This window comes from Vicia villosa, linkage group LG6, assembly GCF_029867415.1.
Source record: "Vicia villosa cultivar HV-30 ecotype Madison, WI linkage group LG6, Vvil1.0, whole genome shotgun sequence".
Classification (NCBI taxonomy): domain Eukaryota; kingdom Viridiplantae; phylum Streptophyta; class Magnoliopsida; order Fabales; family Fabaceae; genus Vicia; species Vicia villosa.
In genome coordinates this window covers 132,268,900-132,413,078 of record NC_081185.1, presented here as the reverse complement: position 1 = coordinate 132,413,078, position 144,179 = coordinate 132,268,900, and the positions used below count along the sequence as shown (strand labels likewise).

General features: G+C 34.5%; 5 protein-coding genes, 1 long non-coding RNA gene and 1 pseudogene across 10 annotated transcripts; 5 read left to right on the top strand and 2 right to left on the bottom strand.

The window, feature by feature from the left end:
• Positions 1-5,918: 5,918 nt before the first annotated feature.
• Positions 5,919-7,640, bottom strand: LOC131612419 (thioredoxin H-type-like). Its single transcript, XM_058884210.1, has 3 exons — positions 7,498-7,640; positions 7,289-7,411; positions 5,919-7,173 (listed from the first exon to the last, which is right to left on the bottom strand). The coding sequence occupies exons 1-3, from the start codon at positions 7,582-7,584 to the stop codon at positions 7,024-7,026; spliced, it is 360 nt and encodes a 119-aa protein (XP_058740193.1). The 5' UTR covers positions 7,585-7,640; the 3' UTR covers positions 5,919-7,023.
• A 2,055-nt stretch (positions 7,641-9,695) lies between these two features.
• On the bottom strand, positions 9,696-25,653 carry LOC131610038 (uncharacterized). 5 transcript variants are annotated; one of them, XR_009286392.1, is made up of 9 exons: positions 25,271-25,650; positions 24,801-24,951; positions 22,409-22,631; positions 21,593-21,784; positions 20,695-21,128; positions 19,413-19,755; positions 17,976-18,077; positions 17,747-17,849; positions 9,696-12,076 (listed from the first exon to the last, which is right to left on the bottom strand). It is a non-coding gene; the product is annotated as an uncharacterized LOC131610038 (long non-coding RNA). The 5 variants fall into 5 exon arrangements; XR_009286394.1 differs by having other exon boundaries at positions 17,976-18,048; XR_009286393.1 differs by having other exon boundaries at positions 9,869-12,076; positions 17,976-19,755; positions 21,593-21,778; positions 25,271-25,653.
• On the top strand, positions 16,657-24,111 carry LOC131610037 (pleiotropic drug resistance protein 1-like; annotated as a pseudogene).
• A 16,723-nt stretch (positions 25,654-42,376) lies between the features above and the next one.
• Positions 42,377-50,642, top strand: LOC131610036 (pleiotropic drug resistance protein 1-like). The gene is made up of 24 exons (XM_058881896.1): positions 42,377-42,820; positions 42,927-43,047; positions 43,134-43,222; positions 43,311-43,395; positions 43,497-43,656; positions 43,811-43,887; positions 43,994-44,047; positions 44,133-44,223; positions 44,372-44,673; positions 44,780-45,061; positions 45,247-45,563; positions 46,414-46,574; positions 46,681-46,784; positions 46,969-47,125; positions 47,209-47,313; positions 47,419-47,570; positions 47,737-48,069; positions 48,160-48,450; positions 48,554-48,637; positions 48,755-48,888; positions 48,964-49,191; positions 49,298-49,469; positions 49,584-49,838; positions 50,012-50,642. The coding sequence occupies exons 1-24, from the start codon at positions 42,507-42,509 to the stop codon at positions 50,279-50,281; spliced, it is 4,338 nt and encodes a 1,445-aa protein (XP_058737879.1). The 5' UTR covers positions 42,377-42,506; the 3' UTR covers positions 50,282-50,642.
• A 12,969-nt stretch (positions 50,643-63,611) lies between these two features.
• LOC131610035 (pleiotropic drug resistance protein 1-like) lies at positions 63,612-71,077 on the top strand. Its single transcript, XM_058881895.1, has 24 exons — positions 63,612-64,060; positions 64,170-64,290; positions 64,376-64,464; positions 64,553-64,637; positions 64,735-64,894; positions 65,069-65,145; positions 65,255-65,308; positions 65,403-65,493; positions 65,648-65,949; positions 66,044-66,325; positions 66,486-66,802; positions 67,118-67,278; positions 67,383-67,486; positions 67,668-67,824; positions 67,908-68,012; positions 68,097-68,248; positions 68,443-68,775; positions 68,864-69,154; positions 69,261-69,344; positions 69,461-69,594; positions 69,670-69,897; positions 69,994-70,165; positions 70,303-70,557; positions 70,703-71,077. The coding sequence occupies exons 1-24, from the start codon at positions 63,747-63,749 to the stop codon at positions 70,970-70,972; spliced, it is 4,338 nt and encodes a 1,445-aa protein (XP_058737878.1). The 5' UTR covers positions 63,612-63,746; the 3' UTR covers positions 70,973-71,077.
• A 9,591-nt stretch (positions 71,078-80,668) lies between these two features.
• LOC131612418 (tyrosine decarboxylase 2-like) lies at positions 80,669-85,261 on the top strand. The gene is made up of 13 exons (XM_058884209.1): positions 80,669-80,793; positions 80,874-81,018; positions 81,092-81,164; positions 81,251-81,481; positions 81,626-81,789; positions 82,171-82,311; positions 82,857-82,916; positions 83,124-83,288; positions 83,401-83,457; positions 83,545-83,609; positions 83,907-84,030; positions 84,218-84,355; positions 84,449-85,261. Coding segments are annotated over exons 1-13 (1,488 nt in total). The 5' UTR covers positions 80,669-80,791; the 3' UTR covers positions 84,572-85,261.
• Positions 85,262-92,423: 7,162 nt separating this feature from the next.
• On the top strand, positions 92,424-99,282 carry LOC131610034 (ABC transporter C family member 5-like). Its single transcript, XM_058881894.1, has 12 exons — positions 92,424-92,578; positions 92,684-94,950; positions 95,319-95,639; positions 95,717-95,803; positions 95,925-96,620; positions 96,695-96,859; positions 96,944-97,238; positions 97,394-97,608; positions 97,725-98,030; positions 98,174-98,237; positions 98,369-98,608; positions 98,726-99,282. The coding sequence occupies exons 2-12, from the start codon at positions 92,827-92,829 to the stop codon at positions 98,836-98,838; spliced, it is 4,626 nt and encodes a 1,541-aa protein (XP_058737877.1). The 5' UTR covers positions 92,424-92,578; positions 92,684-92,826; the 3' UTR covers positions 98,839-99,282.
• The last annotated feature ends 44,897 nt before the right edge of the window (positions 99,283-144,179 follow it).

Genomic DNA, 144,179 nt, shown 5'->3' with positions numbered 1-144,179 from the left:
GCTGGTGTGTTGGGAGGGAATGCCAATGGAGCTGGTATTGGTGCTGACAGGCAGCTGAATAGTTTTCAGAGGAACAATCCTCCTTTGTTCAAAGGCACGCACGATCCCGAAGGCGCTCAGAGGTGGCTGAAGGAAATTGAAAGGATATTCCGAGTGATCGATTGTGCTGAAAATCTGAAGGTGAGGTATGGGACTCACATGCTGTCTGAAGAAGCTGATGATTGATGGATGGCTAGTAGAGATGAACTTGAATCTGCAGGTGTAGCGATTACTTGGGCTGTATTCAGGCAAGAATTCCTGAGGAGGTACTTTCCTGAGGATATTCGGGGCAAGAAAGAAGTTGAGTTTTTGGAGCTGACACAAGGTAACATGACGGTACCGGAATATGCTTCAAAGTTTGTGGAGCTGGCCAAGTACTATGTTCACTATAACAATGATGAAGCGAGCGAATTTTCGAAGTGTGTTAAGTTCGAGAATGGTCTCCGTGATGAAATTAAGCAGGGAATCAGGTACCAAAGGATTCGTCGGTTTGCTGATTTGGTAGATTGTAGTAGAATCTATGAAGAGGATAACCTGAAGCTGAAGTCATCTCACTCCCGTGAGTTAGTTGACAAGAAAGGGAAGAAGCCTATGGACCGTGGTAAACCATATGGTAGAGGTAATTATAAAGCTGGAAGTTGGAAGAAGCCTAGTGGGGGAGACTCTAGTGCTCCTGTTAAGTGCTTTAAGTGTGGAGAACCGGGACATCGCGCTCATGAGTGCAAAAGCGAGGAGAAGAAGTGCTACCGGTGTGGTAAAGCAGGCCACATTGCTGTTGACTGCAAAGGAAGGACTTTGACTTGTTATAACTGTGGTGAAGAGGGCCATATCAGTCCACAGTGTCCTAAGCCAAAGAAGAATCAAGCTGGGGGTAAAGTTTTCGCTTTATCAGGTTCAGAGACTACTCCAGATGATCGATTGATTAAAGGTACGTGTTTTATCCATGGCACTCCTTTAATTGCAATAATAGATACTGGAGCAACTCACTCGTTTATTTCATTGGATTGTGCTAAACGTCTGAACTTGGAAATATCTGATATTCATGGAAGTATGATCATTGACACTCCTGCGTCGGGTTCAGTGACTACTTCGTTTGCCTGTTTGAACTGTCCAATTGATATTTTTGGTAGAGAGTTCGGAATGGACTTAGTATGCCTTCCGTTGGAACAACTTGATGTCATCCTGGGTATGAATTGGTTGCAATTTAATCGGGTTCATATCAACTGTTTCACGAAGACAGTTATTTTTCCTGAAGATGTCAGTGTCGAGGATTTAGCGATGACTGCTAGACAAGTGGATGAAGCCATGAAGGACGGGGCGGCCGTGTTTATGTTGATTGCATCCATAGAAGTGAAGAAGAAAGCGGTGAGTAGTGATTTACCAGTAGTATGTGAATTTCCAGCAGTTTTTCCAGAAGATGTAAGAGAGTTACCGCCAGAGAGGGAGGTAGAATTTTCTATTGAGTTAGTTCCTGGAACTAGTCCTGTGTCAATGGCGCCGTATCGTATGTCGGCATCTGAATTAGCAGAATTGAAGAGTCAACTGGAAGAGTTACTGGAAAAAGAATTCATTCGTCCTAGTGTGTCGCCGTGGGGTGCGCCGGTGTTGCTGGTAAAGAAGAAAGAAGGCTCTATGAGACTGTGTGTGGATTATAGACAGCTGAATAAAGTTACTATCAAGAATCGGTATCCATTACCGAGGATTGATGATTTAATGGATCAACTGGTTGGTGCGAGTGTGTTTAGCAAAATTGACTTGAGGTCGGGATATCATCAGATTCGGGTGAAAACGGACGATATTCAGAAGACGGCGTTTAGAACAAGGTATGGTCATTACGAATATACAGTGATGCCATTTGGAGTAACTAATGCGTCGGGGGTTTTCATGGAGTATATGAATAGGATCTTCCATCCTTACCTGGATCAGTTTGTGGTGGTATTTATCGATGATATTCTAATATATTCTAAGAGTGAAGACGAACATGCAGAGCATCTGAGAGTGGTATTAGAACTACTGAAGGAAAAGAAACTGTATGCGAAACTGTCAAAGTGTGAGTTCTGGCTAAGTGAAGTAAGCTTTCTTGGGCATGTAATTTCTAAAGATGGTATTGCCGTCGACCCAACGAAAGTGGAAGCAGTGTCTCAATGGGAAGCTCCGAAGTCAGTTTCCGAAATCCGTAGTTTCCTTGGTCTTGCGGGTTACTATAGAAATTTCATTGAAGGTTTCTCGAAGTTAGCGTTACCGTTAACTAAGTTGACTAGGAAGGGTCAAGCATTCATCTGGGATTCGAAATGTGAAGAAGGATTCCAAGAATTGAAAAGGAGATTGACTAGTGCGCCGATCTTGATTTTGCCGAATCCGGCGGAATCTTTTGTTGTATATTGTGATGTTTCATTGTTGGGATTAGGAGGTGTACTAATGCAGAATCAACAGGTAGTCGCTTATGCGTCGAGGCAACTCAAGGTACATGAGAGAAACTATCCGACTCATGACTTAGAGTTGGCAGCAGTGGTATTTATGTTGAAATTGTGGAGACACTATCTGTATGGTTCGAGGTTTGAAGTGTTTAGTGACCACAAAAGCCTGAAGTATCTATTTGATCAAAAAGAGCTGAATATGAGGCAAAGGAGATGGTTAGAGTTCCTCAAGGATTATGATTTTGGGCTGAATTACCATCCGGGTAAAGCAAACGTGGTTGCCGATGCTTTGAGTAGGAAGTCCTTGCATATGTCTATGCTTATGGCGAGAGAATTGGATTTAATTGAACAATTCAAAGATTTGAGTTTAGTATGCGAAGACACTCCTGTCAGTGTTAAGTTGGGCATGCTGAAGTTGACTAGTGGCATTCTGGAAGAGATTCGAGAGGGTCAGAAAGTTGATGTAGAGTTAGTGGATAAATTGACTCTAATTAACCAAGGCAAGGGAGGTGAATTCGGAATCGACGAGAATGGTATTATAAGGTTTGGTAATCGTGTTTGTGTTCCTAACGTTTTTGAATTGAGGAAGAGTATTCTCGAAGAAGGACATCGTAGTGGATTGAGTATACATCCTGGTGCGACCAAGATGTATCATGATTTGAAGAAGTTGTTTTGGTGGCCTGGAATGAAGAAGGAAATAGCTGAATTTGTCTATGCTTGTTTAACTTGTCAGAAGTCGAAGGTTGAGCATCAAAAACCATATGGAGCTATGCAACCGTTATTTATTCCGGAATGGAAGTGGGATAGTATATCTATGGATTTTGTTTCTGGATTGCCGAGAACGGTGAAGAACTATGAAGCCATTTGGGTCATAGTGGATAGGTTGACTAAGTCTGCTCACTTTATACCAATGAGGATGGATTACCCAATGGAGAAGCTGGCTCAATTGTACATCGAGAAGATAGTGAGTTTACATGGTATTCCTTCGAGTATCGTGTCAGATAGAGATCCAAGGTTTACATCCAAATTTTGGGAAGGGTTGCAGAAGGCCTTGGGTACTAAGCTGAGACTGAGTTCTGCTTATCATCCGCAGACGGATGGACAGACGGAAAGAACTATTCAATCGCTAGAAGATTTATTGCGTGCTTGTGTGTTGGAAAGAGGTGGTACTTGGGATAGTTATCTACCCTTGATCGAATTTACCTACAATAATAGTTTTCACTCGAGCATTGGTATGGCTCCGTTTGAAGCTTTGTATGGTCGGAGATGTAGGACGCCTTTATGTTGGTATGAATCTGGCGAAAGTGCGGTGATTGGACCAGAGATTGTTCAAGAAACGACAGAAAAGATTAAGATGATTCAGGAGAAAATGAAGGCTTCTCAGAGTCGTCAGAAGAGTTATCATGACAAGAGACGGAGAACACTTGAGTTTCAAGAAGGAGATCACGTGTTTATGAGGGTTACACCTATGACTGGTATCGGACGAGCTCTAAAGTCAAGGAAGTTGACTCCGCGTTTTATTGGTCCGTTTCAGATTTCAGAAAGAGTGGGAGAGGTGGCGTATCGCATTGCGTTACCACCGACACTTGCGAATCTGCATGATGTATTCCATGTGTCGCAGTTGAGGAAATACATTGCTGATCCGTCACATGTTATCCAAGTGGATGATGTACAGGTAAAGGATAATCTGACACTTGAAGCTTTGCCTATGAGGATTGAGGATCGGAAGGTGAAACAATTGCGTGGCAAGGAGATAGCGTTGGTCAGAGTAGCTTGGGGAGGACCAGCCGGTGGAAATGTTACATGGGAATTGGAGAGCCAGATGAAGGACTCCTACCCGGAACTCTTTGCCTAAGGTATGTTTTCGAGGACGAAAACTTTTCTAGTGGGGGAGGGTTGTAACACCCCATAAAATTCTTTATTTAATTTAATTAATTTTTTTATTAAATATTAGAATTAAATGGAATTATTTGAGAATATGGATGAAATAAGGCTAATGGGCCAGTGTTGTAAGTAGCAGTTGGGGGGTGTATGAGTTGCAAAGCCCTTTTCTAAAATTAAGTTATATTTTCATAAAATAGAAAAGAGGAGTATTTTGTGAAAAGAGAACCAAAAGGGAGCAGAAGAGTTGAACGTGAAATTGGGAGAAGAGCGAGTGCGAAGAGAAAAAGCATCCAAGAATTCGACATCGAGGTAAGGGGGGATTCTTCTCATTAACCTCTCTTATGGGTATTATGAATGATTCGATCGATTTCGTATGTTAGGATTCCGAATTGGATTATATGTCGGTGTTTGGGATTTTGGGGTTTGTAGAACTTTAGGTTCAAATTATGATGTATGATGCAATTGTGTGGTTGTGAATGATGTTTGATGTTGATTACTGATGTTAATACCTGTTAGAAACATGTATAAATGTGTATTTTGTGCTGTGATGAGATTTTGGACGTGTTGAAATGATTGGGTTCGCACTTGGAATGAAAACAGTGCTGCAAAGAAGTGATTTTTCTGCTATATCAGTAATGTAACCGGTTACATGAGGGAAGTAACCGATTACATGGTCTTAGACAGGCGAAGAACTGCATTTCGCGATGATGTAACCGATTACATCATTTAGGTAACCGGTTACCACTGGGCGAAATTGAAAAATAAAAGTTACTGTCAGTGATGTAACCGGTTACATCATTTAGGTAACCGATTACCACTGAAGCTTTTTAGAAAAATACTTATTTTAAATATCCGTAACTTTTAAACCGTTAATCCTTTTTGTACGCCGTTTCGAGTACCTGGTAGATGAATTAATGCCCTATTTTATGATGTATATTAGGGGATTATAATTTAAAAATCACTTCGTTGGTTTTGTGGATTTTGTTTGGTGATAGTTGAATAATGGTATGAACATGCTATGTGGTGTTTCTAGCCATCATGATTGATGAAATGATAATATATTTGTGGTGCTAAATGTATTATGCTGTGGTGAATATCAAATGGATGTGATATTATTATACTTGTATGTTGTGACATAAATGATTATGAATTTTCGGTGGATGTTAATGATGAGCATGTCGTGGTTGATGCATGCATTTCATAATCATGTTGTGGGCTGTATCTCTTATGGTGGTGGGACAGCGGTAGCTAATTCCCATTGTGTGGAATTAGTGAGAGAAGTAGCCGAATCTTTATGGTGGTGGATCGGTGAGATGGGTTATCCCATGATTGGTACCACATGCATTTAGTTGCATTGCATTAGGTTGTTGTGTATAATTGTAACATGAATGGAAGTTGTCCAATGTTGCAATTTGTGTGTATTTTGGTATGAATGACTGTATTTGATAAATGTTGCTATGCTATCTGAATATAATTGATTTGGGTGATTGATGTATGGATGAAGTTGTATTGTTTATATTCCTATAACATTTGTTAATGCGAATGAAACTCACCCTTACTGTTGTTATTTTTCAGATTGAGGAGTAGCTTGTGTACTTGGTGAGGATTAGCTCGTCAAGTAGTTCGTTAGAGTCAGTTGGGTCTGTGTCATGCTCTGGTCGTGTAACACCGGGAACGTTATTTTAGAGTTGTTTGATAAACTTCTGTTTGTTTATGGTTTATGGTTGAATTATGAGTCTATGACTCCGGTTGTTTGATTATTCAGTTGTTAAGAATATTCCGCTGTGTTAACATGCTACCTGAATAATTTTGGTTTATCGTTCCTTATATGGCATGACATGAATGTTTATTTATTTTATTGGAGTTGTAATGCCCTTTCTCATGTTTTACTCTGATTTTTGAAAAGTTTTCCGCAGGGTTTAGAAGGGTGTTACATAATTGAGGCAGGGAAAAATTGAACAGTACTCATACTGGACTTCCTTACCCAAGATCGCTTACTTGAAGATCCAACAGGGGGATGCATATCTCGGAGTAGAGTCCTAAATCTTCAAGTGACTTAAAGTGCTTCGCCCTTACCAGGCCTCACGCTTGGGGGGCTTATATACTTCTGGACGTACATCCTGAATTACCCAGACACCCCGCCTCCTATCAAACCGCCCTTGAAAGCCATGAGACACCCTCATTAAATGTGATCAATGCCCTTCATGATATCCACATGAGAAAGAAACCGGGACAATGAATAACCATGAATACAAGATAATTCCATATCAAGCCCAACATTATAAAGAAGGTAGCCTAGGAACAGTAGAAGCAAGCAATCCCAAATACGCAAAACCTTAGATATATTGTAGCTTCTCCCAGCACTATAAAGAAGTCATCACATTGTTCTTCAGGAACAATTTCTAAATTCTAAACCATAATGAAAATAGACAAACAAACTTAAAAATAGAAAAATGCAAATTGACTCGAAATTTTAAAAAAAAATTGTTCATATTATATAAAACTTACAACATTTTTCTCCAGGAAAAGTGTGTAGGTTAACCACAATTTAAATGTGGCAAATCAAATAAAAATCATATATTTGCATGGTTTAATTGCGATAACTATTTTGCGAGACCCTTTTTATCAACAGTTTAAACGTGTCAAACTTTATGTTCTATGTAGTAGTTCGTCTTACACACCCTCAAAGACGGCTATATTTTTCTCCTCCATACTTGACTATTTTCAGTTGCAGCTCATCCTTGTTAGCACCCACAAGCTTGTCCACTAACTTTCCTTTTTTCAAGAACAAGAATGTTGGCATAGCTTCAACTCCCCACTCCTGAGAAACAGTCTGAAGAAATCAAAGTAATTAGTTGTAGGACTCTTAGGTAAAGAAAATAAACACTAATAGATTTAATTTTAAAACAATAACAATAGTATATGTGGTAGACTTAGATATTGCTCACATTCAATTCATCCACATCAACCTTAAGGAAGGTGACATGTAGCATCTTTTTAGCAAGCTCTGCCAAAATTGGTGCAATGAATCGGCATGGACCACACCAAGAAGCAGTAAAATCAACAACAATCTGTCAATAAAATTTAATTTCAATACTTTGAACTTATTTAGAAGAAATGAAATTAAGAGGTAGTTTGAGGATAAAAACAAACTAACCAGATTGTTGGAGTTATTTCCTTTCTCCATATGTTTCTTCCAATCCTCCACGCTGTGAACACCTATCACTTCTCCTTCTTCTGCCATTTTTCTCTTTCTTCACTTTGATTGCTATGATCCTAAATCCAAGTCCAATGCTTGTTATTTAGTATAAGATTTTTCAATAAAAACACTACAAAATGACTTGTCATTTTTTGGTATATAAGTATATTGTTAAAAAATTGATGAGAATACATGTACGTGACATATTGCCTTAAGTCAATGCCTCTACTCATCGTCAAATGCGTGTGAAACACAAACTCATGATCCCAATTTCGATTATATCTTAATATTATTGACTTTTTTGGTATAACAATAGTAATTTTTTTATATATAGATCATATATTTTCTTATTGAATCCAAAAAAAATGAAAGTTGTCTTATAAAAAGGATACAATGTACGTTATAAGAGAAAAATGTCTAAATAGTCAAAGGTAAAATTCTTCGCAACCCGTAAAAAATCCTTGCGATGCATGAATTTTCAAGAGGCAAAGACGTCTCGAAAAAATGGTCATCGCAATTTGTTTTGTCAAAAACAAAATTAAAAAATATCAATCGATAACAATATCAATTTATTTATTTTGATGTATTTTAATTTTATCGTATTTGACTCCTCTCACAATTGGCTCTCATTCTCTCATAGGTTAAAAAATACTTTTCATATACTTTAAAATAATATTTGACCAAAGTCAAGGTAGTTTTTTGAGTCAGAGATGTGTATGATTGAAATAAAGAAACTCTAGTCAGCATGATTCAAATCATGACATTAAATCGAATTATGAGTGACCTTGATTTGAATCATGAAAACCTTTTTTTGCAAAACAAATTTATGGGCGAAAACATTATCTGAGTAAAGCATTTGTGTTATTCGAACCAACCTAGATTTTTTTTCAATTTTTGCATCTCTTGATTTAAGTCTTTTGAAGGCTACAATCTTTTGAAGTGTCACTTTTCAACTAATTGACGTGCCAAACATAGTGAAGACATATCCAAAAATAGATTTTTTTTAGATTCCATACAACCTGCATAATCAGAGTCGACATACCCTTCAGCTACTACTTTACTTTCTTCATCACAAGCTCCAACTTAAATTAGGACTATGTTTAGAGATCCATTCATGTACCTTATAATCCACTCCAATGCTTGCAAGTGAGCCTTTCCAAGATGCGACATATACCTGCTTACAAGACTTATTACATGACTCTCTTTGACATCCTTAACAACTTCTCCTTACAAGTCAAGAGCTAATTATGCACAAAAAGTCACCAAAGATGGAGAAATATTATAGGTCATTATATGGATTCAAGTGAATTTAGTCCAACTTCCCAAGACCATAACTCATTCAATTTTTAATTGAACGCGCCCATTCTAGAACCTTATCTCGTGATTCAAAAATCTGACAATCACAAAAACGTATAATTAGATAACTTCATCAATTTATAAAAACAAAAAAAAGAAATTGTGTATGAAGTCCAATAAACGTACCGTATCTGTAAGTAGAGCTGTCAAAATGGGCTAGTCAATATGGGTCGGCCCGCCAGACCCGAAAAATCATAGGGCTTGGGCCTTAAAATTAGAGCCCATATTTTTCAGGGCTTTTTTAGCCCAGCCCTGAAAAGCCCGCTACCCATTAGGGCTAGCCCATATAGGCCGTGGGTAGCCCATCAGGCCCGCATAATTATACATTTTAAAAGAATATATTAATATTTATATTATCTTACTCCAAAATAGCATATTGATTTTTCCCACTTCACTAAATTTTATCTCTATTTTATTCAATCTTTCTCTTTTAAATATTATACCTTAATATAATCAACATTTTTTCATCATATTATATTAGTTTTTCTCTTATAATAAATATTCAAGTATTATTTTGTGCAATTTAGACATATATTGTATTTAGAAACACATTATAGTATTTATAAGAGATAATATAGTACTTAAAAATGTATTATGTTTAAAATAACATAATTTTTAATTTTATTTATAATAAATATTATGGAGTTTTTATTTTTTTAAATAAAAAAGTCCATTTAGGGCCGGGTAGCCCGAAGCCCATCTAGGGTCGGGTTCGGGTAGTAAATCTCGAGCCCATATTATACAGGGCCTTTTTGGCCCAGCCCTGAAAAGTCCAGGGCCTGTTAGGGCCGGCCCGTTTAGGGCCGGGTAGCCCATATTGACAGCTATATTTGTAAGTACTAGGTAAGATCAGTACATGAATCCGTAGAAGAAGCTGAAGCTGCCAGTTCAGGACCACAAAGATATAAAACTTCATCTGCCATACCAGAAATTTAGGTTCTAAAGAAATTTCCGACACACACCGAAAATTTGGAATTTTGGGTATTGATTTTTTACCGAAAATTTATGAAATTGCCGAGACGGCGTAATGTTTTATAAATCGCACCGGAAATATTTCCGGTTACGGATACCGAAATTTTGCACAAAAAAAACTAAGAATTTTCGGTATCGGCCAAAAAAGGGTGCCGGAAATTTGCTTTTTGATGATTTTCGCCAAAGTAATGTTTTTTAAAAAATGGTAAAAATTATGAGTAAATAGTGTCAGGGGCATTTTAAAAATAACCTAAAATGTGGAGGTGACATGTATAATTTGGAGGGTGCCATGTATAATTCTCCTAAATATATCTTGTGTGAAATGATTCTTGTGACATCTGGTTTAGGAGAAACAAAGCTCTTACTGCAGAACTGAGCAGTCCAGCTCCTGGTTCTGTGGACATTCATTTTCCTTCAAAGTACTCAATGCAAAGCTTTCTTATGGAAACAACATTGGTCTTACTAGCGGAATCTACAATACAAGGGATTAAGGTTTCTCGTCACAACTGTTGCCTCCCTCTTTTTTGGGAGCATGTTTTACTGCATTGCTTCAAGGAGTAGTGGGTATTGAGAGAGTGGTCTTCTATAAGGAAAATTCTGCAGGAATGTATTCTTCTCTTGCTAATGAATTCAATGGGAGAAGTGTTTCAGTAGAAGACTTTTGGGAAAGTTACTATGGTTTCAAGCATGATTTTGTGGGAATAGCTGCAGCTGTAGTTGGATTCACAGTGGCTTTTGTGTTGGTTTTTTGTCATGTTTATCAAGATGTTAAGTGTACCATTGTAAGTAATTGTCGTAGAGAGCCTGTGCAGTATTCTACATTGAATAGAAAGTACTATGGTTCAACATTGTTTAATACTACCAGTTTAATTTGCTTTATCATTGTGGAATTATAAATTATAATTGTGTGAAAATTGTTCATGAGGATTTATAGCCAGTTTTTTTAATTAATTCTAATTGATTTTTTTGTTGTTGTAAACATAATATAATTCATAGTCAAGAAAAGCCCCATAGAGTAGGTGATTCACAATCAGTTTCAATATATCAGTAACAAACAAAACATGAGTTAGTTTGGCAGTTAATTTAATTGGTTCAACAGAATCCAAACACACTTTCTAACTAACTACCTAACTAACTAACTAACTTTTTTTTTTGCTTCCTTTCATATTCATTCATATATATTTAGATAGCATGACTTAAAAATTCTTACAATTACATTCTCAGCATTCATATCCATTTAACACACATTTACTTTGTTTCTCCACTCACTCACTCCCACAGAATCAAGACTTCTCCACAAGGCAAGTGCTACTGCAAACTAATTCATCATCTTGAGTTCTTCTAATTATGTATATAGCTTTAGCAGTGAACCATCTTTATCATGAATAACTCACTTTCTTTTATTTCTTCATACAGCCATCCATTAATCCCTCTTTTAGAGTGTGAGAATTGTCAGGGAGAAGAAGAAAGAAACCAAATTCTCAGTCTCACATTGAGCAAGGTTAGCTCTATTTCAATATGTTGTGAAATTGTGCTATTTCAAATTATATATCTTTCTTGTATAGAAAAGAAAATAATGATTTTCTTTTTATATATGTAACAGATCCAAGTGGTATAATTAATTGAATTGATATATCATCAATTGTATAGAAAGATGGTCAGTATAAGTGATCATAAAGGTAAACAAATAATGTTATCTGATAGTGAAGATAGTGAAGATGATGATCTTTCACCAAGCCCCCATCGAAGAATAATAAGAGCACTTGTTGTGCACCATGATGACTGCATTGGAAAGGTTCATGAAGTTATGTTGAATAAACTTGGTGTGGAAACTCGTTCAGTGAAAACTGGCCAAGAAGCTATAAAAATAATTTGTGTTGAGGAAGTCTATGACTTAATTCTCCTTGGTAGGTATTTACCTGTCATTGATGGGGTTCAGGTAACTACATTTGTCTCTATATATTAATTTCTTGTGGCCTAAGCATAATATATACTGATAATGAGATTCATTCACGCGCTTTATGCAGATGACGAAGATGCTGCGAGACATGGAGTACCCTACAACGATTGTTGGCGTGACGCGTTTCCTTACAGAAGTACAACGGGAAGAATTTTTCAGTGCAGGGCTAGACGGTTGCATTGATAACGAGGCACCCTTGACCGATAAAACGCTTGCATGCATTGTTGAAAGTATTCCCCGTCGCCAAACCTGGAAGAAAAGAAATTTTTATAGTACAATTTACAAATCTTTTCGTCGTCCTAGTGTTCCTTTTGGTCCTGGTTCAACCTCTACTTCTAGAGACATTTCTAAAAAAGATTAAGCAGCATGCATCTGCATGGCCTTTTCAGGATGATCCATCCATATTGTACAAAAATAATCACTTAGTTTTATCTTTTAAGTTTTCTGAGTTCAACTTTCCTACAGTTGTAATTAGCTATAAAATAATTGATTGTGTATTGTTGGCTGTGATTTGTATATTACTTTATAGTATATTCTTATCTCATATAATTATATGTTTCTGTTAATGATGAATGTGGAGACTACAAATTGTATATTAGTTATTTCTAAAATGTGATACTTATAAAGGTATTTGTAGGCTTTGCCACAACCTTAATCTTTTGAAATGAAATATATGAAGTTTAAGTTTAGGTAACTTGAGTCGCAAGCAAATGGTTAAAGAGCACGTAAAGATATGTTCAATATTAAAAAAAAAAGAAAGAGAAATTTTTGAAGAGTAAAAATTGGAGAAGAATAGACTAATGACAATTTTAATGAGTAATTTATAGTTTGCCATGCCATATATTTTCTTTTTTTATAACCATTGTTTTCAAAAAAATAAAAAGAGAATCGAGAGCAGCATAATAATGAACAACAAGTGCAACCGGATCATGAGAATCAAGACTAACACGACAACTCAGCCGGTCACGATTAAGATCATCATCGAAGAGATGAAAACAATGGCCCAACCTATGAAACCATGCATAAAGATTCTCTAGCAGTTTCAAACATGCGGATTTGTTGAAAATACTGTGGTGGGAAATGAAATGCGAAAAGGTATTTCGGGAGTTCAACTTGGTTTCAGTATTGATTCTTGGAAGAGATGTGTCAGTGACTTCAACACTAAGCTCATTTACATTGGCTTTGCTGGTTGTCATGAGTGGTTTTTCCATCTCAAAAGGTATTGTAATTCATGGATAGAAGTCAATTATTGATGTTAGTGGTTTGAAGGATAGCTGAAAACATGTGTTTGACAATGTTTTTATGAAACCGTGTGACACTTCCTTTCAATATCACTTTTGTAACAGTTACACTAAAACCTTTCAATGTCCAAATCGATTATGTGGACATATGTACTTTGTGAAAAATACTGCTTATGTTTGTTTTCATTCATAATCAAAAAAATTTGTTGTCTCAAAAAATGGTGTCAACTTTCCAAAGTCCTGTTTTCAAAGTTTTCCACATCTGGTTTGTTAAAAGAAAATGGAACAGGAGATGGAAATTTTCAATAGGCATGTGCAAAAGTTTAGGCAAAGTTTAAATGACAAATAGAAGGAAAAGAAATGAACACAGTAAATGAAAAAAAATGATATTTAATGTTGATGAAGAAGATGAATTCAAAAAACGCAGTTTCAAAGCAGAAAATGGCAAGTTTTAGGATTTTAGCTATGAAAGTCGTTGAAGGAAAGAAAACAAAAATAAAGTATCTTGAGGGAGAAAAATTTGTGTAGAACCAAAGACAACTGCACAAATGGAACAACAATCAATAATAAACGGGTTGAAGGTAAAGAAACCGAAAATGAAAATGATCTTTATGAAGATGAGTTGATGAAGATGACGAATCGGAAAATGCATTAATAACCCGACGATGAAGATGAAGATCCAACTTGCTTCAAGGAAAGTTGAAGAAGGAAATGAGGAAGACGAGAAAAGGGAGAGAAGACGGGCCTGTTTTGTTCTGCAAGAGAGAGATGTGTATAGCTGCATATCCCTAAGGGGAGTTGTTGTTGCACCACCTTATCATATGCAGGGGAGAAATCCCGATACGGTTATGTTTTGATTGCTTGTCTTATCACTTTCGTATTTTATCTTTGTTGAGTCTCTCTCGTATAGATTGCTCACACATGATTCATATTTTTAGTATGCATAAACCTTTTGGTTACGTTTGAACTTGATCAAAATGTTATTAATCAAGTGTGATGAGTTTGTGAAATAAAAGCATTGCGTGTTCTTTTCAAATCACGTGCAAAGAAAAGCTTTAAAAACATGAAAAATCCATTTTTGAAGCATTTGATTTGAATCATTCAATTGCACATAAATTTTGATTTGAATCAAATCAAACAGAGACTTGCAAAAGTTTTAACCTTCTGATTCAAATCAAGACTCATACATGATTCGAATCACAAAAGTTTTCTGATCTTTCAAAAATTTCTAGGGCCAATGATTCGAATCACACTTTTGTACATGATTTAAATCATGCGTTTTTTCTGGTTTTACCAAAAGTCTCCCGAGAAATTGATTTGAATCACATATTGCACATGATTCGAATCACGTGACGTATGATTCGAATCACACAATGCACTTGATTCGAATCAATTGCAAATGTGTCAAAATTTCAAATTTTTCTTTTACTCCACTCATTTGCTCATTTGACTCATTACATGTATTGACCTTGATTTGAATCTAACAAACTTTTTAAATCTTTTGTGTGCTTCATCTCAAACACATGTATAAGCATTTAGTCAACATTTTCATGTAAGAAGAATTCATAATCATTTGTGAAAGTTTTCATAACTATTTTAAGATTTTTCTGTGAAAATCAACCACCTCTCTGAAACTCTTGCAATCAAAAATCTTTCATCTTCAACCTTATTTCTTTTTCACATCTTAATAATGAGTGGATGTTAATTGATTGGGGGAGATGCAATCTTGAAACTAATCGTTCTTGGAGATTTATTCAAAGGTTTTCGGGTTCTTGCAAGATTGGGATTGGTCACTGGTTTTGACAAATTTCAGTGAAAAGAAGAAGGTCTTCTCTCCAGAATTGCCTTAGTAGTAATTGTGTGAAAGGCTACGGATAAGGCGGAGTTCTTTTTACATCTTCAGACAATTTCACCATCAGTAAGATCAGGGGTTGATTGCTACATACGAAGGCTTTGAACAAAATTGGTGTTATTGGAATATTGGAAGTGTTAATCAAGTAAAGATTGCACAAAAAGGTTTGGCAGTTGGTCATTTATACACGTCAAGATCCAGAATCGAAGTCTTATTGTCTTCAGCATTATTACGGATAAGTGATTGTAAGAACTCTTTGTATATTTTGTCAAAATCTAATGGTGATTAAAATCTGCGAAACTTCGTGCTTTTAGAATTCAACTTCTTGATAAATTGCATGACCACATCTCATGACTTATTCAATTGATTCAATTGCATATATTGTGTTTCCTCATCTAATCATTACGATATGTGTAAAGTGATTTGGGATACTACCTAATAATTGTCTATTGAGTAAAATTTTACATATTCGCTTTACAATCTTCCGGGCGTAAAATCTGAAAAACCTCTAATTATTCTTATTTAAAGAACCGATTGACTTTTTAATCTTCAAACATGTAGTGAGTCAATAAAATTTTATAGCGAATCCATAGTATTTTAATAAACGGAAACAATTTTACTACTGATCCAACTTTAATACGGAAAAAATGAAACCACGTATCCAAACATGTAGTGGTCCAAATATTAATATTATTTTAAATGTAAATTTTAAAAAATGATGTAGATGAGAGTTAATTTAAAAATTAGAAAATTATTTCAAACTCATTATTATAAATTAAGAGTATAATTTCAACATTCAATAACATAATTTTTTGTATTGTTAAAAATTTTAACATAATAAAAATCACATATTTCAAAAAATATATTTATTAAGATATTTATGAGAGCTATTCATAGTTTTCTACTATAAAAATTATTGAAATTTTATTATCAAAAAATTATTTTAACCATTTTCCAGTTTTGAAAAATTTCAAAAGACATATAAATCTTTTTGCTAATATGTAATGCAATACCATAACAAATATTTTTTTTAAAAGTTAGAACAGATGAACCCGATATAGTAGGATATCATTTCTTTATTATTGTAGTAACAAATCTTTTTTTACAGGAAGTCAGATAATTTATTTTAAGTAAAAAGAAATTTTTTTTTTATTAAAAGGAAAAAATCTTCTAATGTATATGTGTGGACATAGTAACTTTCAAATTACAAGATTATTAAAAAATAACATTTTTTTAATAATATAGTTAAAAAATTCTAAATACCGTAAATTGTGTTTTTTTCCTATCTTCTATTAAAATTAATTGAAATAGATATTTTTTCTAAAATAGAAAACATATTTATAAAAAAATATAATTAAAAACTTACATAAACATAATTAAAATATCAACAATAATTTTTTTTTAAATAAACAACAGAGACTTAATAATCCAATATTATAATTTAAAATTTGCAATTTAGCATTGAGTCAAAAAGATTAGCATTAAGTTAGTGGCTTAATCGTGACGCAAATATCTTTAAAAAAATATTATAATCTTCAGTATGCATGAAAATATATATTTTTTTGACCGAAATCAAAAAATCAAATCAAATTTTAGATATCATGTAAAAGGTTAGATATCATAAACTTTTGAGAATAATTGTAAATATTGCAAAAAGAAGTCAAAAATACGTGTGAATCTATTATAAAATATGGAAAATATATTTGAAATACAATATACAATGGATATGTATTTTGTTAAAAAGGCAAAAATGTGAAATCAACACAATCAAGATATGACATAAAATAAGAAACAACAGAAAAGACGAATCATACATACATGCAAAAAACTTAACTGCGTCAATTTAAAGTGTTCAAGAAATATCATTTATATGGACATGTTCCGTGTAAATCAAACAAACTCATATGCTGAGGATTGACTTCGAAGGGAATTCGAAATGGAGAGTAGTATTGATGATGAGAGAAGATTCAGAAACAGTAAGATTGAAAGTACGTCGCGAAGGAAGAGCAGTGATATGGAGTATCTGTTTCCTAACTCTGTTAATAGAGAGGACAATGATGAAGAAGAGGCTTTGAAATGGGCTGCAATTCAGAGACTTCCAACTGTTGCACGTTTAAGGACAGGTTTGTGGATGACCTCTGAAGGAGAAGCTAATGAAATTGATATACACCATCTTAAGCAAGAAGAAAAAAAGTTTTTGCTAGAAAGACTAGTGAGAATTGCTGATATTGATAATGAGAAGTTCTTATTGAAGCTCAGGGATCGCGTTCATAGGTTATATTTCTATTCTTATTGAAATTGATTTAGATTTTGAAAAGTTCAAAAATCAAATTTAAAATTAATTTTAGTTTCTAAAATTTTTCAAAACTAAAACATATTCTTATTGTGTTCTCATTCATCATAAAGATGCACTAATTTTTCGACATTGCATGACATCCCAGAGTTGGAATTACTTTACCTACAATCGAAGTCCGATTTGAGCACTTGAAGATCGAAGCAGAAGTTCAAGTAGGAAATAGAGCTTTGCCTACTCTCATTAATTACACTCTTGATCTGATAGAGGTCAGTAATATCCTTAAACACCAACAGTTATATATTATTCATGGAGAAACTTTTGTATACTAATTCCCTTTTCTTTACTTTTTTTGAATTCTAAAGGCTCCAATTAACTATATACTAAGAAAAAAGAGACAACATCTCGACATTCTCCCGAATGTTAGTGGAATAATAAAGCCTGGCAGGTAACTATTCATTTCCATGTATCATTAGAAAAACAAGAACAAAGAGAACTTTGGTTTAAATTCAAATATATTTATTTTCGCTAACCTATATATCTCCAGGATGACATTGCTTTTGGGCCCTCCAAGTTCTGGAAAAACGACACTCCTTTTGGCCTTGGCTGGAAAACTTGATCCCAATCTAAAGGTTACTTTAAAACAAAAGAAAACATATTAATGAATTGTTTTGGATTTCTAGCCAGCTAAAACTCTTTAATTTCATAATCAGATCACTGGAAAGGTGACTTATAATGGTCATGAGATGAATGAGTTTGTACCTCAAAGAACTGCTGCTTATGTCAGTCAAAACGATCTTCACATTGGAGAGTTGACAGTTAGAGAAACTTTAGCCTTCTCAGCAAGATTCCAAGGTGTTGGATCTAGAATAGGTTAGTACATGACATTGCATTTTTTTCTAAATGTTTCATCTCGATGCAATTTCAAAACATTTGAAATTTGAAAACATGATTCTAAGTTGAAAAGGAATATCTTTGGTAAAATGCAGATATGCTAGAAGAATTATCTAGAAGAGAAATTGAGAGAAACATCTTCCCTGATCCAGATATAGATATCTATATGAAGGTAGGAGACGACGCACGCACCATCTTTTTCTTTCCTATTTTCAATTATGAATATAATAGCTAATGAACTTGTGACTTGGAAATATGTTTAGGCTGTTGCAACTGAGGGCGGGAAAGAAAATCTTGCAGTAGATTATACTTTAAAGGTAAAAATTCATACACACAAAGCCTTCTTTGATCCTCATAGGGTAGCAACTAATTTAGTTTTATTTGCTTTATATTTTCAGCTTTTGGGACTAGAGAGTTGTGCAGATACAGTGGTGGGAGGTCCAATGTTAAGAGGCGTCTCTGGTGGACAAAGGAAACGGGTTACAACAGGTAAAACATACTTGATTTTGATATTGATGAATAACATCATGATTCACCATAATATAGTGGCAATGAGAAAACGTTATGAATCTATTAATACAGGGGAGATGCTAGTAGGAACAGCTAAGGCTCTTTTCATGGATGAAATATCAACCGGTTTGGATAGCTCAACAACCTATCAAGTTGTGAAATCAGTGAAGCAGTCGGTCCAACTTCTCAACGGAACCGCTGTGATCTCACTGTTGCAGCCACCACCAGAGACTTATGATCTTTTTGACGACATTATTCTACTCTCTGAGGGACACATTGTGTACCAGGGTCCTTGTGAACATGTGCTAGAATTTTTTGGTTCATTAGGTTTTAAGTGTCCCGAGAGAAAATCTGTGGCAGACTTTTTACAAGAAGTAAGTGTATCCTTATCTTCTTTCTACAGTCTATACGGATAGGAGTGAGTTTTTACAGTTTAATTTTGCGCATACTGTTGTAGGTGACATCAATGAAAGATCAGGAGCAATATTGGGTAGAAAGAAGGAAGCCTTATAAATTTGTGACACCTAAGGAGTTTGCTGAGATATTTGAGTCATTTCATGTTGGGAGAACTCTTGGCAATGAACTTGTTACTCCATTTGACAAGTCTCAAAGCCACCCAGCTGCTTTGACGACCAACACGTATGGAATTGGAAAGTGGGAATTATTCAAAGCTTGCTTAGCAAGAGAATATTTACTTATGAGGCGCAATGCATTTTACTATAAATTCAAACTTTGCCAAGTAGGTTTAAACAATTAGAACATTATAATTTCTCATTTTATGTATAAACTATGTACCTGTTACTCCATCACTGATGCATTTATCCTCCTTTTAAGATTTCTGTGATGGCTACTGCTACCATGACCGTTTTTCTCCGAACTGGAATGCACCACAATTCAGTGATTGATGGGGGCATTTATGCCGGTGCATTGTTCTTCGGAAATTTGGTGGTCATGTTTAATGGGTTTGCTGATCTTGCGACGACGATTGCGAGGCTTCCAGTGTTTTACAAGCAAAGGGACCTTCTCTTCTACCCTTCTTGGGCATATGCTCTTCCTACATGGATCCTGAAAATCCCGATAACATTTGCTGAAGCAGCAGCTTGGACATTTCTTACCTATTACGTCATCGGTTACAGTCCTGAATTTTCAAGGTAAAAAAGAAAGTTATCAATACTTACTCAGTAAAGCTTGACAGGTATTCTTTAACTCAGTTTGACTTTGAACCCTAGTGTGTAATTAACGGTGTCTTTCGTATACGATTATGTAAATGCAGGTTAATTAAGCAATACTTTCTTCTCATACTTATCAGCCAAATGGGTACTTCACTATTCCGATTACTAGGAGCAATTGGTAGAGAACTGGCAGTGGCTGTAACACTTGGCTCATTTCTATTGACCTTCCTCATTGCCATGGGTGGCTTTGCCATCTCGAGAGGTGCTACAGCTCATAGATTGTAGTCAGAGTTAATGTTTCTTCTATATATATTATTGTTAGAATTTAGAATAACAATAGTTTTCTCCTTTTTCTACATTTTGGTTTCAGATAGTATAAAAATAGGGTGGTTATGGGGCTACTGGATATCACCTATAATGTACGCAACGAATGGCTTAATGAATAACGAGTTCCTAGGGAAGGCTTGGGGAAAAGTATGATCTGCACCATTCTTCATCTACATTTTCTATATCTAATATATATAGTCTGCTGACTGGATACATATTTTCTTTTGAAAGGTTCTTCCTAACTCAACTGAACCGCTAGGAGTTCAAGTTTTGAAATCTAAAGGGTTCTTTACAGAATGGTACTGGTATTGGATATCTTTTGGGGCATTGATTGGATACACGTTATTGTTCCACTTTTGTTACACTCTTGCTCTATCTTACTTCAATCGTGAGTTTCTTGACATTAATTCAAATATTTTATAACAAAAAATTAGCATAAAGTATGAATTAATATTTCACACAAATTATGCAGCAATTGAGAAGCGTCGGGGTGTGAAATCAGAGCAATCTCAAAGCAAAGAGGAGAATAGTGGAAGAAAAAGAGGAATGGTTCTTCCTTTTGAACCACATTCTATTACCTTTGATGACGTCTCATATTCTGTAGACATGCCTCCGGTAATATTTACTTAAACGAAAAAAAATTTGCATTCCGCTCTCGGTTCTTAATTTTTAAATCAGTTTCATTAAATCTTTGTTCTAAACTTGAAGGCAATGAGGAGTCAGGGTGTCACAGAAGATAAGTTGGTTCTTCTGAACCGTGTCAGCGGAGCTTTTAGGCCAGGCGTTCTCACTGCACTTATGGGTGTCACTGGTGCTGGAAAAACAACTTTGATGGATGTACTTGCTGGTAGAAAAACCGGGGGCTATATTACTGGAAACATCACAGTTTCCGGGTATCCCAAAAAGCAAGACACCTTTGCAAGAATTTCGGGATATTGTGAGCAAAATGATATACACTCTCCTCATATTACTGTCTATGAATCCTTGCTCTATTCAGCATGGCTCCGATTGCCTGCAGAAATCAATACAGAAACTAGGAAGGTTGGTATTTTTAGAATATCAAGTTGTATATGATTTTCTATACAGAATATTTTGACAGCCACGCCCATCTTTCTACCTACACAATGTGCATATACACATTGATGTATCAATTAAAGCGCACACGCCTGACTTTCATGTTAAGTTCTAATATGTTTTTAAGTATGATACAATTGTTGTTAATCTCATTCACTAGATTGCTTTTAAGTTGCCTATTTAGACGCAACAAGGATGATGAGCAAGTAACTATTCTAAATTGTTTGATGTTGTACTCAAATTCATATGGATTTATTATTTTGCAAGTAAATTCGCAATACTGTAGTGCATAATCATAATTGCCAGATTTAGCATACATTACCATTCGTAGATAGAAATATTATGTACATTAAAATAATGTAGGAAGCAAGAAGAATTTGGAGCTGACTAATGGTTACTTACAGATGTTTGTTGAGGAAGTCATGGAGCTAGTGGAGCTGAACTCAATAAGGGATGCATATGTTGGTCTCCCTGGTATAACCGGTCTCTCAACTGAGCAGCGAAAAAGGTTGACTATTGCAGTTGAGTTGGTTGCTAATCCTTCTATCATATTCATGGATGAGCCAACTTCTGGGTTAGATGCAAGAGCTGCAGCTATTGTTATGAGAGCAGTTAGGAACATAGTAGACACCGGAAGAACAATTGTCTGTACCATTCACCAGCCCAATATTGATATCTTTGAATCTTTTGACGAGGTAAACAAGAGCTAAAATTTATCACAATTTATATTTAGTTTGTTGCCTTCTTTTAACAAAAATTGTATCCTTATTTTCAATGAAATTAAGCTTTTCTTAATGAGGCGGGGAGGACAAGAGATATATGTGGGGCCACTTGGACGTCATTCTTCACAAATAATTAACTACTTTGAGGTAGAATAATTTCGAATTTTTTTTAACTGAAGTTCATGTTTTGCATCTCTAATCTATCCCAACGTAAAACTTACCTTTTGAGAACTTTTTTTTTTCATAAAGGGAATTCAAGGTGTCACTAAGATTAAAGATGGCTACAATCCAGCAACTTGGATGTTGGAGGTCTCGAATGCAGCAAAAGAAATGGAAACGGGGATTAATTTTGCCGAGGTGTACAAGAAGTCATCATTATACAGGTATTTTCTGTTCTGTGAAGTATTGAACTTCAAAACAATATGCTAGATAACAAATAACAGCAAAAGCACAAAACATTTTCTTGTTGTGATATGTCATTTAAGTAAAAACTTACGTGATATTTGTTGCAGGAGAAACAAAGCTCTTATTGAAGAATTGAGCACTCCATCTCCTAGTTCAAAGGACCTTGAATTTCCTTCGAAGTACTCGAGGTCCTTTTTCGTTCAATGTATGGCTTGCTTATGGAAACAACATTGGTCTTACTGGCGCAATCCATATTACAATTTCATGAGATTCTTCTTCACATTCGCTGTTGCCTTGTTGCTTGGGGGGGTGTACTGGAAAGTTGCCGCCAAAATGTAATTAGACCCAATTTTAAATAACTAGTAGTTATATATGGCTTTCAAAGTTTTGCTTCTAATCTTTCTAAACGTGAATTTACACATCAATTGATTGCAGTGAAACCCAACAAGATTTCTTTAATTCCATGGGCTTTCTGTTTACTGCTACTATTATAATTGGTAACAGGAATTTAAGTTCAGTGCAACCAGTGGTAACTGTAGAGCGTGTAGTCTTTTACAGGGAAAGGGCTGCAGGAATGTATTCGGAATTGGCATATGCTGTTTCTCAGGCAAGCATTACTGGTTTTTATTTAGGTTTAAATAAGTAAATAGACCATGTAAATATATCACTTTTTATTTTAATATCTGCATTTCTATTTTATGGTAATTGTTCTTTGGTTTTAGTCCCCGTAAAATTGGCTTATATTAGAATTGATTCTTATAATACTTAGAATATTTGAATTTAGTCCCTCCAATATTAACGACATAAGAACAAAAATCAAATATTTTATAAATTTCAGGGATTAATTCTAGTATGACCCAATTTTGCAAGAATTAAAACAAATAAAAAACAAGACTAGAAGCAAAATAATAAAAAAGTGTAAAACCAAAATAAATAAATAAAACTAGAGATTAAAACCAAAAATAGTATATGTACAGAGACTAAATGCATATTTAGACCTTTTATTTATGAAGTTAAGTGTATGTAAATAAATTTGTGTCTACATTTTCTAATCTTCAAGTTTTCTTCCATGTAGGCTCTAATTGAAGTCCCTTATTGCCTTTTGCAAGCTGTGATTTATGCGATTATAGTTTTTTCAATGCTTGGTTATGAGTGGACTGCCCTTAAGTTCTTCTGGTACACATTTTTCATGTTCTTCACTTTCCTTTACTACACATACTTTGGCATGATGACAACAGCCATAACCCCGACTCAATCTATGGCTGCTTTGCTTAGCAGTGCGTCCAATTCATTGTCCAATCTCTTCTCGGGATTCTTAATCCCAAAAACAGTAAGTTTTAGCTTTCCTTTGATGTTAACTGAACACATTTGTAATTTACAAGTAATCAATTCATTTTTTGTTTATTAACAATTTTTTAACATGCGCTTGCAGAGGATCCCTGTATGGTGGGGTTGGTGTTATTGGATAAATCCAGTAGCTTGGACTCTGAATGGGCTGGTGACTTCACAGTTTGGTGATATGAAGGGTAATTTGGATTTTGATGGAAAAGCTGTTCCCATTCAAGACTTTTTGCGGAGTTACTTTGGTTTCAAGAAAGAGTTTTTGGGAGTTGTTGCAGCTGTAATTGTTGGATTTACCATTTGTTTTGTATTGGTCTTTGCCATATCCATCAAGACAATAAATTTTCAACGACGCTAAGTCGTGGAATGTTTCGTGTATAGTAAAGTATTGGTATTTTATGTGTCTAAAAGAAAATTTTCAATTCGCAACTCAAATAAGTAAACCAAATTTGGATTAATACCATGCTTTAATATTACATATGTTATCTCTTTCTATGCTTATCATTCTGGTGTTGTTAAGACTACAAGTTAATTGCTGATATAGGGGATGGTTTCTAGGATCATACTTAAGAGCCAAATCATGAGGTTGGTAGGAGCGATAGCTGCTAGCATAGATGCTTGTTTAGGTTTAAAATGTATGAAGTCGAACCCTAGGACAATAAGACTAGTTTTTTCAAAGGGATCGTATCTAAAAGGACAGCAGGTGTTTGTCTCTGACATGTTAGTGGTAAGATCAGCCGCCAATATTGCCTCCGAACATCGGCCAAATATCGGGCCAATGTCAAATAGACACTAGCTGAACTCCGATTCCTTTTTAGCTAAACTGCCAAAGGTATAAGGAATAGCTAGCATAGGCTTTGTCCGATGTTCATGTCAGTGTTGGTTTGGCCCACGCTAGTCATTGTTTATTTGGCCCACATTAAAAAATTGTTGGCCTTTATATAAACTTGCCCTTGACCCGCATTAAATAATTCTCAAAAAAGGAAGGAAAAAGACGGTTCATTGACAACATTTTCATTGCTGGCCTTTTTTAGCAAAGACAAGGCAAGCAGAAATTTGTCTTACCAATGATAACTTAAAGGCCTTAGCGAAACACAGAAACTACATAAATACAAAAAAGGAATATGAAACGAAAAAATTACCAGCAATATTGACAAGCCAGGGTTGTCATTTTGTCATTGCTCCCATGGCAGCCGCATTTGCTTTGAAATCGTCAAAGACAGTAGGCATGTAGTCCTGTTTGCAAAATGGATCACAAAATAATACACTGGCCGTAACAGTTACTACTCAGATCTGTCAGACAATTACAAGTCAGAGTAGTTCAAAGTCAGTTGCTTTCAAAATTGCACAATCTTCATTTCAAACAAGAAAAATAAAAAATAAAGCTTGTGTTCTTTGGTAGCAGGTTATCAAATTAAACAAAACATGATGCAGTTTCCAATTGTAACATAGCTTAATTCATGTGTCAGTTCAATCAATTAACTTTCTAACAAATTGTAATTGTAATATTCTGATCAAACAAAACCCTTAAAAAAACCTAAATAAACTCAAACAATAAATTTGAGAAACAAAACAAATCTCAGCAGTAAGATAATTTCGATGTAGCTTCTACCTTTGAAGAATCTTCCATGTATTGGGGCATGTACTTCAATTGGGGGGGAGAGACGATAGTGTGATGGAGAGAAGACTGGTGAGCATCATTTAAGTTTAACCACGAGGGTGGTTGGATTATGATTTTGCACAACAGCTAGTTTGGAACGCCGTTTGCGGCGGAACGAGGCATATCAGTATTGCCGGTGGCGGCGGCGATTTTGGCTGTGGAGAAGGCAACATGGTGGTAGAAGATGATTAGTTGAAAGTATGTGTAATTACAATTTTGTCCTCTCGGATGGCAAGCATACCAAAATCGCGGGGCCACCCGAACCCGAGTCAACGGTTAAAAACCCGAGTTGATTGGGTTTGAGCTCGATGCCACCTGATATTTTTTGAGTGCGGATTTAGATAAATGTGTAATCCGCACTCAAAATCTGAAATCACACCCGCTTATTTATATATACATTAAATAAAACCTGAACCCAACGGATGTGGGCGTGGGTGTTATTTTGCTATTCAAACAACATTTGGGTTCGGGTTCGGGTGCGAGTTTGGGTAGTGTGAAACTCGCACCCGACTCATTGTCATCCCTATCTTAGACAAATAAAATAGTCATTCTTTGTTCATAATAAGGATATATTTGGATCGGTGGTATGAGATGAAATGGAATGGTATTATAACTAATGAGATTTAGTTGTTTGGATTTATAAATAATGGATTGAGTGGAATGGAACATGATGGAATCTATTTCATCTCATTCAAATTCAATTTCTTTTTCTTCATCCAATTTGGGGTGTATGTGATGAAATGTGACATTTTAAATAAAATAACCAAACAACATAATAAGATGGCAAAATACCCTTTTTCGTCCCGTATGTTAACCTCGAGGTTCATTTTGATCCCTTAACTTCAAAAAGTCTCATATTGGTCTCTTAACTCTTCAAAGTGTGTCATTTTAGTCATTTTTGTCATATTCGCGACCGATTTAGCGACCAATTTTTGAGTTTTTTGTCGCTAATTTGATAAAAATGACTAAAATGACACCTTTTGAAGAGTTAAGGGACCAATATGAAACTTTTGGAAGTTAAGGGACCAAAATGAACTTCGAGGTTAACATACGGGACTAAAAAGGGTATTTTGCCTAATAAGATCTATATTATGTTCTGCTCCGTTCTATACCGCTCTATTATGTTCCATCAATCCAAACATAATGTAAATGTCATTTTTCCTTAGTTAAACAAAACATATGCAAAAGAAAATCATCTACTAGTATTTTCTAAAATATAAATATTTATTAATAGTCAATATAAATATAATTTTAGGTGCCATCTAAAGTGGGAGAGCAATTAAATCCCTCGCCAATATATCATGAATAATATACCATTAAATCTATTTAAAATAATTGAAGAGTTAAGATTTGATCATGAATAAAAAGTAACAGTTATGTCTTCCCCGTCTTATGAAAATCTAATAGTTATTGTTTTCCTGAAATTCTAATAGCCTTTATAAACTCTTCCATGGCACAGTCAATTTGTGGTCGATTCATCCTTACTTTAACTATAATGACCATGGTGGTTTTTAAGGAAGAGGAACTTCGTCGTCAATAGTAAAGTTAGAGTTAAGGGGTCCATGGAGAACTATGATATAAAAAGTCTAAGACAAAAAGATGTGGAAGTAAAGATCCTTGGTTCAGATTGACGGTTTTTGTTGAAATCTGAGTTTTGAATTTAGTTGGTTGGTTGCATAGAATATGCATAAGAAAGAATAGTATGCCCATTTTATTGAAGTAAAGGAATATGATGAAATCATAACAGAATTATGATAAAGAGATAACAGAAAATAACATAAAAGGATAAAGAAGATCACAAAAGAATGGTGTTTATTGATTCATCTTTTTGGATAAGGGTAGAATAATGACCAATAACGTATATATACTCAAACAGACACGTGTACAAAATAGAGAAAAAATTACAACCATTAAATCAAAGTGATCTCGGCCCTATATATCTCAATAGATTTCATGTATAATTTTTTTAAAAAAATTGTAACTTTATTGGGGTTTTTAACAATGTCATATAAGAATGTCTAAGAGAAAATTTATAAAATACTAAAATTTTATGGTTTTTTAATTCAGTCAAAAGTGAATGAATCATTTAATTTTTGAAGTGCTGTCAATTGTAAGAGTTACCATAGATTCTTTATAGAGCTTGAGAAAAAAAATTCAATTTATGTTTTTTAACCTTCACTGCTCCTCCATTGTAAGGTTTTCAAAAGTCACTTTTTTTTCTAACCGAAAAAATAATAAGGTGGAGGAAAGCAATGATAATGAAGTCATAATCATTACTATCATTGACATGTTGGATATGGAAGTGAACCATATAACAAGAAGACGAGAAACAATTTTGTGAAAACTAATTGACAAAATAAAATAGCAGGGATTGGATAGAGAATGCATAAGTGCTACTTTTTTTATAAAAAAAAACTAATCTAAACCCTTAAATTATTTTAAATAGATCTAATGGTATATTTTGGATGGTACACTGGTGAGGGACTTAAATGCTACCTTATCTTAGGCGTCACCATAATTTGATTAGTCATTAATTTAGTAATTAAAATTTAGATCACTTGTCTTTGTTAGTATTTAGTTTTATCGATTTTTGTGCTCATGCTGAGATTGAAGCATTGTTATTGTTACGTGATTTTCCTTTGCCTTTTCTTATTTAGACTAACGTGGTAATATTATATATGAAGGATTTTTTCCACTAGTATTATTAAAGAGTGAGTAAATACTAATTTACGTTTGAATTTTGGTATTAATAGAGATTTGTCGCGGACGGGATTTTGGGCAACCTTTTGCCATGTACTTTGGATGTGCAGGAATAAGGAATAACATGATGAGAGCGTAGGGGGAGAAATTGATAGCATAGCTCTGCCAAAATCATATTGATCAGTGCATTTTGATGCACGTTTCTTTATGTTTGTACTTAGTCATTTCTATAGTTTTGTTTGTTTATTTTTCTATTTTATTATGTTTTTATATTTGAGTTTATTTTTATTGTTATTTGATTTTCGTACTTATTTTTCAGCTTTAGCAGTCTGCACTAGAACGATCATAACTGGAGCTCCGGGAATCAGATCGATGCGTTCTAATAATCGTCGGAAAGCTAAGAGAAAGAGCTACAACTTTTGCATTGGAGTGAAAGTCAGATTCGGAGTTCATTTTTCCCAGAATGTCGTTTAAGTCGCAGCATTAGTAATTTTTGTTTTGGGTCATTTGTTATGGGCCTGGGTTATGTTTCCGACCCAGTTTGAGTTAGGTGTGGAAACCCTTATTTTGTTTATAAGAGTTTCAGCCATGCTACAGTAGTTTTTAGACCTTTTTTTTCACAAATCTTACTTTTGCTTTTATGATTAGAATGAAGAACTAATTCTCTGAGTTGATCTACTGTAATCGCGTTCCAACGCTTTGAGGTTTTTAATTTACCAATTCAATTTCGTTTCTCTTTCAATTCTATTTTATGAAATTACATTTGCTTAATTTGTTGTTTCATGGAATGTATTGATTAATTTCGTATGATTGTATTCCTAATCTTTAATCGCTATTTGCGTCGCTTAGTCGTTGAATCGCGTTTGTAATTCGTGTTTGCTTAATTCACGAGGGCTTAATCCGTTTGCTTAATTCGGAAAATAGGAATTCAATCTATTTTATATCGGTTTGCGCTTGTCAGTTGATATTGAAATCGAATAGAGATCGAAGCCGCTTAGGGAATTGGTAAGGTAAAAATCAGTGATTAGGAGGAACCCGAAAACAGTAGATTAACTTATTTATTTAATCACTTATTTTAATCACTTAATCTGTTTTATAAATTGATTCTAAAACCATAAACCCCCAATTCAATTTCTATTAGTTAATAACAAAACAAGAATCCTTGCGATACAATACTTGAGTTGTCGTTACCGTTAACTACAGTTTTTAGAAATACTCGTTTTTTATCCGTGCGCGACATCGGATCAAATTTGCGTCGTTGCCAGGTATTCTTGTTGTTATTAACTAATTTGCGCCATTGCCGGGGATTCTTGTTGTTATTAACTAATTTTAGAGTTATAGGTATAAGGTTCTTTATAGTATTTTCTTGTTTTTGTTGGGTTTGTTGATTTTCAGGGTTGCAATACCAGTTACAAACAGTGGTAAGTTTTCCAGTCTATCAGGTAAGTTTTGAAACCTACTATCAAATTCCATCTAATCCAAATTTCCTCACTCAAATATCCATTCTACTATCAAATTCCATCGGCTATAAATGCAACCTCGGCTCAGTGCAAAGGGGGGAGAAATTGATAATGTAGCTCTGCCAAAATCATATCATAAGCTTCATCCAAATATCATCAACACAAACATATCCTTCAACTCCTCACATACGGAAACTACACAACACACCACCAAAACCATTTCCGATTAATACCTTCAAAACTACCTGCAAATACAACACAAACTCACACAAGTAAACCACATAAACATGTAAGCACTCATCGATTCACTTCAAAAAATCAGGAGTTAAACCTTTCGTAAAACCTCTGCAAACTGTACCACACAGAATTGATTCTGACGCTCTTTATCACCGACACAATCCAGACTCGTTGCAACTCCCCTTTCAACAAATCAGACACAGCAACTCGATTCAGCAACAACCTCAACATCAATTAACTTCGCAAGCTTCACAACAATTCCTTCAGTTGCAACGCCGTACATGCAAAATCAACAGAAGCAGACCGCAACAACAAAGCACACGTGAGATAATCGAAGAAAAAAGATAGAGCATCACAAAAGAAGTTGGAATCAATAGCGAATCGACTTTGAACATCAACGCGCAACATCAATGGTAACGCTATGCCTCTATTTTTGTTTTCGATCTGGCTTCTCACTTGATTATTTGCAAATAATTGTTGGTTGAGATATGAAACTTAGGTTCCCAATTTTTATCTAGATTTCATGAATATTGTGTTTTGTTGGATTTATTGTTTGATTTGCGCCGTTTGAGAGGTGAGTTTAGCGAAGAGGAAATAGAAGTTGGGAGAAGAGGACCGTGAATGAAGAGGAAGGGCGGACCGATCCATGTTTTAAATTTAGGGTTTTTTGTTTAAGTTAGTCATTGGGCTTGGTTAGGCAGTCAACCCGAATCGTTTTAAAGTGTTGTTTTGGGCCTCAGCATCCATTCTATTTGACAATTTCTTTATAAACCTTCGTGCCTTCTTCCCAAACCCTAGTGAAATTCCATAAATTCCCCTATATTTTGGAGATGCATTTCTGAAGACATAAAAAAGGATTATTTCGGGATGCATTTACAAAATCATTTTTTTTTGAAAAAAAATGTGTTTTCGGAGATGCATCTCCAAAATAATCCTTTTTTACGTCTTTGGAGATGCATCTTCGAATTATGCTATATTTTTATGTTATTTCAAAACAGCCACCCCCCTCATTTCATTCTACCTAAAACATCAAAATTTTACCATCACACCCATTTGTCCAAAATTTCTACACAATCTAAAGTTACTATACAACATCACAGGACTCAAAGGCTCACTCAAAGGCACACTAAAAGCTTCAAACAAATTGTAAGTTTATAAACTTTAAACTCTATCATTGATATTCTTGTTAGGGCTGTTAGAAATTAATAAAACGTAGTTAGTTGAAGTTATTAGCAACATGTAGTAGTGTTTAGTTGGTAAAAATATGATTTTTAATGGTTTAGGGCAAGAAATGGGGACTGCAAAAATGAAGAATCACAGACATTTTCGGAAGTGCATTTCCGAAGTCACCTCTGACTAGTTTCAGAAATGCACTTCCGAATTTAGTCTAAACTGTTTTTTTATTTTCTGAATTGTTTCAACGTCTTACCTTGTGCAATTTTTTCAAGAAAATGTCACGAAATCAGGCACGACGTGGACAAGGTAGAGAGAACCAGACGGCATCGGCTCGACGCGAGAGTAGGAGATACCCGATGTTCACCCTGAGCACGACGAGGATGATGCGGAAGAGGATGGCTACCCGGGAGGGCCTGCAGACACATCTGTGTTGATTTACTATCATGACCATATCGCTCGACGAGTTTGGGAGGGCGAGGTTGTTTTTTATTGCACTTTATAATTTAACCGTTTTTTATTTATGTTTTTATTGCACTTTCTTCTAACAGTTTAACTAACAATGTTTTTTGTTTTTGTTTTTGTTGTGACAAGAACGGGCGACCATAAAATCCGTGAATCATGCGCAAAAAATATTTGATCTGTTTAAACCACGGGCTCAATGATTTAATGACGTTGTAGCTGGGAGCGGGCTTGGAGGGTTATACATGACCGGATATAGTACCGTAAGCCACGACATGCAGGGGGCTTTTGTCGAACGGTGACACAAGGAGACGTCTTCTTTCCACTTTACTGTTGGGGAGTTGACGATCACCCTACACGATGTGTCTTGTCTGCTCCACTTGCCGATCAGAGGGAGGTTACTGGACCATTCCTCGATACAGAGGGTTGAAGCCATAGAGTGGATGGTGGACTATCTAGGTATGGATCCAAACATGGCGGATTATGATTGCAGAGCGACGAGTGGGGTGCATATCTGATTATCTATCTTGAAAGAGCTTTATGAGAATCACTTTGTGGCGGCAGCGGAGTCCGAGGAGGAGGGTGACGGGATTTTTGTTGAGTATCACCGTAGTTGCGCTCTGCGGTGTTGGTTCATGTTCTTGGTAGGCACTGCACTCTTTGTGGACAAAAGTGAAACCTACGTCGACATGACTTGTCTCCGGTACTTTATTGATCTGACTACAGTTCACGAGTGGAACTAGGGGGCCGTCATTCTGCTATACCTATACCAGAAGCTGAATGAAGCCTCCAACTAGAGGATCAGACAGTTGATTGAATCTTGCACACTCCTTATGGCACATTTCTTTTTAATTATTTCACATTTAATTATGGTTCATATTTATTTTTAACATAATATCGTATTTGTGTTTCAGGGCTGGATCATCTCATACTACCACCGCATCCACGGCTTCGACATTGATCCTGTGTACACTGACGCCATGCCCAGGGCCGCACGGTACGTCCGACTTCCGTTGGATGCCCTTCACTGATTATGGTAATGTTGTCCCATTCGACCGCATCGCATTATATTCTGGATGGTTGGCATGTGGGACTAACACCATGGTCAGGTATCTTCCGGAGCGGTGCATGAGACAATTTGGACGTGTGCAGATGATACCAAGGTCTCAGTTTGGGGTTGCTCCTAACACCATTACCCGTCGGGACCTCACTGCTATATTTGAGGATTGGGCGCATCATTTGATGCCTGAGGAGTATCGGCGTATAGTGGCCACCCAGAGCTAACACTGTGTAGATGGGTACGTGACATGATTTTATCGGGTGTCACATCCTTTGATGACACCTGATGCTCCTGGAGATCCACCTAGGCGAACACATGAAGAGATCTTGGAGAACCAGCAGGCCGAGGATGACCATGTCACTGATCTCCTTTCGATATGCCAATGGATATAGATGTTGGGCAGGATACATTGGGCAGAGGTATCATTGAGCAGGGCGGTCCAGAGGCAGTTGCCATTATGGAGAGGATGGTCAATGACGCAGCCGGTGCAGCGACGTAGAGGAGGCAGAGGAGGTCGCAGGGTGTTCACATTAGGCATACTCAGTAGCAGTTGCCTAATAATGTTTTATTCATGACTTTTTTGTATTCGTGTTGTAATATTTTGACACTGAGCCCTTACCCGTACAACTATTTTCGTATTTATAATATTGATATTTTATTCTAATTTACGTGTTATATTTTGTTGATTATGTTATATTTTGTCAATTAGTGTAAAATATGGGATTAATCGTTGTTTAGAAAAGAAAAAGATAAACTCGAAGCATATTTCGGAGATGCATCACCGAAACTGGTCTATATGTTATTTCGGAGATGCATATCCGAAAACACCCAAAAATGGATGGGTGTTTTCGAAGATGTATCTCCGAAATAATTGAAAATGTGAAAATGAATGATTTTGTAGATGCATATTTAAAATCTAGGGGTATTTGGGGGTTTGTAGCAGGGGTTTCACTCCATGGGAGTCTATAAAGCAATTGTCTTCTATTTACACCCCTCCTGGGGTTTATTTCAAAAAATTGTTGGGCCTGCAGTCAACTCAATGAGCACAACAGATCTTTTATAATATGCACCCCTTGTTTGTTATCCTTTAGCCCATTTTTTTATGCTTCTAAATTATTTTTTCTTAGTATTAGTTTTTTTAATTGTTTATATTTACTTGTTTTTCTATTCGTAGTGTAAAAATACCAAAAATATTTTATTATCTTAGAATTTTAATTTTATCTTTTATATTATAAAAAATACTAAAAAAAATTTGTTTGATTAGTTTTATTTTTCATATTAAAGATATTAAAAAATATGTTTTTTAATTTTAACTTTCATTTAGAGTTTAATATGATTAGTTCTAGATTTTCTAATGTTAATTGTAATTAATATTTGTTAGTATTTTTTGTCATTTATTCATGCATCATATATATATATATATATATATATATATATATATATATATATATATATATATATATATATATATATATATATATATATATATATATACACACACGTGACTATCATTTTCTTGTTTTGTGAGGTATTATTATCATTTGAACTCTTGGATTTTATGGGCATTTATAACTTGTTAGTTTTTGTATCTATAATCCTTTTATTTCTGCTTTAATTCATATTTTTTTTTGCAGAATGAGCCAATATTTTAAATCCGCACTCTCCATTTAAAGTGTGGACAAAACGTACAAAACATTGACACTCCTTCCTGTTGGTTTCATGCCAACACATTTTCTTTTTGACAATGCAAACTATTTAATTTTTTGTTACATATTTCTCTTGTGTATATGAGATATTAATTTAGTGCATTACATAATTCTCAAATGGAGAGGAGTTTTTCCATTTTTCAAGACCAAGCAAACAAGAAAAAAAATGAAGCAAAAATCCCTTCTTGAGGGACATAGGCTAGCTGCCACAAGCTATAATCGGTGCTTTAGCGTAACAAGGCCGATTAGATAATGATAGCAGCCAATGACATCGGTGAAAATGTATGAATCATGAACTTCGCCACCTATAGATTTTGAGATAAGGACAATTCATTGAGACAAGAGAGAAAAGAGTATAGTAGAGCCTATAGGCACCGTATATTCTCAATTTCATAAATGTATATACATTTGTATAAAGATGATTATTGTTGATTTGGAATTGTAAGTATACAACTATCAATACTTTGGCTCTGTTTGGTAAAACTAACGGATGACTTATAAGTTAGCTGGTAGCTGGTAGCTGATGACCGATAGCTGGTAGCTTATGACTGGTAGCTAATAACGGGTAGCTGATAAACTATTTTGAGTGTTTGGTAAATTAACGGTTACATTAACTGATAAATACATAATGACATAAAAGGACATTCAAAAAATAAATGCGAGTATCAATAAAAATATTTTTTATTAATTTTTATTCAATAAAAATAAACGCATTAATAATCACATGCAAAATATTTTAAATATTATAAAACTAATTATAACAAAAAAAAAATAGTAAATATATAAATTTTGTAACTTAATTTAACAAAATAATTAAAATAATAATATTGTAATTTTCAATTCAATTATATTAGTTTTTAATAATAATAATAATAATAATAATAATAATAATAATAATAAAATTAAGTTTATTGTCTAACATTCCACGGTAAAGCTGCAATACTATTACTAATATTTCTTATTCCCTCAATTAAAACACAATTAATTTAATTTAAATCACAATAAAATATAAAGGGTAAAAATGGATTTTTAATAAAATACCGAGAGTACAAATGGAAGAAAAGATAACAAGCTAAAAGCTAAAAAGCTACTTCAATTAACTTTTGAGAAAAAAGCTAAAAGCTAGTAAAAAAGCTACGAGCTACAAGTTAAATGACAATTACGAAACAAAACTTTTTTATTGATACGAGTTGAAAAACTAAAAGCTACTTTTTGTGTGTTACCAAACAGACTCTTTGTTTAGTAAGACAAAGTTTGAGAAAAAAATTTTCATGTCATAATTGAAAAAATTAAATATTAGAAATCAGATAGTATAAGTTAAGAATATTTATTTTCTCATTTCATATTTATGTTAGTTTGACTAATGAGTATGACAAAATGATTGGGTTGAAACTCTATTTCAGGGTGATTGTTATATATATTTCATTAAAATGTTATTTTAAGAAGGATTTGAATGATCCATGTCTATGAGATTAAGAAAAACAATTTTTTATTGTTTTTATAAATCGAGAATCCTCTGCGCGTAATTGTAAAGATTAACCTTAAGTTGATAGGACTATAATCAATGACAAAGTTCTCTCTAAAAAAATTAATGTTGCTGTAACCTTGTATGTTATTTCAAGAGTATCTCATATTTCTCAAATGATTTTATAGTTATAGATATAAAGAAGTTTAATATTATCTAGAGTCATTTCTATAAAGTTTTTGACTTTAAATTTTTTTAAAATTTCTCTTTTCTTCTATGGTCCAAAGAATATCCGGTTTATCTACTATTTCTTCCCCTATTTGGCGTAGTATAACCGAACCGTTGATTATAGTTTCCTACAATTCACTATTAATACTTTGAATAAAAATTCTAAATTTAGTTTTTCATATTTTAAATCTAGCACCATTAAACGGTGGAGGTGTGTTTAGGAAAGAGCTCTTGTTTAAAAATGTATTTGGAATTCATCTTCCTCTTAAAACGGTAAATCATTACACAAAAGTTACATTTTGATACCACTTGTTGGACATGTGACTCCATACACAAGAAGGGGGAGGGAGTAACTTGTGTGTTTCAAAAAAACGGTAGTTTGAAAATTTTTTATAATCATTTTCAAAGTTTAAAAACACTTTTAAAACTTTGAGAAATTTGTAGGGGAAAGTAAAAAAGTTAAGCGATAAAGAAATAAAACTAGTAATTATAGATATTTGGTAAAAAAGAAAAGGCCTAATCCTCTCTCTAAGATTTATTTTTTAGAGCATGTAGTAAATCTTAAGAACTATTAGCAGGCTGAACTCTCGAACCCCCTTATACAAGAAAAATGAAGTTTTTGGCTAACTTACAACCAAATAGCGATCAACAGAGAGAAAGGGTTAGTCTTCCTACCAAATAAAGGATTGAAGCGGTTAATCTTCTTTCCAAACAACAACTTGAAGCGGCTAGTCCCTAAATTAAACCCGAGATTTTACACGGGTTCATCTTGAACCAAGGTGAGCTTTTAAACCTGACTGAACTCATAAATCAAACCGAGGTTTTGAACAGACTATCCACCAACCACTAAGATTTTATATCGGGCTTATTTCGAACCTAGACAAGCTTTTAATCGCATTAAGCTTACGAACTAAACAAATTTTTTACTAGGATAGCCACGAAAAATTCTTGAGATATTATGTCGGGCAGATGTCAAATCGAAGAAAGCTTTTGAACGAATTGAGATTACGAACCGAAACAGTGATTTAGTAACTAAATACCTAAACCAAAGCTTTTAAGGGATTTAGCTTCGAATCCAAACAAACAATATTTTAATAAATAAATTATTCGATTAAGGTAAAATGTTCCTTGGTGAATTTACAACAATACTCTTCCAGAATTACAAAGAATTTCTCATTAAACAATAGAACTTTCTTGGAAGCTTTATGACTAAATATAAGCGAGAAAAGTTGAAAATATTTTTAGAGAGAGACTAAGATGTGAGATAGAATATTCATGATTGTGAATGTGAAAATATGAAGGAAGATGCCTTTGTTTATAGGCTAAAGAGTGGCACAAAAAAGGAAAGTTTTTTGGGCCAAAATTAATGTGACAATCATTCAACATCTTACTCCAATTAATTAGAAGACCTCAAATTATCTGTTTAAGATGTTTAAAAAGGAAGGAAAGAATATATAGTTGTTGCCTTTCATTAAGACACTGTCAATTGGGTATAAGTGCCAATTGAATGGACAATGGATTTTTTTCTTCAAAAACATTCAAACAGTTTTTGATTCAACTGACACAACTTCAAAACATTTTTAGAAATAATTATTTAAGAAAATAGGCTTGAAAACATATTTTAGTGTGGGTGTAATTTAACCGTATAACTTTACGAAAAAAGCCCTTGTGTTCTTACAACACTCGAATCACTCAGACGTGACTTGACAAGCTTTCACACTTCTCTTCTTTCTCACTTTCAAGCTTCAAGACTTGTCAGATTATCCAATCATAAAAACACTTTTTTGAATTCTTTTTGAAAATTAAGCTCGAGGGTTATTCAGTTTGAGTGTCATTATTAAAGAACCTTTGTAGTGATCATCAAACCCTAATTTGACTTGCTTGCATTTTTAATTGTTTATTATGCTTTCACTTTTGTTGTTATTATCAAAAGCTAGCTGTCATCATCAAAAGCATGTTCATTTCCATGAGCATGTTGTCTAGAGCTTCTAAACATGCAAAACATGGTTCAATAAGACAAACTGTGTGATTTGAGTCACACAATCAGAATCCATTTTTCTCTACATTTCAAAGGATTTTTGAGATTCTACAATGGTTATGACTTGAATTATTATCAAGTATAGTTTTTGACTCAAAAACTTAATAGATTGATTTCAATCATATTGCTTAAGTTATAACCAACCACTTTGAATTATACATGCTAAAATACAAATTTAAAACTTGATCCAGAAATACACAATAGATGAGGAGACTCGATGATATAAAATTAAAACCAAAAGCTTAAAACACAAGCTACAAAACTATAACCCTTAAGGTGTCAGAGACATACAACTTCACTTCAATCTCAATATGTAATTATATGTGGTACAACGTGTGCCTAACGCATGGAAACTCTCAAACATACCATATGTGCTTGCATCATATTATACAACATAATTGTTGAAGACCAACGCACACTTATCAAGGTGAATGTGATTACGTTTATGACAATATGGATAATAATATTTTAATAACCGAAATATTTAACACTCTTCATCTGAATCTTGCAACAAGACTACAAAGAGTAAGTCTTCGTGAAAAATAAATTTTACAACTTCAAAGAAACTTTGTTGAGTATATTTGAAAATATTTTAAACATGATGATGATAAAATCTAAATTTAACTAATTATGTGATGATATTTATTTTTATTATTTTTAATTTAATATAGGCTTAAATGCAATTTTGGTCCCCCTATTTAGTTATTTTTTTATTTTGATCCCTCCACTTTCAAAATCACCATTTTAGTCCCTATTTTAAGTTTGTTGTTTGAAATTAGTCCCCCAGTCAATTTGTTACACAATTTTAGTGACGTGGCGTCATTCTTACTTATGTGTCAATGCCAGGTCATTTGAATATTAATTAAAATCAATTTTTTTATTTCATATTTATTTTAATGTTTTCATAAATTATATAGTAATAATTTTAATTCACATTTTTTTGTGTGAAATATTTTTCCAGAAAACCCTAAACATCCATCTAAAATAAAGCCTTCAGTGCCTCCTTCTCATTAGGTTTTCTTACGGCAGCTTTCTTCTACAAAGGCTCTGTTTGGTAAAAATAGCGGTTAACTGATAAGCTAGCTGATAGCTGATAGCTTATGGCTGATGAATGATAGCTTATAGCTTATAGCTTATAGTTGATGACTGATGACTTATAGCTGATAAGCTGATTGAAGTGTTTGGTAAAATTAGCGGTTCAACTAGCTGATTAATTAAAATGACATAAAGGACATTTAATATATAATTATTTTATTTTAAATTAAAATAATTTATAGAGGGTAAAAGTGGATTTTAGTTAAAATAATAAGGGTAAAAATGGAAGAAAAAATGATAAGCTATAAGCTAAAACGCTATTTGAAATAGCGTCTGAAAAATAAGCTATAAGCTAGTAAAATAAGCTATAAGCTCGTAATGAAAAGACTGTTACCAAACAGGTCTTTTATTGTTATATGAGCTTATAAGCTATAAGCTATAAGACATAAGCTCAAAAAGTGGCATGCCAAACAGAGCCAAAATCTCTTCTACAACCCAGTTGCAATGTCACTAGCCTTCTTCACCAATCCGTCAAACCCAGCGCCTTCTTCACCAATTCGTATTACGCCAAAAATGTCTGAAACAAATTTTTCAAATAAAGGTCTCTTTATGCTTCAAATAAGACCAAATTAGTGAACAATAGGTAGAAAAAACAGAAAAATATATGAATACTGGTATCGATGGTTGAAGGTGGGGATCTGCGATGGACGTCGGATCTGTTCATCGGAGGCGGATTTGATGGTGGTTGGATCCGTTGGCGGTTCCAGGGGGTTGAGGACTCCGGTCAGAGCCGAACGCGTGGTGGCTGGGAGGTATCCGTGCGGTGATTCGTGTTCCAGGGGGTTGAGGACTCCGGTCAGAGCCGACATCTTTTTAGAACTTCCTTCATTTTTTGTTTCACTGTTGGTTTTGATCTGGTTCTTCTTGGATATGGTTGCTGATTTTTTATGATGGTGAGGACCATGGTTTTGATTTAAAATTACTGTTGTTAACTTATGATAACCCCCTTTGCAATTCCTTTGGAAATGTCTCTATTTCCTGCAAGGCAAAAAAAAAATGTTCACATGGTTGGTTCTTCTGATGTCTCAACATAAACAAATTTGTTGATTACACAGGTGCATATGTTGGAAGGTGATATAATGATGATTATAAGCATGCTTAAAAGAAAAATTACAAGGACTTCTTAGAATATAGAAGCTTGTGTCAATTTATGAGAAACACATATTTTTAGTGAAAGATAATGTTTTAAGTTTTGATGTTTATAAATTAAAATTTTCAAAAATAATTTTATTAAATAAAATATTAATTGTCCAATATTAAAATTATTACTATATAATTTATAAAAACATTAAAATAAATATGAATAAAAAAATTGTTTTAATTAATATTTAAATATCTGGTATTAACACATAAGCAAGAATCACGCCACGTCACTAAAATTGTGCACCGAATTGACTGGGGGACTAATTTCAAGCAACAAATTTAAAATAGGGACTAAAATGGTGGTTTTGAAAGTGGGGGGATCAAAATCAAAAAAATAGCTAAATAGGGGGACTAAAGTTGCATTTAAGCCTTTAATATATATATATATATATATATATATATATATATATATATATATATATATATATATATATATATATATATATATATATATATATCATTTATTTTAATTATTTAAATTATTATAAATAAAATATTAGTAACATATAAGGTAAAATTGTGCAATCCAACTTTTTAAAATTAAATGATTGTAATTAAAATTGAATTAAATATTTTAAAATTAAATCGATTACTGTAATAAGTTAAAAACACCCAAAAATAAATAACACAACTGAAGATGTTCAAAGAGTGACTCCGACAACTTCTATCTTTTATTTATTTATTAAGGAGGCCTATTGGACAATGAACGCTAACAATGACATCAGTTAAAATGAGATAAGAAAATTTTGCCACTATGTATATTTTTGAGATGAGAGATGCTATACTTACACTATATAATGACACCTTATTTGACTACACTGTAACTTTATGTATTACTTTGAAAATGGCTCAAATATCAAGTCATAGAATAATAATAAAATAAGAAAAAAAACTTTATGTATTACTTTGAAAATGGCTCAAATATCAAGTCATAGAATAATAATAAAATAAGAAAAAAATGGATCATTTTAACTGATGTCATTGTTAGCGTTTATTGTCCAATAGGTCTCCTTAATTAACTATTTAACTGATTAATAAACTATTTAACTGATGTCATTGTTAGCGTTCATTGTCCAATAGGTTTTCATAAAGATAAGAGAGAAAATCTATTTGAACCAAGTTGTTGTTAAATGGATCATTTTAAATGAACCATTTTGACATCCTATTTAAAATATTGAAACAACTTGTTGCTATGACAGAGAAAAGAGTTTAGTAGAGCCTGTAGCCACCGTATATTCTTGATTTCTTTAAATGTATAAATACATTTGTATAGAAAAATGGTTATTCAACGAAGCTGTTGATTTGGAATCTAAGTTGAAATTTGTCTATAAAATATTGCACATATCGCATATTGATTTAATTCAGCAGCTCGTTTCACTTTACAGTTTATATAAATTTATTTTAATTAAATTTATGAAGTGGTTGAAATTATGAATGAAACATAAAACTCTTAATTTACCGTTTAATACCGTTTAATTAATTAAAATTTTGTAATTAGTGGAGTGTAAAATAATCTGTCCACCAAAGAATTTTTCCAGAAAGTAAACGGCAGGCAAGAATTTGAATTTGGGGGCCTTCTCTACCGGAGCTTCAGGCTTAGGGCGGGGATCGTGGCGGGAAAAAGACCACCGTCATTGGGCTTAACGGCTCAGACTTCCCTCTTGTGTGATACAGAACCGACCTAGAGTATTTTCTGATACTCTCATTAGTTCGCTGTTTTTGCTGTTTTCTGCTTTGCTGCCATTGCTGCTCTGCTCTTTACAACAGAAACCCTAATTTTTCTCCATGTATTGTTTAATAATAATCATTATATAGATATTGTTTCCTGTATTTTCAGAATACTCATTTAATCCACCGTTTGTTTAATTTCCTTTTGTTTTTTTTAACAAAGATTCGACTTTCATAGATACATATATTCTGAACATATCAGAATGAAAAGATAGTTCAATTTTGAAGCTGCCACTAATGTAATATTGATATTCAAGAAAGATACTATCTTTTGCCGATTGAAACATAAAATGGAGGCAAACAATTTAATATTAGTTATTATTATTACACGTGCATTTATACTGTTTTTTTTCAAAATACAAACTATTGGAGCAACACAAACAGCATCTTGTAAAGTCAACTTAACTAGTGATTTTGTTGCTGTATTTTTGTTCACTTGTTACTACATGTACCCAATGATGTCATTATTTATTCAAAAATAATATGTAGCATGTTATATAGTTGGCATGTTGATGTATTATCTAATATCAAAATCAAAATCCCTCAACATTGTTTATTTTTGTTTCACATTAATTCAAATCCCAAAGTGGTAAAGGGTCCTTTGAAAAATCAAAACAATATAACTATTCTGATTTATATATAGTTGACATTTGTTGTGTAAAACTTTGTTGTTGTTATTGTTGTGGTGGTGGGATGATGGAGGGTGGAGGTAGTTTTAGGAGTAATAGTTCATCAATTTGGAGGAACAATGATGCTGATGAGATTTTTTCAAACTCTTTCCACCAAGAAGATGATGAAGAGGCTCTTAAATGGGCTGCAATTCAGAAGCTTCCTACGTTTGCACGTATGAGGAAAGGTTTGCTTACTTCACTTCAAGGGGAGGCCGTTGAGATCGATGTCAAGAAACTTGGGTTGCAAGAAAGAAAAGATTTGCTTGAAAGACTTGTTAATCTCGATGAAGATGACAATGAAAAGTTTTTGCTCAAACTCAAGGATCGAATCGACAGGTTTCAAATTCAAACTTTTTTTTGTTCATTTTGATTTTGAATGATTTACTTTTGAAATAAACTGACTTATTTCCTTATCATCCTTTTATTCATTGAATGATATCAGAGTTGGAATTGATCTTCCTACGATAGAGGTTCGATTCAATCACTTGAATATTGAAGCTGAGGCTCATGTAGGAAGCAGATCTTTGCCTACCTTCTCTAACTTCATGGTTAATATAGTTGAGGTAAAGTATCAACTTTTCCTAAATAGTAACTTGCTATGGGAATTTTTATTGAAGCAGATTCTTACTAAACAATTTGATTTATGAAGGAATTATTGAACTCTCTTCATGTACTACCTAGTAGGAAACAACATCTAAGTATTCTCAAGGATATTAGTGGAATAATAAAGCCTTCAAGGTATCAATATACTAATACTGTTCTATTCATTGATTTCTCTTAGGACCTCTTGAACAAATATAACATGTTTCAATTTGGTTATTTTCAGATTGACATTGCTTTTAGGCCCTCCAAGTTCTGGAAAAACCACACTCTTGTTGGCCTTGGCTGGAAAACTTGATCCAAATTTGAAGGTTACAACATATAAAAGAACACAGAGACACATCTTATATCATCTATTTTTTCATATTTTAGCTCTAGCTAAATTGGTGATATTGTGTGACTTCATGATCAGTTTTCTGGAAAGGTGACTTATAATGGTCATGAGATGAATGAGTTTGTGCCTCAAAGAACTTCTGCTTATGTGGATCAATATGATCTTCACGTTGGAGAAATGACTGTTAGAGAAACCTTGGCCTTCTCGGCAAGAGTCCAAGGAGTTGGGTCGCGTTATGGTTAGTCTCAATTTTGCTATTTCTTTATATTCATTATTGAACACGCTTATCATGTAAATGCTTATGTATAGACAATTTTTCATATACTATCAGGAAGAGCTTATGGAAATAAATTGAAAAGGTGCTTATGTATAATATTGTTGACGTTATGCAGACTTGCTAGCAGAATTATCCAGAAAAGAAAAACATGCAAATATCAAGCCTGATCCAGATATTGATGTTTACATGAAGGTGATATACAGGTTTTTTATACTCAGAGGATCGTCTATTTCTTTTCCATTCAAATAGAAATGACTGATAATAAAATGGTTGTCCTTTTGATTCGTAATGCTAACAGGCTGTAGCAACTGAAGGCCAGAAAGCAAATTTGATAACAGATTATGTCCTGAGGGTAAAACTAATTTATACTTTCAAAACCATCTCTAGTCATCCTTATTACGTTTTTAAAATTTTCTTATTTTGCTACGTATTTGCAGATTTTGGGACTAGAGATCTGTGCTGATACTTTTGTAGGAAATGCAATGGTAAGAGGTATCTCTGGGGGACAAAGGAAACGCGTTACAACAGGTAAAGCAAATTTGATTCCAATTTTAACGTGCATCATGATTAACCACCTTAATAAAAAAATTGCAGAGACAAATGTTAGTATATAGTAGTTGTTATGTTGGCTTTTTCTCTTTTACCAGAAATTGATTATTATGATGTAATAATGTAGGGGAAATGTTGGTTGGACCGAATAAAGCTCTATTCATGGATGAAATATCTACTGGTTTGGATAGCTCAACAACTTTTCAAATTGTGAACTCAATGAAGCAATATGTCCACATTATGAAAGGAACTGCGGTTATCTCACTCTTGCAGCCACCACCAGAGACTTATAATCTTTTCGACGACATTATTCTACTCTCTGATAGTCACATTATATACCAGGGTCCCCTGGATCACGTACTGGAATTTTTTGAGTCACTCGGTTTTAAATGTCCTAATAGGAAAGGAGTGGCAGATTTTTTGCAAGAAGTGAGTTTCACGTCATATATCATGCCTTAATAAAATAGCTTTATAATCTATTCTATGCATTGTAATAGTAAATTTAATCTTTGCTATGAAAAATATTATGTTATAGGTGACATCAAAGAAAGATCAAGAGCAGTACTGGGAACACAAAGATCAGCCTTATAGATTTGTCACATCGGAAGAATTTTCAGTGGCATTTAAATCATTTCATGTTGGAATTAGGCTTGGTGATGAACTTAATATTGAATTTGACAAGTCTAAGAACCACCCAGCTGCTTTGACAACCAAGAAATACGGAGTGGGAAAATTGGAACTGTTTAAAGCTTGCTTATCAAAAGAATATTTACTTATGAAACGCAATTCATTTGTCTACATCTTTAAGCTTTGTCAAGTAAGTTTGGTAATTTGATTATGTAATGTGTTTTTCCAAGGTATTATCCACTCTGGGTCTTGTACAAGTCCTCACAATTTTGTCGTTAGTTAAAAGACGCCTCAATAGATTGAGAAGTGTGGATGTTTATAAATTACCTTTAGACATTATTTAAATCCCTTATTGATGTATACCTCTACCTTTAGGTATTTATATTGGCAATGATTGCGATGACCATCTTTCTCCGGACTGAGATGCAAAGAGATTCAGTGGCTCACGGAGGCATATATGTAGGTGCATTGTTCTTTGCTGTTGTTGTGGTCATGTTCAATGGAATGGCTGAAATTTCCATGGTTGTTTCAAGGCTTCCTGTTTTCTTCAAGCAAAGGGGATACCTCTTTTTCCCTCCATGGGCATATGCTCTTCCAGGATGGATCCTAAAAATTCCCCTGACTTTTGTAGAAGTGGCTGTTTGGGTATTCCTCACCTACTATGTCATTGGTTTTGATCCAAATATTGAAAGGTAAGAGTGATATGTCCTAAGTGTACTTGTGAAATTGATCCTTTGTTTTGTTTTTTTTCCCTTATCTCATTTTCAATATTGTGATTAGGGATGGCAAAGAGACCCAAACCCGCGGGGCCCACCCGCACCCGAACCTGAGTCAACGGGTGAAAAGCCGAGTTGACTGGGTTTGGGTTCGGGTGCCACCCGATATTTCGGGTGCGGGTTTGGGTAGTGTGAAACCCGCACCCGAAACCCGAAATTACACCCGCTTATATATATATATATACATATATATATATATATATATATATATAATATATATTTATATATATATATATATTATATAATATATTTATATATATATATATATATATTATATAATATATTTATATATATATATATATATATATATATATATATATATATATATATATATATATATATTTATTGTGGAAAATTGTAGGAAAAATATATTTTCTGTATTTTGCTGCGGGTTTGGGTTTGGGTGATAAAACCCGAACCCAATGGGTGTGGGCGTGGGTGTTATTTTGTCACCCGAATAGCTTTTGGGTTTGGGTTCGGGTTCGGGTGATAATTTCGGGTGTGGGTTTGGGTAGTATGAAACCCGCACCCGCGGGCACCCGTTGCCATCCCTAATTGTGATATGCATTTGTTTGTCTATGTTGGGTATGACTCATAGTTTACCGATAAATATGACTCCAATCTTGTAAACTAGATTGTAGTATTTAAACACAAACCGTACTCTATAAATCCTTAATTTGAATAATAGAAAGATATTGAGGCCGCTCTGGAATCTAATATTTTGTTTTTTGTTTGCAATGTTTTAACAACCTGCTACATAATGCAGTTTTTTTAGGCAATACCTTGTTCTTGTACTAGTACACCAGATGGCTTCTGGATTATTCAGATTTATTGCGGCAGTTGGGAGGGATATGACAACGGCTCTAACATTGGGATCATTTATTCTTGCCATCCTTTTTTGTATGAGTGGTTTTGTCCTATCAAAAGGTATCTTATCATGAATATAAAACAACTAAACAATAACCTTGTTTGTCTCATTTATGTTCTATACTACTAAAAGTTCTCCTTTCTTTTCTTTGCTTTATGCTCACAGACGGTATAAAGAAAGGGTGGATATGGGGATTTTGGATATCACCTATGATGTATGCACAAAATGCAATTGTAAATAATGAGTTCCTTGGGGATAACTGGAAACATGTAAAGTTCTTTTACAATTTTATCTGTTCATTTTCTAAGTTTTCCTTAACATATAGTCCAAGTGATTGGTGCCTGATGGATGTTAGTGTTGTAATTTGTAACTCTAGAGTACCGAGTTCGTTTCGTACTCATAAAAAAAAATATAAATAATCTAATGATGCCTTGAAATGTTTTCTTATGAAAGGTGCTTCCTAACTCAACGGAGCCGCTGGGGATTGAAGTTTTGAAAGCTCGCGGATTCTTTACCGAGTCATACTGGTACTGGATAGGTGTTGGTGCCTTGATTGGATATACATTACTTTTTAACATTGGATATATCTTTGCTCTCACTTTCTTGACACGTGAGTGACTTCTTCACCTTAAATGTATGATAAATTTTTTGAAGACAAGCTTATGTACTAATTCTACCAAATTAATCATGCAGCATTTGGGAAGCATCAAACTGTAATACCAGAGGAATCTCAAAGCAGAAATAGAACTAATGTATTGAAGTACATAAAGGATATTTTTTCAGAGCACTCAATGAAAGGTACTTTCATCTCATAACTAAATTCCATGTATTGTTTTGATGAGTAATAGTTAATGTTTTCAATTCACATAACACCTTATGGATTACATTTGAGCGACATCACAGTGATATATAGAAGCGCCTCTCCTAGTACTTCATCCAGTAGACAAGAAATAGTTGCCCAGACAAATCATAGTACGAAAAGAGGAATGGTTCTTCCTTTTGAACCACATTCAATCTCCTTCGATGAAGTAACATATTCAGTAGACATGCCACAGGTAATGTAGAACCACATTCAATAAGTAAAGTGTTTAATTAAAATACACTATCAGTATAAAAAGTTTTACCTTGTCAGCAAATCACAGCCAATTAATTGTTTGACCGCATAAAAATCTTTATTGTGACAGTGGCAAAAGTCGTATTTAACTTGAACTGATCTTTCAGGAAATGCGAAACCGAGGTGTTGTTGAGGATAAATTGTTTCTTTTGAAGGGTGTATGTGGAGCTTTCAGACCAGGTGTTCTCACTGCTCTGATGGGCGTGACTGGTGCTGGCAAAACAACTTTGATGGATGTGCTCGCTGGTAGAAAAACTGGTGGATATATAAGCGGGGACATTAGAATTTCTGGATATCCTAAGAAGCAAGAAACCTTTGCAAGAATATCTGGATACTGTGAGCAAAATGATATCCACTCTCCTCATGTTACTGTCCATGAATCTTTGCTCTATTCAGCGTGGCTCCGATTGTCCCCGGAGATCAACGCTGAATCCAGGAAGGTTAGTATTTGCATCACCGGAGATTTTTTCTATAGATACTCAAGATGTTTTATAAATGTTGCTAAGTTTGAAACTGAGTAATGGTTACAGAAGTTTATTGAGGAAGTTATGGAACTAGTGGAACTGAAACCGCTGCAAAACGCACTAGTAGGACTTCCTGGTGTAAGTGGTCTCTCAACGGAGCAGCGCAAAAGATTGACTATTGCGGTTGAGTTGGTAGCTAATCCTTCTATAATATTCATGGATGAGCCAACATCTGGGTTAGATGCAAGGGCTGCAGCTATTGTTATGAGAACAGTTAGGAACACAGTAGACACCGGAAGAACAGTTGTTTGTACCATCCACCAGCCTAGCATTGATATATTTGAATCTTTTGATGAGGTGAATTATTGAATCTTCTGCCTCAAGAAATTAAGAATTTTATGTTTGTTTCTCTTCCATTACAATTTACAAAGTTTCTAATATTTGCCGTTATGAAATGCAGCTTTTGCTACTAAAGCAAGGAGGGAAAGAGATATATGTGGGGCCACTTGGACATCATTCTTCTAAATTAATCAGCTACTTTGAGGTAGGTAGAAAATATATATCCAATGAAAAGTAGAGAATACTGAGTTCATTTTTATGCTTCAAATTGTTATCTTGTTAACATTTACAAGTTCATCATGCTTACACTTTTGTATTGAAGGAAAACCAAGGCGTTAACAAGATTAAAGATGGTTATAATCCGGCAACATGGATGTTGGAAGTGACATCTTCATATAAAGAAGTGGAATTGGGGATTGATTTTGCAGATGTGTACAGAAATTCAGAATTATACAGGTATTTTCACTTATATGGAACGAAATCAAACTATTGAACTAGTCACTGGATAATAATCTACTTTAACTGTTTCAGGAGAAACAAAACACTCATCCAAGAATTGAGTACTGCAGCTCCTGGTTCGACAGATCTTTATTTTCGTTCACAGTACTCCCAATCTTTTCTTACACAATGCCTGGCTTGCTTATGGAAACAACGTTGGTCTTATTGGCGCAATCCTATATACACTGCTATAAGATTTCTCTACTCTACCGTGGTAGCTGTTTTGGTTGGAACCATGTTTTGGAACCTTGGCTCCAAAATGTAAGCTCAATTTGGAAATATGTTACAGCTTCAATTTCTTGAGTTTGTATAACTGTTTTTTTTTTTTTTTGATCTAACATTAAAATTCCATATCAAAATATTGCAGAGAAAAGGTTCAAAATCTTTTTAATGCCATGGGGTCGATGTATGCTGCTGTTCTCCTCATAGGCATTAAGAATGCTACTTCAGTGCAGCCAGTGGTTGCCGTTGAAAGAACGGTGTTTTATAGAGAAAGAGCTGCCGGAATGTATTCAGCTTTTCCATATGCTTTTGCTCAGGCAAGCATCCCTTATTTTTAAAACTTTTCTTTTGTTTGACTTCTGTAATATCCTCCTAAATCAATTTATACATTTAACATTACTTTTACTTCACCTTTGTTTCTTGCATTACAGGTTGTAATTGAGCTTCCATATGTTTTTGTACAAGCTGTGGTTTATGGATTAATAGTTTATGCTATGATTGGTTTTGAGTGGTCTGTGGTTAAAATTTTGTGGTACCTATTCTTCATGTATTTTACCTTCCTCTACTTCACCTTCTATGGTATGATGTCTGTAGCCGTGACCCCAAACAGCCACATTTCAAGTATAGTTTGCACTGCATTCTTTTCAGTATGGAATCTCTTCTCAGGATTCATAGTCCCAACACCAGTAAGTTTTAAATTTCCTCAAATTCTCAGCACATTTCAGTTTAGTGTGTTTTTTTTAGAACATTTCAGTTTAGTGTTAAAGAGTCTGACCTCGTACCTTAACTGTATTCATGTTTTTTAAGCACAGAAGTATATTACTAAATTATTGTAATTTTTTATGGCTTTGGCTAACAGAAAATTCCAGTATGGTGGAGATGGTATAGTTGGGCAAATCCAGTGGCTTGGAGTTTGTATGGATTGGTGGTATCACAATATGGAAATGTAAAACGCAAGATTGAAGGCAGTGATGGAGGAGTAACAACAGTGGAAGAGTTTTTGAGCGATTACTTTGGTTTCAAGCATGATTTTCTAGCAGTTGTTGCTGTTGTTAATGTAGCATTTCCAATAGTTTTTGCTTTCATCTTTGCCATATCAATCAAGATGTTTAATTTCCAAAAGCGCTAAGAACATTTATTTTTTGTATATAAATTCCAATCATTATCTTCATTCAACCATCCTTCAATAAAGGCACCTGAGAAAGCTAGTTATTTGGGCAGTTCCTACACTTAAATCAACCATTCTTCAATGGCTGCATGGTTCTTCTATAAGAGGACATTCAGGGATAAATGCCACAACAGCTAGAGAACAAATGCTTAGAGACTGTCATTAAACCGGTAGATTATTCTTGAATGATGTTGTAATCATGTCCTTTATGAGTCTCTGTGTGCTTAACAAATGCACATCAATAAAATTTCAGTGGTTATCTTTATTATCTATAGAGGTTTTAGACGATGAGTGTTCAACAAGTTATTATGGAATTAGACTACAAAATAGTAGTAGATGCTAGATGACATCAATAAAAACCTATTTGATGCTAGATCACCATACAAAAAAGTAGTCTTCACATCCATCTGTTCCAGTTTTAGTGCGGGATTAAAGAAGATGGACTAAAGGGATTGGCTCTTGAAAGCAGAGAGAAAGTTTATTCTATAACGGAGAAGAATGTCATGAAAAAAGCCACTGATGTTAATTGAATTTTCTTTTTTTCCATCAAAGGCTTTAAGGGTGAAAAGCAAGATTGAAAACTGGCTAAATGAATTTTAGAAGCTACCGTATATTTCACCATATGAAGATTTCTCGAATTTGGATCCAAACAGTGACATAGCAGAGAAAAGCCTTACTGAGTTCTTCACGAACTGCTTTCCCTATTTATTGATCATTCAGCCGAAAGAACAAATACTTCAAAAGTTAGTTTATCAAAAGAGAAATGCTAAGCTTACATATAAAAGCTACATTACACCGTATGTTTCTACGGTTTGACTTGTTTTTGATTTTTTTTAATAACTATTTTCATGCATAGATTTTTGTGTCATAACAAAATTGTTAGAATAAAACTAAGGTGTATATACGGTGTAATTGAATTTGGTGTAAGCTTAGCACATCTCTTATCAAAAAAGCGTAGATGAGAGGTTTTTACCAACAGAGAAATAACTCAAAGCAGTTGAGGAGTAGTAAGCATTAGTAGAAAGGGCCTATCTGTAGTAAGACACTATGTATCACTTACACTTGGGTAGGAAAATATGATTAGCGTGTGGACGGATCTTTTCCAATCTAAACCGAAGTAAATAAAAACTACACATTTATCTAAATAATAAAAAATAATATAAATCGAATATTATTGAATGTGTTTAAATGTTATTTTGTAAAAACTCTAAATAAATTTGAGATTAAAACTTTAAAATCGACTCAAATTTAGGTAAAAGAAGCTCTAATTTGTTTATGTGTAATGTTAACAAAACTTCTCATTTCATTTGCTTATGGGTCAGGCTAACAATACTCTTTATTTTTTTATAATAATTATTTATACAAATATTTAATAATGTTTTATTTATTTAACGTCACAAATACTACATAAATTACTTTTATATATATATATATATATATATATATATATATATATATATATATATATATATATATATATATATATATATATATATATATATATATATATATATATATATTTCATGATGCATATGACTAGGTGCCCACAAATTTCTTAGCTCATTATATTTAATTCACTTTTTCATATGAAATAGCTCACATTGTTGTTTTCTAGTTGGAATTGGAATATTGTTTAAGCTATTTCAATTAGAACCGTCAGTTACAAAGATATCATGAATTACTATCATCAAAACTAAAGACTAGATGCAGAACCAAATCTTGTTCTTACAGGTTGTTGATAACTCCTTTAACGTGAGTTATTTAGTGCCTAAGTAGTTGGATCCATCACTTATATTTCAAGTGTTTATGGTTATTTTATTATGTTTTAAAGTATTTTTTCATGTTTAGTAACGAGCACAATAGGTTCTCCATCTTTAAGTTTTACTTGGTTTTTTGTGTGCAAGAGTAGCAACTATGATGAGCATTGTCACGGCAATTATGCGGAAGTGACACTCGAGTCGTATCACAAGGACGTTAAGTTTAAATTAACCAAAATAAAGAAAAAGGGGGGGGGGGAGGGTTAGGTTTTTGAACAAATGAAAATAAAGAAAACGATTACAATTATGATTAACAGATTAACCTACTCGTTCGGTAATTTCATACCTATCATCAATTATTATATTACCAATTTTCTAAGCAGATTCAATTCCTATTTTGTTACAGTAATGATTAACAAGCGTGATAAACACTATGTGAATTATATTCCTATTTGCTGCATTAAGCATGACGACCGAAGATCGGGCGAAGTTAACGAATAAGCTAAGTTAACACGTAAAGTTAAGGAACATGCATCAATCAAATTTAATCAACACTATTATATGCAACTCGAATTAAGCAAACAAGAATACACAAAATAGGATTGAAAGGATTTGAATAAAAATTGATAATATAATAACCTCAAAGTCTTGATGCAATTCTGAAACAATAGATTAACCTTAAAGTTTAGTCGACCATAAAATCCTAATGATCCCTCTAAATAATATAAAACTTAATTCCTCCCCTAAGGCTGTGAAATTTATTTTAATAATAAAAGAGAATTCGGACCCTAATAGCAACCGACCCATAAAACATAAAAATCGACCCAAAACTAATTATTTTATTAAGTTTGGAACTAAAACTAATTATTCGACCCTTCCTCACTCTAAATCACATTTTGTCTTCAACATGAAGCTTGTTGATTATCCTCTTAGCTTTCCAACGCATATGATAATGCGTCAATCCGATTCTCGTAGCTCAAGTTATGGTTTGCACAGTCAGAAAGTATCAACTAACCATTTAAGCTGAAAATAAAGTGCGAAAATAATATAAGTATAGAAACAAATTCAAATATAAAAACACACTGAAATAATAAAAATAATAAATAAACTATAAAATTGCGTAATTACAATAGTAGAAGAGTGTGCATTGTTGAAGTGGTAAAGCGGCAAGCAAAAAGTAATTGATATATTATTACCGGGTGATATAGGTTATATCATATCGTCTCCACAGGGATTAGTGAGAGGGAAAAACTACCGTTCAATAGTTTCAATCCTTCTAAGTTTGATTTTGGGTGCGGAAAGTAATATGCGGGAATAGTAAATAAAGCAAATAAATAATCTATTGCAGCTCAAGAGAATTCATTCTGGAATCGTATTTCATTATACCCGTCAAATACTTAAATCTGAAGATCTATCGCACTACACTTACAATATGCATCAAAATCACCAGGCATCGCTCGAGACGTACCACAACAGAAGTTATGTCTAACGCAAAGTTGCGGATAACCATATCACTCTCATCAGTGATTGCCCAACCGACACAACAACACGAAGGCATTAAGCTCCAATACCCATAAAGATTATCAGCCCTAAATCTATATCTAGAGTTTAGAAACTAAAAGATATCATCCTTATTCAGGATTCATGACGTCTATTTCTACAACAACACAAATCCAAAGCATTTAAGCAAAAAGGTCAAGAACAACATCAATAATGATTTGTAAAGCAAATATATATACGATCCCAAGATCAACAAATGTACATACAAGAGGAGAAAAATATACATACAACACTCACCACTGGAATGGGTCACAGGGAAGAAGGAACACAAACGGAAACTTCTCGTGTTATCGGCGCAATATGAGACAATCCGCGACCAATCGACATGATGAACCACCAAATGATGTTGCTTGAACCTCTAAACTACAAAGAATGGATCAGAGCTCAACTTTGTTAAATAAGAGATGATAAAAAGCCTAAAAAAATCTATTCTAAGCTATTTATACAAAATCTGAAAACGCAGAGGGCGCAACATGCGCCTTCACTAAATGATCAAACCGCTCTAGAACGTGCGTCGCGTCCTGCAAACCGCGCGACGCGTGCTCCAATCTGCCAAAATTTATTCTTCAACTCCTAGGACGCATGCTAGACCATGTGACGTGCCGACACCAGAACTTATTTTCTTCCAAAATTTGTGCGTTTGCAGTCGTGTCTTCGACACCTTTATTGCTCATGCTCCAAATACGCAACAATACCTACAAAAAGACATTAAAAACTATCAAACGGTACACAAGTATACGAAAATACAATTATTCGCAAAGTAAACATATTTACACACAAAACGACGTTTATTAAAACAATATTGTAAAACATAATAGATAAGTGCAACAAAACTTATACACAAAAATAGATACAATTTGCACTTATCATGCATCAAAATGCACTGATCAATAAGCTACAAAAGACAATATATTTCCACAAACAATATGTTTGAATGTAATCACAATAGTAATGTGTTTCAAATGAAATAAAAAGCAATAAATACAAAGAAGCAAAATATCAAACACTTAGTGTGCAATCGACGTTGGTCATATTTTTCTTACTATTTTGTTGATTCCAAAAACCAATTACAATCTTATGGATTGTAATCAACTTAACAAAATAATTTTGAATTTAAAAAAAGTTTATCTAAACGTGTCAATTGCACAATCAACGAATTTAACAATTTACAATAGAAAGTAAATGAGAGAGATAGATAGAGAGAGAGAGAGAGAGTGGATTCAAGGATTTGTTTAGACAGTTCACCAATCGTCCTCGCTATGGCTACGGGTGCCCCCAATTCCAAATGGAATTGAGATATCAATCTTACTTTGTGAAATTTGTTTACGAGAAAAAAGTAGCAATACAACCCTACAAACCCGCTTGATGTTGATTCTAACTCTTTCACTTCCCTTGATCTTGAGCTCAATCAAGTTACCTGATAATACCAATTGATCCTCCGGTTACCGTTACTTCTTTGCTCGAACCACCGTTCTTCAAAGTTTTCACTCGACTGAATTTAATTGCGAATTATCGTGACCTGAGATTTCTAAATGATCCCTTGGTTACCGTTACTCCTTCGACAGAACCTCCTTCTTCGAAGCTTTCACTCGGCTGAATCTGAATTGCGAAATCATGTGCAAAACCGGCAATTCAACACCTTGATCTTAAAGGAAAAAGCCTAATTGGTTTTTCCCAATGAAAACCCCCAAATATTCTTAACCCAATTTACAATTCAACAACCTAAATTGGATATCAACTTTGAATCTAGATGGCATCCAACAAGAATTATTATGTGTAATTGTTATGTGTGTGCATAAATGAGAGATTGAAGACGAAGAGAACTTTCTTTGTATGTTAATGATTTCATCAAGTTGGAAATGATGCATGTATGAGGTATTTATATGTGTACAAGTTGGAGGCAAAAAGAAAATTAGAAGTTTAAAAAAGAATACAGAATTTCAAAAAATTTGAAGCATGTGTCGACACATGTAAGTCATGAGTCGACTCATTTTGAAGCATGTGTCATCTCATGCATTACAGAGTCTACAGGCTTTAAAAATTATCTGCATGTGTCGACTCATAGAAGAAAATTTTCTTCTATGTGTCAACCTGAAAGCCATCATGTGTCCACACATGCATTACAGAGTCTACAGGCCTTAAAATGCAACATCATATGTCAACTCATAGGTCGTATGTGTCGAGTCATGAACTTGATTATCACAGGAAAACTGATTTTTAATGCATAAAACCTTTTCTAACCATGTTCTAAGTTTCCTAATACTAAGATGCACATTAAGACTCAGAGAATATTGTCCAATATACATAAATGCTAAAGTTGTCCAAGTTTTGACATCATGCAAAACATCTCTAATGGGAAAATGCACTTACATACTCCTCCTTTTTAATGATGGCGAAAATTGAGAAGATGCATTTTGTGTCTTCACGAAGGCTCCTCCTGAATGTGTGCATCCCAACTTCGTCTTGCAGATGCTTCTCCCCCTTTGACAACATCAAAAAGAGACAAAAACGAGTCATGAGAAGTATTTGATATCACACATATACCAAGATATCATTCAGAGGCGTTTGCAAAGAGATAGCGTGCACTCATATATACGTGAAATGACATAAAATTGAAAAAGCATAAACATAAATAAAAGGTAATTCACACAACATTATGATATTGTTGACATAAATCATCTCAATAACAAAAATAAGCAACATGAAGGATGAAGGAAACAATGCAATAAAAAACTCTTGAGCCACTTCAAAAAGCTTCACGTTTACGCGATTCTTTCTTTTGGTGCTCTCGAAAGCTACATACGCATATGCTCTAGCAAGGTGAGAATCACCACATGAACCAAAACTAGAGATGTATTTATTAGACGTGCTATGACCAGTGTAAGAATTTTATTAACATTATAATATGTTCAGACATATTACGTGCAATAAACAAAACGAATAACATATATAAACATTTAACATGAATGCAATAATAAACAACAAGCTCACATATACAAAGAAAGTATATTTCAAATGAGAAAGGAATACCAAGACGCTACTATAAACATATAAATTGAAACACACAATGGTTATCAATTGAAATGTTTAGAAATGAACATCATGAAATATATCATACATCAATCATATCAAGCATTTGGATCATAAGCAATACGCAATAGAGAATAAAGATTTCTTGCAAAGAGAAAAATGAACAATATTACCTTGTCAGATGAATAGATGAAGGATGCACTCACATGATATAAAACTCTCAATTGAAAGTCAAGCAATATATATAGGGTTCATGTAACAAGTATATTTAGGCAAGTTTTGAGATGTCAAGTATCCCCAATTCCCTTCAAATGTTGAAAAATGGTTCGGTTGCAAGAGGTTTTGTGAAAATATTCTCAAGTTAATTTTTACTATCAACATGCTCAAATACAACATCTCATTTTTCAACATGGTCATGTAGGAAATGGTGACGTATCTCAATTTGTTTAGTCTGACTGAAGCTATTTGGCCTCAGTACGTAGGAGATACTCTTTGCCACAATGACACCATGAGAAGAAAGAAAGTTCGGCCAAGCAGTACCCGCATTGGAACCGAAATGGACAATGCAAAAACAGAAAAAATGCAAACAGGGCTGAAATTTCTACTTAGTTGTGCTTTTTTGTTGTAGTTCATTGAATCACTGTCATGTAATTTCTCTCAACAACAACGACAAATTTTATTTAAAATTCAAATCTTCCAGTTACATCACAATAACGATTACAACAAAACAATGACTTAAAATAGAGTTACAACACAATAAAGATTACATCAAACCACATACCTCAAATAAAGTTACATCAGGTCAACACTAACACAACATACATCTTGTAAGACTACTCAACGACAACACATAGAACAAATGGATCTTCAACGCCACAGTTAACTTCTCCATTGTGTGTTGAAAACATAGATATCCAAATCATTTTGAATACTATCCCAATATTATAGGCAGGTACCATATGTGCTTGCATCCGTCAAGGTTATGTATGGACAACGATATTCTATTTTTTAACCTTTTGATTTGGGCCATCTAGTTGTGGAAAACTTGTGTTGATGACTGTAACCAATCTTTTGAAATTTTAAGATGGATTTAAACATACCCTCATGTCACATGAGTCATGTGCTTATCTGTCTCAAAAAACACAATAGCCTAAATAGACATGGTTAAAAAATATGAGACCAAAATCGAGACGGTAAACGCCTTCTACCAATTTTTTTTATAATTTATTTAAATTGAAATATTAGTAAATATTTCTCTTTAATAATATACAATAATAATTAAAATATATTACCTCTATTTATTTATAATTTAAAAAATAGTAAATATTTCTCTTTAATAATATACAATAATAATTAAAACATATTACCGACAAAAGTTTCAAAATAATTAATTTATATTAATTTTATATTATTAAATATTTATTTACTACTTTTTATATTCATTTTATAATTTAAAATATTTAAATTTATTAAAAGAAACAAAAAAAGTGTCCTCCATGCCAGATGGTGGCCCCATGAAGGGGCTGACACGCCCGCCATCTGCAAAGAAGTATTTTTTGAAAAAAAATACATAAAAAAAGGTGAATACTCTAGTACCCTTAAATTTAATTGGGTTCCAGTATTCTCATCTAGTAATTAAAGTTATTTATCGTCATGTTATTTTTTAAATTATTTTTTTCTAAAATAAATTAAAATTTTTAATTAATTAGCACTAAACGTACCTAGGGGTGGCAAAACGGGTTGCCCGCTCCGCCTTATGCACGCGAAAAAAGGGCAGGACTGGCAAGCCCGCCCCGCCAAAGTGGCTGGTTGGCGGGCGGCGGGCATGTCCGCCTAATTTTTTATTAATTAATTTTGTATATTTTTAATATATTAATAAACTTTTTTTACTTTTTAATTAAATTTATTTATTTTTTAAAACAATTTTTTGTAACCCATCTCTTAAATAAATTTTACTTAAAAAATATTGCATATATTTATTAATAAATGTATAAATTAAACTATCAATAATTAGAATTACTAAATTTGACTAAAAAATGACGGATTTAAGGCGAGTAGGTTAAAGGAATAGGCGAGACGGATTTTGACGGGACGAGTTTTGATGGACGGTGGATTTTGGCGGGACGAACTTTGGTAGGCGGTGGATCTAAAATTCTAACTCAATCCACCATTTAATGACGGATGTGCGGGCCGACCTGACGGGCCACGTCCCGTTTTGTCACCCTAAATGTACAGATATTCATCTCCTTATCATGGTTATTTAAAAATTAATTTGTAGGGGTAGCATTCTGGAAATTTAACATTAGGAGGAAAGTGACACATACGTAAAAGTAAATAAAAAATATATCCATTTTTCTTAACAAGGTGGATTTGACAATGACATCAATAAAAATGTATGAATCATGAACTTCCTCAGCTATGGATTTTGAGACAAGGAAACATTAATGCGTTATCCTATTTAAAATTTGAGAATTTCTTCACCCACCTCCCAACCTTCTTGGCCACCTCCGGTGAATTTACCACAATACCCCTTGTTTCGGAAGTTCATTTCCGAAACGGTACTTTTTTTTTGGAAAAAAGGTGTTTTCGGAAATGAACTTCCGAAAACGTGTTTTTTTTAATATAAAATATTGATTTCGGAGATGCATCTCCGAAATAAAGTCACTTTTCAGAAAATGTGGTGTTTCGGAAGTTCATCTCCGAGCGCACCCCCCTTGGAGGAATTCGGAAATGCACTTCCGAAAATAGGTCTGGACAGAAGAAAATGAACAATTCGCTTTATTTAATCGGGTGAAAATTACAACGATAATATTATATAAAATTAAAGTTACATATTGCTAAACACGGGTAGGTGGGGATGAGAGAGTGGTGGGGAGAAAAAAAGGCTTCCAAATTTCAAAAGGTTTATTTATTATTTTAATAAAAATACGTACAACTGAAAGTAACAAATGACGGAGGAGGTGTAACCGGAGCCGAAACATATGACGGAGTAGGTGGATGTCCGGAGGAAGAAGACCCGGAGGTACGTCCACCGCGAGACAAAGGAGCCAATCAATGTAAGCTATAATTTATCATTATCATCAGGGGACGTCATTACAAAAAATTGGAAAAAAAATCTTATTATTTTTAATCTTGATTTTTTAGAAATGACCTCCCCAGATGATAATCATAAACTATAGCTTACATTGATTGGCTACTTTGTCTCGTGGTGGACGTGTCTCCAGTTCTACTTCCTCCAGACATCCACCTCATCCGTCATATGTTCCGACCCCGGTTATCACTTCCAAAAACTAACATGATAAATCCAATACAAATACACTGTGCGATACAATCCGAAATCAGAACAAAACAAAACAAAAACATGTTATTCTGCCCGACGAGCGTTACAAAATACACATCAAACAAAAAAAACACGTTATTCTTCCCGACGAGCGAACTCCTCCGAATGAAGATAATTATACCAATCTTCATCCCACTCATTATCAGAACCATCAGCGTTGATCACGCCTGAAGGCTGAGCCTGCGCGTCCGAGCCATGGACTCCCAAGGGACGAGAAGCAGAACCAGTCAAAAGCTTCTTCTTCTCCTTCACCTCCTTCACCTCCTTCACCTCCTTCACCTCCTTCACCTCCTTCACCTCTTTCACCTCCTTCTTTGAAGAACTCTTTCTTCCCTTATCGCCCTCTTTAGAAGACGCAGTCCTGCGTGCTTGTTGGTTGTCTGACATGTTCCTGTAAACAGTTGAAATCGATTAATATGCGAGACAAAATAAAAAACAAAAAAATTTGAACTTCTGATATATTTCGGAAGTTCATTTCCGAAAACTGGGATGGAGGTGTTTTCGGAAATGAACTTCCGAAACACCCCTGCGATGCAATTTTCTGCAACTTCCATGCCAGACCCCTAAATCAACCTTCAAACCAAATCAAAATGCTTCTAAACAACCTAAATACTACTAACAACCTAGCCATATATCATTTATGTAATTAAAACCCTAAATTATTTGAATAATAGATCTAAAAATTTCAAAACTTACAAAGTGTTAGGATTGAGGGCTTTTGAATGTTGTTTAGCAGTGTGATTGGAGCCTTGATGCAGCTTTGGAATTCCGTTTGCACAAATTTTCGCCTCTGCCACTTTTTGTTTTGATTTAGGGTAAATGATTGGGGGAGGGGGAGTGTTTTGATAAATCTGCAGAAATCGCAGTATTTCGGAAGTGAACTTCCGAAATAATTGTTTCGGAAATGAACTTCCGAAGTAAGTCAATTTTTTTTAAAAAAACACGCTTTCGGAAATAAACTTCCGAAGCATGGGTAGTTTTGGTTTTTCGCAGGAGGTGACCACCCATAGGGAGGTGGGTAAAGAAATTTTCTAAAATTTTGAAACGAGTGAAGAGAAAAACGACTTTAGTAGAGCTGATGTATAGCGGCCACCGTATGTGCTTGATTTCATAAATGTACAAATACATTTGTGCATAACAGATGATTTTCTAATAAAGCTCTTGATTTTCGAATCAAAGTTGAAATTTGTGTGTATATTACACAAATTGAATATTGTATACAGTGCAAATATCGAGGCTTTGTTTAGTAAGACTAAGTTTGAGAAAAAATTTCATATCTTCATTGAAAAATTAAATAGTATTATAATATAATTCATATTTATGTTCTGTTACACTGATGTAATGAATATGACAAAATACCTGGTCTATATATTTCATTGAACGGTCCATTGTGAAAGAAAAATAATAATAAGAAATTTGTATTTAGCGGAGGAGCACATTCTTAAGACCCAAGTGTTTCACCGCTAGACCACACACACGCACCCATTACTAACTAGTATTTATTCTAGACCTGTATTTATCCTAGACCTGTTCCATTTATTTTGTTATATACATTATTATTATTATTATTATTATTATTATTATTATTATTATTATTATTATTATTATTATTATTATTATTATTATTATTATTATTATTATTATTATTATTAGAGGAGGGATAGTTATCAAGACTTACCCCATATCCTGATCATTAATTCTTCTCAATTTAATGGTTAAAATTAATGAATAATGAATATTATTTTCTCTCTCCACATTTAATTGTTTATTATTTTTAGCCATTAAAATAAACATAATTAATGGTCAAGATGTGGAGTAAGTCTTGATAACTATAAGAATATTATATTTGTTAATTTAGAATATTAAATATGTGATTAATATTTTGATATTTTAATTTGTATTTATTATTTAAATATTTAAAATATATGTATATAATTTTTAAAATTATTTTATTTTATTATTTATAACTTAATTTGATTTTAAAAAAGAATAAGTATTTATATTAAAAAAATTAATTTTATTAAATTAATGATGCGGTCCATGCGGAGCAGAGATACCTAAGTTCAACCCAAACTCATTTGAGTTGGGTTCGAATTTTAATCTCCTTCTCCATTTAAACTTGAGGCATGAAACTAAGATTATTTAAAGATCATCTTCCTATCATATCATATTAAATTATAATTCTATAACTTTTTTCCATCCAAATTTTTCACCAATAAAAATTTATCAATAAATAATAATAATAATAATATTTATTGTAACTTTATTTTAAAAAATATATAATTAAAAATTAGTACACAATAATAAAATTTAAACATACGAAGAGAAAATAAAAAACATAAATTTAAACACAAAAAGATGTTTCTTCTAACTAGTGATCTCCTATATTCTTGTTTGATGGGAAAATTTTATAGAATTATAATTATAATTTATGAAAAATATTTGGTGTGAAGAAATTATAGAATTATAATTTAGTAAGATGATAAGATGATATGATAATACGATGATTATAATTTAATATGATTTAAGCTAAAAAATAATTACAATTAGTTAACTATTTTAATCATATCTTAATCAATGTAAATTTTTTTATTTTTATAATTGTGATCGGAGGAGGAATTAATAAGTTATAATTATAAATTATTCAGTTTTTAAATTTGATGACGTGCATATTGTGTACCAATCTCGAATGGCCTAGTAGAATGAAGTCCATACGGAAGCTGAACGAGGAGGAACACTACTCTCTCCCCCTTGAACCTACCGGAGCTTCAGGGTTAGAGCGGGGATCGTGGCGGGGAAAACCACCACCGTCATTGGCCTTAATGGTTCAGGCTTCCCTCTTGTGTGATTCAGAACAGACCTAGATAGAGTATTTTCCGATAATCCCTGTTCTTGCTGTTTTCTGCTTTGCTGCCATTGCTGCTGCTTTTGCTCTCTACCACACAAACCCTCATTTTTCTCCATCTATATGAACCCTAACTTTTCTCAATGTATTGTTAAATAATAATATAACTTTATGTATACTGTTTCCTGTATTTTCAGAATACTGAAAATGGCATTTATTGACCTTTTATTTAGTTTCCTATTTTTTTTATTTTATTTTAAGATTTGACTTTCATAAATATAAATATATTCTGAACAGATCAGAATGAAAAGATTCAGCTTTGAAGCTGCTGCCACAACAACTAAAATATTGATATTGAGGAAAGATAGTATTTTGAAACTCATGCTAGTGTGAAATCGAACTCTGCATTATTTGATTTAATTTTAAAAAATAGTTACTAGTATCATTTGCGATATGAATCGTAAAGTGGAGGCAAACTATTTAATATTAATTATTATTACACGTGCATTTATACTGTTTTTTTTAAAATACAACCTTTTGGGGCGACACAAACAGCTTCTTATGAATGAAGTCAACTTAACTGGTGAGTTATGTTGCTGTATTTCTTTTACTTCTTATTACATGTTCAATGATGTCATTACTTATTCAAAAACAATATGTAGCAAGTTATATAGCTGGCATGTTCATGTATATCTAATATGAAAATGAAAATCCGCATGTGACTTCCCTTTTTTGTTTATATATATATATACCTCAACATTGTTTATTTTTGTTTCACATTCATGCAAATCCCTAACTGATACGTAAAGAATCCCTTGGAAAACTCAAGACAACATAGCAATTCTGATTTATATATAGTCGGAATACGTTAACATTGTATTCTACGGTGGTGGGATGATGGAGGGTGGAGGTAGTTTTAGGAGTGGTAGTTCATCAATTTGGAGGAACAATGATGCCGATGAGATTTTTTCAAATTCTTTCCATCAAGAAGATGATGAAGAAGCTCTTAAATGGGCTGCAATTCAGAAACTTCCTACTTTTGCACGCATGAGGAAAGGTTTGCTTACTTCACTTCAAGGGGAAGCGGTTGAGGTCGATGTCAAGAAACTTGGGTCACAAGAAAGAAAAGATTTGCTTGAAAGACTTGTTAAGCTTAATGAAGATGACAATGAGAAGTTTTTGCTCAAACTCAAGGACCGAATAGATAGGTTTCAAATTCAAACTTTTTTTTTTTGTTCTTTTTGATTTTGAAAGATATGCTTTTGAAATATACTGGTTTATTTCCTTATCATCATTTTATTTACTGAATTTTATCAGAGTTCGAATTGATCTTCCTACGATAGAGGTTCGATTCAATCACTTGAATATCGAAGCTGAAGCTCGTGTAGGAAGCAGATCTTTGCCTACCTTCTCTAACTTCATGGTTAATATAGTTGAGGTAAAATATCAACTTTTTCTAAAAAGTAACTTGCTATGGGATTTTCTATTGAAGGAGATTCATACTAAACATTTTAATTTTGAAGGTACTATTGAACTCTCTTCATCTACTACCTAGTAGAAAACAACATCTAAGTATTCTCAAGGATATTAGTGGACTAATAAAGCCTTCAAGGTATCAATATACAAATACTGTTCTATTCATTGATTTCTCTTGGGACCTCTTGAACAAATATAACATGTTTCAGTTTGGTTCTTTTCAGATTGACATTGCTTTTAGGCCCTCCAAGTTCTGGAAAAACCACACTCTTATTGGCTTTGGCCGGAAAACTTGATCCAAATTTGAAGGTTAGAACATATAAAAGAACACACACATTTTAAATTATCTATTTCTTCATATTTTAGCTCTAGCTAAATTGGTAATATTGTGCGACTTCATGATCAGTTTTCTGGAAAGGTAACTTATAATGGTCATGAGATGAATGAGTTTGTGCCTCAAAGAACTTCTGCTTATGTGGATCAAAATGATCTTCACGTTGGAGAAATGACTGTTAGAGAAACCTTGGCCTTCTCTGCTAGAGTTCAAGGAGTTGGGCCACGCTATGGTTAGTCTGCAATTTTTCTTTTCCCATGTACTCATTATTGAAAACATAAGCCGAAGTATTAAGGTTTTGTTTGGATAAATAGCTTAATTAAACGCTTATCATAGAAATGCTTATGTATAAACTATTTTTATAGAAAAAGATAAAATAGTCAAACTGTTTTCATAAATTATGCAGACTTGCTAGCAGAATTATCCAGAAAAGAAAAACTTGCAAATATCAAGCCTGATCCAGACATTGATGTCTACATGAAGGTAATACAAAAGGTTATTTTATACTTAGAGGACCGTCCATTTCTTGTCCATTCAAATAGAAATGACTGATAATAAAATGGTTGTCCTTTTTGATTCATAATGATCACAGGCTGTAGCAACTGAAGGCCAGAAGGCAAATTTGATAACAGATTATGTCCTGAGGGTAAAACTAATTTATACTTTCAAAACCATCTGTGTTCTGTAGTCATGTTATTATGTTTTTCAATGTCTCTTGTTGCTTTGCTATACATTTGCAGATTTTGGGACTAGAGATTTGTGCTGATACTTTTGTAGGAAATGCAATGTTAAGAGGTATCTCTGGTGGACAAAGGAAACGCGTTACAACAGGTAAAGCAAATCTGATTAACCACCTTAATAAAAAAAATGCAGAGAATTGTTAGTATAAATTAGATATTATGTTAGCCTTTTCTCTTTTATCAGAAGTTGAACCTCGATCCTTAATCGCCTTAATAAATTGATTATTATGATGTAATAAATGTAGGGGAAATGTTGGTTGGACCGAATAAAGCTCTATTCATGGATGAAATATCTACTGGTTTGGATAGCTCAACAACTTTTCAAATTGTGAATTCAATGAAGCAATATGTCCACATTATGAAAGGAACTGCGGTTATCTCACTCCTACAGCCACCACCAGAGACTTACAATCTTTTCGACGACATTATTCTACTCTCAGATAGTCACATTATATACCATGGTCCCCGGGAACATGTACTTGAATTTTTCGAGTCATTGGGTTTTAAATGTCCTAATAGGAAAGGAGTGGCAGATTTTTTGCAAGAAGTGAGTTTCACGTTATATCCCGTGCCTTAATAAAATGGTTTTATATAATGTAATAGCAAACATAACTTTTACTTTGAAAAATATTATGTTATAGGTGACGTCAAAGAAGGACCAAGAGCAGTACTGGGAACACAAAGATCAGCCTTATAGATTTGTCACATCAGAAGAGTTTTCTGAGGCATTTAAATCATTTCATGTTGGCATTAAGCTTGGTGATGAACTTGATAATGAATTTGATAAGTCTAAGAGCCACCCAGCTGCTTTGACAACCAAGAAATATGGAGTAGGAAAACTGGAACTGTTAAAAGCCTGCTTATCAAAAGAATATTTACTTATGAAACGGAATTCATTCGTCTACATTTTCAAGCTTTGTCAAGTAAGTTTGGAAATTTGATTATGTAATGTGTTTTTCCAAGGTATTATTCACTTTGGGTCTTGTATAAACCACCTCTAGCCTCGATTCCCAAGCGATGTGAAACATTTTTGCCTGTTTACATTGTTCAAATCCTTTATTGATGGTTTCCCTCTACTTTTAGTTATCGATAATGGCAATGGTTGCGATGACCATCTTTCTCCGGACTGAGATGCACAGAGATTCAGTGGATCATGGAGGAATATATGTAGGTGCATTGTTCTACGCTGTTGTTGTGGTCATGTTCAATGGAATGGCTGAAATTTCCATGGTTGTTTCAAGGCTTCCTGTTTTCTTCAAGCAAAGGGGATACCTCTTTTTCCCTCCATGGGCATATGCTCTTCCAGGATGGATTCTAAAAATTCCCCTGACTTTTGTGGAAGTGGCTGTTTGGGTATTCCTCACCTACTATGTCATTGGTTTTGATCCAAATATTGAAAGGTAAGAGTGATATGTCCCAAGTATACTTGTGAAATTGATCCTTTTTTCCCCCTAATCTCATTTTCTATATTGTGATATGCATTTGTTTGTCTATGTTGGGTGTGACTCATAGTTTACCGATAATTATGACTCCAACCTTGTAAACTAGATTGTAGTATTTAAGCACAAGCCATACTCTATAAATCCTAAATTTAAATAATAGAAAGATATCGCGGCCGCTCTGGAATCAGATACCCGGTCACAATTGACCAACTTCCTTAATCTAATATTGTGTTCTTTGTTTACATTGTTTTAACAACCTGCTACCTAATGCAGATTTTTTAGGCAATACCTTGTTCTTGTACTAGTACACCAGATGGCTTCTGGATTATTCAGATTTGTTGCGGCAGTTGGGAGGGATATGACAGTGGCTCTAACATTCGGATCATTTACATTTGCCATCCTTTTTTCTATGAGTGGTTTTGTCCTATCAAAAGGTATCATAACATGGATATAAAACAATTAAACAATCACGGTGTGTCTCATTTATGTCTTATATTACTAAGAGTTCTCCCCTCTTTTCTTTGCTTTATGCTCACAGACGGTATAAAGAAAGGGTGGATATGGGGATTTTGGATATCACCTATGATGTATGGACAAAATGCAATTGTAAATAATGAGTTCCTTGGGGATAACTGGAAACATGTAAGTTCTTTTACTATTTTATCTATTCATTTTCTATGTTATCCTTAACATATAGTCCAAGTGGTTGGTGCCAAATGGATGTTAGCGTTGTAATTTGTAACTCTTGAGTACCGAGTTCAATTCGATCTCATCAAAGAGCATAAATAATCTAATGAAGCCTTGAAACTTTTTCTTATGAAAGGTGCTTCCTAACTCAACGGAGCCGCTGGGAATTGAAGTTTTGAAATCTCGCGGATTCTTTACTGAGTCATACTGGTACTGGATAGGTGTTGGTGCTTTGATTGGATATACATTATTTTTCAACATTGGATATATCCTTGCTCTCACTTTCTTGAAACGTGAGTGACTTCTTCACCTTAAATGTGTAATAAAAAATGTTAAGACAAGCTCATGTACTAATTCTACAAAATTAATCATGCAGCCTTTGGGAAACATCAAACTGTAATACCAGAGGAATCTCAAAGCAGAAATAGAACTAATGTATTGAAGTACATAAAGGGTATTTTTTCAGAACACTCAATGAAAGGTACTTTCATCTCATAACTAAATTCCATGTAATGTTTTCAATTCACATAACACCTTATGGATAACATTTGAGCGACAATCACAGTGATAAATGGAAGCACCTCTCCTAGTACTTTATCCAGTAGACAAGAAACAGTTTCCGAGACAAATCGTAGTACGAAAAGAGGAATGGTTCTTCCCTTTGAACCACATTCAATCACCTTCCATGAAGTAACATATTCAGTAGACATGCCACAGGTAAAGTAGAAGCAGAATAAGTAAAGAGTTTAATTAAAATACACTATAAAAAGTTTTACCTATTCAGCAAATCACAGCCTATTAATTGTCGAGAGTATAAAAATCTTTACACTGACCGTGGCAAAAGATCATATTGAACGTTCAAAGCATTATTGTGAAGAAAAGATTATCAAATACTTGAGCTGAACTTTCAGGAAATGCAAAACCGAGGTTTTGTTGAGGATAAGTTGGTTCTTTTGAAGGGTGTAAGTGGAGCTTTCAGACCAGGTGTTCTCACTGCTTTGATGGGTGTGACTGGTGCTGGTAAAACAACTCTAATGGATGTGCTCGCTGGTAGAAAAACTGGTGGCTATATAAGCGGGGACATCAGAATTTCTGGATATCCTAAGAAGCAAGAAACCTTTGCAAGAATTTCTGGATACTGTGAGCAAAATGATATCCACTCTCCTCATGTTACTGTCCATGAATCTTTGCTCTATTCAGCGTGGCTCAGATTGTCCCCGGATATCAATGATGAAACCAGAAAGGTTAGCATCTGAATCACCGGAGATTTTTTCATAAAGACTAGCATGTTTTATATATGTTGCTAAGTTTGAAACTAACTAATGGTTGCAGATGTTTATTGAGGAAGTTATGGAACTTGTGGAACTGAAACAGCTGCGAAATGCATTAGTAGGACTTCCTGGTGTAAGTGGTCTCTCAACGGAGCAGCGTAAAAGGTTGACTATTGCGGTTGAGTTGGTAGCTAATCCTTCTATAATATTCATGGATGAGCCAACTTCTGGGCTAGATGCAAGAGCTGCAGCTATTGTTATGAGAACAGTTAGGAACACAGTAGACACCGGAAGAACAGTTGTTTGTACCATCCACCAGCCTAGCATTGATATTTTTGAATCTTTTGATGAGGTGAAAATAGAAAGTCGAAAAAATCTCGAAATTAAGAGTTTTATGTTTGTTTTCTTCCATTACAACTTACTAAGTGTCTAATATTTTTCTCATAATGAAATGCCAGCTTTTGCTACTAAAGCAAGGAGGGAAAGAGATATATGTGGGGCCCCTTGGACATCATTCTTCCAATTTAATACGCTACCTTGAGGTTGGTATAAAATATATATCCAATGAAAAATAGAGAATACTGAATTCATTCTTATGATTCAAATTATTATCTTATTAAAATTTCAAGTCCATCATGCATTCATTTTTGTATTAAAGGGAAACCAAGGCGTTAACAAGATTAAAGACGGTTATAATCCTGCAACATGGATGTTGGAAGTGACATCTTCATCTAAAGAAGTGGAATTGGGGATTGATTTTGCAGATGTTTACAAAAATTCAGAATTATACAGGTATTTTCACTTATATGAAACGAAATCAAACTATAGAGCTAGTCATTGGATAATGATTTACTTAAACTGTTTCAGGAGAAACAAAACACTCATCAAAGAATTGAGTACTGCAGCTCCTGGTTCGACAGATCTTTATTTTCGTTCACAGTACTCCCGATCTTTTTTTACACAATGTCTGGCTTGCTTATGGAAACAACATTGGTCTTATTGGCGCAATCCTATATACACTGCTATAAGATTTCTCTTCTCAACCGTGGTAGCTATTTTGGTTGGAACCATGTTTTGGAACCTTGGCTCCAAAATGTAAGATCAAATGGGAAACATTTTACAGCTTTAAACTCTTGTGTTTGTATATATTTTTTGGATCTAACATTAAAACTTCATATCAAATTATTGCAGCGATAAGGTTCAGGATCTTTTTAATGCCATGGGGTCCATGTATGCTGCTGTCCTCCTCATTGGCGTCAAGAATGCTAATGCAGTGCAGCCAGTGGTTGCCGTTGAAAGAACTGTGTTTTATAGAGAAAGAGCTGCCGGAATGTATTCAGCTTTTCCATATGCCATTGCTCAGGTAAGCCTCTAATTTTAAAACTTTTCTGTTGTTTGACTTCTGTAACATCCTCCTATATCAATTTATCCCAAACAAAAGTTTGACAATTTATATGTTCAATATTACTTTTACTTCACCTTTGTTTTCTTGCATTGCAGGTTTTAATTGAGCTTCCATATGTTTTTGTACAAGCTGTGGTTTATGGATTAATAGTTTATGCTATGATTGGTTTTGAGTGGTCTGTGGCTAAAGTGTTTTGGTACCTATTCTTCACGTATTTCACCTTCCTCTACTTCACCTTTTACGGTATGATGTCAGTGGCCGTGACCCCAAACAGCCACATTTCAAATATAGTTTCCTCTGCATTCTATTCAGTATGGAATCTCTTCTCAGGATTCATAGTCCCAAGACCAGTAAGTTTTAAATTTCCTCAAATCCTCAGCACATTTCATTTTAAGGTTAAAAAGTTTGTCTTTGTAACCTTAACGGTATTCATGTTTTTTAAGCAAAGAAGTATATAGCTAAATTATCGTATTATTTTATGGCTTGGGCTAACAGAAAATTCCAGTATGGTGGAGATGGTATAGTTGGGCAAATCCAGTGGCTTGGAGTTTGTATGGATTGGTGGTATCACAATATGGAGATGTAAAAAGCAAGATTGAAGGCAGTGATGGAGGAGTAACAACAGTGGAAGAGTTTTTGAGAGATTACTTTGGTTTCAAGCATGATTTTCTAGCAGTTGTTGCTGTTGTTAATGTAGCATTTCCAATAGTTTTTGCTTTCATCTTTGCCATATCAATTAAGATGTTTAATTTCCAAAAGCGCTAAGAATATCAATTAAGATTTTTTTGTATATGAATTCCATCTAATGAATAAAATATCCCACAACCTTTACTGTATAGAAATTCAAATCATCTTTGTTCCTTTATTCTGTACCTGGTCATTTGGTTTTCTTACAGGATTAAATGTAAAAGATTATGCTCCCAAATTAATAAGGTAGTACCACACAAACTAAAAAATATTTTTTAAATTTTCATTTTTTTCAAAAAACCATATTCTAAAACTTATTGGTTTGGGTCAAGCCTTTTAAAACCAAAGTTTAATTGGTTATAAAGTTTGCTTAATTGATTATGAAGTAAAATTTCTCCCTCTAAATGATTATGTCACTTGGGTAGTCGAGTAAAACTCATTTAATAATCGTTTAAAGAAGTCTTCTAATTGATTATGGTTCAAATTCGGCAAAATATTTCCTATTTTACCAGGTCATAATTGATTATGGATATAACCTAATCGATTATAGTGAAGATCCAACCCAAGTTTTTTTCCTTTCTGGACCAAGTTTTTATTGTAAAAGGATGACTTGTGATGATATAAAAACACACTAGAAAAATAAAAAATTATCTTTCTTCTACTATTCTTCCAAATTTCATATTTACATAAGATACTATTTTAGTACCAAGAGAGCAAATACTTATGTAGAGTTATCTTACGTAATCTACTATTGATATGTAACTGTAATCAAGAAATGTTCGTTCTCTTGACTCTGATATTTAGATATGAAAGATTACAAGTTGAATCTAAGGTAAAATTTTAGTGTAAGAAAGTTGTGAGCTAATACAATTGTAAAAGTTCCGTGATTGCAAAATCTTAAGGGTCATTCCTTAGGGACTAGAGCAAATTTCCCTTAGAGACTCCGTAGCACTCTTGGTCTTGGACAAACCATAATAAAATCCTATGTGTTCTTCTTCAATATCTTATATATTTATTTTTTTGTCTTGTGTATTTGTTTTTTTACTTCTTTTTAGCTTTTGCTGATCTTCTTAAAATTAACCTTAAAACCTTTTTTTTTCTTTCTAAATTTGTTAGAAAAATTATGTCACAATTCACTTGGTTAACAACTAGAAGGTAAGATTGATGGGAGCATGAAAGGGGCAACTAGGCATGACAACATAATTCGTAGCTGTAATGATTCATTCGAATCTGTCTCAAATTTGATGAGAAAAATCTGTTTTGACTTGGTTTGAATTTTCTCTAATTACAAAATATGGTGACGTGTCGGATAATGGGGACATTAGTCCTCACCTCCGAACCCGTGCATTTACTTTATAATATATTTTATTATTTAATCTCAATAATTTACAATGATTAATATTTTGATATTTTGAAATTTATTTATTATTTAAATTTTTTGAAATATAAGTATGAATTTTTTTTATTATTTGTAATGTTTTTTTATTATTAAATTTATTATTATTTATAATGTAATTTGGGTGATGTCGAGGATGAACCATCAACTAAATGGTTCATTAACTAAATGGTTCATGGTGACCATAAATAAAAGCCAGTTGATTAAGGGAAATTCTCATTGCACTCATATACTTACTCACAGACCCGCGGTGAAAACCCCAAAATATCTCTATGATCTTTTCATCAAAGATGTTATACTACATGTTTAGTCTAATATAAATGTGGCACGAAAAGCACATGATAATAGTTTGTTCATGATATATTATAATTAAGCATGACAATGGGGTGGGTCGAAGACAGTTTTTATCTCCCCCAAATCCGTATCCCCAATCAATTTCCGTTTTTTGCCCTAAACTCAAACTCGTCTCAAATGGGATCGCGTATCCCCGCTCCGCCACCATCCATTTAATAAAATCAATTTTTTTAATAAAAATATTTACTTTTTCAAAAATCAAATTACATTATGGCTCTGTTTGACAAGTCATATTTTGAGCTTATAGTTTATAACTTATAGCTTATAAGCTCGTATAATAATAAAAGACATGTTTGGTAACAGTCTTTTCATTACGAGCTGATAGCTTATTTTACTAATTTATAGATTATTTTTTAGACGCTATTTTAAATAGCTTTTTAACTTATAGCTTATAGCTTATTATTTTTTCTTCCATTAATACCCTTATAAATTTTAATTATTTTAAATGTGCATTTAATTATTAATTAATAAATATCTTTTTATGTCATTTTACATTTATTAGCTAGTTAAATCGCTAATTTTACCATACATTTTAATTAGCTTATCAGTTATCAGTCATCAACGGTAAGCTATATCAGCCATCAACCATAAGCTATCAACCATCATCTATAAGCTAGTTTATCATTCAACCGCTAATTTTACCAAACAGAGCCTATAAATAATAAAATAAAACAATTTAAAAAAAAAAAATATATATATATATATATATATATATATATATATATATATATATATATATATATATATATATATATATATATATATATTTCAAATATTTTAAATAATAAATACAAATCCAATTATCAAAACATCAGTAACATATTTAATAATATAAATTATGAAATATAAATAATAATGTACATAATGAAATAAATGGGGCGGGTTCGGAGATACTAGTGTTTCCATTACCCGACCCGTCTCCATATTTTATAATCGGAACAAACCCAAACCCGAACTCAATTTCAATCAAAGTGGGTTTTCCGCGTCAACTTCGCGACGAGTTTGAGTGTGTAATCGCATGTATGAGTTTTATTGTCATACCTATTTATAGTATTATTAAAATGAAAAAAAAAACATGTTTTTTTTTTTAATAGATAATTTATACCTAGTAAAATTTAAATTTGAGACCTTGAGAGCACATCCTCCATACTCAAATTTTCACCCCCTAGATCACTAGTGAGCAGCCACCAACTTTCAAGGTCCCGACTGCGTTGCCAATATTGTCCATTATCTTAAGTCAAAAAAATACTTATACTTTAGGAAGATTTAACATTACAAATTTAACACCATATCTTCACATGTGGCCCAAGATCAATATGCAGCTAGATATTTGTAAATTATTAGCATTGTCTAGTCAAACTTCGGACATCATTTAAGGAAAGTGAATTCCCATTTGATTTGCATAGATTCTTTGAACATAAGCCAAAAAAAAAAAGTTTTATCAAAATTGAAAATAATTTGGATCATAAATGTGGAGAACTGACTATTTAGAAGAGTAATTTCAATTCCAAACAAATCATAAATCAGAGAGAAAATTTTATTAATTTATTAAAAAATAAAGAAAAAAATTGGCGGTCAAGCTTGTCGCCCGCTAACCAGTCACTTTAGTAGAGCAGTTTTAACTTGTCATCCCAATAATTAAATCTAAAACCTCAACTTTGCTTAATTTCTAAATTGCTCATGAATAAATTTAAAGGAATAGCAGGAACGAAATTTCTGATAGAGTATTCAAATTTTCCAATAACATACCAAATTTTTGGTAGTTCATTCTTAAATTGCCGATATAAATCTTTTTAAATTTTTTTTAACACTATCAAATTTTTTGAAAAGTGTTGTAGTTTATTGAAAAATTTGTAAAGTGTTGTAGTTTACCCTAAATTTTCGGTAGTGTTAAAAAAATATTTTTTCGTCGAATACGAACTATAGGTTTTTTCAAAAAATTTGATAATTTTTTTTAGATATTTTGAAAAATTATAGTATTTATTTGAAAATTCCAATAAATACAAAAAAAAATTCAAAAAAAACTTATACGGCCATAAAAGTTATAGCAACCATTATGTGGGGGTTGATATATTCAACTTGGAGAATTTAACTTATCATCCCCAACTTGAAAGGAAAAAGATCAGAATAACCCAAATTCAAGTTTTTAACTTTTTCAAAATTCACTCACATGAAGAGCAAATTTCAAATATCCCAAGCGATACTGGAAATTTCAAGTGCATACCAGAAATTCTCCTAGGCTATATCAAAAATTTCAAGTTAATACCGGATATTCTTCAAAAAAAATTCGTTACATACCAGAAATATGGAAATTGTCGGAATATTTATCCGGAAATTTCAGAATTCCCAAGAGAATTTACCAGAAACTGTGAAAATTTTGACATAATTTACCAGCAATTTCAAAATATCTAGAATTCATTTAGGTTACGTTACTGGAAATTTTGATATTTCCGGTAGTTCAAATATTTTTTAAATATTCTGGAAATTTCAAAATTTCTGGTACAATCTTCTTACTCTAATTTATTTACCTTTTTCCATTTTCAGTGAGGACCAGGGGAAAGAACGTGTGCATAGGAGGCAAGTTGACCGAAAGAGCAGCAACCCAAGTCAGGGTTGCTGAGGCAAATTCTTCCTAGCTACGAGCTAGACGAGTTGCTCTGATTGGTTTCCATAAGAAACAAATCGCTGAGCAGGCGCATTTCAGTTTCGCGCACCCTGACGTATAGCGGGTAGAGTTTTGTGGAGGTACCTTCTGCTATGGAGGTACATGCTGTTGATGAGGTTCTAGTTGTTGAGGAGGTTGACGAGGAGGTGCCTGTTGCTGAGGAGGCTCCCATACATAATGATCAGGTTGATGATGATACTCCTAGTGATATAAATGCTACGACTCTAGCTTCTACAGAGGCGTCTATTCACACTTGTGGAGCCTTCCCGGGAGGACCCAGTGAACGATCTGCTCTCACAAAGTATGTTGACCATGTCGCATACAGAGTATGGCAGAGAGAAGCATATATGTTTGATTTTTAATTGCAAATTATTTATTATGGTATAAGGAAACATTTTCTGTTTTAGGGAACTGACTATCATTTTTGATGATGTCTCCTTGTTTCATCTCCCCATCGTTGGTAGATTCTCTACTGCTCCTGTCATGAACCATACAACTGTATTGCATCAGGTTATAGAGGATTTGCAAGTCCTTGAGCCAGTCATGCTAGCAAATTTTGATGCTAATCGAGGAGCTCACCTCAAATGTCTTGGTTTCGGGACAGGCACTATGAGCTTGTTAAGGCACATAGATAATGAGAATGTCGCTAGAGCGTATATGCTACATCCGATGCCATGCACTAACTTTACAGATAAGTCTCATGTTTATATTGATGTTTGATACTTGACGCTGTTTAGTAACCTAAATGCTCAATATTGGGATTAGGGAGTAGTTGCGTCGACCATGTTTTATACGACACTTGGGGTTGCGACTGTCTTTAAGACCAGACAACTTACTGGTTATTTAAGTTTATTCCAGTTATACGAGCATTTCTTAATTATTTTTATTCAATTGTTGTGTAACACCCCGTACATATACGTCTAAAAATAATATGTAATGATGCTAAAAATTGGTACAAGAAACATACATAAGTGGAAAAGACAAGGAAATACAATCGTATACAAATGAACTTTCTGTATAAAATGTATACAATACACTTGTCCATAATACTGCATAGCGAAAAGACATCGTCTAATTAAGTTATTCTGCCGTCTGCTCGTCCACCGTCTTCAAAAAGGATCATCTAGCAATTCTTCTACTTCTAACCTGTTCCTGGAAAATAAGAGGATTGGAATGAGGTTACTAAATCTCAGTGAGTTCCCCTATCTCGTGGGTTCACTCGGTTCTACAAGATGCATGCAACAAACGGATCCACCGTGGATCCGGTGTTCACCTCACGGTCGGGTACAAATACACATATGGGGTATCATCACCATTGGTAGTCCCATATCTAACCAATGAGACAGCAAACACAAACAAACTGGTACACAGTCAAACACAAGCAAGTATGCAGACTCGTACCCGTGTACGAGGAATCCAAGAGCACGTTTATGCCTCTACGTAGGCTACACCATCACACCCTCAGTGAGTCGCGAGTGCCTAATTGTCAAAAGACTTGCAAATGCTCACCGCCTCATGAATCAGATGAGTCAAAAGTGATTTACGCTTACTTGGCTACAAAATCTCATCTATGACAAGTTACCGTAGTGAACTTGCCTACACAATGTCACTACCTTGTCAATCATCCCATGTAGGTGAGTAATCCAAACGCAACACACCTTCTTGACTACACAAGCCCGTCGGGCGAAAGCCTAGTGATATTGCCTACTTGGCACCAATAGAGGTGAACAACCGAAGTAATATTACCTACATGGCATTAATTACTCACCATACCAAGCATACCGATGAGGAACCAAGTGGGAAACACCCTATAGACCCGCACTTGCACATCGCCTTTGGTAGCTCAGGTGTGTATGCCATAGCGAGAACGCCGACGAGTAATCCAAGTGGGAACACCGTACATGCCCTTACAAGCACGTTACAATGGTATAATAACAGTCATATGTGATTTACCACCTAGTAGCTAGGCCTACTCAGATTCAAGCATACGTCTAAAACCACATCCGAATGTTCAACCGGAACAACGGAACATAAGTGATCATTATCACACATAGCATCAAGTCACAAACCAACAACCATCTCCGAACGTTCAACCGAAACGAATGAGAAGCAAACACCATTTAATCACATCATAGCATTTATCATATAATGCATTTCCAATATAATGCACTTCCTTTGCATACATACAAACAAGTAGCATAAGTGACCATATCATACAATTAGGAATTCACTTACCATATTCCATAAATGAACTAAAGGCATTATATTTAAGCATAATATTAAAGAGCATTGAAAGACCTTTCCAACGCTTTCGACGACACCTAATTCCGAGTTACGTAACTCAAGTTATGATCGAAACAATAAAGGGGTAATTTATTGTCATGTGCAATCGATTGCTCACTGAACAGAATGCACAAAATGTCAATTTTTCACAGTGCAATCGATTGCTTGACCCATACAATCGATTGCCCACTGAACCGGAGTAAAAAATGACATATTTTCTGCATAAAATCAGTTCTAACACATCTTAATCCATATTCTAAGTCCCCTATCATAGCATAGACAATTCATCATCATAACAACACCAAAATAGCATATGATTTCAGTTACCACACCTACAATTCCATTCATTCATGCTTAAAGAGGATTTTGTCATCAATTCACTCAAACCTTTATCCCAACATGTAAGCCCCAACATCATAAGTCAAAATCCAACATGTACTAATAATCCGAACAACAAACTTAGGCATCATTAGAACACATTTTCATCAATTAATTCAAGCATGCAATGACAAGAGTTCCACATAATTCAAACATTGACACATAGCAAGCATTATCTCACTAACCCATTAATCATGCCATTAATCTCATTTCTACCCAAGTATCTAACTAATGAAACTCACTTTTCTTAAATGGAGGTTAACATGGAATCCATGCTGCCATTGAGTTCCCATCATAGCCAAAACTTCATCTTCAACACCATCAAATCCGTAGCTCTTGTATACCCATATTCAGCAAGAATCTCCAAACTTCAAACTCATTTTTCTCCTTCAAATAAGAACTTATTGAAACAAAATAATTTATCAAATTGAAGGGAATTTCCTGTAGATTCCATAACTTTAAGAATTTTTTAATTCGGAGTTACGAGTAAAAAGTTATGACTTGTTATGTGGGAGCTGTTCTTGGAGTACGAAAATTGATTTTTGCTCAAGAGTTCTTCTTTCTCCTTCTTTGCTTCCAAGCTTCTCACTCCCCAAATTCTTATTCGGAAGGGTATTGCCTCTATCAAACAACCTTAAGTCCATGCAATCAATGATTAATGTCTATTATACCCTTCAACAAAGTGGTATTTACAGGTTTGCCACTTAGTTAGTTTCTAACCACTTCCATTCCATTCCAACCAATTTCATTAATTCTTTTAAGCAACTTCTAAGATATTTATAAACATGCTTAAATCAATATGGGATATTACATGTTGTTTGTGACATTAATTAATTTTTATTTCTACAGTGCTGAAAATACGAGCATTTCCCCAACATCTGTGATAGGAGAGTGCAACATGCTCCAGCGGGTGCTTCATAGGCAAGGATATGGAAGGCCTCACAAGCTCATCATGATGGTGTTACAGAGTACTGGAGGATGCTTGATACTCTGACAGTATATGATGTCATTTGGACACCATACACATCTCATCGGGCCCACCGTGAGTTTGACGAGTCTTCCTTATATTCAGGTCATATGATGTGGAAGACCTTGGTGGCTAGACACTTGGCTGAGAGGTGTCTGCGACAATATGGTTATGTCCAGGGCATCCCTCGACCTGTTCTAGAGGCTCCAAATAGGGTCATTCACATATAGTTTTAAAGTAAGATTATCAGCTCTGCCCATGCCATTAAGGCTAGTGCGGTGAGGGTTTAGCACCCTTCGCAATGTGAGGATGGTTACTTGGAGTGGTATCTCACTATATCACACCTCGCATCATACCACCTACTATAGGGCCTTCCGATGTTGGGATTTCACAGGATGAGGTACATGCCAATGATGTGCCCCCACCATCTCCTCCACCAAGCAAATATGACCAGGAGCGCTTCACCTTGATAGTAATTATTGTGGATAATCTCATGGGTTTGGTAAACCTAGATGGTAAGGTCTTACAAGATTATCTCGGTAAGACACATAGCCTTGTGGGGTCTATTTAGTTATTTCATTTGATAGTTGTATTATATGTATACTTTCGTGACTCAAATTACTTAGCACATTACTTTTTATTGCATAATATTTTGTCGATTACATGTTTCAATGATGAACATAACTTAAAATATTATGAAAAATAAATTAAAAATAACGAAACATGAAAACCTATACATTACTAGATGATTCGAGACGTTTCAACACCTTGATTATGTCGTCGACAATTCTTAAAATCTTTGCATCAAACTCGATCGACCCCTTAGTTAATAATTTCCACATGATTGTCACATCCTCATCGGTCTTCAACTCAATAAGGTTGTATTTCACCCTGTCATTAGTATCAATCCAATCTTCACACAACTCGATCTTTCTCACCCTTCTGTTATTGTTATCAGGCAGCAATATATTCAACTTGTTTGTCAAGTTGGCAAGAGATGTGGCGCCATCTGAAAGCTTAAACTCAACAGGAGGACTGTCTCCGTTAAAATACACTTTTGTCTTCTTTAAAAATTGAGGAAGATGCATTTTGAGATGTTTCTCTAAATAACAGAGGACCATATTTATACAACTTTGGTTTCATTTTGGACCATACAAAATCGCTAGTGCAATCACATCCCTACAAAATTGTCGGCAAAATCCTAATCTTTAAAAATTCCTTGATACATACACTAAAGAAATTTTCAATTTATACTAAATTTTCGGTATGAAACTGCACATTTTAAAATTTCTGGATCAAATTGCAATTTACGGTAAATTTTTAAAAATTTCATGCGTACCAGATATTTTAAAACTCCTACCGAAAATTCCGTTCGACATTTTATTTTTTTTTTATCAAGGGAATTTTTTGCATTCTGAAAATAGTGGGGGGTGCCAATTCAAATCTTAGAGTAACTTGTTAAATTCTCGAAGTTAAAAACTTCAATTTCACACGCTAGATTTCTAAGCTCAATTTCACTTGACAAACTTACCCGACTTTTTATTTTTTGCGTGCGGTCCTATGTCACCCCTAGTCTTCATGTCAAAAAGAAAGATAGTAGAAAATATACAAAAACTAATCAATAAATTTAAATTTAGTTTAGTAAGAATATTATTTTATAATTTTTATTGTATTTTTTAATATTTAATTATTATTAATTAATACCTTTATATAACTTTGAAACGGATTCTAGTGGCTGTGTGTGAGTGACTTGTGTGTTATTTCTCTTCTCTTCTCATCTGCCTACAGTGAAAAGTAGCACAACACAACAGAATTCGCCATTGTTACTTTCCAATTCTTCGTTACCAACAACAAATGTAAGTATCAATCAAACTCATTACTATCTCTCTTACATTCATTCATTCAATGTGATTCATGTTTGAAATTTCACACACAGGGAACAACAACAACAAGAAAGAAGTGGTTCGAATTTGAAGCCAATGGACGCTGAGCAATTGAGAGAGCAAGCTCACAAAATGGTTGACTTCATTGCTGATTACTACAAAACCATCGAAAATCTCCCAGTTCTCAGCCAAGTTCAGGTTACCTTTTCATTTCATCTAATTCATTCATATTTCTCAATAATATTAATAACCTGTTTTCATCTCATTGCAGCCAGGTTATCTTGGAAAGCTTCTACCAGATTCTGCTCCTACATGCCCTGAATCATTGCAACATGTTTTGAATGGTTTAGTTACTTTACTTTTTGTGTTATTGTTTTTCATGCTTTTTTTAAGATGATACTCTGAAAGTGTTTTCTGTTTGTTGTTGTAGATGTACAGGAGAAGATACTACCAGGGGTCACACATTGGCAAAGCCCTAATTATTTTGCGTATTTTCCTTCCAATAGTAGTATTGCTGGTTTTTTAGGAGAGATGCTTAGTGCTGGTCTCAACATTGTGGGGTTTAGCTGGATAAGTTCTCCTGCTGCAACTGAACTCGAGACCATTGTTCTCGACTGGCTCGCCAAGGCTCTCCTTCTGCCTCATGATTTCTTTTCAAGTGGTAAGGAATTGTGTGGCTATTTCTATGAGTTTTGATGAGGTTGCAAAATCTTGCTTGAGATTTCACTAGACCGCACCTTGAATGAATTTGGATTATATGATATATAATGTAAACCTGTGAGTCATGGATGTGACTGTATTGTAGGGCAAGGGGGTGGAGTTATACAAGGAACAGCAAGTGAAGCTGTGCTAGTTGTATTGTTGGCTGCCCGTGACAAGATCCTTCGGACAGTTGGAAGGAGTGCCCTTCCTAAGCTTGTAACATATGCATCTGACCAAACACACTCCGCTTTACAAAAAGCCTGCCAGGTATGGTTAGTTACACTTCAATTGAAAATGTCTTCTCTTCTGATCTATTGTTGGAATTCAAGTGAGTGGTTAAGTCCCACATCAACTAGAAATGGAGGAAATGTTGAGATGTAACGGAGGTGACCCATACTCCCATTGCCTATAAGATTTTTGATAGATATGTGGTGTCAAGGTCTCTTGGATATTCCCATTAAAATGACACGTGGTAAACAAGCTATCTTATACTCATGGGATTAGTCTTAGATTTGAACCTTGAACTTTGGAAAAGATGTAGTATTTCTTTGTGTTGCTTGGTTGCATCTTTTAAGGTTGCATTACTATAAAATAAATCATTTTACTGATTAATTTATAAATTAATGATCTTTTGCTTTTCATTGGCAGATAGGAGGAATTGATCCAGAGCTTTGTAGGTTGCTTAAAACTGATTCTTCCACAAACTTTGCGCTTTCCCCTGATGTACTTTCTGAAGCAATTTCAAATGACATTGCCAGTGGTCTTATACCCTTTTTCTTATGTGCTAACGTAAGATTAAAGTCTTCTTATATTAGTTTGTAATAAATTGCCCTGCCATGCATTACATACTTAATTGTCCAGCTTTGTTTCTGTGTGTGTATGCGCGCGCATTGCTTTATCTTACTAGTATGTCGGGTATGCAAATTAGAAAGTGATCAGCTTATCCAGTCATTGAGTCAATGGATAATATATCCTTCTTTGGTGCTGTTATAAGAGCTCTGTTCTTTATTGTTTGTTGCTGGTACACATGTTTCATTCCAATAACAACCTTAGTCTCATGAAACTATACTTTTCTAAATCTGAAATTGGTCATGCAAGGAGATTTTTTGTTGAATATTTTGCATGATGGTTTTTATGTAAAGTAGATATTAAATCTGAAGATTGAATAAATGGATGATAAACATGAGAAACTTTACCAACCTAGACTTTATGATCGGTACTAATATTCATTCTGTATTTCTTGTTAACGAATGGAGATGTATCTTATTATTCACATCAAGTTGTTTCAGCTATTAGGTTTTCGCATTGACTGCATACACTATTTATGCATGCAGGTTGGTACTACTTCATCAACAGCTGTTGATCCTCTACCTGCATTGGCGAAAGTCACTAGGGTAATGTATTTGATTTACTTGATAATGTTGCTAATATAATAAATGATGCATTGTAGTGAAGATACTAAAGCCAAAGTTCAAATCTAACAGTTAAGCTTTTGCAAGATTGCCTATGAAATTACTAATATAAAATTGATAAGTGTTTTGAGTGCATCTCGGAGAGAGATATAATCTGATAACACTTGGTTATGGGTGTCTTATTGGCAGCCCAACAACATTTGGTTTCATGTGGATGCTGCTTATGCTGGAAGTGCTTGTATATGTCCAGAATACCGCCACTTCATTGATGGGGTTGAAGAAGCTGATTCATTTAACATGAATGCACATAAATGGTTCCTTACTAACTTTGATTGTTCCCTACTTTGGGTTAAGGTATCCATAACAATCTTTCTCAATGTCCCTTCTAAAATTTTATTTGAAATATTTCCACTTTTCTTTATAAACAAGAATGAAAATAAGTAAAATTGATGATATGTTGGTACAGGAGAGGAGTGCTCTGATTCAGTCGCTGTCTACAAATCCCGAATTTCTGAAAAATAAGGTAGGTTTTATCTTTTCATGCTTGTCAATATATTGAGGAAAATCTTGATCATAAGTCCTTGTCTAATTTATGGTATTGAACTTTCAGGCCTCTGAAGGTAACATGGTTATAGATTACAAAGACTGGCAAATTCCTCTTGGGCGTCGCTTTAGGTGAGTCTTTTGAAACCTTTCCTTTGGATATTAACAGATATACATGTTTGTATGTGGTGTAAAAATATCTCTCCTTCCGGCAACTTGAATTATTTTTGTAGAGAGGGTTTTTAAATTCATTTAGCCAACCACACTTAGTTGGAAAATGCTTGGTCGATGTTGTTTGGGAATTTTAATACATTTCAGCATCTGCTCATAAGTATATTAGCATTATTCGTGCATTGGAACTCTCAATCCATTTTGACGTGACCATGATTTGTAATGTAATCTTGCCGTTTAACCTACACTGGGATCCAGATCATTAAAACTTTGGATGGTGTTGCGACTCTATGGATTGGAAGGCCTGCAAACTCACATAAGAAGCCATATTGCAATGGCAGCTTATTTTGAGGAGCTTGTTGTTCAAGACTCCAGATTCAAGGTATTCATCACTCTAAGGCAAATTCCATTATGCGTCATATGAAAAACTGCAACCTGGTATTAGAGTTGTGCTCTACATTATTTGTTTTGAAGACAAAACATGCATTTCCAAATAATTCATATCTTAACTACTGTATTTGATTCTCTATATGTCTTAAGAAACATTTGCAACAAATTTACATACACAGGTCGTTGCGCCTCGAACATTCTCTTTAGTCTGTTTTCGGCTTTTGCCTCCCCCGAACTCTGAAGATAATGGCAATAAACTGAACCATGATCTACTCGACTTAGTAAACTCAACAGGAAGTGTTTTCATAACACACACGGTATGCATAAATTATCTTCAGGGTTTTGTTTTCTTTAGTACCTATGTTACATGTAATATGTTCTTCCCTGTTGATGATAAACAATATGCGCAGGCTCTATCAGGTGAGTATGTTCTACGTTTTGCAGTAGGAGCGCCGTTGACAGAAATGAGGCATGTCAAAGCTGCGTGGCAGATTTTGCAAGAAAAAGCTACTGCTCTATTAGAGAGTTTATAGGATGAATCTGCTCTCGAGACATCCACTATTTCATTTCGAGCCATCCTTGGTGCTCAAAGGCAGACGTGCTCCTTTACTTATTTGTGGAACGTGTACAATATGGTGGCAGTTGATCAATCATATAGGCATTGTTAATTGATTAGAAGATTGTCTAGGAACATTAAATTGATTACGAACTCACGTTAATCAATTTTGAGCTCCCGGTCCAGATATTGATTCATCATTGCCAATGACAATAAAGTGAATAAACATACTCCACCAAATTTGTAAATATTGATTATTTGATTTTAAATAGTCAATAGAGCCGTTTCTTTTGTGTTAAAATATGTTATATTGCTTCTTAGACTTGAGAATTCATAGATATTCTGTGCTTGGTCCTTGCAACTATTTGAAAGTACTGGAGTAATGCTAGTGAGACTGAGATCTATAGAATATGTTAAGATCTAAAGAGTTAGAGTGATGAAATGAAAGTTTTATTTATTTAGTGGTTTTTACAATGATTGAGGACTGTGATGAAATCTTTGCTAAGCCACATCAGTTGCCTCCATCTAAGGCAGGTTTAGATCACACAATCCCTCTTAAGGAAGGTATTGAGGCCTTCAATTTAAGACGCTACATGTATTTTTTTATTTTTATTCAGCACATATTGTCCTTTTGCTTCCCTTACAATGTTGGTTAGGAAAAATGATGGCTCTTGGCGCATGTATGTGAGTTTTAAGAGATTGAATCAAGCCAGAGTTAAGGATCAATTTCCTATATGCCATTATTGAGGATTTACTGGATGAGTTAGGGGTGCATCTATTTTTTTCAATCTAGACTTGAGGTCTTGACACCCCAAGTCCTCAATGCTAAAGTTGAGGAACTTAAAACTGCACTTCAACTCAAAAGTTATTCAAGTCTTTAGTCATGCCTTTTTGCCTTTACCAATGCTGTAACTTCTTTTCAAACATTTATGAGTCACGTGTTTCAACCTTTTCTATTGAAATTTTCTTTGAAAATCTCTTAATTTACACTCGTTCCTGTTTAATTATAAACTTGTTTTGACCCAATGGACTAATAAAGACGTAGGCCCATTTTGATATAGTGGTATAGGTTAAAGAAAATTTTAGATTTAGTGGTATAGGTTAAAGAAAATTTTAGAGAAGTGTAGATTAGATTAATGGAGTCACAATAATAAATGTAAATAGAAGCGAGAGGTGTGTAGAATTCTCTTTCTCTCTCTCTCTCGAAATGTCTAGAATAGTCTATAGGTGTATGTAGAAATTTCTCTTATAGCATATAAATAGGGGAAATTTTATCACTTGTAAATCAAGCAACTAGAAGCAAGTAAACTATCTTGTAAAATATTCGCTCAAACAATAGAAATTAGCATTCTCTCAAATAGTCTCCCATCCCAGTTCCCCCATAAAATTTCACTATAGCGTTTTCATTTTTCAATAAAGTGGCATCAGAGCTTAGGTTTTGATAAGAGCTCCTCTATGGTCATGGGCTCATGGCGAGCAATGAAGCAACATCCTTCTGAGTTTCACTTCTCAAAGAAAGTACTTATGATAATTGGTGTATCAAAATAAAGGCTCTTCTTGGAGCACATGATGTTGGGGAGGTTGTTGAGAAAAGGTATAAGGAATTACGAGATGAGGATTTCTTAACTCAAGCACAAAAGGATATTTTGAAGGATGAGAGAGAGAGAGAGAGAGAGAGAGAGAGAGAGAGAGAGAGAGAGAGAGAGAGAGAGAGAGAGAGAGAGAGAGAGAGAGAGATAAGCTCTTTTTCTTATCTACTAGACATTTGATGAAGATGAGTTTGAGCTCAAATGCAACATCTGTGAAGGGGGCGTGGGAGAAGCTCCAAACATCTTGCAAAGGTGAAAACAAAATAAAGAGGGCGTGTCTCCATACTTTAAGGATGAGTTTGGATCCTTACATATAATAGAGCCAAAAGTCTATTTTCGAATATTTTTAAGAGTTATTATTTCAAATCAACTAAAGAAATGATGAAAAGTTAGAAGATGTGAGAATTATGGAAAATATACTCCGCTCATTAGACCTCGTATTTGAGTATATCGTGTGACAATCGAGGAAACAAAAGATTTGGAGGCTATGACAATAGAGTAACTTCAAGGATCGTTACTTGCTTATGAGGACAATCACATGAAGAAGAAAGATATCACGGAAAAAATATTCAAGATGCAACTAAACCTCTAGAACCCTTAAATGACCAAGACTTTCTCAAAACTAACATTTATGAGAATGCTCCTCCCAAACTATCCCTTGATGAAGTTTTAATTGATATAGAATTTAAAGTTTTTAAACGTCTATGCTTTATGAGGTAGACAATCGCTAAGGGTGTTGATCCTGCTGAGAGTAATGCATTATGGGATCATTACACAAAAGTAGGTAACTTATTACACCAAATTCTGTAAGGAGTTCTCCTATAGAGTGGTTCTGGAGAAATTCTTAGAAAAGTTCTGCAAAGCAATAACCCCTCTTCTGTAACTTGAAAAAGCCCGTGCTGAAGTTGAAACAAGATGCAAGATTTTAGATATTCCTACACCAGATCCAATTCTACTTCTTCCTACACCTGTATTTAAGGAATCTAATAATGAGTTCAGCTCTTCTTCTGGTAGAAATTCTTTTAAAAATGCTGATATCTTGAATACTTTTAATGAATTGGAGAAAGAGAATGAGGAGATAAGAATCAATTGGCTCATCAAAATGAAATCAACTCCAATATTCAAGACATGCTTGCAGCCATTCTCGACAGATTACCACCTCCAGCCCAAAACCCTTAGTTATTTTTTTTGGTATTTATTATGTTTTTTTTGTTAAAACTATCTCTATCCTTTTCAATCAAATGAAATTTCACATTTCTATCCTATTCTTTTATTGATGACAAAGGGGAGAAACACAATGATTTTGATATAAATTCTCAAGCATGCTTCTATAATTCTCAAACATGCTATTATTATTATGTGAAATTTGACCAAGCTCATGAATGTTGTGATAACCATGTGAAAATTCTAGTTTTTCAAAATTATCCTAGTCTCATACTCAGGGGGGCTTACAAACCTCACTATGAAGAAACTAAGAATAATTTTGAAGAGTATAAAACTCAGGGGGAGCTTACAAACCTAACTCTGAAGTTTTAATATATGTTATCCAAGTAAAAATTGTTCATTAAAATACATAGTTTTGTCATCATCAAAAAGGGAGAAATTGATGGAACAAGTTTGGTTCTGTAAATATCCTTGAGTTTTGATGATAACAAAGTACAATGTATAGAGAAAAATTTTATACTCTAACAATTTTGTTAAGTGAGCATATTTCGATTAGCAGACTCAAAACTCAGGACTAGTAAGTTATAGACTCTGGGCTAATGAAGTTCTGGACTCTGAACAGGCAAACTCTAAATTCTGAACATCAAACAAACTCTGAACCAAACAAAGAATACAAAGGCGTATGCTAAAAGTAGTCATGCATCTGGATTATTAAGTCAACGCGTCTGCAAGTATTCATCCAGAATGATTCTGATAATTCAAGCATGAGAAGTCTCAGGACTCTGAACTCTAAAGACTCTGAATTCTCATTCTTATCATGTTCAGAAGATAGACTCTGATCTCTAATAAAGCTTCATCAACTTATATTTTAAGCATCTGATTCAAGAAGATAACTTCTAAAATGAAAATATTGAGGAAATAGTACAATAGTACAAAGCAAATATCCTTTCCACTACCCACAATATCAGGAAAAACGACGGTACTATTGCACCATCACGTTACCAAAATATCCATCCACTATTACTTCAAGCGCCACTCTACTATGGTACAATGAACGTCTTCATGCAAGCTGTGATATTAAAGAATTTCCAACTTTACCCTACAACGGATCTATTCATCATCTATATAAAGAGGAATTTAAAGTATGGAAAAATTATGAGAACAAGAGAGAAAGAGAAGCACAATATGAAGAAGAAAAGAGAAATATTGTGAATTAAACACTAAGAAACTACAAAAAGAAGAAAACATTTGTTGTTTCTCAAATTTTATATCTTCCATTCTTTGTTAGAAAGTTTCATTTTGTATTAAATTGTGTGTATCAGCTTACTTAGAAGCATCTTAAACACAATCTTGTAATCTTAACCTTGTGTTTAATTTTCTCGAGGGACTAGGACATAGTAAGGATCCTTGAGAAGTCTTTGGATGTGTGTCATTGAATTTGTAATCAAAGTGTTGATTAGTGTATTAAGACTTTATTGAGAAGGCGAATTCACCTTGGCGGGTGGACTGGACTAACCTAGTTAAAGGGGAACCAGAATAAAAATACTTGTGTTCTTTTATATTATTATTATTATTTTTGTATTGTTTGGGTGATCGAAAAAGTTTCATTCTAGAAACCCACTTCCAACCCCCATTTTTTTGTTTCTTTTCACCTTCAGTTAGCTTAAATTCAATTGTGTTTGTAATCGCCTAACTATGTCTCAGCTGGTAGCGATGACACTTTAATTATTTTTAGGTATAAACAAATGTTCTTTGTGTTGCATTATCAATCAACCTAAAGATATAATATAAGATGATGTGATGTAGGCAATAATGTTTTGCACATGAACAAAGTCATATTGTGTTGAAGATGACTAATCATTACAATCTCTTGCTCGAATAATAGACTCTTGAATGTCTTTATGATCCTTATCATTCCACCTCACTCATTGGAGCTTATAAATCCATAGCTGCCCCAATTAATTATTTTTCCTAATTACTGGATGTTCTGTCCTATAAATATTTATAAAAATTTTGTTAAAATTGTTATTTATCCCTTCATTTATATATGTATGTCTTTAGCACAACAGAGTCTTCTTCATCCTTCATACAATATATTTGAAAAAAAAAACAACATTGTTATTGTAGAGTTTACTCTCTTTCCAAGCATTCCTATTTAAAATTACTTCCTAACCTTAGATCCTCATATTCCTACGTATGTGGACCTTAATGAAGTAGATGACATCAAACATGCTCTATTGCTCCAAAAAGAACATGGAAGGCTCATGCTTCTAGGAAACAAGACAAACATGCTACTAAGGCATTTTCACTCTCTATTGTTCATGTAGAAAAAGGTCTCCTATTTTGAGCTAATCGATTATATGCATTTCTTTTTCATGACAAGAAGAGTCATTTACTTCATGATGTGGAGATGTTCAACTGTGCTACCCAAGAGGCAAGTCGCCTATTCTTGATGGAGAATCAATGTTGCATTGCAGCAATGTTGATCTTGTGTCAATTGTTCCACTATTGTCTTAGACATATAATAGTGTCATCGACACAACACTGACACTTGGGATTCCATAATTGGCTTTTCAAAGCTCTTCTAAAAATGAATTGGGGTAAACCTCGTAACCTACAACTAACATTATGTATTTTGGAAAGCCTTTGCAATTTTTTTTACAATCTCATGAATTGGATAAGTAGTCGACCTTTGTGGCTACCACCCTTTTAAACCATTAATGGAATTTTTTATTTTGATTTCGAATACTCTTCTACATGGTAAGGATAATAATTTTTTATATTTTCCATTGATGTTTCTACCAAACTCTTCACTCTCCGGAGTTACAAGATGATAGGGTCAGTCCTCTATCATAGGTTTGCCTAATCATGAAGGGATGTTCTTAATTTGGCGACCATTTAGACAATTTAAGATCTTTGATCCCAACTAGTAAAATAGTTTTTCAAACTAACTCACCTTCAACGAATCACTTGAGTTTGACCAATTTATTGTAGGCTGGAAAGTCGTGAGGCTATCAATGTCTTATGGTTCAATTTAATTTAATATAAAAAGAATTTTTTTATCGAGATTGAGCCGTATGAAAAAATAAAGAATGAAGGAGGGTTGGAGTTCAAACTTTCAAAGATTTTAATTAGGTGTTTTTGGTTAAACAAGAGTAGAGAATTTTAATCGGAAAATAAAGAATGAAGGAGGGTTGGAGTTCAACCTTTCAAAGATTTTAATTAGGTGTTTTTGGTTAAACAAGAGTAGAGAATTTTAATCGGGAAATAAAATAAATATTTATAATGATAACTGAATCTCTAATTAATATGGGTTTGAGATAAACTTTTTCTACCTGCCTTGTAAATTCTTTGGTTGAGGCAAACTAATATAATCTGATTTATTGAATTTAATATATTATAAATAAATTATCTTTTCACTAAATATTCTGCTCAAATATTCTGCCAATTAGTAGTTTTTTCCGGCAACCAAATTATTAGTTTAGGATTTAATATTGTTTGCACTAAATATTCTGCTCATATATTAATCACAAGTATTACAAAATTAGTAGTTTTTTTCTGGCAACAATATATGCTAGTTTAGGATTTAATATCGTTTCCACTAAATATTCTGCCTAAATATTAATTACACGTATTACGAAATATACTTCTAACTAGAATATAATTTAATATAAAATTTACTTTCCCAAACATTACCCAAAAAATATCTAACTAACTAGCACATGCAGAGATCTCTCAAATCAAAACTTCCTTTTTTATTATCGACAAATACCAAACTTTCTTTTCATTTTTAAAGCAACTTTCCCATCTAATATTCTAATTATTTCTCTCATATTATTTTTATTTGAACTCCTAACTTATGTTTTTATAATCTAATTAATAACATCCAAACTCTAAGATAAAGTGGGGTAGTTTAGTTTCTTAATCATAAATTTAATATCTCATTGCCACGTTTGTGAATGCTCTAATTTAACAAACATGTTTGGAAGAGTCACAAATCTTAATCAACCATGTAATTATATGATTATGGAAAAATGGCATCACATTCACACTCCTCATAACTTTACATGATGATTCATCTTCCACTATATATTAATATACCTACAAAGACACACTGTAAAGTGTAGAAAACAAAACAACCTCTCATTTTCATGAAAACTATAGTGCCTAAAAATTTTAGTATTAGATGCTTTATATCTTTATGATAAAGCATTAAAATAGACAAGTCCACTTATAATACAACATATTTATTATTTGTGGACCATAGTCCATAATAAAATTAATATCATTATCTCATCACTTATACGTACACATGGAGTTTTATAATTCAACATTATGCTATAAGATATATATACATGAATCAACATTTAATAGTGTCTGTGTTCTAGCAGAAACTTTAACAGAATGAATAAACAAATTCAAATTTATGTTACACACATAAATAAATGTGTCTATCTATACATTATATGGTAAATAAATGAAGCCTCTTTACATACTATAACTATACTAAAAACTTATTAGAAAAATATTATTCTATTAAATAACAAAGGAAAATTTATTTAAAATAATTGATTTTTTAAAAAGAAATTCTTCTTAATTTTCACATGGCACAATAAAAAACTAAGAGTATATAGAGTTTAAAAATTGTCCTAATATTTGACTGGCCCCAATTTTGGAGATTTTCACAAGTGAATTTTCATATTTACACATAAATTATCTTTTGGAGTTCTTTAAAATCATGACAGAATAATATTAAACACGAGTTTGATTGTTGAATAGGCAAACCAATGTTATTAAAGTTTAATGTGGATTTAACTAATTAAAAAAATTAAAAAGGAAATAAAAAGATAAACTCTCAATCATATCATTTTTCTCATTTTAGGGTTTCTAAAATTCAGTTTATTTAAGTTGCGACATCAATTATTTTGATTTATTTCCATTTCCACTACACAACTGTGAAGTTTAGATTTCTTTACAGTTGTGTTGCGGCTCTGATAAACACTGTATCATTTACATTTTATTGATCTACTGATCACATCTGCATCCGCAATTTAAAATCTCAGTTAATTTTATTATTATAATATAGTTTTACAATTCTATATAAAGAATTGTTAAATTCTCAATACTTACCCTACTTAATTTGTGTCACCATTATCTTGATTCTGTTCCATTTGGTGTCAAAAGTAGAGAATTTTATCAAGTACTCACATGATCTAAGAAGAAAAATACAGGTTAGTATTTTGTTCTGTTCTTGTCAAATTCTGATTTTGATTATGTGATGATTATGATTATTATGAATGAAAAACCTTTGTTTTAACGTGCAATGTGTCACACAGAATCAAACTCCACATGGAGAAAATGTTCTTCATTCTTTGCATTTGATGACATCATCATCATCACCACTCGGTTTCTCTCTCTCACTTCATCTTCACACCGACTCATCACCTCAGTGTTCTTGTTCTGAATCATCATTTTCGTCATGGGTTTTGATGAAACTTTGGTCACATGGCTTTCTTCTTCAGGATCATGGAGGAAAAATACCCTTTTGACTGAGATCCTTGGATTGCCAGTTTTGGAACTTGTGGCAATATGTACTAATTTGGTTGTTCTTGTTTTGTTTCTTTTGCGGCAGATTTTTTTATGTTTTGGTGGGAGAGTTTGGTTTTATAAGGATAATAATAGTATTAATAATAGTACTGTTGTTGTTGGCAATGGTGGTTTAATTCGTGGTAGTGTTGTTGGAGAAACTTTTGAGGTTAGGATTGGGACATGGTTTAAGTTGTCTGTGTTGTCTTGTTTTTATGTTCTGTTGGTGCAAGTTTTTGTTTTGGGGTTTGATGCTGTTTCTTTGATTAAGGATGAGTTTGTGGTTGTGGATTTGTCTCTTCTTTCGGCGCCGTTTGTTCAGGGCTTGGTTTGGATTGTGTTGAGCTTTAGTGTTTTGCATTGCAAATACAGGGTTTCTCAGAAGTTTCCGATTTTGCTGAGGGTTTCTTGGTTTGTATTGTTTGTTGTTTGTTTGTGTGGTTTATATGTTGATGGGAGAGGGTTTTGGTTGGATAGTTCGAAGTACGTGGTCTCTCATGTTTTGGCGAATTTTGCTGCTACCCCTGCTCTTGCCTTTCTGTGTTTTGTAGCAGTTAGGGGTGTTTCTGGTATACAAGTTTGTAGAAATGCGGAGAATCAACAGCCGTTACTTATTGATGAAGAAGAAGACGAAGAACCGGGTTGCGTTAAGGTTACTCCTTATAATGATGCTGGACTTTACAGTTTGGCTACTCTGTCTTGGCTTGACCCGATTCTTTCCATTGGTGCAAAGAGACCGCTTGAGCTTAAGGACATTCCTCTTGTTGCGCCTAAAGATAAAGCCAAAACAAATTTTAAGATTTTGAAATCTAATTGGGAGAAATTGAAGGCTGAGAACTCAGCGACTCCGCCTTCATTAGCTTGGGCACTTCTCAAATCGTTCTGGAAGGAGGCGGCTGTTAATGCCATTTTTGCTGGTGTCACTACTCTTGTCTCGTATGTAGGTCCATACATGATAAGTTACTTTGTTGATTACTTGAGTGGAATAGAGACTTACCCTCACGAGGGGTATGTCCTTGCAGGGATTTTCTTTGTTGCAAAGCTTGTGGAAACCTTTGCAACGAGACAATGGTATCTAGGAGTGGATATCTTAGGGATGCATGTTAGGTCCGCATTAACTGCGATGGTATATCAGAAGGGGCTTAAATTATCGAGTATTGCCAGGCAAAGTCACACAAGTGGCGAGATTGTTAATTACATGGCTATTGATGTTCAGAGGGTAGGGGACTATGCTTGGTATCTTCATGACATGTGGATGCTTCCTCTGCAGATTGTTCTCGCCCTTGCAATCTTGTATAAGAATGTCGGAATTGCTTCCATTGCAACACTTGTTGCCACAATCATTTCCATTGCAGTCACTATCCCTGTGGCTCGGATCCAAGAAGACTATCAAGACAAATTAATGGCTGCCAAGGATGAAAGAATGAGAAAAACATCCGAGTGCTTAAGGAACATGAGGATTCTCAAGCTGCAGGCATGGGAGGAGAGATATCGAATAAGATTGGAGGAGATGCGTGGTGTAGAGTTCAAGTGGCTTAGGAAAGCCCTATATTCTCAGGCTTTCATAACTTTCATGTTCTGGAGCTCACCTATATTTGTTTCTGCCGTCACTTTTGCTACTTGCATAATGTTGGGCGGTCAGCTAACAGCAGGCGGTGTACTTTCGGCTCTAGCTACTTTTAGGATCCTCCAAGAACCTTTGAGGAATTTTCCAGACTTGGTATCTACAATGGCTCAGACAAAAGTTTCTATTGATCGACTAACTTGTTTTCTGCTGGAGGAAGAATTGCAGGAAGATGCAACTATTGTCTTGCCACGGGGTGTTTCTAACATTGCCATAGAAATCAAGGACAGTGAATTCTCTTGGGACCCTTCTTCATCTTGCAGGCCTACGCTTTCAGAGATAAATATGAAAGTTGAAAAAGGGATGCGCGTGGCTGTTTGTGGTACGGTTGGTTCAGGGAAATCAAGTTTTCTTTCTTGCATCCTTGGGGAGATTCCTAAGATTTCTGGTGAAGTATGTTTGTTTACTTAAGCTTTCAATTCTTTCTATATGTTATTTTTATATTTGTTTATTTGCATTTTAGGGGCTGTTTGGATTGACTTAGTTGATGTTATCTTCTAGCATAAATACTTTTGGGAGAGCATATAAAAACAACTTATGACATGTCTATAAGCTGTTTTCAGCTTATTTCCATAAGCTCTCCAGGTTAGCTTATGAAGAGAGCTTATAGCTTACATGATAACAATTTGACTTTATTTTATCTTTTGTTATAGAAACAACTTATGTATAAACACTTATATGATAAGCGCTTATGCTATAAACAGGCCCTTAGTCTATCAGTTTGTAAAAGTTTTTACAAAATACATTGGATTGTTTTGCAGGTCAGTGTGTGTGGTTCTGCTGCATATGTCTCCCAATCAGCATGGATACAATCAGGAACTATAGAAGAAAATATACTCTTTGGAAGTATAAAAGACAAAGCAAAGTACAAGAATGTTCTTCATGCTTGTTCACTGAAAAAGGATCTAGAACTTTTCTCGCATGGAGATCAGACAATTATTGGTGATAGAGGCATAAACCTGAGCGGGGGTCAGAAGCAGCGGGTGCAGCTTGCCCGGGCACTATACCAAGATGCTGATGTTTATCTCCTTGACGATCCCTTCAGTGCAGTTGATGCACACACTGGATCAGAGTTGTTTAGGGTTAGTTTTCCTTAGCACAGAGTTTATGTTAATGTTTAACTGAAATGGATTCGCTTGATTTAGATATGGAACTGCAGGAATATATATTGTCGGCACTGGAAAATAAAACAGTCATTTTTGTGACCCATCAAGTTGAATTTCTTCCTGCTGCTGATCTGATACTGGTATGGCTGTGTCGTATTTTTTTTCTGCACATTCATGCATTTTAGTTTGATATTTCACTTAACAAAGTTTTGATTTCGAAAGTAATGTAGGGTTTCTAAATTTATCTTTCCACTTTTGAAGGTTCTCAGGGAAGGTAGCATCATACAGGCTGGAAAGTATGACGATCTCTTAAAAGCAGGAACAGATTTTAAAGCTCTAGTTTCAGCTCACCATGAAGCTATAGAGGCTATGGATATCCCTAATCACTCATCTGAAGATTCAGAGGAACATTTATCATTAGAGGAATCTGTTATGACAAGTAAGAAATCCATTTGTTCTGTGAATGATGTTGACAGTTTGACAAAGGAAATGCAAGAGGGACCATCGTCTTCCGATCAACAAACAACTAAGGAGAAGAAGAAAGCTAAAAGATCGAGAAAAAAACAGCTTGTACAGGAAGAGGAGAGGGTTAGAGGTAGAGTTAGCATGAAGGTGTATCTTTCATACATGGCAGCGGCATATAAAGGTGCATTGATTCCACTCATAATCATTGCACAAGCATTATTTCAGTTCCTTCAGATTGCTAGTAATTGGTGGATGGCGTGGGCTAACCCTCAAACAGAAGGAGACAAGCCCAAAGTAACTCCCATGAATCTTCTTCTTGTTTACATGGCCCTCGCTTTTGGCAGTTCATTGTTTATATTTGTTAGGGCTGTTCTAGTCGCTACGTTTGGTCTCGGAGCTGCACAGAAGCTATTTTTGAAGATGCTTAGATGTGTTTTCCATGCACCAATGTATTTCTTTGATTCTACACCCGCTGGAAGGATCTTGAACCGGGTAATTTTATTTCTTTTGCGTATTTTTCCTTGTATGGTGTAGAGAATTGTAACACTTTATCTGTATCTCTCCAGGTTTCTGTTGATCAGAGTGTTGTGGATCTTGACATCCCTTTTAGACTCGGTGGGTTTGCTGCTACAACAATACAGCTTATTGGTATTGTTGGTGTAATGACAGAAGTTACATGGCAAGTTTTGCTCTTAGTCATCCCAATGGCCATTGCTTGTTTATGGATGCAGGTATTTTCCAGCTTAAAATCTTTCAAACTGCTTTCTAAAAAGACTTGAGTGAATTTTTCTAACCATCAACCGATTCCGTTGCAGAAATACTACATGGCTTCCTCTAGGGAATTGGTGCGTATTGTAAGCATCCAGAAATCACCAATTATAAATCTTTTTGGTGAATCGATTGCTGGAGCATCCACAATCAGGGGTTTCGGACAAGAAAAAAGGTTCATGAAGCGGAACCTTTATCTTCTTGATTGTTTTGCACGACCTTTCTTCTACAGTCTTGCTGCTATTGAGTGGCTCTGCCTGCGTATGGAACTCCTGTCCACCTGTGTATTTTCTTTCTGCATGCTATTGCTTGTTAGCTTTCCCCATGGAAGTATTGACCCTAGTAAGCACATAGTTCTAATAACTTGATCCATCTACTTACTTTCACTAGTGATATACCTAAACCTTAAGGATTAAGTTATGTAGTATCAAATTATGTTCTAATAACTTGTTCCGTCTACTTACTCTGTTGCTTATCACTATTGCTTATCTGTATAGGCATGGCTGGACTTGCTGTGACATATGGTCTGAATTTAAATGCGCGGTTATCCCGTTGGATACTTAGCTTTTGCAAACTTGAAAACAAAATTATATCAATTGAAAGAATTTATCAATACAGCCAAATTCCTAGTGAAGCACCGGCAGTTATTGAAGATTCCCGCCCTCCATCCTTATGGCCTGAAAATGGGACAATTGAAATAATTGATTTGAAGGTACCTACCCATGTTACATTTGTTAAAATATTGTCATTATGATTACTCTAGTTCAACTGGTTCTTTCTAATGATGCTGATCCTCCATTTTACTACCTAAATCTGTTTCTCCTTAAGGTCCGTTACAAAGAAAATCTTCCTTTGGTACTTCATGGAGTATCATGCACATTTCCTGGTGGGAAGAATATAGGAATAGTTGGACGCACCGGCAGTGGCAAATCTACGTTAATTCAAGCATTGTTTCGACTGATTGAACCAGCAGACGGAAGTATCCACATAGACAACATCAATATTTTAGAGATCGGTCTTCATGACCTCCGAAGTCATCTCAGTATCATACCACAGGATCCAACCTTGTTTGAAGGGACCATTCGAGGAAATCTTGATCCTCTTGAGGAGCACTCAGATAAAGACATTTGGGAGGTTAGTATTACGTATGTTTTGCATCCTTGTATATAAGCATCACAGCATATGAAAATAGACCAATAATTTATTTTTGAAAATTATGGATATTTGGGTATATAAGATATGCAGTCACTGTAATTTCCGGTTTTAATTCTTTACAGGCACTAGATAAGTCTCAACTTGGACAGATCATCCGTGAGAAAGGACAAAAGCTTGATACACCAGGTAGGTAGCCATAAATTTCATTCGCAAAATACACACCATGTTTCTTTTCCCACCAATTAAAAGGAAAAAAGACAAGTGTTTGTACTTGTAGCCACAAATAGCTATCTTAAGATATATTTTGAAATCCGCAGTTATAGAAAATGGAGACAATTGGAGTGTAGGACAGCGGCAACTTGTTTCTCTCGGCCGAGCTCTATTGAAGCAGTCAAAAATACTTGTACTTGATGAAGCAACAGCATCCGTCGACACTGCCACTGATAATCTTATCCAGAAGATTATTCGAACAGAGTTCAAAGCCTGCACCGTGCTCACCATTGCACATCGTATCCCTACTGTCATTGACAGCGATCAAGTTCTGGTGCTCAGTGATGGTGTGTATAGTAACAGTTGTATCTTATTCTTCTGTCTGTTATTTTTATCCACTGGATTTGCATTATCGTTTATTAATTAATTTAGGTTTATGAGGATAATTTGTGATGCAATTGCAGGTAGAGTTGCTGAATTCGACACTCCTTTACGACTATTAGAGGATAAGTCATCCATGTTTCTAAAGTTGGTGTCTGAGTATTCATCACGGTCGAGTGGTATACCAGAATTTTAGATCAGATAAAATGTCTAGAAACTTTCATAGTCAGTACTGGGCAGTGGCGAGAGCTTGAAGACAGTTCAGAAGTCAAAACAACAGGTGATGCCTCCCTTGCATGCTATACTCTGATGCATTCGGCGCATGCATAGACCAAAATTGAAAGAGAATAAAAGAAGCGAAAGAGAATCAAGCATCTAGTGGAAGAAAACTAGTTTGATTTTTCCCTTAGAACGGATTCGAGGAATTCGTGCATGGTTAGCATGCTTTGTAACACACAATCAGTGATTACAGGAAAGCAAGTACAGGCGTCTGAATTTGTTTCAATTAGTGGAATAAAGTAGTTTGTAGAATGAGGCAGTAGGATTTTGCCTAGTTAGAAAAGTGTAGGGTTTAAACTTTCCTGTGTATTACTTAATTTCTTGTAGAGAAAAAGTTCAGAATCAAGTCATTTCAATATCAGATCCCTCACCTCCAAAAGAAAAATTAGATTGGTTATCTTTTATTCTCTGTAGAATTATTTAATTTTCTTATCAAGTGTAATTAACTACTGTGTACAGTATCTTCATTCGGTAGTGAAGAATTCCTTGCAATATAATGCAACACAAATTTTCTTCTGCCACATGAATGGTTTAAGTGGTTGGGATCAAGTCGGCTTAAGCTTTTGGAGGCTAGTCACGATTCAACTGTGGCAAAATATATTGCGGCCCTATTTAACCACTTTTAACCTTGGCAAATATTTAATGAGGTCACAGTTTAATTGTGACGGATTTTGGTCCTTGTGATAATCCGTCTTGCATGTCCTCAAAGACGATTTTGGCTCTGGTAGGGATGATTGGAAGGGGAAAAGTGTGGATATAGTGGTATAGGCTTATTGACCTAACCAAAATCATAGTTATTAATTGTAGGCCATGCTCATAAGGATGCATGGCAGGATCTAGTAAATATGAGTGTATGGCCTATCAGTAAATAGATTTAAGGCAGCCAGAGCTTAATGGATCTAGTAAATATGAGTGCATGGCCTATCAGTAAGTAGATTTAATGCAGCCAGTGCTATTCAGCTCCCACAGTGATAGGGTCTAAGAATGGGTAGTATTCATTATGGAGTCAGTTGTAGGGTAATCACATGAAGCCTCTCTTGTAAGCAATTACTCATATTTATTGAGGTAAATCACAGATACAGACAGTGGTACGTAAAAAGGCATGCTTAAGTGTCAGCATTGCTGTATATATAGTGATTGCAAGCAGAAAAGGCAGTAACACAAGGGTCTTAAAAGTTAGATTGAGTATTCCATGCACATAAAGAGTAAAGACAATGATTTATGTATTGCCTGTGATGTCTTGTATGTAGGACATCGACAAGAAAAGAAAGGGAAGAAGCAATGTGACATGTATCTAGTCATGTCTCATGAGTCTCCGTCATGGATACACAAATTGTCCAAAACCACCGCAATGTGTCTTTTGGTTGAATTGACACATTTCAACATTGTCCTATTTTAGCAAGGATTAAAATTTTTCATTTGTTTGGAACACAAATTAAGATGGATTTGAGTAAATTAACAATTAATATTACTCTTAGGAACATTTCCAATATTAGTAACTTCAAAGTTGAGACAATTGTTGAAAAAAAGTAAAAACAAATTTTTTTGGTCTAGTAGACTAAGACCATTTACAATGGGGGTGTTGAATAATTTATTCAATAGTTGAATAGCTACAATGGTGTGTTGAATCATGTGTTTAATGTGATGTGGATTAATTGGTGTTGAATACTTTCAACATGTTGAATAAGAAAAGAGTGGGGGCCACCTAAAGTATGTGACAAAATATTATTGGTTGTTGTGTATGTTTAGATTTTTATTTCATAATAATTATTTAATGTAAATTATTTTTTAGTAAATCAATTTTTTATTTATTTTTATTTTCACCAAAATTCATAATTTTTTTTGTCTATAAATAGAGACTTGTTTTATTTGATTTGGACACACAAAAAAAATTCACTTTTTTCTCTCAATTTTTTCTATTTAGCTTTCAAAAAATTCTTGTTTGTAGTTCTAGACATCTTTGTAGTGAAATGGATCCCAACAATAATCCTTTTAACACCCAAAATTCTACTAATTATCCTTTCAACTACCCAAAAAAAATTAAAAATATAAAATTGGAAGAAAAAGAATTAAATAAATTACTAAATTAGAAAAAATTAAAATAAAATATTAAAATCTTAATTATTTTAATTTAGTTTCAATTGATAATTGAGATGTAGAAATATATAATCATAAAAACAAATATATAAAAGAAAATAAGAATAAGAAATAAAAGTAGTGGGGTAGGGTGTTGAATTTTATTAAACAAAACCATTGTAGTGAGTAAAATTTGAATGTGTGTTGAATGATGAGGTGGAAGAGAGAGAAGATGATGTGGAACATAAAAAGTGAAAAAGTAGGGTGTTGAATAACTAAACCATTGTACATAGTCTAATAGATAAAGTTCATCATTTTCAAGATAAATAAGTGGGGTATCGCAGATTCAAGCCCACTAAAGTGTATGCACAACTATCAACTGAGCTGACTTAACGTGACTGAACGAGACAGTTAATACATTTTTTTAATGTAGTTCATGATTTCTTAAAATAGGTCTCTTAGGTGGTTCTAAATGTTGCATTTTAATATTTATAATAATATAAATTTATTTTAAATTAAAAGGTTAAATATTGTCACATTTTTTAGATTTATTGGAATATATGTTTATTATTTATTGATAAACAATCATCTCTCTATATAATTAAGTGTTGATAAACAATCATTACATAATTTTAAACAAGATTCATTGTCACGTCTTCGCCTCCAAAGACAATGAAATAAGCAATGACTGTTGAGCTTAAAAAAATTAAATGTTGATAAATTAATGAAATAACCAAAATTGGATCTTGATAAATTAGAAAATAGCCCAATGTAATTTGAAATAACTTGGGCCAAGTCCACTTTTCACTTGAGTGTTGTTCAAGTAATCACAAGAGAACATTAAGTTTCCTTCAGCATGAGGTAACCTACAGATCAAATCCAACATTAAAAAAAAAAAAAAAGTGAAACTAAAAGCCCCTTAAAACTTCTCCATGCACATTGGTTGTGGCACATTTAAGTGATTATCATGTTATTATGGACTCAAAACTCAAAGATGGCTCGTTTGAATACATCAACATGGATGCAAAGAATGTGGGTGCAACAATGCGAGTGCATCATAGAAGCACCAAAGGTGAGTCAAAAGATTGTTGTTGCATCAACATTTATGTAAACAACAATGTTCAAGGTGTTACAAATTCTGTGTTGCGTGATTGTGAAGTTAGAATGAGAGATCCAGGTGTTAGGCTATACTTTGAAGATTTGAAGTTTGAAAAAGGAATTCCCTCTTATCACAAGAGACTTTGTTGTTGGGACAAATTTGGTTTTTTTCTTTGTATATTGATCTTGTTATTGGCTCTTATGCTTCTCTTGGTGCTTCTTTTCTCAACTAGAATCATTATTTTTATTCTATGAAATCCAATTACTATATGTTGTAGGATTTTTACTATTATTTTGTTTATGTAGTAGGAAATGGAATTCGATCAATGACACATTCCATTTATCACGGTCAGGCATTTAAGAATATGAGTTTTTTATTGACATGAATTGGACAATCTCATGTTGTCGGTTTCTTACCGCTTTCACGCTTATAAGATGTTATCAACTGTTTGATTTTGATCATAAACTCAAAAACTAAATTTAATTTTTTTAAAATTATCAATTTTAAATTATAACTATTTGATTTTTACATACGGTCAAAAATGCGCAATGCAAGTTTTTTTACTGTGAAATCTGGATTATAAATTTATGTTTCAATTACAATTCTAATTTTGTTTATATGTATGTGCCTGCCTTCAAGTTAGGATTGCTTTGAATTTGATATTTTCTTTTCTTCAATTTGTATTGTGAAGGGTCAAGTATAAGAATGTTGAAATCATGATGATTATATAATTAATGGCAAACTCTAGATTAGGATATTTTTAAAGGAAATGTAACTCTCATTTGGAGACATAGCACTATTAATAATTAAGGTCATACTATGAAGGGTCTACTATCTCATTTGGAGTGCATTGAATCAATAAAATCATGTATTAAATGTATGGTTTTGAAGAGTTAGTGGTACCGCACTCTAAGATGTAGACCCTCATTGAAACCCCCTGTTTTTTCATTATTCAATGCACATGTGCATAAACCAATGACCACGACTGTGTTAAATTCAAATTCCTTCCACGTAGTCATAATCTGAACGTGCTTATTTAACAATATGCTTTATTGTTTATTTTTTCCCAATCCATTTTCCAACATTTATAATAAGAGATCCTACTTATATATACTCAACCAAACAACTTGCAAACATAAAAGCGATAAACTTGTTGTGGTCACAAATTATTATTTTCTTCTCTCTCTCGTGTGCCACTTCGCGATTGTAGCGCTTAATTAACTTGCCGCCCCGTGACTTATATCTGATACTCTCTATTATTATACTCTTGGTTAAAGTTACTAAATTAAAAAAAGCTTTTATCAATAATTTCAAAAATATATAAAAAAAATTGAAAATTTGAAAATTACCAGTAAAAACTCTAGGAAATTTTATTAGCAATTTTGAAATGTGTTTTTATCGAAAATTTTGAAATTTTCAATAAATTTTTTTGTAATTTTTACCAAATTTTTCAAAATGCATGTTTTCAAAAAAGTTCGAACGAACTACCAAATTTTTTGAAAAAACTGCCAAAAATTTCGTTCGACCATTTTATTTTATTTTTATCAAAGGTAATTTTTGAAATTATAAAAATATTAAAGAATGTCAAATTTAAATTTTAGGATGGTAGATTAAATCGTTCTAATCTAGGGTTTACTAAAATTATTGGGCTAATCTTCTTTTTTTTTTTTACACCCCTTGACTTGACCCATCTATTTACTCCTTTATTTCTACCATATATTCAATTAACATAAACACACATCTACTTATTTATTTTACGCATGACAATTAAAATATTATTTTTTGAACATATTTGTATTAAAATAATAATATATTTAAAGCATAATTATAATTATAAAGTAAAAATATAAAACACTTAATATTAGTTTTTTGTGAGTCAATCATAAATAAGAAAAATAATAACAAAAAATTGAAGGACATATAAACCTGACCCAAAAACCACATATATTCATATATTCATGGGAGTAAGTAACAGACTTTGATGTTACATTAGTTATTAAATTTAATACATTTATAAAATTATCAAAGAAAAAAAATGAAAATAAAGAAAATTATTTTCTGTCCTAAAATAAATGTCACATTTAAAAAAAAAACTCAAAATACTTGTTATCTTACATTACCAATCCAATTTTATATTTTATCAGAATAATTTGGTAATGTCACAATTCTCTCTCTTTCATTTATTACTGATTCTTAATCTGTGTGAAGTGGCTATTGCGGCAAATAATTTAAGATGGAGAGAGTATATCAAAATATTATTAGTGAATTAAGAAAATAATTTGACATTTGAAAATATAAATTTTATGTCTCAAATAAAGATAAATGTTAAGTAAAATAAAATAGGTATGAGAAAAAAAGAAATTTAACTGACAATGATTCATGAGAAAAGAGAAATTTTGATATTTTAAAATATAAATTTTGTGTAAATTTTAAAAATATATTAATTAATATTTTTAATAATAATAAATAAATAGAAATGATTTTATATAGTGTAAAATTTATTTAAATATAAATATAAATTTAAAATAAATTATTTAATTGTAAAATGAATAATAATAATAATTTAAATTCAATTGTATTGAATAATCTTATATAAAAATAAATAAAGAATTCGTAAGATAAAGAAAAAAAAGAGAAATTTTAATGTTTGAAATTTTTTTTCATTGTGAAATTCAAACCACAATGGTTTTAATGAAGTAGTTTTAGTGAAGAGAAAGAAAAAAGCTATTTAGAAGTGGAGTGGAGGTGTGTTGAAATGGGAGGGTGGTGTAAAATAGTTTTAGTGAAAAGAAAATATATGTTGCGAAAATTATTGGATTGTCCATTGGTTTATTACATGTGAAGATTGGAAGATTGAAAAAATAGATTGATTATGAATAGACCATTTTAACCTTTGTGTTTTGAAAATTTAAAAATAGAAAAGGACATTTTAGGAAGTATGGTGGTATCTTCTATTAATGGCTACATAGTTGATCTATGTTTGGTAACGCTATTTTAGCTTGTAGCATTTTTACTAGCTTTTAACTTCTTTTTTTTCAAAAGCTATTTGAAGTAGCTTTTGAGCTTGTAGCTTTTAACTGGTGACTTTTTTTCTTCCATTTAAATTCTAATTATTTTAATAAAATATTATTACCCTTATTAATTAAAATAATATTTTATGTCATTTTGTATCTATGAGTTGATGAAACAGCTAATTTACCAAATATTCATGTTAGTTTATCAACTATTAGTCACCAGCTATAAACTATTGAAGAGTAATTCAATATTCAGAAGATGAACATCAGAAGTTCTGATGTGGATTGATCTTCTGATGGTTACTCAGAAGTAGCGTTGACCAGAAGTTGTAGCTTCCGGGGCCTGTTAGTTTAGCTATTTAGTTAAAGGGTACTTTAGTATTTGTTAGTTTTGTACTATGTGTACCTTTACACTTGTTCACTAAGTTTACTTTATTAGGGCTGATGTGGCAAGATTTTCTTTTGTATAAATAGCCTTGTAGTAGCTATCATTTATTAACAACGATATTATTCTCTCTCATTAATCTTTGCGCCGTTATTCTCTTTGTCATCATCTTTATTCTTTGTGCACCAACAATTGGTAACTAGAGCTCCGATTCCAAACACAGGGAAACACGAGTGAACGTGAGTTTGTGTGACTGTGTGATTGATTTTGTTTCCGGGAAACAAAGTTGTGTTAAATCACATTTTTCTTGGTTGTTTGTGGGTTGGGAAACACTGTGTGAGTGTGAGTGAAATCCGATTTTGCTGCACAAGTTTAAAGATAAGTGGAAGCAACTTGAATACCAAACTTCCAGTTCTTGATGGTAAAAACTGGAATAGATGGATGATTCAAATGCGTGTATTATTTGGTGCTCAAGATGTTCTAGATCTTGTCACTAGAGGGTATGTTCCGGTTGCAGCGGATGCAACGGAAGAACAAAGAGAAACGCAGAGGGAAACGAACAAGAGAGATCAAAAGGCGTTGTTCTTCATCCATCAGTGTGTAGATGTGAATGTGTTTGAGAAGATTTCTGATGCTATGACGTCTAAGGAGGTGTGGGATATACTGGTCAGGTGTTACGGTGGTGACGTATCAGTGAAGAAGGTGAAGCTTCAATCCCTGAGAAAGCAATATGAAAATCTCAACATGAAGAACAATGAGAAGGTTTCTGAGTATATCTCTAGAGTGATTGTGATCACTAATGAGATGAAGGCTTGTGGAGAAACCCTTTCTGAACAAGTAATCATAGAGAAGATATTGAGGTCACTTACTCCTCAATTTGATTACACTGTTGTATCTATTGAACATTCTAAAGATGTGGAAACCATGAGAATAGAAGAGTTGCAAAGCAGTTTAGAAGCACAAGAGTTGCGACTGACTGAGAGAACTTCTGAGAGAGAAGTTGAGCAAGCTCTAAAGGCTTCTTTTGACAAGGACCAGAAGCATAGACGTGGTGATAGATTCCAGAAGGAAGCCTCAACTTCTGATGAGAAGAGATATCAGAAGGGAAAGGATAAGAAGAAAGTTCAATGTTACTGTTGCAAACAGTTTGTCCATTTTGCTAGAGACTGTTTGGCCAACAAAGGAAGGAAATCAGAAGAAGCAAACATAGCTAGAGGTGATTCAGATGATGAACCTGTGCTATTGATGACTTCAGATTCTGACGAAAGATGTTTGTCGGAGTGGTGGTATATGGACACTGGGTGTTCAAATCACTTGACTGGAAACACACAATGGCTGATAGACTTTGACTCTGAAAGGAGGACAAAGATCAGATGTGTTGATGACAAGTACCTTATTGCAGAAGGTATGAGAAATGTCAAAGTCAAAGTGAAGAATGGAAAGACTATTCTGATCAAGGATGTTTGGTATGTTCCTGGAATCAGAAGTAATCTGATGAGTGTAGGTCAGCTCATTGAGAAAGGTTTCTCAGTTGTTATGAAGAACAACCTCTTGAAGTTGTAGGATTCCAATCAGAAGTTGATTATGCAATCTGAACAGGGAAGCAACAAAACATTCAAGGTGAATGTAGAAACAGCTGAAATAGAGTGTCTGACTGCTGAAGGCTCAGAAGGTGATAGTAAGCTGTGGCATAAGAGGTTGGGGCACTTGAACTATAGAAGCCTGGGGCATCTAAGTTCTAAGAAGCTTGTACATGGCATTCCAAAGATTGTGAAGCCTGAGAAGTCATGTGAGGTATGCATGAAAGGCAAACAACCCAGATTGCCATTTGTATCAGAAGTTGCTCCAAGAGCAAAGCAAGCTCTGGGAGTAGTGCACTCTGATGTGTGTGGACCATTTCCAGAACCTTCACTTGGAGGAAATAGGTATTTTGTGTCTTTTGTGGATGAGTTCACAAGAATGACGTGGGTAACACTTATCAAGTTTAAGACTGAGGTGTTCACATAATTCCAGAAGTTCAAGGTGAAAGCTGAGAAGCAGAGTGGTCAGAAGATAAAGATTCTCAGAACGGATGGTGGTGGTGAATATAACTCTACAGAATTCCAGAAGTTCTGTGATGATAATGGAATTAAGCATGAGGTTACTGCTCCTTATACTCCTCAACACAATGGTCTTGGTGAACGTAAAAACCGTACTTTGCTTGATATGACGAGAAGTATGCTAAAAGAGAAGAAGCTTCCTCACAATCTCTGGGGAGAATCTATTGCTACTGCAGCATATGTGCTCAACAGGTGTCCAACGAAGAGGCTGAAGGAAATTGTTCCTTTAGAGAAGTGGACTAAAGAGAAGCAAAATGTTAGTCATCTGAAGATTTTTGGTTCTGTGTGTTACAAACATGTTCCAGAAGCTAGAAGGAAGAAGCTGGATGATAGGAGCAAAGTGATGTTATTGATGGGGTACCACAGTACAGGTGCTTACAAGCTCTATTGTCCAGAAACTAATAGAGTTGAATTTAGCAGAGACGTCATTGTAAAGGAATCAAAAGTTTGGGATTGGAGAGAGTCTCAACCAACTTCTGATGTAGAGATAACTTTTCAAGAAGAGTTAGAGTCAGAAGATGAAGAATCTTCTGAAGATGAGTCAGATGGTGAATCTGATTCTGATCCGGATTCTGATGATGATCCAGAATCTGGTGTTAGTCATGATTCTGGAAGGGAAAACTCTGAAGACGTAGAGTCTGGAGGACAAGCTTCTGGAGATGATCATGAAGGTGGAGACTCTGGAGGTGGTGACTTTGGAATAGTTGACTCTGAAGTAGCTCAACAGCCACAAAGAGTCAGAACAATACCTAGAAGGTTTGCAGATTTTGACATGTTGCAAGACACAGAAGTTGACTCAGAGGGAGATGTCATTCAGTGTGCCATGTTAGTAGATTCTGAACTTGTGAGTATTGAAGTAGCGCTCAAGAAGAAAGTCTGGCTGAATGCCATGAAAGAAGAACTTGAGGCTATAGAAAGAAACAAGACTTGGAAGTTGACAAAACTTCCAAAGAAGAAGAAAGCCATCAACGTCAGATGGGTTTTCAAGGTAAAACTGAAGCCAGATGGATCAGTTGGTAAGCACAAAGCGAGGCTAGTGGCTAGAGGTTTTCTTCAGAAACCTGGACTAGATTACTTTGAGGTGTTTGCTCCTGTAGCTAGACATGAAACAATCAGACTGGTGATTGCGTTAGCTGCGAACAGAGGTTGGTCCCTGATGCATCTGGATGTAAAGTATGCATTTCTGAACGGTCTATTACAAGAGGAGGTATATGTGTCACATCCCCCTGGCTTTGTGAAAAAGAATGAGGAAGAGATGGTGTACAAATTACATAAAGCTCCGTATGGATTGATGCAAGCACCCAAAGCTTGGAATTTGAAAATTGATTCATTTTTCAAGAAGCAAGGGTTTCAGAAGTGTGAGATGGAATATGGAGTCTATGTGCAAAATTCTGGAAGCAATATGATTCTGTTATGTCTTTATGTTGATGACATATTGCTTACAGGGATTTGTCCAGAAGATCTGATGAATTTCAAGAAGGTGCTGATGAATGAGTTTGAGATTACAGACCTTGGGAAAATGTCATATTTTCTAGGGATGGAGATTCTGTACTCAGAAGATGGTATCATTCTGCATCAGCTGAAGTATAAGTTAGAAGTTCTGAAGAAATTCAAGCTGGAGAATTGCAAAGATGTTGTTACACCGTCAGAAACGAATCAGAAGTTGGATTCTGAATCTAAAGGTGAAGATGTTGATGCTGCGGTTTTCAAATAGTTGATTGGTTCTCTAAGGTATTTGTGTAATACCAGGCCTGATATATGCTACGCAGTTGGATTGGTTAGTAGGTTCATGAGTAAACCTAAGTGGTCCCATTACCAAGCTGCTGTCAGAGTCCTGAGATATGTCAAGGGAACTCTGAAGTATGGCATATTGTTTCCTTCTGGGAGAAAGGAAGAATCAGAGTTATTGAGTTATTCTGACACTGATTGGTGTGGAGACAGAGTTGATAGAAAGAGCACTTATGGATATTTGTTTATGTTTCTAGGAGGTCCTATTTCTTGGAGTTCCAAGAAGCAACCTGTTGTTGCTCTATCAACCAGTGAAGTTGAGTACATCGCAGGCGCTGTAGCGGCATGTCAAGTTGTGTGGCTTCTGAATCTATTAGAAGATCTGAAGATTAAAGTGAAGAAGCCTCTGAAGCTGATGATTGATAACAAGTCTGCAATCAATCTTGCCAAGAATCCTGTGTTACACGGAAGAAGCAAGCATATTGAGACTAAGTATCATTTCTTAAGAAGCCAAGTCCAGAATGGAACATTAGAGGTTGTGCATTGCAGCACCCAGAAGCAGATGGCAGATGTTCTGACAAAGGCAATCAAGACGGATCAATTTCTGCTCTTGAGGGATGGAATGGGCATTGTCAGCTTTGAGTGAAGAATATGAATTAAGGGATGGTATTGAAGAGTAATTCAATATTCAGAAGATGAACATCAGAAGTTCTGATGTGGATTGATCTTCTGATGGTTACTCAGAAGTAGTGTTGACCAGAAGTTGTAGCTTCTGGGTCCTGTTAGTTTAGCTATTTAGTTAAAGGGTACTTTAGTATTTGTTAGTTTTGTACTATGTGTACCTTTAGACTTTTTCACTAAGTTTACTTTATTAGGGCTGATGTGGCAAGATTTTCTTTTGTATAAATAGTCTTGTAGTAGCTATCATTTATTAACAACGATATTATTCTCTCTCATTAATCTCTACGCCGTTATTCTCTTTGTCATCATCTTTATTCTTTGTGCACCAACATAAACTACCAACTACAAACTATAAGCTATTAGCTAATTTTACAAAACATCTATGGAACTAGACTAACACCCATGATGTTGCTCGGGGTTTGCCATAAAAATTATGTCAAAATTAACTTTTATAAATAATGTTGTAGATTTAATTTCATGATGCATATTTGTTTTGTGACTTTTGATATATTTATCAAACATAAATATTTATTTTGTATTTTTTAAAAATATTTATCAATGATAAATTTATCGTGTTTTTTATATTAGTCAATGACAAATAATCGTCACATGTTTTAAGCATCAATAACGAATATGTGTTTGTTGTGAAAAACGATGTCAGGAACAAAGTATAATAGGGAATTAGGGAAGAATAAAGAAGAATACAAGAATTAGTTATAACTGCTATTCTTTCACTTTCTCTTAAAACAAGATTACAAGAATAACAAATAACCTCTCTCACCCTAAATTAGGATTTGCAGCTTAGCAATGATGAGAGACTAGTATGCTATTTATAATAAAACCTTACATACTAACTAATGGGCTTTTGCCACAAGGCCCATTACACAAGCCAACTTAATAAACAAACTAACTTAACAAATTAGGGTTTAAACACTACAACCTAATTTAACATGCTAACAACCCTAGCATATTCGACATCTGCATGCTAGACCCATCTTCGACTACAACATGCACACTTCGACACCAGCATGTGAACAACCTTCAACTTCATGCTTAACTCTGTCGAACTGTCAAACCAAGAAGCTACCCTTCGACCATACTAGAGTTCGATCCAGTATCTCACAGTATTATGTTTTTGTCTAAATTATTTTTATATTAATAATTCATAAATATTTGTTTTAAATTTTTTGTGTATTAATAATAAACATTTATTTTATATTTTCTTATTCTTATCAGTGACAAATAATTGTCTCGTATTTATTTCATAATTATCAATTACAAATATTTGTCTCGTGTTTTTGTTTAATAATAATCAGTAATACATATTTCTTTTTTTATTTTATTTAGATGGACCGAACCCAGTTGAATGATGATTCTTTGTGTAATTTAGAGTTGTAATGTTCAAATTAATTAATTACTACTATCGATAAAATTTAATAGTGGAACCTTTTATTTTTTTTAAATGTATTTGTAGTTGAAGATGTAGCAAAATGTTTTAAACAACAAAAATGAGAGTGATATGTCACAATTTAAGAGTATTGTAAAACAAATTCAGTTGTGAAATCAACTACTTTATTAAGTCTATTTTAAACTCAAGTTATTCTCAATTTTATTTTAAATAGTTGAATAAGATAATAAATTATCTAATTAATTATAACAACAATAATTAAGTTTTATCCCATTAAATAAAATATATTATATAAATTAATTTCGTCATAATATTTTACCAAAAGTAGCCAAACGTTATTCCTTGTATGAATTGAGCCTAATAACCTCTTTAAATGACTTACTTTAAGAGAGATAATTTGAATAAAAATAAATTTTGAAAAAAAAAAATATTTTTGTGTATTATAATTTTTTGCATTTTTATTTGAGCATTGTTAATTTTTTATTTTTAATTTTAACTAATTATTTAGTTGCAAATATTTGTCTGTGTATTATTTTTAGATTAATTAAATTCAAATTAAATGTGATAATTATAAGTTTTTTTTATTTTTATTTTAAAGATGTAAAAAACTATATTTAATTTATTTATTAGTGACAATCAAATATTTCTTTTGTATATGAGTTATACGTGCCAACAATTTTTTAATGTCTGATTTATATAAAAATTTAAGTAATAAAAATTAAAACTAACATTAAAAGACAATTTCTAAAAGAGAAGTGTAAGAGCTTTTTTTTGTAAGACATGCAACAAACAAATTAAATGAGGTTAATATTGAGGGAATTATTTTAAACTTTTAATAATATTATTATCACTACTACGAAAAAGGGCTTTAAAAGTGCTTTTTTGGGCTTTAAGAGCGCTGCCAAAGCCAACGCTGTCGTAGATAACGACAGCGCTTTTGAAACTCCAAAAGCGCTCTCGTAGCCCCCCCTATAGCAGCGTTTTTTCAGAAAAGCGCTCTGGTAGCCCCCCCTATAAGAGCGTTTTTATCCAGAAAGCGCTCTCGTAGCCCCCCTATAGCAGCGCTTTTCCAGAAGAGCTTTCGTAGGTTGCGTTTTTTTTGTTTTTTTTTTGTTTTTTTAATCTTAGGCAGCGCTTTTAGTAATAAAGCGCTTTAGTAGGTGGCCCTTTAAGAGCGTCTTTAAAAGCGCTTTCGTTGCTAAATGAGGTATTTTATATTTATTTTCAACCTGTAATATTTTCGACCTGTAATATATTTTCAACCTGTAATATTTTCGACCTGTAATATATTTTCGACCTGTGATATATTTTCAACCATAGGTAGGACAATATATATATACTAATATAATACCATTATAATATCCAAAATTATATATATACATCATTATAGTTCAATTCACATGTAACTAACTCATGTCAAACAAACTAAATCAGTAACATCAACAATATTATACTTCAAATATTGGCAACAGTATGAACAAAGTTAGTAACCACCTAGAGTACTATAATATTATACTTCAAAAGTTTGATCGTTTCCCGGCCTGGTCCTGCAAAGTATGAACAGAACGACACGGTCAATTAAAGGCTCAACAACAACAAAAACAAACATGAAACAATCTATCAGTTTCAAATCAATCCACCAATATTGTAATGTGTCATCAATCCAATTTCAAATCAAATTATCAGCACCACTTAACAACAACAAAAACAAACATGATTCACATAACGTCATCATCGTCAACTAATATTAATTAAGCAAAATGAACCAACATCCACCAAAGAAACTCAAACACAAAGTCATTATCAAAATATTGTATTCATAAAACTGTTCACACAATAATGTATTCATACCTATATGATTAGTTGCTGAATATAAAATTGACACAATTCCTCTTTGATTTCTTCCAACTTAAGTCTCGTGTAAGAAGCAGCAGAGAAGTCATCAAAGTACTACATAACAAAAACATAATATGAATGATTTAGTTAAATGTAATAAATTATAAGAAATTATCTTAAGTTATAAATCCATACCGTGATTGGAATCTCTAATTGATTCGTTTGAATGATTTCTTTCATAAACCTCAAAACATAGTATCCGCAATCTGAACTGTTTCGCTGTATCGGACACTACATAGAAAAACAAATAAGATTTTATAGTTGTCTTGTTTTATCAAGTAGCATAAATATTATAAGCAAAATTGTGAAAATTAATGTACCTCCACTTTGATCCAAGTAATGTTGTTTGATTTAGTCCGGGATACCTGTGCGTCTCTTTGACTTCGCAACACTTGTATTGATCTAACAAAAATATAAAAGCATATATCTAGATCAATCTCACAAATAATTAAATATATAAATATACACGAATATTTAGAACGATCCCACTTACGTATCAATTATTGACTTCATAGCCGGATAATTGGTCCACTCACCATCTACCGAATTCAGAAAATATACCACTTCTCTTATAGGGTTGATAGCAAGCAACAACCAGTGTGCTCTGCGTCACTTGTTGTGACCCCCGAGCAGATGCCTAAAAATCATATAAGTTAGGTAAAATATAAAATCATGCAGTTTTAGATTCAGATTATATATTAACACTTTAAATGTACCTCTTTTAGTGATGCAACAGACTCCTCCTCCTGTAAAATCCCTTTACCCTTAATTGCGGGTTTTGTAGGAGCAGTCTAAAATTAAAATGTAAAAATAATTAACGTAACGGTGCAGAATTAACATTTGAAAACTAAATGATTCATAATGGTTTTCAATATACCTCATCACCAATGATAATGAGCTCCGAGGGCCATGCAACAAATGACCCTATTGCATCTCGCAGCAATGTTGTCTCTGAGACCATGTCAGGTACCGGTAGCACCGCATCATGATCTAATACAACATCAACTGATACTTTCAGGTGTCCATCCGGGAGCGGTCTATGGTGAAGTAAATCTCCCAAAGTGTTGTTCACTTTTCCCTTGCCAACTAGGCGATAATTCGGTGACGATAAGTATAGTTGGCAAGATGAAATGCCCTAAACCAATAGTAAATATAGAGTCATTATCATTAATAAAATAGAACAATTTGTAAGGAAAAAAAAATTATAATTACCTCGGGAAATTTTCTTTGACAGTTGATACTAGCTTTATCACTAGTTTCTTTCACCGATGAAGTATTGCACTTTTCTCTCATATACATCTCTTTATCTCTTTGCAATTCAGAGACTTGTGCTTGTAATTCCTGCAATTTTTGCAACACTTATTTATTGGTAGGATTTCTTCTCCTAGAATGCTTGTAAAAAGAGGTTGGAGTCACACCATGACCTTTACCCCTCACCCGACCGGGATACTCAGGAGCATCTAATGCTCTACTAAGTACGCTCCTATCATCCTGGTCCTCACCGGTGGATACCGATTGCGACATGGTCTCCTGTAATTCATTTACATTTCAATAGTTATTAGTGGAGATAAAAAATCAATTATATATTAAAAAACATTTGATTTAATTAAAGACACAGTGTTATACTTACACATTCAGCATAAACTCTTTGAACATCGGGATCGACAACTCGATTCTTGCCCACACGAGCTTCCTTCCACAATACATGTACTGGAAGTGAGGTTTCCTCACTTTTCGTCTCCTCTAACTATGCATTGACACAAATGATAAAATCGTCAAATAAAACACATTTAGACAATTAATTAAAACACATTTCTATTTACTTACAATTTTTTCCTCTAAGCGTGCATATCCCAAACGCCCTTTTTTGTATGGATACGCGGGTTTTGATGCTCTCACACTATTTGTGGCACTCCTTTTCCGAAAAGCTTCATCTCTTTGCTCTAAAAACTTAGCCCAATCTTCTTCATCAATGAATAGCTCATATTTTTTTGGCCGTCCCGGTGCCTCTTCAAGAAAGTTTCCATCTTTATCCTTAAGATAGGTGTTTGTTAAAAAAGCTTTCCACCCTCTATATCTTTTTCCGGCCAAACCAAATATGTAGCGTTTACGCTCATCTGGTATGTTAAAAGACCTCTGCAAAAAAACATACGCATAGAGTGTGTTAGTATAAGTAATTTAAACAAATTATCGTCAAGATAATAACAACAACCATATATGATACCTTAAGCTCGTCCCAAATCGCGTCTTTTTTCTCGTCCAACTCTTTGCTTTTCAGATTCCATTTAGCTACGGAGACTGGAATATGCATACGTACAAGTGTACCAATATAGCTTGTCAACTTTGCAGAATTAGAACCAATTGGTTGGTTATCAGAATTCCATTCCAAATTATATATTAATCCTTGGTCTCTATGTCGAATGATTCCCTTCATAATGGTGATGCCTCGTGCAACTTCTTTTGATGATGTATCAGGTGGAGCATTTGTATCCGGAGCATCTCTATCTTGTGAGTTTTCATGTGAGTTTTCTTGATTACTAGTTGTCATACCCCAAAATTTGCCCTCATATATTTACAAACGCCATTTTATTTCGAATAAATGAATTGGCACAGTTGATAAGAATTTGAGCGTGAATGGTACAATAGCACGAGGTCCCGTGCTCGAGTCACATTATTAACATTTATTATTTTATTTGTTACTAACTTAAGTTCCGTTTAATTTACTTTTTTTAAAATCGCAAAAAATTTGTTTGTTTATTTGCAATTAATTTTTTTTATTTTAGTTGTTACTAACATTTTAGGCTAGTTTTTTAATTGGTTAAATATAATTATAAGAACTCAATGAGAATAATTCCTTCTATTTGGGCTTTTAGTTATTTTTAATTAATTATGGGCCATCAAATTTAACCTAATTTTGTATATTATAAATAGGACAACCTTTATACAACAAGAAGGAGGAGCTAACCCTTATTCTGAATCCTTATTTTTTTTCTTTTGGTTATGAAGCGCACCCTATTCATGTATATATTTGCGCTGTAACCTTTATCTCCTCGACAATTTCACACACTCAACAAACTATCTGCAGTTTTTATAAGCCTTACCATCACAGACTCAAAAACATCTAACACAACGTTTAGGAACAAACTTTGCAGTGGTAGTGTTTGTGTTTGCAGGTAGCGAGAAAGAGAGGATGGCAGCCACTCCAAAACTGCAAACAAGCAACCGTGACATTGAAGAAAAATTGCAGACCAAGTTCCAGCATAATTTGAGTCATACAAAGCATCCCTATGAATTCCTAAGGAAATTTTGATACATCCCAGTCGTTCAGGAGCAAGCCAATCATTCTAAATCGCAAAACCCCAATTCTGGTTTCATGACTTTTTACTCTTTACGTCTTTAATTTCGATTTCATATATATAAGCAATTTCAATTCGATTTGCCCATATATTCGTGTTGAAATCGATCTTCTGATGAACACTGGTTGGTTTAATTGCGGTTTTGATGCAAGCATGACGACGTGCCATTGTAGAGCATCAAGGTCTCATCCTTTCGTTTTTATAACCGCAAGCGTTATTATTGAAAACTAATCTTTCCATTGAATTTGTAGCATCACTTTTAGCGGATCTGGGCGGAGTTTGCTGTTTTTCTTACGTTATTACGCAGGTCGCAAAAACAACCGTCGCCGGAGAAGACGAAGTCTCGCCGGATTCTGCAGTTCAGTTATTTAGAACGTGATAGCATTATCAAAGCGTGTTTCCAAATCATGAAGTGTCATTGGTCCAGTTGGTAGCGTGTTTGATCCTTCATCCTCCATCTCGCCGGTTCGAATCCTGGTGGTGGAATGTTTTTGGTTAATTCATGTGCTATGGTGTCCTTCGATCCAGTACCACGCGTCTCCGCATGTGCACGACGTGCCTTCGCATCTCCACCAATGGATCAGCGTCAGTGTATGATCAGACGTCCCCCAGCTTGCAATACCACCATGCATCTCCATCAGTAAACCACACACAATCCTAAGCTAAGTTTATTTTAAATTTTATTTATTTATTATTATATAAACCTATTTATATATATATATATATATATATATATATATATATATATATATATATATATATATATATATATATATATATATTTACTTGTTTTTTTAATTAGTTTTCTTCTAAAAAATCTTTTATAATAAAAATATTTATATACTATCTATATTAATAATATCTTTTTTTATAATATACTTTATTCATCTTTTTTTCTTTTACATTGTTTATTTCATTTATAATACTTAATATATTTATTTTATTTATTTTCTTCCTATATTTACTTATTTATTTATTTTTCTTAATATATTTTGTTTATTTATTTTAATAAGATAATTTATTTAAATATCTTTCATAATTCATTTTTTTTATTTTAATTCATAAAAAGTCATAAAAATATTTTTTTTCCTGATTTTATTTTCTTTCTTCGATTTAATTAATTAGGTTGCGAAGTCAATAATTAAGTAAATCGATTTGTCACTTTATCCAACTTAAGCCCGAATCAAGGTTTACGAGAACATTGCCCTACACTAAAAAATATTATTTTTTCTGTGTCTTTTTCAGGGTTGACTTTTCAAATGCCTTCTGATTACGCGCCACATCAAACCAAAAGCTAAGTCCTGATCTTTCTCTTATTTAAATGTTATTTTACCTTTTATTTTATTTTAATTAGGGTTTGATTCCCATTGTGAATGAATTTCTTCTACACTCACTACTTCCTGTTATTTTTCTGTCAATTCTCCGAGAGTCAGAGTCAATGCTTCAGGCAAACCTTTGCCCATCAACCTTCATCAATCGAAGGGTTTGTCAATTGCCAAATCTACGAGTATCGGTAACCCTAAACCCTATTTTTATTTTATGCCTTTTATTATTATTACTTGTGCCAAACCCTGTTGGGGGATCCGCTGGTTTCACTTTCCCCCTCCCCTTTATTGCTTTATAACTGCGTGGTTAGTAATTTAGGGAGTGCAAGATTGTAATTGACTTAGAATAACTAAATACAAGATAAATAACTGAATTGAACCACGTGATTGTTGCACACACGCACGCTTTTGGGTAACCTCTCTGTTGCCTTGTTGCCTGTTGCCTTGTTGCCTTGTTGCCTTGTATTTTGTGCAGAATAGCCAGTCCCTCGAATACGAGGATATCTCAGCCATGTTGCCTCGATTAAAGGTCATGGTCCCTAATGATGTTGCCTTCGATACACTAACATGACCTCGACCCTCGAAAGTTGCCTACGGAAAAGGCTGAGGTATCTTTTGGTTGCCTACAAACAAAGGCTATTCTGATCATTCCCTTTAGACTACCTGCCTCTCTATGGCATGGGTCAGTCTTTGGGCGAATGATATCTCGACGACCCTTCAACCTCCAAACGAAAGGCTTCCTGCCCTCTTATGGCAAGGATTGACCCTTTCATTCTGAAAGGCTAAAAAGAGACCTATCATCTGAGTTTAAGGTAATTGCCCCTAAGTGCCTTGCCATGCTCTATTTTCTATATTCTTTCTCAAAATTCTTCAAAAACTGGCTACGCTCATTTATGAGCTAAAGTCCATTTTTCCTCTTTCATCTACATTTTCTGAAAACGAGCAAGCAAAGCAATTAAGAGCCCATGGAAAACCATGGATGCAAAGGGTGCCTTACGCCTTCCCTTTGCATAAATTACCCCTCGAACTTAGATTTCTTTATAAGGTTTTTTTCTGTTTCTTTTTGCCTTTCTGAATTTGTTTGGATAAAATAAAAGTCGGTGGCGACTCTTGCTTACCGCGACATTTCGATCGATAAAAAGTCAGTTCACCGTATTACAGAACTGGCGACTCTGCTGGGGAAAAAATTCGATAAAAGAGGGGTTACCTTAAAAGTTTAGGAATCACTTAAATGTTTTCTATTGTTTGCTTTGCTTGTTTTATTTTTCAGGGCTGTTTTGGGAAAATTGAAGGACGAATTCTATTCCCGGATTCAAGAACACTTAAGATTAGGAGCGGCATAGTCATGGAGACCCCCCTTGTGCATGCTTGGGGTTGGTCAAAATGAAGTTCGCGCTTGAGTTAGGCCTCCACTGGTTATTGTGTACCTCTTTTGCATGAGAGAGGTTTACGCATGTATCTTTGGGTGCGTCGGAGCTCAAGGACCTTTAGTCACCTTTAACCCATCCTGACTTTTAGGAACGTAGTGGGAGGGCTATTCTTGGTGCATGCCAAGTTATGGTCGCTACCCGATACTACAGCTCAGATAGGTTTCTTCCTAAAGTATCATTGCGTGGTATGCATGTACCATGTTCGAGGGTGCTTTAGAGGGGGCTGACAATTCTGAGTCACTTGGTAGAACCCGTTGCTGAAATCTCCTTATCCATAGAAATACCCTTGGGAAGGACACCTGATCAGACTCCATGCAAGCCTTAAACCAAAAATTGTGTGACTTGTGTGACTTGTGTGACTTGTGTGACCTGTTTGTGTTTACTACTAACCTTCATTTCCTCGCAGGTTTCGTTGAAAGGACTTGTTTGTCCTTACCATCTCACACTAAGTCTAACGAACTGCATTCGCATAACATCATGACATCATGACATCATAAGCATAACATGATTTAACTAACCCTTTCAAGGATCTTAGGGATTTAGGGCGCACAATTTCAGGTGCCTTTATCAAAGGTTGATTTCCTAATCAAGGGGCAAGAGGATTTATTTTTCTCTGGCCACATACCTTCCAATTCAAAGACACAGTACCTAATCAAGGGGCAAGAGGATTTATTTTCCTCTATCCGTATACTTTCAAATTTAGAAGTATCCTGAATCAGAGGCGATGACCCACTCGATATGGTGAGCTTGATTCTCGAAGAAAGACGTTCAAAGACAAAAATCAGATTTCTTCAGACTAAGGCGCGACTAAATCACTTTCTAATGTTGCTATCTAAATTCCTAAAGATCCTTGAAAATATTGCATCTGCATTCATAACATCGCATCACAGGTTTCTCACCTCCTCGCTGTTTATTTCAGCATCATGAATCTCGAGCAATCAGTCAAATACCTTCAAGCTCAGAATGCCCAGTTTCAAGATTTGATCCTGAACTTGTCCAAGGGACAAGAAGAATTAAAGGCACTCCTATTCTTGGGGTACAGTTATAATGCGAGATGCGCTTATTATTATTCGAACAATCCTGGTTATGGTGTAAAGGATGGTAGACCATTGAAGCGTGCCATTAAAGATTTAATCATGATACTCAAATTAGAAAAGACCACGACAACTGAGTCACGACAACAAAGTCACGACAACTGAGTCACAATAATGGAATCACGACAACTGAGTCACGACAACAAAGTCACGACAACTGAGTCACGATAATGGAATCACGACAACTGAGTCACGATAATGGAATCACGACAACTGAGTCACGATAAGGGAATCACGACAACTGAGTCACGACAACAAAGTCACGACAACTGAGTCACGATAATGGAATCACGACAACTGAGTCACGATAATGGAATCACGACAACTGAGTCACGATAAGGGAATCACGACAACTGAGTCACGACAACAAAGTCACGACAACTGAGTCACGATAATGGAATCACGACAACTGAGTCACGATAATGGAATCACGACAACTGAGTCACAACGATCAATTCACTCATATGATCCAGACGCTCAGGGCAACCGAGCCAATGAATTCTAACACCTATTATAAACTCAATGCAAGGTGCGCGTACCATTCCAACATTCCTGGACATTACATAAACAATTGATGGACATTGAGTAATAAGATTCAAGATCTAATCGATAACAGGGAAATCAAATTCAACTCTCCCGAAACTCCTACGGTGATCACTGTAACACCCTTCTAAACCCCACGGAAATTAATAAAATAATTTTCAGAGTAAAACATGAAAACAAGGGTGCCACAATTCAATTTAGAACAAATTATCACAAATTCATTGTCATGCTTTCACTAAGGAACAATCTGTCATAATACACAAACATCTCATGTTTACACAGCGGAGAATTCATCATACGGATAAGCATAACATCATCTATGCAATATCCCACATAATCTAATACAACAACATGATAGAGTATCATCATAAAACTCTAATCTAACGTTCCCCCCAGTGTTACAATATCAGAGCATGACACCGACGCTATACTAAACAAACTGACTCATGAGCTAATCCTCACCGAGCCAAAAGCCGCTACTCGCCAATCTGAAATCATCAAAGTAAGGGTGAGTCTCATCACAGTTAACAAATATTATTGCATCTTAAATAACAACACATCATAGTTATATTATTCACCCAATTCATCATATTCAGATTATCAGGAACATCTATCATTTACACAAACATCAACAGAACACATCTTTCAAGCAGACAATCATACTCAACATTAATCCAACAAAACACACAAACAACACATCATCAATATTTATAACACTGGAATACATCCAATCATGTTATAAAAGTATGCATATGTATGAACTGACACTATGCATGTGGTACCAACGTCATCCAATGGGTATAACCCATGACCGATCTATCATCATCCAGATACGGCCCTGCCGGCACAGATTCCACACAATGGGAATCATGCCCTTCACTGATCCAACACATCCCTTATGGATACAGTATCAACAATGCACATGAATGAATGCAACATATATAACATACTTATACCATCGTCAAGTCTAATGAGTAACATCATCAAATACTCATCTCATCATCATCATTAACATCATCATCATCAAAGTATGTTTATATACATTAGCATCATTCAATACAATCAATCATCATCATCATCATCATCATTAAAGAACATACATGTGTCCACATCAATCATCATCATCAATAAGAAGAACACACATGTACCCACATCATTCCAATACAATCAATCAACATCATACAATTCTCTACAAATCATCACATCATAATGTTTTCAAAATAACAACTCATATTGTCACATGTCATCATATATGTCAACAATATATCATCCAATTAAACAAATCATCACATGACTAATATTTCCACATAGCATGTATTTTAACATATCTCATCACTTATATGTACAATACATCAATCACCAAGAAATAAAATCATACTTAAAAATAATTGGATCCACACCTCATTTTATCATTTAAACACGTAGGTTATCTCATAAGATTCATCGTGCTCGAAACGACACTAAAAACGGACCTACGGTTCGAAAGTTACACATCATTTAACTTTCCCAAGAAAACAACTAACGCTACAGTACGCGGCGCGACCAAGACTACGCGGCGCGACCTGAAGCCATACCAACACGTTCGCGGCGCCAACTCATGGACGCGGCGCGATGCGAGGAAAAGTACGCCTTCGCGGCGCCAACACTAGGACGCGGCGCGAACTGGCGATTTCATAGATTTTCGGGTCTGCGTCAGACCTGCGATTTGACTCAATTTGAGTCCAAAACTGACTCTAAACATCATATACAGGCAGCTAATCATCAATTGCATCATTATTCATCATCACACATCAAAACAACACATAATCAACCAATAATCCATTGCAATTTTCATCAATTCATAACCTCCCTAAACCTAACATATGACCCAATTGACTCAACAACATCCCTAATCAATATTATTATCTAAGAACACGATAATAGATGATAACCAGAGAGTCCCCCCTTACCTTAGCCAAGAGTTCTTGATCTTTGGTCCTCTCCTCCTTGTTTCCTCTTTACGTTCCTCAGCTCTTCTCTTCCACTTCTCATCTTTCACGTTCTGACTCCTTTTTCCTCATTTTCCAATTTTCCTTATTATTTTATAAAATAAGCCTTAATTGGAACAAGACCTTTTACTAACATAGCACCCCCCCCTCTTTACTAACACCACACTTGGCCCAATAGCCTATCTCATATTTTTTTCCAAATAATTCCACAAAATACTGAATAATTCCAAATAATAATTTAATTTCCAATTAAATTAAATTTAGAAAATATGGGGTGTTACAACTCTCCCCCACTAAAAGAGTTTTCGTCCTCGAAAACATACCTCAAGTAACCAGCTCGTATAAGAGTCCTTCACCTGACTCTCCAGCTCCCAATTAACAGTACCATCAGTCCATCCTCAAAATCCATCTGACATAACCAACAGGAAGCATGTTTCACACATTCAAATCCCAGTTCTTATGTCACCTTTGACTATCCAAAGTATACCACCCGCTATATCTCCAAAAAGATTAGCACAACAGAACATAGGTATAACCTATACAATACGCTCAACAAACGAGTAATACAATTACACAATTTATAGTATGATCACACTGATCAACACTGCAGTAATGCATTCCATCTACCAAACATACCAACCTTAGACACACCTTTCCATCTAAGTGATAATGTAATACTTACCTTTTTCATCAACCACTTCCTTCAAGAAACTCAATACTCGTATTCTTATACCATTGAATTCCAATTATCTGACTCCTCTTAAGTCACACCAGTAATTATCCAACACGTTACATTCCGCTTTTTCCGCACTACTCTGACTACTCATCACAATCACCTATACCAAATAGATTCCTGAGTTTTACCTGATTCCGACTCTCTTTACTCCTTCGTTTCAAGGATCATTCTTTACCATCCATGGTACTAGTCCACCACTCATCAATACTTACTCGCACTTAAAACCAAATTCCTGATTTACTTCATCTATTAAACATTCCAACCATCGGAATGAGTGCACACACAAGTAATTATAATCACGCTCGTCATCCTCGATACACCATTTCTTACAAAACAACTCGATTTGAGTTTCGCTCTTTTCTAAGAATTAAATCAATTTCTCCCTTCATAGAGTATAATTCCTCATTATATCTGGAATCTACAATGTCACCTCAATAACAACGCAAAATTATTACAACATCATATAGCATCAACTCTTCGTTTTAATTTCGCCGAATACATACTTGTTAACTACGTACAACCGTAGTAACATATTCATCATCTCGGTAATTATTCAAAAGAGTTACAATCCTTCGACACGACATCCTCACATCCACTGGATTCTAAATCCAACATATAGATCAATACATATTCTCTATGTAGGCTTCCGACATATTAATTCCTTACTTCCGCGAGTAGTACTCATAACACTACTCCTCATCACAATTTTGCTGCGCGACTCCGATTACCCATCTTAAGTCATCATCCACCATGTCGCACTCTTTCATATTCACCTCTTCATAAGTTCACACAACATAGTGAGTGATTATTCTCACGGCTTAGTATCCATCACATCTTAAACCATTAAGGTAACAAAACAAGCTCATCCTATCTATATGATTTTCGTCCTCTACCAACAAGAGATTTAGGGTGATCAAGTCCTAAATTTGTCAATATTAGTTGAAAATCATATTTAAGCATAAACCGTCGTTACTACATAATAGTGTCCATTTCCGAGTTTGCACCCAAACTCATTAACATCGTCAGAATCCAATAATTCACTACGGTGTCCTTCTTCTAGAATATTCTTCAGAAGCTCAAAACATCAGTTACGCAAATCCAATCACTCAACCTCATTATACTATTCTCGTCGATTCCGAATTCACCGCCTTTACCTTGGTAATTCAAAATCAACCTATCGATCAACTCAACATAATCTTTCTGACCTTCTCTAATCTCGTCAAGAATACCACTAGTCATCTTCTAGCATACTCAATCTAACACTATTAGGATCACCTTCACATACCAACTCAAGTCTCTAAATTGTCCAATTAAATCCAACTCATTCATCCTTAGCACCGACATATTTAAAGACTTCTTACGCAACACAATAGCACAACATTTATAACTCGTGGTTTTAATCCGAATTCTATTACATCCCTCACGTCCAATTATCATCCCACTCGGAATCTCAACAAAGTCTCCCTCACGTCAACAATGTTAGAAATTCTCTACAATCCTTCTTTTATACTTATCGTTACCTTGCCATCACAAATACGATTCCAAGAGTTCTAAAGTTTATTCCATCTTTACTACTAGTCTACTTCTCACCGAAATCCATCAGTACCCGAGTCATCTTTATCATCGAACATCTCGTCAACTTATTCATCGATAACATATTCTGCTCAATTCTGTTTCAAACAATCGCGGTAGTAGGCATTCCTATTCAACAAGTTTTCACGCTTCCTTAACCGACTTCACAATATCTCCTTATAGGATCAATCTACTGTATTTATAACTCTCCCATAAGGTATAACATAATCTCTCCTCTTCGTAGGTTCAAACGGCACATCAATCCGACACTCGGAACTCAAGATATGAATTTTCCAATCATTGCCCGAAAAATGCAACACTGACATCATGCAGTGACACTCTATACGATATATCCAAAACTCCTCAATTGGTAAATTCGATTCTTAAAATTACTCCTCAACAAACCTTCTAATTATTCCTTCGATCCATTCAACACTGACACTGACATCCGTGCAGTACCAACAAACAAGTCTAGTTATAAGAACAAGAGTAACCGTAATTCCACCTCTTTCCAACGTCCTCATGTCACCATTAAATATGTTACAGCTGCTGCAACTATTTTTATAACAAAGTTCATCTCATTAGCTTTCCGACGCTTCAAACGGAACTCAATTCGGGTGTCCAGAACTCCAGTTATGAATTTTCGAAGTTCCGCAGCTATTCAGCAATTTCCCTGCGTTTTGCTTACGAAAATTTCTCTCCAAAACTCATTCTCTTCAACTCTATCACATTCCAAACAGCCCCTTATCATATCTCTTCACTTCCAAACATTCTTATGACTTGAGCAACACATCCTATCGCCGAAGTGCGATTTCTGGAACATTACGACAGCAATCCTCTTTGCAAACTTGCAGCTGAATCTCTTCCGAGACGTAAAGCTACTCAACTGACATCTTCGCAGTACCCCAGTAGAGCTGACACATCGCAACTTTCCAATTTCCTTCTCTTACAATAACTGTCAATTACCTCTAATCATCTTCCTTCAAGATGTTCCAACTCAATTCCCAGTGAAGTCTCAATTCCAAGTCACCTTCGATTCGGAAAACAACAACTCCAACAATGCTTGCACTATTGCCAACAACAGCCGACTAAATCAATCATCTTACAATTGAAACACAACTGAGAAGCGAAGCTTCTCCCCCACTTGTTTCAAACCAACTTCCACAACAAACAACCAAGTACCGACAGTGATTCACTCACATGTCGCGTACCAAGGGATAATATGCCGACAGTATTCGACTGTCGTGCAACTCAACTGACTCGACAATTGGCCGGACGGACCGACCTGCTCTGATACCACTATTGTAACACCCTTCTAAACCCCACGGAAATTAATAAAATAATTTTCAGAGTAAAACATGAAAACAAGGGTGCCACAATTCAATTTAGAACAAATTATCACAAATTCATTGTCATGCTTTCACTAAGGAACAATCTGTCATAATACACAAACATCTCATGTTTACACAGCGGAGAATTCATCATACGGATAAGCATAACATCATCTATGCAATATCCCACATAATCTAATACAACAACATGATAGAGTATCATCATAAAACTCTAATCTAACGTTCCCCCCAGTGTTACAATATCAGAGCATGACACCGACGCTATACTAAACAAACTGACTCATGAGCTAATCCTCACCGAGCCAAAAGCCGCTACTCGCCAATCTGAAATCATCAAAGTAAGGGTGAGTCTCATCACAGTTAACAAATATTATTGCATCTTAAATAACAACACATCATAGTTATATTATTCACCCAATTCATCATATTCAGATTATCAGGAACATCTATCATTTACACAAACATCAACAGAACACATCTTTCAAGCAGACAATCATACTCAACATTAATCCAACAAAACACACAAACAACACATCATCAATATTTATAACACTGGAATACATCCAATCATGTTATAAAAGTATGCATATGTATGAACTGACACTATGCATGTGGTACCAACGTCATCCAATGGGTATAACCCATGACCGATCTATCATCATCCAGATACGGCCCTGCCGGCACAGATTCCACACAATGGGAATCATGCCCTTCACTGATCCAACACATCCCTTATGGATACAGTATCAACAATGCACATGAATGAATGCAACATATATAACATACTTATACCATCGTCAAGTCTAATGAGTAACATCATCAAATACTCATCTCATCATCATCATTAACATCATCATCATCAAAGTATGTTTATATACATTAGCATCATTCAATACAATCAATCATCATCATCATCATCATCATTAAAGAACATACATGTGTCCACATCAATCATCATCATCAATAAGAAGAACACACATGTACCCACATCATTCCAATACAATCAATCAACATCATACAATTCTCTACAAATCATCACATCATAATGTTTTCAAAATAACAACTCATATTGTCACATGTCATCATATATGTCAACAATATATCATCCAATTAAACAAATCATCACATGACTAATATTTCCACATAGCATGTATTTTAACATATCTCATCACTTATATGTACAATACATCAATCACCAAGAAATAAAATCATACTTAAAAATAATTGGATCCACACCTCATTTTATCATTTAAACACGTAGGTTATCTCATAAGATTCATCGTGCTCGAAACGACACTAAAAACGGACCTACGGTTCGAAAGTTACACATCATTTAACTTTCCCAAGAAAACAACTAACGCTACAGTACGCGGCGCGACCAAGACTACGCGGCGCGACCTGAAGCCATACCAACACGTTCGCGGCGCCAACTCATGGACGCGGCGCGATGCGAGGAAAAGTACGCCTTCGCGGCGCCAACACTAGGACGCGGCGCGAACTGGCGATTTCATAGATTTTCGGGTCTGCGTCAGACCTGCGATTTGACTCAATTTGAGTCCAAAACTGACTCTAAACATCATATACAGGCAGCTAATCATCAATTGCATCATTATTCATCATCACACATCAAAACAACACATAATCAACCAATAATCCATTGCAATTTTCATCAATTCATAACCTCCCTAAACCTAACATATGACCCAATTGACTCAACAACATCCCTAATCAATATTATTATCTAAGAACACGATAATAGATGATAACCAGAGAGTCCCCCCTTACCTTAGCCAAGAGTTCTTGATCTTTGGTCCTCTCCTCCTTGTTTCCTCTTTACGTTCCTCAGCTCTTCTCTTCCACTTCTCATCTTTCACGTTCTGACTCCTTTTTCCTCATTTTCCAATTTTCCTTATTATTTTATAAAATAAGTCTTAATTGGAACAAGACCTTTTACTAACATAGCACCCCCCCCTCTTTACTAACACCACACTTGGCCCAATAGCCTATCTCATATTTTTTTCCAAATAATTCCACAAAATACTGAATAATTCCAAATAATAATTTAATTTCCAATTAAATTAAATTTAGAAAATATGGGGTGTTACAATCACCGCTCCTATGCCTAGTCATGACAAGACAGACTGACGTCTAGACGGACAAACTTTTGGATCATTAGATCTACTTTCATTTGCAAGTCTCCTTTCTGTTTGTTTAAACATTTGACTCATGATAGACATTATCTGTTTTAATAATTATCATCAGTGCATTGCATATGTTTGTTTTGAGTACATTATTTCGCTATCACTCATTTTAAATTATGTCTTTACTTTGCATGTGTTTTGTGATATTCAACTCCTGCTAAGCTGTAAGCCTTTTTAGGGAGGATGACGAAAACGATACCGCCACCTCATACATTATGCTTTTGAGCGGACTATGCTGACGATGTACAGGCATTGTTTCAATTCCTAAACAGTGGAGATATAAGGATGTTAATCCCTCGTTAACCCCTTTGAGCCTAAGAAGTAGAAGTTTCTTTCTTGTACTAATTAAAACCCTTGATCATAACCTGGGGCAGGGTAGTTCTCAGTTAATTTGGCTGTGCATTCTATTTTAAGAGAATCATTCAGTACACCTTTCAACAAAGGTTTCAATCACAAGCGTTCATCCGCACACATCAAAGAAGTGTTGGAGAGGTCAATCAAAAGCCAACGATGGTTCATCAATCATTAATCAAGGCAGTCAATATCTTTCAAAAAAATGAATGAAAAAACACATATACAAAGAAAAGCCTGCTAAGTCAAAAATCAAAAAGATGACTTAGGCAAAAATCAAGGCATCCCGCTGACTGTAAGCTCAAAATAGACAGTTCAGGCAAAAGTTAGGGATATCAAAAAGATGAAAACAGAGAAGTCAATAAATTCTTGAACAACACAATGTTGTGACTACCAAAAGGAAGAAGTGACTGTCATCTCAAAAGTTCTCTTTGCTTGTGAACCATCAAAGGTGCAAATCCAAAAGTCTCTTGGAACCTGAATGCATAAGTTGAATTAACTGAGCTTAGGACTGAAGAACATTACGAAGAAGGGGATGGGTATAAATAAATTTTGAGCCATTATCCTTTGTTTCTTAAAACCGTGAACCAAGCCACGTTACAACCCTTGAAAGTCCTAATTGAAGCATGGTTAGTTCGAAAGCATACTGTCACCAAAAAGGTATCCTGACTCCTTAAGGTTACCAAAAATGCTAAGTTGATATCACGTTTTTACAAACATCACATTGTTACGAATACCACGTTTTTACAAATATCACGTTTTTACATCTCTTGCTTTAATGTTTTTTCAAAACTCAAGACAAATGTATGCATTGCATCTCATGAATTCATTATTAAACGTATTCTGCTACATAATTTCAAATGTTAGCATCAGAAAGAACTTGCACAGGGTACAACTAATGACTGAAAGTTATCCCGACAAACAAGATTACTCCGAGAAGCAATGTCTCTACGTATACAAGGGGCATGGCACGCTGTGCCCAATCAATCTGGGGCAATCAAGTCAAGATCCCAAGAATCTTTCAGATGCCAAACAATCAGAGGCGTATATCCCAAGGGGGTTCCAAGCTATGTCTCGATCAGTCAGGGGCATCATGCTAAGTACTAGGGGCATGTCGCCCATAGTGCACATCTCATAAAATCCTCGCGAGGCGAATCTTTCCAAAGTTCCTACTAGCGGGGGGCAAATCTATGCAAGTCCAGTTTGACATCTTAATCAATACTCAGTGGTATGTCCTAATCGAATCCAGGAATGGTAGTTACTATAATACTGGGGGCAACTTCCAAGACACTCATGTCTCCCCACAGAGCCGTGATCACAAGATCATATCCCCACAGAGTAATCATTAAGAAGATATCTCCAAACATACTCGCCCCGACAAAGACATGGCTCCCAATAGAGTTTACATCTTTAACACTACCGGTCATCCAACATGTTGCTCTTCTCCAACATGGTTTATCTCTAAATCAGGGTACATCAAACTACTGATCATCCCCAAGCAGAAACCATAAATCCCCAGCTGAGCATCTTCAAGACAAGATCGGACAATAAAATCACAAGGATACAGAGATTTATTTTCTCAATCAAGACAACATAAATAATATTCACATATCACATGTCATAAAAGTATTCATACAATTGCATACACGTTCATACATAATACATAAAGCATCACGACAAGTGCGTACATAACATGCGAGGTCCTCATTTATTTTGAGAATCCCGTCACATAAACGCATTACATGCATCATGACATGGCATAAAAAACTAACTTTACCTCTTTCAGGTCACTGCTGCAGTCAAATAAACATTATCAAAATCTTTAGATCTAAGTCGATACCTTGGACGGTTCCTTAATGATCTACCTTTTGGAGTTAAGTCGATACCTTGGACGGTTCCTTAATGATCCACCTTCAGAGTTAAGTCGATACCTTGGACGGTTCCTTAACAATCTACCTTCAGATCTAAGTCGATACCTTGGACGGTTCCTTAATGATCTACCTTTTGGAGTTAAGTCGATACCTTGGACGGTTCCTTAATGATCCACCTTCAGAGTTAAGTCGATACCTTGGACGGTTCCTTAACAATCTACCTTCAGATCTAAGTCGATACCTTGGACGGTTCCTTAATGATCTACCTTTTGGAGTTAAGTCGATACCTTGGACGGTTCCTTAATGATCCACCTTCAGAGTTAAGTCGATACCTTGGACGGTTCCTTAACAATCTATCTTCAGATTTAAGTCGATATCTCAGACGATTCCTTAAACAATCAACCTGCCAAAATCTAAAAGCGATAACCTCGGACGGTTCTGTAACAATCAACACTCAAACAACTACTTCCCAAACACTCCAAACATAATCTAATGCATGATGGCATCTTCAAGCCCATCTCCGACAAAGGTCTCTACTTCAGCAAAGGCAAATTTCTTGGTATTCTAGTGTTCAATCATCTTCCACCTTCAGATACCGACTGGCATACAAACCACTCTACATCTTCAGGTTTAAGATAATTGAACAGGGGCAGCTGTCATACCCCAAAATTTGCCCTCATATATTTACAAACGCCATTTTATTTCGAATAAATGAATTGGCACAGTTGATAAGAATTTGAGCGTGAATGGTACAATAGCACGAGGTCCCGTGCTCGAGTCACATTATTAACATTTATTATTTTATTTGTTACTAACTTAAGTTCCGTTTAATTTACTTTTTTTAAAATCGCAAAAAATTTGTTTGTTTATTTGCAATTAATTTTTTTTATTTTAGTTGTTACTAACATTTTAGGCTAGTTTTTTAATTGGTTAAATATAATTATAAGAACTCAATGAGAATAATTCCTTCTATTTGGGCTTTTAGTTGTTTTTAATTAATTATGGGCCATCAAATTTAACCTAATTTTGTATATTATAAATAGGACAACCTTTATACAACAAGAAGGAGGAGCTAACCCTTATTCTGAATCCTTATTTTTTTTCTTTTGGTTCTGAAGCGCACCCTATTCATGTATATATTTGCGCTGTAACCTTTATCTCCTCGACAATTTCACACACTCAACAAACTATCTGCAGTTTTTATAAGCCTTACCATCACAGACTCAAAAACATCTAACACAACGTTTAGGAACAAACTTTGCAGTGGTAGTGTTTGTGTTTGCAGGTAGCGAGAAAGAGAGGATGGCAGCCACTCCAAAACTGCAAACAAGCAACCGTGACATTGAAGAAAAATTGCAGACCAAGTTCCAGCATAATTTGAGTCATACAAAGCATCCCTATGAATTCCTCAGGAAATTTTGATACATCCCAGTCGTTCAGGAGCAAGCCAATCATTCTAAATCGCAAAACCCCAATTCTGGTTTCATGACTTTTTACTCTTTACGTCTTTAATTTCGATTTCATATATATAAGCAATTTCAATTCGATTTGCCCATATATTTGTGTTGAAATCGATCTTCTGATGAACACTGGTTGGTTTAATTGCGGTTTTGATGCAAGCATGACGACGTGCCATTGTAGAGCATCAAGGTCTCATCCTTTCGTTTTTATAACCGCAAGCGTTATTATTGAAAACTAATCTTTCCATTGAATTTGTAGCATCACTTTTAGCGGATCTGGGCGGAGTTTGCTGTTTTTCTTACGTTATTACGCAGGTCGCAAAAACAACCGTCGCCGGAGAAGACGAAGTCTCGCCGGATTCTGCAGTTCAGTTATTTAGAACGTGATAGCATTATCAAAGCGTGTTTCCAAATCATGAAGTGTCATTGGTCCAGTTGGTAGCGTGTTTGATCCTTCATCCTCCATCTCGCCGGTTCGAATCCTGGTGGTGGAATGTTTTTGGTTAATTCATGTGCTATGGTGTCCTTCGATCCAGTACCACGCGTCTCCGCATGTGCACGATGTGCCTTCGCATCTCCACCAATGGATCAGCGTCAGTGTATGATCAGACGTCCCCCAGCTTGCAATACCACCATGCATCTCCATCAGTAAACCACACACAATCCTAAGCTAAGTTTATTTTAAATTTTATTTATTTATTATTATATAAACCTATTTATATTTATTTATATATATATATATATATATATATATATATATATATATATATATATATATATATTTACTTGTTTTTTTAATTAGTTTTCTTCTAAAAAATCTTTTATAATAAAAATATTTATATACTATCTATATTAATAATATCTTTTTTTATAATATACTTTATTCATCTTTTTTTCTTTTACATTGTTTATTTCATTTATAATACTTAATATATTTATTTTATTTATTTTCTTCCTATATTTACTTATTTATTTATTTTTCTTAATATATTTTGTTTATTTATTTTAATAAGATAATTTATTTAAATATCTTTCATAATTCATTTTTTTATTTTAATTCATAAAAAGTCATAAAAATGTTTTTTTGCCTGATTTTATTTTCTTTCTTCGATTTAATTAATTAGGTTGCGAAGCCAATAATTAAGTAAATCGATTTGTCACTTTATCCAACTTAAGCCCGAATCAAGGTTTACGAGAACATTGCCCTACACTAAAAAATATTATTTTTTCTGTGTCTTTTTCAGGGTTGACTTTTCAAATGCCTTCTGATTACGCGCCACATCAAACCAAAAGCTAAGTCCTGATCTTTCTCTTATTTAAATGTTATTTTACCTTTTATTTTATTTTAATTAGGGTTTGATTCCCATTGTCAATGAATTTCTTCTACACTCACTACTTCCTGTTATTTTTCTGTCAATTCTCCGAGAGTCAGAGTCAATGCTTCAGGCAAACCTTTGCCCATCAACCTTCATCAATCGAAGGGTTTGTCAATTGCCAAAGCTACGAGTATCGGTAACACTAAACCCTATTTTTATTTTATGCCTTTTATTATTATTACTTGTGCCAAACCCTGTTGGGGGATCCGCTGGTTTCACTTTCCCCCTCCCCTTTATTGCTTTATAACTGCGTGGTTAGTAATTTAGGGAGTGCAAGATTGTAATTGACTTAGAATAACTAAATACAAGATAAATAATTGAATTGAACCACGTGATTGTTGCACACACGCACGCTTTTGGGTAACCTCTCTGTTGCCTTGTTGCCTGTTGCCTTGTTGCCTTGTTGCCTTGTATTTTGTGCAGAATAGCCAGTCCCTCGAATACGAGGATATCTCAGCCATGTTGCCTCGATTAAAGGTCATGGTCCCTAATGATGTTGCCTTCGATACACTAACATGACCTCGACCCTCGAAAGTTGCCTACGGAAAATGCTGAGGTATCTTTTGGTTGCCTACAAACAAAGGCTACTCTGATCATTCCCTTTAGACTACCTGCCTCTCTATGGCATGGGTCAGTCTTTGGGCGAATGATATCTCGACGACCCTTCAACCTCCAAACGAAAGGCTTCCTGCCCTCTTATGGCAAGGATTGACCCTTTCATTCTGAAAGGCTAAAAAGAGACCTATCATCCGAGTTTAAGGTAATTGCCCCTAAGTGCCTTGCCATGCTCTATTTTCTATATTCTTTCTCAAAATTCTTCAAAAACTGGCTACGCTCATTTATGAGCTAAAGTCCATTTTTCCTCTTTCATCTACATTTTCTGAAAACGAGCAAGCAAAGCAATTAAGAGCCCATGGAAAACCATGGATGCAAAGGGTGCCTTACACCTTCCCTTTGCATAAATTACCCCCCGAACTTAGATTTCTTTATAAGGTTTTTTTCTGTTTCTTTTTGCCTTTCTGAATTTGTTTGGATAAAATAAAAGTCGGTGGCGACTCTTGCTTACCGCGACATTTTGATCGATAAAAAGTCAGTTCACCGTATTACAGAACTGGCGACTCTGCTGGGGAAAAAATTCGATAAAAGAGGGGCTACCTTAAAAGTTTAGGAATCACTTAAATGTTTTCTATTGTTTGCTTTGCTTGTTTTATTTTTCAGGGCTGTTTTGGGAAAATTGAAGGACGAATTTTATTCCCGGATTCAAGAACACTTTAGATTAGGAGCGGCATAGTCATGGAGACCCCCCTTGTGCATGCTTGGGGTTGGTCAAAATGAAGTTCGTGCTTGAGTTAGGCCTCCACTGGTTATTGTGTACCTCTTTTGCATGAGAGAGGTTTACGCATGTATCTTTGGGTGCGTCGGAGCTCAAGGACCTTTAGTCACCTTTAACCCATCCTGACTTTTAGGAACGTAGTGGGAGGGCTATTCTTTGTGCATGCCAAGTTATGGTCGCTACCCGATACTACAGCTCAGATAGGTTTCTTCCTAAAGTATCATTGCGTGGTATGCATGTACCATGTTCGAGGGTGCTTTAGAGGGGGCTGACAATTCTGAGTCACTTGGTAGAACCCGTTGCTGAAATCTCCTTATCCATAGAAATACCCTTGGGAAGGACACCTGATCAGACTCCATGCAAGCCTTAAGCCAAAAATTGTGTGACTTGTGTGACTTGCGTGACTTGTGTGACCTGTTTGTGTTTACTACTAACCTTCATTTCCTCGCAGGTTTCGTTGAAAGGACTTGTTTGTCCTTACCATCTCACACTAAGTCTAACGAACTGCATTCGCATAACATCATGACATCATGACATCATAAGCATAACATGATTTAACTAACCCTTTCAAGGATCTTAGGGATTTAGGGCGCACAATTTCAGGTGCCTTTATCAAAGGTTGATTTCCTAATCAAGGGGCAAGAGGATTTATTTTTCTCTGGCCACATACCTTCCAATTCAAAGACACAGTACCTAATCAAGGGGCAAGAGGATTTATTTTCCTCTATCCGTATACTTTCAAATTTAGAAGTATCCTGAATCAGAGGCGATGACCCACTCGATATGGTGAGCTTGATTCTCGAAGAAAGACGTTCAAAGACAAAAATCAGATTTCTTCAGACTAAGGCGCGACCAAATCACTTTCTAATGTTGCTATCTAAATTCCTAAAGATCCTTGAAAATATTGCATCTGCATTCATAACATCGCATCACAGGTTTCTCACCTCCTCGCTGTTTATTTCAGCATCATGAATCTCGAGCAATCAGTCAAATACCTTCAAGCTCAGAATGCCCAGTTTCAAGATTTGATCCTAAACTTGTCCAAGGGACAAGAAGAATTAAAGGCACTCCTATTCTTGGGGTACAATTATAATGCGAGATGCGCTTATTATTATTCGAACAATCCTGGTTATGGTGTAAAGGATGGTAGACCATTGAAGCGTGCCATTAAAGATTTAATCATGATACTCAAATTAGAAAAGACCACGACAATGAATTCACGACAACTGAGTCACGACAACAAAGTCACGACAACTGAGTCACAATAATGGAATCACGACAACTGAGTCACGACAACAAAGTCACGACAACTGAGTCACGATAATGGAATCACGACAACTGAGTCACGATAATGGAATCACGACAACTGAGTCACGATAAGGGAATCACGACAACTGAGTCACGACAACAAAGTCACGACAACTGAGTCACGATAATGGAATCACGACAACTGAGTCACGATAATGGAATCACGACAACTGAGTCACGATAAGGGAATCACGACAACTGAGTCACGACAACAAAGTCACGACAACTGAGTCACGATAATGGAATCACGACAACTGAGTCACGATAATGGAATCACGACAACTGAGTCACAACGATCAATTCACTCATATGATCCAGACGCTCAGGGCAACCGAGCCAATGAATTCTAACACCTATTATAAACTCAATGCAAGGTGCGCGTACCATTCCAACATTCCTGGACATTACATAAACAATTGATGGACATTGAGTAATAAGATTCAAGATCTAATCGATAACAGGGAAATCAAATTCAACTCTCCCGAAACTCCTACGGTGATCACCGCTCCTATGCCTAGTCATGACAAGACAGACTGACGTCTAGACGGACAAACTTTTGGATCATTAGATCTACTTTCATTTGCAAGTCTCCTTTCTGTTTGTTTAAACATTTGACTCATATAGACATTATCTGTTTTAATAATTATCATCAGTGCATTGCATATGTTTGTTTTGAGTACATTATTTCGCTATCACTCATTTTAAATTATGTCTTTACTTTGCATGTGTTTTGTGATATTCAACTCCTGCTAAGCTGTAAGCCTTTTTAGGGAGGATGACGAAAACGATACCGCCACCTCATACATTATGCTTTTGAGCGGACTATGCTGACGATGTACAGGCATTGTTTCAATTCCTAAACAGTGGAGATATAAGGATGTTAATCCCTCGTTAACCCCTTTGAGCCTAAGAAGTAGAAGTTTCTTTCTTGTACTAATTAAAACCCTTGATCATAACCTGGGGCAGGGTAGTTCTCAGTTAATTTGGCTGTGCATTCTATTTTAAGAGAATCATTCAGTACACCTTTCAACAAAGGTTTCAATCACAAGCGTTCATCCGCACACATCAAAGAAGTGTTGGAGAGGTCAATCAAAAGCCAACGATGGTTCATCAATCATTAATCAAGGCAGTCAATATCTTTCAAAAAAATGAATGAAAAAACACATATACAAAGAAAAGCCTGCTAAGTCAAAAATCAAAAAGATGACTTAGGCAAAAATCAAGGCATCCCGCTGACTGTAAGCTCAAAATAGACAGTTCAGGCAAAAGTTAGGGATATCAAAAAGATGAAAACAGAGAAGTCAATAAATTCTTGAACAACACAATGTTGTGACTACCAAAAGGAAGAAGTGACTGTCATCTCAAAAGTTCTCTTTGCTTGTGAACCATCAAAGGTGCAAATCCAAAAGTCTCTTGGAACCTGAATGCATAAGTTGAATTAACTGAGCTTAGGACTGAAGAACATTACGAAGAAGGGGATGGGTATAAATAAATTTTGAGCCATTATCCTTTGTTTCTTAAAACCGTGAACCAAGCCACGTTACAACCCTTGAAAGTCCTAATTGAAGCATGGTTAGTTCGAAAGCATACTGTCACCAAAAAGGTATCCTGACTCCTTAAGGTTACCAAAAATGCTAAGTTGATATCACGTTTTTACAAACATCACATTGTTACGAATACCACGTTTTTACAAATATCACGTTTTTACATCTCTTGCTTTAATGTTTTTTCAAAACTCAAGACAAATGTATGCATTGCATCTCATGAATTCATTATTAAACGTATTCTGCTACATAATTTCAAATGTTAGCATCAGAAAGAACTTGCACAGGGTACAACTAATGACTGAAAGTTATCCCGACAAACAAGATTACTCCGAGAAGCAATGTCTCTACGTATACAAGGGGCATGGCACGCTGTGCCCAATCAATCTGGGGCAATCAAGTCAAGATCCCAAGAATCTTTCAGATGCCAAACAATCAGAGGCGTATATCCCAAGGGGGTTCCAAGCTATGTCTCGATCAGTCAGGGGCATCATGCTAAGTACTAGGGGCATGTCGCCCATAGTGCACATCTCATAAAATCCTCGCGAGGCGAATCTTTCCAAAGTTCCTACTAGCGGGGGGCAAATCTATGCAAGTCCAGTTTGACATCTTAATCAATACTCAGTGGTATGTCCTAATCGAATCCAGGAATGGTAGTTACTATAATACTGGGGGCAACTTCCAAGACACTCATGTCACCCCACAGAGCCGTGATCACAAGATCATATCCCCACAGAGTAATCATTAAGAAGATATCTCCAAACATACTCGCCCCGACAAAGACATGGCTCCCCAATAGAGTTTACATCTTTAACACTACCGGTCATCCAACATGTTGCTCTTCTCCAACATGGTTTATCTCTAAATCAGGGTACATCAAACTACTGATCATCCCCAAGCAGAAACCATAAATCCCCAGCTGAGCATCTTCAAGACAAGATCGGACAATAAAATCATAAGGATACAGAGATTTATTTTCTCAATCAAGACAACATAAATCATATTCACATATCACATGTCATAAAAGTATTCATACAATTGCATACACGTTCATACATAATACATAAAGCATCACGACAAGTGCGTACATAACATGCGAGGTCCTCATTTATTTTGAGAATCCCGTCACATAAACGCATTACATGCATCATGACATGGCATAAAATACTAACTTTACCTCTTTCAGGTCACTGCTGCAGTCAAATAAACATTATCAAAATCTTTAGATCTAAGTCGATACCTTGGACGGTTCCTTAATGATCTACCTCCGGATCTAAGTCGATACCTTTGACGGTTCCTTAATGATCCACCTTCAGAGTTAAGTCGATACCTTGGACGGTTCCTTAACAATCTACCTTCAGATCTAAGTCGATACCTTGGACGGTTCCTTAATGATCTACCTTTTGGAGTTAAGTCGATACCTTGGACGGTTCCTTAATGATCCACCTTCAGAGTTAAGTCGATACCTTGGACGGTTCCTTAACAATCTACCTTCAGATCTAAGTCGATACCTTGGACGGTTCCTTAATGATCTACCTTTTGGAGTTAAGTCGATACCTTGGACGGTTCCTTAATGATCCACCTTCAGAGTTAAGTCGATACCTTGGACGGTTCCTTAACAATCTATCTTCAGATTTAAGTCGATATCTCAGACGATTCCTTAAACAATCAACCTGCCAAAATCTAAAAGCGGTAACCTCGGACGGTTCTGTAACAATCAACACTCAAACAACTACTTCCCAAACACTCCAAACATAATCTAATGCGTGATGGCATCTTCAAGCCCATCTCCGACAAAGGTCTCTACTTCAGCAAAGGCAAATTTCTTGGTATTCTAGTGTTCAATCATCTTCCACCTTCAGATACCGACTGGCATACAAACCACTCTACATCTTCAGGTTTAAGATAATTGAACAGGGGCAGCTGTCATACCCCAAAATTTGCCCTCATATATTTACAAACGCCATTTTATTTCGAATAAATGAATTGGCACAGTTGATAAGAATTTGAGCGTGAATGGTACAATAGCACGAGGTCCCGTGCTCGAGTCACATTATTAACATTTATTATTTTATTTGTTACTAACTTAAGTTCCGTTTAATTTACTTTTTTTAAAATCGCAAAAAATTTGTTTGTTTATTTGCAATTAATTTTTTTTATTTTAGTTGTTACTAACATTTTAGGCTAGTTTTTTAATTGGTTAAATATAATTATAAGAACTCAATGAGAATAATTCCTTCTATTTGGGCTTTTAGTTATTTTTAATTAATTATGGGCCATCAAATTTAACCTAATTTTGTATATTATAAATAGGACAACCTTTATACAACAAGAAGGAGGAGCTAACCCTTATTCTGAATCCTTATTTTTTTTCTTTTGGTTATGAAGCGCACCCTATTCATGTATATATTTGCGCTGTAACCTTTATCTCCTCGACAATTTCACACACTCAACAAACTATCTGCAGTTTTTATAAGCCTTACCATCACAGACTCAAAAACATCTAACACAACGTTTAGGAACAAACTTTGCAGTGGTAGTGTTTGTGTTTGCAGGTAGCGAGAAAGAGAGGATGGCAGCCACTCCAAAACTGCAAACAAGCAACCGTGACATTGAAGAAAAATTGCAGACCAAGTTCCAGCATAATTTGAGTCATACAAAGCATCCCTATGAATTCCTAAGGAAATTTTGATACATCCCAGTCGTTCAGGAGCAAGCCAATCATTCTAAATCGCAAAACCCCAATTCTGGTTTCATGACTTTTTACTCTTTACGTCTTTAATTTCGATTTCATATATATAAGCAATTTCAATTCGATTTGCCCATATATTCGTGTTGAAATCGATCTTCTGATGAACACTGGTTGGTTTAATTGCGGTTTTGATGCAAGCATGACGACGTGCCATTGTAGAGCATCAAGGTCTCATCCTTTCGTTTTTATAACCGCAAGCGTTATTATTGAAAACTAATCTTTCCATTGAATTTGTAGCATCACTTTTAGCGGATCTGGGCGGAGTTTGCTGTTTTTCTTACGTTATTACGCAGGTCGCAAAAACAACCGTCGCCGGAGAAGACGAAGTCTCGCCGGATTCTGCAGTTCAGTTATTTAGAACGTGATAGCATTATCAAAGCGTGTTTCCAAATCATGAAGTGTCATTGGTCCAGTTGGTAGCGTGTTTGATCCTTCATCCTCCATCTCGCCGGTTCGAATCCTGGTGGTGGAATGTTTTTGGTTAATTCATGTGCTATGGTGTCCTTCGATCCAGTACCACGCGTCTCCGCATGTGCACGATGTGCCTTCGCATCTCCACCAATGGATCAGCGTCAGTGTATGATCAGACGTCCCCCAGCTTGCAATACCACCATGCATCTCCATCAGTAAACCACACACAATCCTAAGCTAAGTTTATTTTAAATTTTATTTATTTATTATTATATAAACCTATTTATATTTATATATATATATATATATATATATATATATATATATTTACTTGTTTTTTTAATTAGTTTTCTTCTAAAAAATCTTTTATAATAAAAATATTTATATACTATCTATATTAATAATATCTTTTTTTATAATATACTTTATTCATCTTTTTTTCTTTTACATTGTTTATTTCATTTATAATACTTAATATATTTATTTTATTTATTTTCTTCCTATATTTACTTATTTATTTATTTTTCTTAATATATTTTGTTTATTTATTTTAATAAGATAATTTATTTAAATATCTTTCATAATTCATTTTTTTTATTTTAATTCATAAAAAGTCATAAAAATGTTTTTTTGCCTGATTTTATTTTCTTTCTTCGATTTAATTAATTAGGTTGCGAAGTCAATAATTAAGTAAATCGATTTGTCACTTTATCCAACTTAAGCCCGAATCAAGGTTTACGAGAACATTGCCGTACACTAAAAAATATTATTTTTTCTGTGTCTTTTTCAGGGTTGACTTTTCAAATGCCTTCTGATTACGCGCCACATCAAACCAAAAGCTAAGTCCTGATCTTTCTCTTATTTAAATGTTATTTTACCTTTTATTTTATTTTAATTAGGGTTTGATTCCCATTGTCAATGAATTTCTTCTACACTCACTACTTCCTGTTATTTTTCTGTCAATTCTCCGAGAGTCAGAGTCAATGCTTCAGGCAAACCTTTGCCCATCAACCTTCATCAATCAAAGGGTTTGTCAATTGCCAAAGCTACGAGTATCGGTAACCCTAAACCCTATTTTTATTTTATGCCTTTTATTATTATTACTTGTGCCAAACCCTGTTGGGGGATCCGCTGGTTTCACTTTCCCCCTCCCCTTTATTGCTTTATAACTGCGTGGTTAGTAATTTAGGGAGTGCAAGATTGTAATTGACTTAGAATAACTAAATACAAGATAAATAACTGAATTGAACCACGTGATTGTTGCACACACGCACGCTTTTGGGTAACCTCTCTGTTGCCTTGTTGCCTGTTGCCTTGTTGCCTTGTTGCCTTGTATTTTGTGCAGAATAGCCAGTCCCTCGAATACGAGGATATCTCAGCCATGTTGCCTCGATTAAAGGTCATGGTCCCTAATGATGTTGCCTTCGATACACTAACATGACCTCGACCCTCGAAAGCTGCCTACGGAAAAGGCTGAGGTATCTTTTGGTTGCCTACAAACAAAGGCTATTCTGATCATTCCCTTTAGACTACCTGCCTCTCTATGGCATGGGTCAGTCTTTGGGCGAATGATATCTCGACGACCCTTCAACCTCCAAACGAAAGGCTTCCTGCCCTCTTATGGCAAGGATTGACCCTTTCATTCTGAAAGGCTAAAAAGAGACCTATCATCTGAGTTTAAGGTAATTGCCCCTAAGTGCCTTGCCATGCTCTATTTTCTATATTCTTTCTCAAAATTCTTCAAAAACTGGCTACGCTCATTTATGAGCTAAAGTCCATTTTTCCTCTTTCATCTACATTTTCTGAAAACGGGCAAGCAAAGCAATTAAGAGCCCATGGAAAACCATGGATGCAAAGGGTGCCTTACACCTTCCCTTTGCATAAATTACCCCCCGAACTTAGATTTCTTTATAAGGTTTTTTTCTGTTTCTTTTTGCCTTTCTGAATTTGTTTGGATAAAATAAAAGTCGGTGGCGACTCTTGCTTACCGCGACATTTCGATCGATAAAAAGTCAGTTCACCGTATTACACTAGCCATTGAACCTGTATCAAACAAACTAAAGCACATTAGTACACTATTAATAAGTTAACAATCTATACAAGTCAAATGGAAGTCAAACCATGCATGTACAAGTAAATCGGAATCGAAATCGGTGAAATCAAAATAAGCGTCAAAAAAAGAAAGTTGTCGGAATTGAACGAAATTTACATGGCTATGAAACCAGTGTTGCCAGTCCCAAATCGCATAAAATAACAAAAAAGTAAAGTAACATTATTAAAAGGCTTAAGTATGCATGGCCCAGAAAAGTTAGTATATGAGATAAGCTTCATATGAGTGAACAGATCTGTTCTAGAATAAGGAATTTTTTTTATAATTCAGGTTGAGTGAGAGTATAGTTTATCATGACATTAGACAAAAACAATTTTATAAAGAGAACTTAAAACACCATCTCATTTAGTTATTGTTAAACAATCACTTCTTAATTTGATGTAGATTTAAACCTTAATCAGTTGATCTTAATTATAAGAATGAGCATGAGTAACAAACTTGACTTTTGTAGAATGCTTGTCCACAACATGTTGAAGAATCGGTGATAAGAAAAGGATAATTTACAATCCAAGGATTAAAGACAATTATAATATTGTCGCAAACCTAAGGATGCAGATTATCCAACTCCATGATGAAGTAACATTGCAACAGAAGAAAATGAAAACTATCAAGTTGAGTTCACAGTTATGCATTGGTGAACTTCATTACCAAATTTCACCATCATTCTCCAACAAAAACCCTAGCATTCATTCACACAATGTAACCTTAAACCTATGAACATCAACACACACTCCACAATTCACAATTCACAAACACAGT

Excerpts from the sequence above, each read along its gene's own strand:
- LOC131612419 (XM_058884210.1), bottom strand. The coding sequence starts at position 7,584 with ATGGCAGAAGAAGGAGAAGTGATAGGTGTTCACAGCGTGGAGGATTGG. Across the intron at positions 7,412-7,497 it reads GAAATAACTCCAACAATCTG|ATTGTTGTTGATTTTACTGC; the intron begins GTTAGTTTGTTT and ends TTTTATTGACAG. Across the intron at positions 7,174-7,288 it reads TTGATGTGGATGAATTGAAT|ACTGTTTCTCAGGAGTGGGG; the intron begins GTGAGCAATATC and ends TGATTTCTTCAG.
- LOC131610036 (XM_058881896.1), top strand. The coding sequence starts at position 42,507 with ATGATGGAGGGTGGAGGTAGTTTTAGGAGTAATAGTTCATCAATTTGG. Across the intron at positions 46,575-46,680 it reads TGGTTTTGTCCTATCAAAAG|ACGGTATAAAGAAAGGGTGG; the intron begins GTATCTTATCAT and ends TTATGCTCACAG. Across the intron at positions 49,839-50,011 it reads GATTCATAGTCCCAACACCA|AAAATTCCAGTATGGTGGAG; the intron begins GTAAGTTTTAAA and ends TTTGGCTAACAG.
- LOC131610035 (XM_058881895.1), top strand. The coding sequence starts at position 63,747 with ATGATGGAGGGTGGAGGTAGTTTTAGGAGTGGTAGTTCATCAATTTGG. Across the intron at positions 64,061-64,169 it reads CTCAAGGACCGAATAGATAG|AGTTCGAATTGATCTTCCTA; the intron begins GTTTCAAATTCA and ends GAATTTTATCAG. Across the intron at positions 64,895-65,068 it reads AGGAGTTGGGCCACGCTATG|ACTTGCTAGCAGAATTATCC; the intron begins GTTAGTCTGCAA and ends TAAATTATGCAG.
- LOC131612418 (XM_058884209.1), top strand. Across the intron at positions 82,312-82,856 it reads CCTTTTTCTTATGTGCTAAC|GTTGGTACTACTTCATCAAC; the intron begins GTAAGATTAAAG and ends TTATGCATGCAG. Across the intron at positions 83,458-83,544 it reads CCGAATTTCTGAAAAATAAG|GCCTCTGAAGGTAACATGGT; the intron begins GTAGGTTTTATC and ends TTGAACTTTCAG.
- LOC131610034 (XM_058881894.1), top strand. The coding sequence starts at position 92,827 with ATGGGTTTTGATGAAACTTTGGTCACATGGCTTTCTTCTTCAGGATCA. Across the intron at positions 95,640-95,716 it reads CTGGATCAGAGTTGTTTAGG|GAATATATATTGTCGGCACT; the intron begins GTTAGTTTTCCT and ends ATGGAACTGCAG. Across the intron at positions 97,239-97,393 it reads CCATGGAAGTATTGACCCTA|GCATGGCTGGACTTGCTGTG; the intron begins GTAAGCACATAG and ends TTATCTGTATAG.